At 40.0% G+C, this 144,179-nt stretch overlaps 1 protein-coding gene across 4 annotated transcripts; it reads left to right on the top strand.

The window, feature by feature from the left end:
- Positions 1-61,465: 61,465 nt before the first annotated feature.
- SGMS2 (sphingomyelin synthase 2) lies at positions 61,466-143,861 on the top strand. Of its 4 annotated transcripts, none has more exons than XM_043571020.1 (6): positions 61,466-62,027; positions 126,711-127,410; positions 131,087-131,204; positions 136,762-136,915; positions 141,546-141,712; positions 143,259-143,861. In XM_043571020.1, the coding sequence occupies exons 2-6, from the start codon at positions 126,956-126,958 to the stop codon at positions 143,460-143,462; spliced, it is 1,098 nt and encodes a 365-aa protein (XP_043426955.1). In that variant the 5' UTR covers positions 61,466-62,027; positions 126,711-126,955; the 3' UTR covers positions 143,463-143,861. The 4 variants fall into 4 exon arrangements, with proteins under 4 accessions (XP_043426955.1, XP_043426945.1, XP_043426957.1 ...); XM_043571010.1 differs by lacking the exon at positions 61,466-62,027 and adding an exon at positions 62,148-62,463; XM_043571022.1 differs by lacking the exon at positions 61,466-62,027 and adding an exon at positions 125,681-126,276.
- The last annotated feature ends 318 nt before the right edge of the window (positions 143,862-144,179 follow it).

The following is a 144,179-nucleotide window of genomic DNA, read 5'->3' as shown; positions in this document are numbered from 1 at the left end:
AAGCAGCACATGCTCAAGAATGGGGTTTTGCAGAAGGGGAATGTGAGGTAAGAGAATCATTTGAAAGTTTGCCTAAGAGGGGCGCCTGGGTGGCGCAGTCGGTTAAGCGTCCGACTTCAGCCAGGTCACGATCTCGCGGTCCGTGAGTTCGAGCCCCACGTCAGGCTCTGGGCTGATGGCTCGGAGCCTGGAGCCTGTTTCCGATTCTGTGTCTCCCTCTCTCTCTGCCCCTCCCCCATTCATGCTCTGTCTCTCTCTGTCCCAAAAATAAATAAATGTTGAAAAAAAATTAAAAAAAAAAAAGTTTGCCTAAGAGACACCTAGCTCTCAAAGAGCCTGGTGACTTTCCCTCCCAAATTCTCAGACTTAAGGTTGATTCCTTATAGAACATGAGTCAAAAAGGTTTTGCACTTAAGGACAGCAGGTACAGAAAAACTCAAGGAGTTGAGGGGCTAAAAATAGGTCAGTTAAATGTAAGTCTGTGTATTTATCAGAGAAACACACCCTCACCCACCACCAGTTCCCTTTCCCTATCCAGGTTCCCACCTGCAGCCAGACACAAGACTTGAGTCTCTTTCTGGGCAGAAACTGAATGCCCCTCAAAATATTCTGCAGACTCGAAGCCATTCTTAGGCATGCAAAGTGTCAAACAAATAGGGAGGAAACCTATAAAGAAGAAAACATGATTCTCAAAACAAAGGATCCAAAAGAGAAGAGGATGAGAAGAAGTCCCAGGATAACAGCAAAAAGAAAGTGAGGAATGACAAATCACAAAATGGGGCTAGAAAGCAATCAGTCAAGATTGCAGTAGGGGAGCAAAAGTTTCTGGAAATAAATTATAAATGGAATTCAAATATTGGGTTATATGAAAAGTTATCTAGATGACTACCAAATGAATAATTGGCACAATGACTCCAGGGGAAAATCAAGGAAGTATAATCATGGTACACTACTAGATCCGGCAGTGAAAAAATATGTAGACAATCAAAGTAGTGTAAATACAGAATAAAATATAGACAAATCTATGTTTGATTATACTGGGAAGTTGGAGGGAAGGGAGGCTAAATCCTCATTTATCAATGTAAAAAGATCAGTAGATCACATATAAAATGGCTGAATCAAGGGATGCCTGGGTGACTCAGTCGGGTGACCATTTGACTCTTGATTTCAGTTCAGGTCATGATCCCAGGGATCCAGCCTCACTTTGGGCTCTGCACTGAGCACAGAGTCTGCTTAAGATTCTCTCTCTCTCTCTCTCTCTCTCTCTCTCTCTCTCTCTCTTTCTCTGACCCTCCTCTCTGGTCACTCTTTCTCTAAAAAAAAAAAAAATTATTAAAAATGGCTGTATCAAGATATAACAGCATAAACATATAATTCTTAATGTAGAAAGATAAATACTGGAAGACATATGGGAAAAGGATCAGAAATTGATGGGTGAGACTGGGCACAGGGACAAGTGGGTCATTTTTTAAAAATTACAACTGTCAAAAAAATTATAATGGTCTATTATATCTCATTACTTTAATTATATTAGTGAAAAGCAGTAATACATGGACTTCATTCTGTGTTTCTCAACAATTTTTAACCCATGCTTATATTTGATAAACAAACAAACAAAAACCAACCACCAAACCCATGTATTCTTTCAATGTCATTTGCAGATTAGAATAAAACACTCTTTGTGACTAAAAACAATTTAGAGGCATCTGAGGGGCTCAGTCAGTTAAGCAAGCATCTGATGCTTGGTCCTGGCTCAGGTCATAATCTTGCAGTTTGTGAGTTTGAGCCCTGCATTGGGCTTCACACTGACAGGGCAGAGCATGCTTGGGATTTTCTCTCTCCTTCTCTCTCTGCCCCTCCCCTGCTCATGCTCTCTCTCTCTCTCTCTCTCTCTCTCTCTCTCTCTCTCTCTCTCAAAATAAATAAACATTTTTAAAAATTAAAAAAAATATATAAAAATAATTTAAACAATCTTTAAACACTTTTTAAATTTTATTCTAGAGAGAGAGAGAGAGAGTGAGCTCATGAGTGGGGGAGAGGGGCTGTGGGAGAGAGAGATTCCCAAGCAGTCTCCATGCTCAGCATGGGAGCCCAGCCCAGGGCTTGATCCCATGAACCGTGAGATCATGACCTGAGCCAAGTCAAAAGTCAGATGCTCAACTGACAGAGCCACCCAGGCACCCTTGTGACCAAAAGCAATTTAAATTGATGAGACAAAATGCTGTTTTTCTTTCATACTGAATATGCCCCTTTGCCCCTACTCCAGAATTAAATACCTGCCTCTCCATCCTTGTAAAAATAGCAACTGTTCACTTTTTCTTATTTCCTGGCTGAGGATCTTAGAATGTCTCCTTGTTTCAATCAATCCAATTTAATGCATTCAATATACTTTTTTTTTTTCTGTGTGGCTTTCAATGCCTGTTCTTCTCTTTCCTTGCCCTCTACCTATCTAAACTTATTTTCCATTACATCACAATAGGCAACTCCTGTTCAAGTTGGATGGCTCTCTCAGAACCAAGCATACCTTGGGCCATGCCTGCATTTATCTTTTAGGTCAAGCTATTGCCTGAATACCTGGGCCCATCTCCTCTGGACCTGGCTAAGGCCTTCCTTTCCTTCAAAACCTGCTTCAGGAGGAGCAAAGATATTTCTTCTCATAATTCTACTATTTTATCATCTTCAAAGCTGGTTTTTTTTTCATTAAAACTTATAGAAAAAGTTGAATGAAAGACACCTTTGATGACCTAATTAGGAAGGCAAACTTCAACGAATGAACATTTGTCCAAATCCAAGAGACTATGCTAAATCTATTGGGTTGACACCTACCAGTAACTTTCACAATGTGATGTGCAGTGATTTTTCCAGTATTATGGCATTCTCTATGAAGGAAAGATCATCTTTTTTTTTTTTTTAAGTTCACTTATTTATCCTGAGACAGAGGGAGAGACACCAAAACTGGAGACATCACAATCCCTGACTTTAACCTGTATTACAAAGCTGTAATGATCATGACAGTATCCTATTGGCATAAAAACAGACACACAGATCAATGAAATAGAATAGAGAATCCAGAAATGGACCCACAAATATATGGCCAACTAATCTTCAACAAAGCAGGAAAGAGTATCCAATGGCAAAATTAATTAATTAATTAATTAATAAAAAGCAGAGAGAGTGTGAAAGGGGAGGGGCAGGGATAGAGGGAGAGAAAGAATTCCAAGCAGGCTTTGTGCCATCAGCATGGAGCCCAATACAGGACTCGATCCCATGAACCATGACATCATGACCTGAGCTGAAATCAAGAGTTGGACACTTAGCCAACTGAGTCATCCAAGCACCCTGGAAACATCATCTTTTTAAAGTATCCAGTCCCAATAACATGAACACACATGTAATTTGTCATTGTATATTAGAAGGGGTAAATAGCAAATTAAGGCTAGATGGAGATAAGTCAATAAATCTGATAAAAATTTATTTTTATACTGATCTTTTCTGTTAATTATTTAAAGGTTCCCATTTTTATTGTATTTATTATACAAGCAACATAATATCAAAGAACTAGAAAGGAAAAAGTTTATCTCTACTTCCACCAAACTGTTTTCACTTGTTCACCTACTCTTCCATTTCTCAAGCCTATACATATGTAATTATACATACAAAGTATTCTACTTTTTACCCTTGCTTTGTAAACATTTTCATGTTGTAAATGTTGTAAAACCTCCATAACATTTTAATATTTATACAATAATCCATCTATTAGTATCTATAAAATTCATCTATTGCAGTACCATAATTATCTCTATCATTAGTCATTTATAATTCTTTCCAATTTTTTTCAGTAATCTGTGAGCAAATAGGCAATTGTATGCATTGATAAAACTTCTCAAATTTAAAATGCACATATCCTCTAACCTAGTAAATCTACCTCTTAGAATCAATTCCTGAGAAATAATTTTAGAAGTGTGTGAACATAAATATCATATTTGCTACATTATCTTATGGTAAGAACTAGAGATGATCTAAATGATCCACAATAGGGTAATAGTTAAATAAATTTTGGTATACCTGTATTAACATATAATATGGTGATGACTAATGAGTTAGATCTGTTTGGATTGACTTGTAAGGTATCCAGGTTAAACTGATAAATGGTGGGGTGGGAAAAGAGGTTTAGATAAATAGTTGGAGCCCATCGTTATGAGAAAAATACTATATGTGTGCATTTATAGTAAATATATAAATAGATATTTGCAAATATATATGAAATAGATATAGACTATGGAACAAACAATACTGATTATCCTTAGAAATAGGATTAGGTCGAGCAGTTAGAGAAATGTTTACTTTTTTCTTTATATCCTTCGATATTATTTGAATTACTATAAGCATGTATTACTTATGTTATTTTTGAAAAAAAAATCACTGTTGTTATAGATAAATAATACCCATTAGGGAATCATTTATCTTCAAAGATGATTCACTCCAGCAGCTCTCCCCCGCACTGCCCCCCACCCCCCACCCCCCCGGAAGCTCTTTCTAAACGCTCAAGAAGGAATAGGAGACTTGGCAAAGCTGGTCAGTCCTCTCCACCTAACAATGAGGAGAGCCCAATCTTCTCCAGAGTTGAACTCATTTTGGATCACAATAGATTCGTTAGGTAATGAAAATCAACATTATTTTGATGTGTTATCACTCGAAGTATCAGAGGGGCTTAATTAGATCAATCAGAAAATGGTTTCAACTTTGGGCCCTCTCAGTTTTGCCCTTCCCAGGGGCACCTGGTGGCTCAGTTGGTTAAGCATCTGACTCTGTTTTTGCTTAGGTCATGATCTCATGGCTTCATGAATTCAAGCCCTGCATCAAGCTGATGGTGCAGAACCTGCTTGGGATTCTCTGTCTCACTCTCTCTCTGCTCCTCCCCAACTCATGCTGTCTCTGTCTCTCTAAAAATAAGCTTTAAATTAAATTAATAATTAAAAATTAAAAAAAAAATTTTTAAAGATCAATTTTGCTGTTCTTAGAAACCTTAAAGCTTTTACAGATAGGCAAAAGTTTCTATGAGTCCTCAAAATCATCCAGAGTTGTCCATTTTAGATTTTGTTTCTCTACTCTTTCATCTTATGGAAACTGGAGTGCAAATGTATACAATCAGATTTCTGATTGTGAATATTTTTAGTCTAGAAAGATATGTTAACAGGTTAAATATAGGTATATTGCAGGGTTTCCCAACATTGGTACTGTTGACATTTTGAGTCAAATAATTCTTTGTTGGTGAGGATGTCCTTAAACTCTACCTACTTGATGCCAGTAGCCAGCTTTCCCTCCAGTTGTGACAACCAAAAGAATACCTTTAGACATTGTCAAATGTTCCAAGTTGGGAACCTATATAATGCAAGAGTATTAAGCCACCAGAAAGCATGGATTAATTCTAAACTATTTCCAAGATAAAATATTAAGTGAAAAATGAAAGGTCCAAAACAGTGTGGTGAGTATGCAGACAATATAGTGATGCAGATAATATCATATGGAATCAACTACCTGCAGTGGAATCTTAGCTCTTCCAAACTTGCTGTGTGACCTTGGACAGTTCCTTAATCTCCTGTTCCTCCATTTCTTTGTCTTTAAAAGGTACTATCATAGGGTTTAGTACATATCGTAGACCTAGTATGAGGATTAAAGAAATTGATTTATGTAAAATATTTACAGCAGTGTCTGGCATACATGTTGTCATTTATGATCATTACCATCACCATCATTTGTGAAAATATAATATTCATAGACTATCTCTGGAAAATTCTATAAGAAAGCTGGTGAGAGTGGTTTCCTCTGGGCAAAGCGGTCAGGAAAAAACTTTATTTACAATAGCTGCTCTTTTGGGACTTAAAATTTTTTCTATTATTACTTATTCAAACATTTTAAGAAGGTAATTTAGTTTAAAAAGGTTTAATGAACGTATGTTGAGCTCCTACTTTATATTTTTTAAAAAGACAGATTGAAACTTCTGAGTAGCTAGCAATTTTATCTCTGCTGCTAAAATAATCAAAATCTGCTTGTTAGTGATAACAAGGTAACATCAAAATTGTCCCTATTTTTTTTTCCTGGGGGTAGAACACAGAGAAATGTCATTCATTTCCAATAATGATTTCACCTGAATAATTATATTCAGACCTTATTAAACATCTTATTTTATAGTGAACTCCACATTCACAGAAATAGGAAGCCAAAGTGGCAGTTGGTTCAAAATAACATGTAATGAAAAAAAACAGGGGGGTGCCTGAGTGGTTCACTTGGTTAAGCCTCCAACTTTTGATCTCAACTCAGGTCATGATCTCATGGTTCATGAGATCAAGCCCTGTATCTGACTCTATACTGACAGCACAGAGCCTGCTTGGGATTCTCTCTCCCCCTCTCTCTCTCTCTCTCTGCCCCTCCCCACCTCTCTTTTTCAAAATAAATAAATAAACTTAAAAAAAAATAATGTGTAAGGGAGGAGTTAAGATGGCAGAGCAACATGGAGACCCTGAGCTTGTCTTGTCCCTGAAATGCAGGTAGATTAGCACCAAACCACGTTGAAAACCTAGGAAATTGATCTGAGAATTAACACAGAATTCTGCATAACCTGAGCCACAGAACTTGGCAGGTACACAGTGCAGAGAGGTGAACTGGGGGAAAGAAAATCTGGGGGGATAGGGAGCTGTTTTTGCAGAGAGAGGACAGAAAAAGAGAAGGGGGGAGAGTGTGGCACATCAGGATCATGCAAGAAAGGCACTCTCCTGTAAGTAGCTGGAGAGAGAGAGAGAAAGAGTAAAAACATCTCAGGGGACTGAACAAGAAATCTGTTCCCCAAAACCATTGACAGGAAGAAAGAGGGTTTCAATACCACCAGGATTCTATAAACAGTGGAGCACAGAGTTTGAAGTTTTGGGGCTCAGTGCCTGGCAGTGTTCTGGTGAGGAAGTAGACCCAGGAGCAGGCAGTGGGGTCTGAGGGGTCCTTGTGCCACATGGGAGAAGCAGTCTCCCTGCTTTCAAAGCATTTGGTAGAGGCCATACGGCATCCCCACAGGCAAAGGTCCCGGTGGACCCCAGAGAGCAGCCATGTTTGCTGGTATTGGGACAAAGATGCCAGAGTGTGGTGAAACCTGAGGCTGACTGTATGTTGTGATTTGCCATAATCGCTGAACTTCTGCCACTGCACATTCACACAAATGTTTTCTAGGGCAAGCCGGCACCCAGCCATTGCTCAGAGAGACCCTCCTCCAGAGAGTTGGCAGGAATCCAAGCTGCAGGGGTTTCTGAAGTGTGGGGTTTTGAACCCCACCTGAGATAAAACTCTGGAGGGAGGTGCCACCTGGCAGCTGTCCAAGGACAGCTTGGACATAGGGTAAAGGCAGGGAGTGGACGGAGGCCTGAGACAAAGGAGGGGTGCATGATTGCAGGTTGGTGAGAGAGCAGAGTTCCTGTGCCCGTGACTAGGGAGCTGCGGAAACCATTTCCACCTTTCCTGCGCATGCACAGACTCACCACGCTGATCCACCCCAGTAAGCTAAGCAGTGACACCTAGTGGAGAACAGAGCCATTACACCAAGCCCCACCCAACTGTGCCCTCCAAGCACATTCCCTAGAAGACCAGCACAAGTCACTCCACTTACTGTATGGACTATAAAGGGCTTCATAGTATCAGTTCTAGGGGAAACTGGATGTAACTTCATTTGGGTTTCATTCTGTATGCTCGTTCATTTATTGGTTCATTTTCTTTGCTTCTGTTTTTGCTTAAATTGTTTTATGTTTTCTTTCTTTCTTGGATACAGAAAGAAATTTTAATTTTTTTACTTTATTCTTTTATTTAAAAATTTTTTTAATCTATTCAATTTTCTTTATTTTATTTTATTCTATTTTTTTAATTTTTAATTTTTTTCTTAATTTTCTTTTCTTTCCCTTTTTCTCTATTCTGTCAAGCTTCTTTCAACAAGCAGACCAAAATGCACCTAGGATACAGCTGCCTTTAATTGATTTTTTGTTTTGTTTTTAATTTTTAAATTTCATTTTATTAATTTTTTTCTTCATCTAAAATGACAAAATGAAGGACTTAACTCAAAAAGAATAAACAGGAAGAAATGACAGCCAGAGGCTTAATCAAGACAGATGTAAGCAAGATGTGTGAACTAGAATTTAGAACCACAATAATAAGAATACTAGCTGGGGTTGAAAAAAAGCATAGAGTCCCTTTCTGCAGAGATAAAAGAAATCAAGTCCCTTTCTGCAGAGATAAAAGAAATAAAATTTAGTCAGGATGAAATTTAAAATGCTATAACCAAGATGCAATCTCAAATGGATGCCACAATGGCAGAGATGGATGAAACAGAGAAGCAAGTTGGTGATATAGAAGATAAAATTGTGGAGAATAATAAAGGGGAAAAAAGGAGGGAAACAAAGGAAAAGATCATGATACAAGACTTAGACAATTCAGTGACTTACTATAAAGGAATAACATCCTAATCATAGGAGTCCCAGAAGATGAAAAGAGAGAAAAGGGAGCAGAAGATTTATGTGAGCAAATTATAGTAGAAAATTTTCCTAATCTGGGGAAGGACACAGACATCAAAATCCAAGAAGCCCAGGGAACTCCCTGGCTTTTTTTTTTTTTTCAACAAAAACCGACCATCAACAAGGCATATCATAGTCAAATTCACAAAAAACAGACAAGGAAAGAATCGTGACAGCAGCAAGGGAAAAAAAGTCCTTAACGTATAAGGGAAAATAGATCAGGTTTGCAGCAGACCTATCCATAGAAACTTAGCAGGTCAGAAAGGAGTGGCAGGATCTATTCAACGTGCTGAATTGGAAAAACATGCAGCCAAGAATTCTTTATCCAGCAAGACTATCATTCAAAATAGGAGAGATAAAGAGTTTCCCAACAAAAACTAAAGGAGTTCATGACCACTTAACCAGCCCTGCAAGAAATTTTAAGGGGGACTTTTTGAATGGAGAAAAGACAAAACAAAACAAGAAAGACCAAAAGCAACAAAGACTAGAAAGGACCAGAGAACATCACCAGAAACACCAACTCTACTGGCAACAAAATGGCACTAAATTCATATCTTTCTTTACTTACTTTAAATGTCAATGGACTAAACGCTCCAATCAAAAGACATGGGTTATCAGAATGGATAAGAAAACAAGACCCATCTATATGCTGCTTACCAGAGGCTCGTTTTAGACCTAAAGACACCTGCAAATTGAAAGTAAGAGGATGGAGAACCATCTATCATGCCAACGGTCATCAAAAAAAAAGCTGGAGTAGCCATACTTATATCAGACAAATTAGATTTTAAAATAAAGACTGTATCAAGAGATGAAGAAGGGCATTATATCATAATTAAGGGGTCTATCCACCAAGAAAAATCTAACAATTGTAAATATTTATGTCCCCAAAGTGGAACAACCAAATATATAAATCAATCACAAACATAAAGAAACTAATTGATAATAACACTATAATAGTAGGGGACTTCAACACCCCACTTACAACATTGGACAAATCATGTAAGCAGAAAATCAACAAGGAAACAATGGCTTTGAATGCCACACTGGACCAGATGGACTTCACAGATATATTCAGAACATTTGATCCTAAAGCAGCAGAATACACATTCTTCTCGAGTGCATATGAAACATTCTACAGAATGGATCGCATTCTGGGTCACAAATCAACCCTCAACAAGTACAAAAAGATTGAGATCATACCTTGCATATTTTCAGACCACAATGCTATGAAACTCAAAATCAGCCACAAGAAAAAATTTGGAAAGACCATGAATACTTGGAGATTAAAGAACATCCTACTAAAGAATTAATGGGTTAACCAAGAAATTATAGCGGAAGTTTAAAAGTACATGGAAGCCAATGAAAATGAAAACATGACAGACCAAAACCTTGAGATGCAGCAAAGGCAGTCATAAGAGGGAAGTATATAGCAATCCAAACCTTCTTAAAGAAGGGAGAAAGGTCTCAGGTACACAACCTAACCTTACACCTAAAAGAACTGGGAAAAGAACAGCAAATAAATCCCCCAAACAGCAGAAGAATGGAAATAATAAAGGTTACAGCATAAATCAATTATATAGAAATAAAAATAACAGTAAAAAAGATCAATGAAACCAGGAGCTGGTTCTTTGAAAGAATTAACAAAATTGATAAACCCCTACCCAGATGGATCAAAAAGAGAAAAGAAAGGACCCAAATAAAATAAAAAATGTAAAAGGAGAGATCACAACAAACACTGCAGAAATATAAACAATAATAAGAGAATATTATGACCAATTATATGCCAACATATTGGGCAATCTGGAAGAAATGAACAAATTCCTAGAAACATATAAACTACCAAAACTGAAACAGGAAGAAATAGAAAATTTGAATAGACACATAACCAGTAAAGAAATTGAATCAGTAATCAAAAATCTCCCCAAAAATCAAGACTCCAGGGCCAGATGGCTTTCCAGGGGAATTCTACCAAACATTTAAAGAAGACTTAACACCTATTCTTTGGAAACTTTTCCAAAAAAAAGAAATAGAAGGAAAACTTCCAAACTCATTCTACAAGGCCAGCATTACCTTCATTCCAAAACCAAAGACACCACTAAAAAGGAGAACTACAGACCAATTTCCCTGATGAACATGGATGCAAAAATTCTCAAAAGATAACAGCAAACTGGATCCAACAATACATTAAAAGAATTATTAATCAAGTGGGATTTATTCCTGGGATGAAGGGCTGGTTCAATATCCACAAATCATTCAATGTGATATATCACATTAATAAAAGAAAGGATAAGAACTACATGATCCTCTCAATAGATGCAGAAAAAGCATTTGACAAAATACAGCATCCTTTCTTGATAAAAAACCCTTAAAAAAATAGGAACAGAAGGGTTCTACCTCAAGATCATAAAGACCATATACAAAAGGCCTACAGCTAATATCATCCTCAATGGGAGAAAACCTGAGAGCTTTCCCCCTGAGGTCAGGAAGACGACAGGGATGTCCACTCTCACCACTGTTTTTCAACATAGTACTGGAAGTCCTAGCCTCAGCAGTCAGACAACACAAAGAAATAAAAGGCATCCAAATCAGCAAGGAGGAAGTCAAACTTTCACTCTTTGCAGGTGACATAATACTCTATGTGGAAAACCCAAAAGATTTCACCCCAAAACTGCTAGAATTGATCCACAAATTCAGCAGAGTCACAGGATATAAAATCAATGTACATAAGTCGGTTGCATTTCTATACACCAATAATGAAACAGCAGAAAGAAAAATCAAGGAATCAATCCCATTTACAATTGCACCAAAACCCCTAAAATACCTAGGAATAAACCTAAGTAAAGAGGTGAAAAATTTATACACTGAAAATTACAGAAAGCTTATGAAAGAAATTGAAGAAGACACAAAGAAATGGAAAAGCATTCCATGCTCACGGATTGGAAGAACAAATATTGTTAAAATGTTGATACTACCCAAAGCAATCTACATATTCAATGCAATCCCTATCTAAATAAAATCAGCATTCTTCACAGAGCTAGAATAAATAATCCTAAAATTTGTATGGAACCAGAAAAAACCCTGAATAGCCAAAATAATCCTGAAAAAGAAAACCAAAGCTGGAGGCATCACAATTCTGGACTTCACTGTATTGCAAAGCTGTAATCATCAAGACAGTATGGTACTAGCAAAAAAAAAAACAAAAACAAAAAAAAAACACCAGACACATAGATCAATGGAACAGAATAGAGAACCCAGAAACGGACCTACAAACGTATGGCCAACTAATCTTTGACAAAGCAGGAAAGAATATCCAATGGAAACGAGACAGTTTCTTCAGCAAATGGTGTTGGGAAAACTGGACAATGACATGCAGAAGAGTGAACTTGGACCACTTTCTTATACCATACGCAAAAACAAACTCAAAATGGATGAAGGACCTAGGGGCGCTTGGGTGGCTCAGTTGGTTAAGTGTCTGCCTTAAGTGTCTCAGTTGGTTAAGCTCAGGTCATGATCTCACAGCTTGTGAGTTTGAGCGCCACATCAGGCTCTGTGATGAGAGCACAGAGCCTGCTTGGTAGTCTCTCCTCACTCTCTGCTCTCCTCTCTCTGCCCCTATCCTGCTTTTGCTCTCACAAATTAAACAAAATTAAAAAAATTTTTAATGGATGAAAGACCTAAATATAAGACAGAAAGCCATAAAAATCCTAGAGGAGAAAACAGGCAACTATCTCTTTGACTTCAGCTGCAGCAACTTCTTACTTGACATGTCTCTAGAAGCAAGGGAAACAAAAGCAAAAATGAACTATTGGGACCTCATCAAGATAAAAAGCTTCTGCACAGTGAAGGAAACAATCAGCAAAACTAAAAGTCATTCGACGTAATGGGAGAAGATATTTGCAAATGACGTATCAGATAAAGGGTTAGTATCTAAAGTCTATAAAGAACTTATCAAACTCAACACCCAAAAAACAAATAATCCAGTAAAGAAATGGGCAAAAGACTTGAATAGACACTTTTTGAAAGAAGACATCCAGATGGCCAACCGACACATGAAACAATGCTCAACATCACTCACCATCAGGGAAACACAAATCAAAACCCCAATGATACACCACCTCACACCAGTCAGAATGGCTAAAATTAACAACTCAGGCAACGACAGATGTTGGTGAGGATGCAAAGAAAGAGGGACTCTTTTGCACTGCTGGTGGGAATGCAAACTGATGCAGCCACTTTGGAAAACAGTATGGAGGTTCCTTAAAAATTTAAAAATAGAACTGCCCTACAACCCAGCAATTGCACTACTAAGTATTTATCCAAAGGATTAGAAGGGGCACAAACACCCCAATGTTCATAGCAGCACTATCAACAATAGCCAAAGTATGGAAAGAGCCCAAATGTCCATCAACTGATGAGTGGATACAGAAGATGTAGTGTATGTATACACATATACACATGTATATCTACACACACACACACACACACACACACACACACACACACGATGGAATGTTACTCGGTGATCAAAAAGGAAGAAGTCTTGCCATTTGCAGCAATGTGGATGGAACTAGAGTGGAATTTTTCAACTGATGTTTGAAAAATTAAGTCAGTCAGAGAAAGACAAATATCATATGATTTCACTCATATGTGGAATTTAAGAAACAAAACAGATGAACATAAGGGAATGGAAGCAAAAATAATATAAAAACAGAGAGGGAGACAAACTGTGAGAGACTCTTAAATACAGGGAACAAACCGCGGGTTGCTGGTGGGGTGTTGGGTGGGGGGGATGGGCCAAATGGGTTATGGACATTAAGGAATACCCTTGTTGGGATGAGCACTTGGTGTTATATATAAATGATGAATCACTAAATTCTATTCCTGAAATCATTATTACACTATATGTTAACTAATTTGGACTTAAATTTAAAAAAAAATTAAGAAAATAAATAAATCTACAGTGACTTACAAACAAAAATAATGTGTAATGTGTAGCTTTATAATGTGATTTTGTACTTACATTTGAATATAAGTATGTCTCACAAGCACATATGTCTATACTAAAAATCATTCTAACAGTGGAAAGGTACTAGAATTTAATTTAATAAATAAAGGCAGCAATTTATTGGAATGTGTAGTTCTAATAGTGACAGGAATGAGTTTATTTGAAGATGTTTACAACTGAACACCCAATGCAGTGAAATTGAAAAGAAATCAACTATTAAAAGATCATGAAGAGAAAACCTGGGTTTCCAGTTTGGCACACAAAGAGCTTTGAAGTTGCCACTCAGTCCTAACAACAAGTACAAAGCTGAACAAGTGTAAAAATCAAGAACTCCTCTTAAATTCTTCAGAGAAGTGAAGTCACAGAGCAAGCCACTCCCCCCAAATTGGAGAGACATACATGCAGATACAGATACAGTCACAACTTACCAGACAAGAAATCTCCTGGGATTATATGACTGTCCATGTAATATATGAAATAATCAACAACAACAAAAAACACTCCTGGAGCTAACAAGTGATTACAGCAAGATTGCAGGATACAAGGTTAATATACAAAAGTCAACTAGCAATGAACAAATGGGATTTTAAATTTAAAACACATAACCATTTACATTAGCACTCCCAAAAATGAAATGAATGAAATAAATCCAACTATATATACATATATATACATATATATACACATATATACATATATATACATATATATACATATATATACATATATATATACATATATATATGAGGAAAACTATAAAACTTTGGTGAAAGATATCAAAAAACTAAATAAATGGAGAGATGTTCCACATTCATGCACAAGACTCAATATTCTCAAGATGTCAATTCTTCCCAACTTGAATCATAGATGCAATGCAATTGCAATCAAAAGCCCAGCAAGTTATTTTGTAGGTATTGACAAATTGATTCTAAAGTTTACATGGAGGGGCAAAAGACCCAGAATAGCCAACTCAATTTTGAAAGAGAACGGAGTCAGAACACTGACACTACTTGACTTGAACACTTACTAGAGAGCTACATTAACCAACACAGTGTGGTACCGGTGAAAGAATAGACAAATAGATCATTGGAAAAGAACAGAGAACCCAGAAGTAGACCTACATGCATAAAGTCAACTGATGTTTGAAAATGGAGCAAATCTTTTCAACAAATGATACTGGAACAACTAACTGGTCATCCACACACACACAAACACACAAAAAAAATCTAGACACAAACGTTACACCCTTCACAATAATTAGTTAAAAATAGATCACAGACCTAAATGTAAAATGCAAAACTATACCACTGCTGGAAGATAATATAGGATAAAACCTAATTGACTTTGAGTATGGAGATGACTTTTTAGACACAACAAAGGCACAATCCATGAGAGAAATCATTAATAAGCTGGACTTCACTACAATTAAAATCTTATGCTCTGTGAAAGGCAGTGTCAAGACAATGAGAAGACAAGCCACACACTGGGGGAAAATATTTGCAAAACATACATCTGATAAAGGACTGTTATCCAAAATATACAAAGAGCCCTTTTTGCCCCTTCTAGAATTATTTGGCACATTTGTATACGAAAAGAATTAGAAATTATTTGCTACATCTAAAATACACACACAAACACACATTATAACTGAAGCATCTATCTTTAGCATCTGAAATATGAGCTATTGGATAAGGCTGTAATCGTACATAGCACATCAATTCCCAAACTGAAAGATTCCCTTATTTATCTCAAAATTGCCATGGGAAATGCTAGTTGTGCAATATTAGCCATCTCTCCTAAGGGAACACTCTACCAATGCTTAGACATGACATTTATCTTCACTAAACACACATCCTTTGCCAAACCTGTTTGAGAAACAATTCATTTGGAAGGTTTAGTTGATCCGTCTAGTATGCAGCCAAGACACCTGTCAGTCCTGCAGTCAAAATTTGGAGCATGTTTTCAAGCCAGACTGGATCCCATATATAAAAAAGTAACTGTGAGATGCGCCTGGGTGGCTCAGTCGGTTAAGTGTCCAACTTCAGCTCAGGACATGGTCTCACAGTCCTTGAGTTCAAGCCCCAAGTTGGGCTCTGTGCTGACAGCTCAGAGCATGAAGCTAGCTTTGGATTCCGTGTCCCCCTCTCTCCCTGCCCTTCCCCCACTCACGCTTTGTCTCCGTCTCTCAAAAAATAAACATTAAAAATTTTTAAAAGGATAACTGTGAACTAAATCTTAGTAAAACAATCTATAAGAACCACATAATCAAGATGAAAATTTCACTGCTGAGCTAGGTTAAAATTACATCCATATAAAAGGGACAGAAAAAAAATTTTTTTGTTGTTTTTATGGTCAAAATAAACCAACCAAACTCTTTAATCTGCTCCCTTCTCTTCAACTAAAGAATTCCTCTACTGTGTAGTACAGTTTAGTGGTTAAGACTACAGGTTCTGGAGTCAGATTCTCTGCATTTAAATGGCACTTCCCACCACCTACTAGCTCCACACCCTGAACCAAGTGATTTAACTTCTTCAGGGCCTCAGTTACACCTTCTGTAGAAAAGGGCAAGCAATACAACTAGTTTCATAGAGCTGTTGAGGATAAACAAGACAATACAAGTAAAATGATTAAAAGGGTATTGACACAGAAAATACTTACTAATTATTATTGCTTGATATTATTATAATTCTTCATTTAGTTTCCCAATGGTTCATCTGTGTCTTCCAACTCAGAATATAAAATTGCCGGGCACCTGGGTGGCTCAGTTGACTGAGCATCCGACTTAATATTAGCTCAGGTAGTGATCTCATAGTCATGAAATCAAGCCCCGCATTGGGCTCCATGCTGAGTGTGGAGTCTGCTTGAGTTTCTCTCTCTCTCTCCCTCTGCCCCACTCCCCCACTCTCTCTCTCTCAAAATAAATGAACATTTAAAAAAAAGAATATAAAATTGCCATTAAGTGGGAATTAGGTCTCTCTTGCTTATGTCCCCACAACTAGCACAATACTCAGTGCATAGCATGGGCTCACTATGTGTTTCTTAGAAGAAAGGAGGGTGGGAAGGATAGAGATAGGAAAGAGGAGAGTGGAAAGAAGAGAAAGAAGTAGGAAAGAGGAAGGGAGAGGCAAGGGCAGGCAAGAAGGAAAGAAAAAAAGGGAGTAAAACTGAAAATGTATAGTGAGGAGTAGAAAACCAATAATAATACACCATGATTTCCTGTTTGTGAGTAGAACTCTCTATTAATTTCACAGGTAACTTGATTGTTCTTCTAAATCTACTTATTTAATACTTTTGATATATATGTTCAGTCACAACAGTCTGAATACATTACAGATATGCCTTCTGGTTTGCTTTTAAAATATTTAATTCACTTAGTTCACACACAAATATTGAAAACTACGAGGGAGCATTTAGAATGAAGCATAAATTCATGTACACGGGCAAATTCAGAGTTTAGTTCTTTTTTTTTTTAAGTTTATTTATTTATTTTGAGAGAGCGGGAGAAGGGCAGAGAGAAACGGAGAGAGAGAATCCCAAGCAATCTCCACACTGTCAGCACAGAGTCTGATGTGGGGCTCTATCCCACCAACCCTGAGATCATGACCTAAGCCAAGATCAAGAGTTGGACATTTAACCAACTAAGCCACCCAGGCACTCCCAGAGTTTAGTTTTTAGATTTGTTTACCTCAAAGCATTTCCATGGGTAGGTATTGACCAAACAATTAGGTAGTTTAATTTGTTAATTCAAAAGCTTTATAATAATCTTAACAAGAAATAAGATTGTTGTACTGCTTAAGATATTTAAAAATCTTTTTGGAATCGATTATTTACTGCATAGTGAAATTATAATCATACACAGTAATAAAAATGAATAACAATAATATAATAAAATGTAAAAATACATTAAAAATGGTCATTATACTGCTAATTTAGCTAAATCTAATTAGAATGAATTTGAATAGTCTAAATGATCTAGTTTGGCTGACTAGTTAATAGTCAATTTTTCTCTTTGCTTTGTATCTGATAAACTTAGTACAAAGGTACTTGTTTATCATTTGAAGTGACCTATTTTTCATGATTTTCCAGAAATGCTAATTCCTATAGAACAAATATCTTCTAAAAATATTTTCAAGTATTTTCTCAAAATTTTATGCTCTACTGATAGAATCTTTTTATTCACTAAATAAACATTTTCTTGTTTGTATTCGTGTGTGGGATAGTTCCTTTTAAAACCACTCTAATTATCCAAATATTTATCTTACAACTGAGATCATAATTTTTGTGGCTGTTTCATTTACCATGGAAAGAATACAGTGTTTTACTACAAAGGACACCAAAAAGCCCTTTAATTCTAGAACTTCTTGCCCTTGTGCCATAAAAACAGGCTAGGAGTACGGAGGAAAAAAGATTAGAAGGCAGTGTTTATAATCGTAGACAAAACTATGCCCTACACTAGCTACAAAAAATAACTCTTTTTAAAAACATCACACTCAGAACTATGATTTTCAACCCCTTAATTTAACTTTGTTTTGCCTTTGAAGGCAAAAATGCCTTGAACTCTAAGTGGCTTTTAGATTTTAACTGTACTCTCTCATTGCATCTTTCAAGTCCCAAAGTCACTATTTGTTGGATTATAGGTAACATTTGTAAGGGAGGCCCCTCACATGTATGCATGTGTTGTTACCAAGTACCATTTCTAGAGCTAATTTCCATCCTAGGGACCAAAGGGTGAGGTCATAATACACCCAGTGGGCAGAACAAAGGCTCTGAGAGCAACACTGTGTTGCTTTCAAGATCTCTTATCTTTCTCACAAATTTTTAAATGTACTAAATAAAAGTGGAAAGGAGGAGAAGGTGGAAAATGATTTTTTTTTCTTGGCATATAAAAGATTGGGCAAACATCTACGTTAAATCTCATAGGAAGTCTAGGTTATTGGATATTAATGCAATGACTACAAAGGGAAAAAATGTAATCAGGTAAACATTAAAATAAATTACCAAAAAATGTGACCTGCATAAGTGGTTCTCAGCCCCAGTACATATTAGTATCACCTGGAAAGCTTTTAAATTATATGAAATGCCTGGGCCCCACCTTCCTAAGATTCTGACAAAATTGTCTGCAGTGGGGCCTAAGCACTGGCGTTTTTCAAATCACAGAGATGGTTTTAATGTGCAAGAGGGCTGATAACACAGATCTACATCTAACCAATTAAATACTTGGGCAGGTTTTTAACCAAAGGAAGTGGTTGCTTTAACACCAATAAACCCTCACAAAGGGCCTGCACTTGCCAGGCACTGTGTTAGGCTTTGAGAATGCAAAAATATTGAAAATGAAAGACTTTGAAAAATAAGAACACAAATGGCACTAACAATGAAAATACCTACTCATAAGAAATGAGGATCAATGATTCTAGGATTCAGGTCAACACTAGAGTTAGGAGTTCAAACAAAAAGAGGAATTATAAGTTCAGAGTAGATGGCCAAAAGCCTCCTCTCAGATTTATGCACAATTTTTAATAAAAATCCTGAGATTAAAAATGTCTATCACGGGGTGGGGGGTCGCCTGCATGGCTTAGTTCGTTAAGTGTCCGACTTCGGCTTAGGTCATGATCTCTCGGGTTCATGAGTTTGGCCCCACTTAGGGCTGACAGCTCAGAGCCTGGAGCCTGCTTCAGATCCTGTGTCTTCCTCTCTCTCTGTCCCTCCCATGCTCGCTGTCTGTCTCTCTCTGTCCTTCAAAAATGAATAAATGTTAAAAAATTGGAAACGAAAAAAGTCTATCACTTAACTATGAATAAGCCAAGAGACCCCTCATAAAACAAAGGACACAGAAATCACAAATGTTGAAAAGCAAGAAAATGCAAAGAAGCCAGTTCATGGTAGTGCTTTTTGGTAGAGAGAGAGGCTGCTTACCAGCAATAGAAAAGTTGAAGTGGTGAGATGACTTTGAACAATTAAAATTGAGGAAATCCCCATCTTCCTCAGCCAGAAATTTAATATGGCTTTATTTCTCTTGGTATATAAATTCTAAGGAAGCATAACAATCCATATTGAACTGTAAAGACAAAAAGACAATCCATAGTTAAGTGAAATTACTTGTAGGCTATTAATAAATGAATTAAAAACCTTAATTTGATCCATAAAGGGGCACTTCCACAAAAGCTGAGAGCTTGACTTAAAAAAGCATAAACAATAACTTGGGCTTTATTTATTTATTTATTTATTTATTTATTTATTTATTTATTTATTTATTTTAGAAAGAGAGCAAAAGAGAAGGAACTAGAGAGAACACACAGGTGTATGTGAGTTGGGGGGCAGCAGAGTGTGAGGGAGAGAGAGAATCCCAAGCAGGCTCCACACTCAGTGTGGAACCTGACATGGGGCTCAATCCCACAACTCTAGGATAATGACCTGAACTGAAGTCAAGAATCAGTTGTTCAACAGACTGAGCCACCCAGGTGCCCCTCTTGGACTTTATTTGAATACCCAAACAATAAATATCAGTGCTGGTGTTACGACCCGCAGTAATGGATATTGGTCTGATTCCAAAGTGAGAGCTAATAATTGTGTTTCATGAGGAAAGTCTGGAGAGTACATATCACCTTCTATAAGATATTGATTAAAAATACATAAAGTTTGGGGTGCCTGGATGCCTTAGTTGGTTAAGCGTCTGACTTTGGCTCAGGTCATGATCTCGGGGTTCATGAGTTAGAGCCCTACGTCAGGCTCTGTGCTGACAGCTCAGAGCCTGGAGCCTGGTTCAGATTCTGTGTCTCCCTGTCTCTCTATGCCCCTCCCCTACTTGCTTGCTCTCTCTCTCTCTCTCTCTCTCTCAAAAATAAATAAACATTAAAAATTTTTTTAATACATAAAGTTTTCCTCAGATTTAAAATTAATCTCTATGCACCAGCCACCTGTAAAAAAGCATTCTTATTGAGAAAACTGTTGCACTTTACTCTCCTTGTCCTTCATTTCTTGAGAATTGCAATGCTTTTTCAATTATGAGTTGTATGAAGAAGTTCTTACCAACTGATATCTTTACACAGTCCACCATTTCTGTATGTAAGTTGTTTACTATCATCCCCACCACTAGTAATAATAATGATTTTGATGAGGAAACAATTCACTGGGCTCTATTGTATACCAGGTCCTTGTCCTTCGTGCATATTAAGCATTTTTATATATTATCTCACTTAATCTTCATGATTAACTTATTTATGCATATTTTAAGAATGGGAGGATTATGGCTAAGCAAGATTTAAAAATTTGCCCAAGGTTGGGGTGCCTGGGTGGCTCAGCTGGTTAAGCATCTGACTTCAGCTCAGGTCATGATCTCGCAGTCTGTGAGTTCAAGCCTCGCATCAGGCTCTGTGCTGACAGTTTGGAGCCTGGAGTCTGCTTCGGATTCTGTGTCTCCCTTTCTCTCTCTGGCCCTCCCCTGCTCACGCTCTGTCTCTCTGTGTCTCTCAAAAATAAATAAAACGTTAAAGGTAAATTTTTAAATTTAAATTGCCCAAGGTTACAGAATTAGGAAGTAGCAGAACTAAAATCCAAGTTCTTTAGTTTTCTTTTTCTTTGTTTCTTTTTTTTTTTTCCAATTTGGAAACCTAAGACATTCCAATAATACATGCACACTGTAAGAAAATCCTAAAATATAAAAAAGTCAGCAAGAATAAAAAGGCATAGCCATGAAAGATAACTGTTGAAGTATGTTCTGTGTGTTACCTTCCCATCTTTTTGTTGTACTTGTACACCAGTGCCTATGATCTCAAGCACCAAGCTCGGCAACCGCTCTACGATTCCTTCTATGTGTATTCAAAACCCATCCTTTTAGGGATTCCCGACCATTCTCTATTCTCCATACCTAGTGCTGTAGGCAGAAGTACACCCAGATGCACAAGGAGTTACATCTCCTTTCCTACCTCCCCTGGGATTGTCATTCTCTGTACCCTGTCTCCTCCTTGCCAAAAGAAAAACTGGCAAAAGAAGCAAAACTCAAGTGACCAAATCATGAATTTCTTTGAAACACCCCAAAATAACACAACAAATCTCTGGGATACAATGTCTCAGGTCTGAGTGTAGAGAGAGAAGTTGTTATCAACCCAGGTCTCTGAGAATGGGTAGTGTAAAAGCCTTAGAGTTCAACAGGAATCTAATGAAGTATGATTTAATCTCTAATAAAAACATGTGTGTGTGTGCGCGCGCGCACACACACACACACACACACACACACACACACACAACTTATAAATGCCTCCCTAGTGTCTTTCTTCTTGGGTCAATATTTCTGGAACACAAATTTCAGAAAGTATAGATTGCTGTGACTTCTTTGAAGGGCATTTTGGAAATAGCTATAAGAATGTAAAATATAATTACTCTTTAATCAACAGTTTCATTTCTAGAGATCTTTTCTTCAGACCTAACTGAAATACGTACACAAAAGTATACACAAGGATATTAGTAGAGCATTGTTTGTAATTGAGAAAAATTAGAAAGCACTTACGTATCCATCAGTGAGGGACTATTGTGGGAGCATAGAAGTGGTGCCCGCCCTCATAGAAGTTCATTCCAGTGGATGTCTGACTTACCCTGCAGAAGCTGTCTTAGCCTAAAGCACTCACTCTGTGAGTTTACATTCTGGAACCACTCCACTGCTACCTCCGATAGTATCACTGAGAGATCATAAGATTAACTATTTTGTAATGCTGGCACAGCAGGAACAACTAAAGCTAAGTTGTGTCATTATTTGTTTCCTTTAAATGTTCCAGGAGTGCCATAAAATTAACCCACCTTTAAAATTTTTTTCTTTTTTTTTTTTTTTTAAATTTTTTTTTTTTATTTTTGGGACAGAGAGAGACAGAGCATGAACGGGGGAGGGGCAGAGAGAGAGGGAGACACAGAATCGGAAACAGGCTCCAGGCTCTGAGCCATCAGCCCAGAGCCCGACGCGGGGCTCGAACTCACGGACCGCGAGATCGTGACCTGGCTGAAGTCGGACGCTTAACCGACTGCACCACCCAGGCGCCCCTAAAATTTTTTTTCTACTGCAACTCTTAAAATATGCTTTTCTCTCCCCAAAGTGGCAAGGAATTCACATTCTCTATTTGCCTTCCAGATTCCCTTGCAGTGTGACAGTGGCAGCTGGGTACCCATATCACATTTTTTTTAAAAAGTTTATTTATTTATTTTGAGAGAGAGAGGGAGAGAATGAAAGCATATATGTTAGTGGAGGGAGGGGCAGAGAGAGAGAGAGAGAGAGAGAGAGAGAGAGAGAGAGAGAGAATCCCAAGCAGGGCTCGACCGCATGACCAGCGCCGAAACCAAGAGCCAGATGCTCAACCAACTGAGCTACCGAGGCACTCCCCAAATCACATTTTAAAACACCAGAGCCACCACTGAGGTCCCTCCCGAATGTCTATGGTCTTCAGAAATTGGGGAAGCATGTGGAAAAGAGTGAAATTCCTCTCAAGTCATTCTCCGCAAGCAGAGAGTTTCAAGAACAAGGATTACAATGTGAGTTGTACCCTGAACAGCAAACATTTCAGAATGTGAGCAAAACATATCTCTTGGAAAGTAATTGAGCAACATCTATTGTAAATCTTTGAATGGGGATTATAGCCAGCCATTGAGTGTATGTTCTAAAAATTGTCTGTCCTTTTTCACTAATGCAACTAATTAGGGAATGATAGGAAAGGTCAGATAAAAATCAACGTCTAGACTATATACTTACTTTAAATAAATACAATTTTATTACCTTCATATAGTGATATATATGAAACTGTCACAAGAATAATGCCAAAAATTTTAATAAGGGTACCCTGTTTGTTTATTTATTTAGAGCATGCTAGCACGTGCCCATGCGGGAGGAGCAGAGAGAGGAGAGAGAATCCCAAGTAAGCTCCATGCTCAGAGCAGAGCCCGGTGTGGGGCTTGGCATGGGACTCGATCCCACTCTGTGAGATCATGACCTGAGCTGAAATCAAAAGTTAGACACTTAACCCACTCAGCCACCCAAGTGCCCCTAGAGTATCTTGTTTTAGATTAACGCATTAACTATATGTAAATTGGACTCCTAGCATTTGAAAACAATTTGTTCAAAACAGTCCCTAAAATCTTACACCCACTATAAATTTCTATGTCAAGCCATTTTGATAGGTCTTGAAGAAAAACTTCAGCATAACCAAATGCACTGTTTTCACAAATTCAGAATTAGTGACAATTTAGAAACTTAAGGTTGGAAGAGACCTAAAGTTTATCTGGTTTAACAATCCGATACTCTGTAACATCCCTACCAGTTAGTAAGCATGTGTTTGTTGAGCGTATACTATGTGATAAGCCAAGGGTTTCTGAAGAAAATCTCTAAAAGGAGGAACTCTCACCTCACAAAGCAGCCCATTCCTCCTTGGGAAGCTCTAACAATTAACCATGAGCTGGCAGCTGCAACGTATCCTCTGAAACTGTTCTTACCACATTTGCCACTGACCTCCCTACTGCAAAAATCAGTGTCCTGTTTTTAATTTCATATTGCTTGAACTACCTGGAGCACTTAACACTAATAACACACCCTTTTTTTGAACTTCTCATCTAATCGCTTCTTCCCAGATTAGATCAGATCCCCTAGTTATAACCTATTATAGCACCCTATACTTTGCTTACAGAACACTTATGAGAGTTTGTAAATAAATGCTTAAGAGCATGGACCTTGATGCCAGACTGCCTGGATTCAAATCCTGCTGTAACACACACCGCCTGTGTGACCTTGGGCAAGTTTTTTTATACTTCAGTTTCCTTATCTATAAAACAAGAACAATAATGGTAACTACCTCATGGGTTGTCGAGTATTAAATGTTACTATTTATAAAGTGGTTAGAACACTGTAAGTGGCAAGTACAGAACACTATGTGTTTGTAAGATAAATGGATGATTTGATTAAATTCTGTGGGTCTCTACTAGATTGTAAAGTCCGTAAGGATAAGAAATCATGTCTACTCCACTTACCATTTTATGTTTACTACCTAGTTCTGTGTCTTTTGCATCAAAGTGTTTGTTGAATGAGTGAAGGAATAAGTGTACAAGGGGAGGAAGAATCAAACAATGTAACTGATATAGATTTTATTATCTCATACAGAAAGAGTGCACCCATCCAAAGCTTACCCCATATCTGGTCCATAATGGTCACTCATAAACACCTATTCTAGACAATTTCCCTGGAATGTTCCCTTGTTCTTGAAAGCCCTCTGCTGACTGCCCTTGGTCTCTTCCTCTGACTTTCACATTTCTGATTACACGAGCTGAGCTTTGAGAAATGCTTCTGGCCCCTTCAATCTTGGCAACATGCATAGATACCAGTTTCTAGCATTTTGAATGGGCTCCCTCCTTGCCTTCAGTTTTGCTCTTGCCCTTGATTTTGGTGTTTCCCCAAATCCCAAGATCCACAGCTGCTGTGTATTTAAGCTGACACAGGAACCCAGCTCTCTGACTCATGGTGTATGATGCCATTTAGACTCTAGCAATATGCAATTCTTGGATAGAAGGTTAAGAAATTTGGCAATCTACTACTCAGAGTACTTTTATTTTCCTCTTAATTTCTCTAAGCTAGGATCTTTCCATTTTGGCCAGTGAAAGGTGTGGCTCCTATTCAAGTTTTGCCTTGTGTGCATTTGATAAAGTCAGCTGTGCATTTGATAAAATCAGCTTTGCATTTGCAACTTTACTCTGTTTTGTTCTTGTTGTTGTTGAGTTTTCTGTCATCTTTTAAAAGGAGCACTTTATAGCATTTCTATCCTGCCAAACACTGGGACCATACTACAAATTATTTGGCAAAAGGGAAGATTATGGGGGTACAAAATTAGCACTGCTATGAAATGGTGGCAAAGATCCTCATCGTTTCTAGGTTAAGAGATGATAATAGGATGTGGGAGGAAAGGAATATCAGCAAGTAGATTTTCTCTAAAAACCTTGGAGTCCTCATGTAAACATTTAGTCATAGGGCTGTGAAAATGTGCCCACTGTAAAATAGCTAGGTCAGAAGCAAAATTTGAAAGCTTACTACACAAATTCATGAGTATCAAAATAACTTTATCCTTCTGTGTTTATTTCCTTTAGGCAGAATGATTAGTAGAAGTTGGTTGAGGAGGTTCACTTCTTGGTCCTTGAAAGTCAAGAGAATTAATACAACAGAACCATCGGAAAACTAAGGTCAAAGATCACAAAAAGGACTCTCGAAAAGGGCTCTTCAAATAAATCATTTCTGTCTCAATTTACCCTCTGGATAGTTATCAAGAAAACAAAACTAGACATGCTTACTATGTACATATAAGTAGATTCTATTTTCCCAGAAATAAATCCTTCTCTAAGACCATAAATGTGGTAGTAGAGTTGACTCCAAATTATGCGGGGTTTTAAAAAACATTATTGAAATGTTCAAACCCTTCCAAATACACCCAGACATGCACACACTCATACATCACACTTCAAGTTAGTATCTGACTTTGTTGTTGTTGAAGATCTATCTAGTGATACTATTTGCCGTTGACCTGCTTTTAGGGTAAATAGTTTAAAATTTTGTATCAAAGAGATGCAACTCAGTGGGCTAAAAATAATGAAGTCTATTTTTCTCATTTAACATTCCCACAGGGTGAGTAAGGCGGCTGCTGTGCTTTACATAGTCACTTAAGGATCCAAGTTCTCCCCAGCTTTCTAACTTACTTCACTTGCCTTTTCGAACATCACACTTAGCTGGTATACCTCCTATCTTTTTTTTTTTTTTTTGGTCTCTCTTCTGTTTTGAGTGGGCTTGGTCTCCCTCATCAACCCTACATCCAAAGGTTAAGGGCACAGGGTTCAGTCCTTGGATCATCTCTTTTTTCCTTATCATTCACTCCCTAGGTGATCTCATCCTGTTTTGTAATGTTAAATAACATCCATATGGACGACTTCCAGATAAATACCCTTAGTTGGGATCCTTCTTTTGACCATATTTTTAGTAGTCATTTAACACCTCACTTGGAATCTAATGGGCATCACAACTTTGACATGTCCAAAACTGAGTTCCAGATATTTCCCTCTAAACCCTCCTACAGTCTTCTCAACCTAAATTAATGGTAGTACCATTTTTTAAGTTCCTCAAGCCAAAATCTTGATGTCATCCTTGACTCTTCTTTTTTCTATCTCATACCTCATATCCAGTCCTTCCACAAATCTTGGCTGTACCTTCAACATACATCCAGAATACAACAGCTTCTCCTCCCGTTGCCTTGTCTATACCTGTATTTGGTCTCATTTCACTTCCTATAATGGCCTAATACCTAGTCGATGTTTCAAATCTCCCTTCCCTGCCTTATTTTTGTCCTTAGCACTTATTTGTAACAAACTGTACATTATACTTATTCACCTGTTTTTATTGTCTATATGAGCTCAAGGAGGGGGCAAGAACTCTGGTCTCTTGTTCACTGAAATATCTCCAGCATTTAAAATGCTACCTGCAAAGAGTAGATTCTCAGTAAATATTAGCTGTAAGAATGAATGATTCATGTTTCTCCCCCATTGTCTAGGGAGGCATGTACATGTAGTGTTTTAGGCTCTAAACCTCATCACTACCATTTATATTCTGTTAGGAAGACCTTAGATAATGGTCATATCTAGCTATATGGGAGTTTGGAAATGGCACTTCTAGCTTGTAAGCTATGGCCCACCTACAACTCTGTAATTTAGAAAAGGGTGGAACAGAATTTGGTGGACAACCAGCAGTCTCCACCAACCTGTTATTTACACAACTCATTTTATTCAGAATGACAACAAAACCCACTTTGGAGTCCCAGAAGTAAATTACAGGCTGAAGGCAGACCATGCTGTTCAATAGCATGCAAACCTAAGAGTATTTTATAAGCCTTTTATCACTAGTTTGCTCCTTAAAGCATGGCTGAGGCAAATCCCATTTGGAAGACTCTGCCAAGTCCTAGATAGTCTTACTAACTGCTTTAGACCGAAACTTCCCAGAACACATGGACCATATCTTTAGACTTTTATTATTTTATTGCTCAGTGCCACCTGCAAAAGTTTTGCAGAAATAGTATTGAGAACAAGGGAAAAAAAGAAGTGTAGGTGAAAATCCGTAAATAGTATGGTGAAAGAAACTTGTTACTGAGTTTCCTATTATTATCTCCTCAATTACTAGAACTCCTGAAATAAAACAATGGACTAAGATTCCTCCTTCTAATAGATTCTAGCAATCTATGTGAATGACCTCCAGAAAACTGGATGATGTAGAAGCGTGGGGTGTGGAAAATCTACAATCCAAAGTCCAAGCATAGATCTTTGCAGGAAACAGTCTCAGGTATTGAAATTAATCAGTAGTCTGGAAGTGACATTATTGTGCTTTATCTAAAGTTTAAAAAGTCTCAAGTCCCTTTCAGTCTTATAAAGTTAATTAATTGAAGCTAATTTCCATAGTCACCAGATAGCATTTATGATCTTTTATTTTTTTATTTTAGAGACACAGAGTGAGAGAGAGCAAGCAAGCAGGAAAGAGGGGCAGAGGGAGAGAGGGAGAATCTAAGCAGTCTCCACACTAGGTGCAGAGCCCAATGTGGGGCTTGATTCCATGACCTTAGGATCATGACCTGAGCCAAAATCAAGAGTCGGACGCTCAACTGACCAGCCACCCAGGCACCCCTAGAATTTATGTTCTCATGTGTCAGAATATAAACGTAATATAAACACACAAAAAATTTGTTAATGAGGACTACTCTTTTGACAAATTAAATGTATTACATATCTGAAAATAACCATGGTTCATATAAAAAACATTTATTATTGCCTCACTGCAAGAATTCATGATATTTTAGGCAGTGAGTTTATTCGTCTGTCAAAAAAATACAAAGAAACCATTTCAAATGAATACCCTTTCCTCTGGTTTTCACTGTGTCCCATGAAGGGTGTTCAAATAAAGGGAGCTGGTGGGAGTAAGACAGGAAGATGGGGCCTCTCAATTGTACACATAAAACTATTATCTCAATTACTACAGCTAAAAAATCAGCTTCTAGATTTTCTCTTCAAGACCTTCCCTTTTAAATAACTAACAGAAGTTTTGGGGCGCATGGGTGTCTCAATGGGTTAAATGTCTGACTCTTGATTTCAAGTCCAGTCATGATCTCATAGTACATGAGTTTGAGCCTCACATCCAGCTCTGTGCTGACAGCATGGAGCCCGCTTAAGATTCTCTGTCTCCCTCTCTCTGCCCCTCTCCTGCTCATAAGTAAATGAGTAAGTAAATTAAATAAACAAGCATTTGAAAAATCATTGGAATAACCTTTTAAAAAATTTTTTTAAGTTTATTTTTGAGAGAAAGAGAGAGAGACAGCGTGAGTGAGGAAGAGGCAGAGACAGAGGGAGGAAGCAGGCTCCAGGCTCTGAGCTGTAAGCACAGAGCCCTAGGTGGTGCTCAAACTCAGGAACTGCAAGATCATGACCTGAGCTGAAGTTGGGATGCTCAACTGACCAAGCCCCCCCCCCCCCCCCCCCCCGGCGTCCCTGGAACAACTCTTTTAAGTATCGTTCATTAAAATACTAGAACGTTACCTGAATGGGTCCTTAAGTTTCTTGAAAACTAAGTAACTGCAAAGAAAAATTAATTTTCAAACAGCTGAAATATGGTACAAAGCTTTGGAAATCATCTGGACTGAATGATACTCAGAATTTTACACTCACCTTCATACCATTTTCGCAGCTGAGAAGTGCTCATTTCCCTTATACTCAAGTATGGAATCTCTGGACTTTTTTTTTAATGTTTATTTATTTATTTATTTTGAGAGAACACAAGTGGGGGAGGGGCAGAGAGAGGGGGGCAGAGGATCCCAAGCGGGTTTGATGCTGATAGCAGAGAGCCTGATGTGGGGCCCCGAACTCCAAACTGCAAGAGCATGACCCAGGCCAAAGTAGGATGCTCAACTGACTGAGCCACCCAGGTGTCCCAAGAATCTCTGGACCTAAAAAAAAAATTTTTTTTAACGTTTATTCATTTTTGAGAGACAGAGAGACACAGGGTGCGAGCGGGGGAGGAGCAGAGAGAGAGGGAGACACAGAATCCGAAGCAGGCTCCAGGATCCCAGCTGTCAGCACAAAGCCTGACGCAGGGCTCGGACTCACAAACCAGGAGATCGTGACCTGAGCCAGGACGCCTGACCGACTGAGCCACCCAGGCGCCCTTTGAATTTCTGGACTTTTAAAATGGGACTCAATGGACAATCAAGAATCATAAATAATAATAGTAAGACCAGGGTAAGACTGACCTGCTGTCCTTTCTAGAAGGCCAGCTTCACAGTCCCGTGCCAAATAGGACTTGAAAAATATTTGTTCAAACCTCATAGTGTTCAGTTCGGTGGATCCAGCCCCTATCTGCCAATGGCTTTGGAATCATTTTTCTTCATGGCCATACTTCTAGCTGTCAAGTAGGTTTTTATTAGTTTCTCATTTCTCTTAAGGTGAAAGTGAAACTATTTTTCTATGGAATAAGGCACGTAGTAAGTTTAGTATTAGCTCCAATTTACTGCCTTAGGACTGATGGCTGTCGGCCACGTCTTGAGCAGTGTGAGGAGTTCACACACCCTGTACGATCCTAGCACATTTTTGTTCTCATTCTCAATCTTCTGAAACAATTAGTCCATCGCCTCTCCAACCTACTTTTATTCTGTAGAGGTCATGGTTGCCATCTCTAACACTTACTTAAAACCAAGAATTTATTGTTCTTCTGAACTAATACATCCATAAACAGTAGATCATATAGTTTATGTGATATTCTATAAATAATGCTTTTAGACAGCTACTTCCTTTTTAAATATTTGATGGTTGAACTCATAAAAACATAACTTGAAATGATAGCCCTTTCCTCTTCTGATCCATAGGTTTTCCCTGTTTCATTGGGGTGGTAGGTTTCTACACATAATTATACATATGCTTCCCATACACCAAATTTAAAAGAAATAAAATCAGTTCCCAGGCCAAATGCAAAACATGTTAAGTTACATACTTATAAAAAACATCTCAAAAGGTACATGCTCCTTGGGATTATTGTTAGAATCTCAATCAAAAACAAAATCCCAGCTCAGGCTTTGCAAATGTGGGCAGCACCACGGGCATTCTTTGGAGTGTTAAAGATTTTGCAGCTTGGTATTTTTTGGTTATTCTTTCCTAAGAAACATACAGGAAAAAAAATGTCAAGCTTAAGAGAAGGGTCAGTGAGGGGGCTATTTAAACCCACTTTTTATTTCTTGAATTGATGGTAGGAGGCAGCAGCTTACAAGGGGGTGAACAACTGCCTTCAGATTCACCTTTTAGCAAGGACCCTCTCTGTTTACTGGCCCCTCCTTCCTGGAAGTTTGCACATGTGCTTGTAGCATTGGAAGTTTGTGGGATATCCAGTTAACATGAAATATTTTCCTGCAGGATTGCGTGCCTTTTTCACAACCTTGACAAAGCACTATCACCATCATCATTGATAACCTACAAAATGTGTTATGAAATGTGACTCTGTTTCTTTGGCATTGTACCCAAAGTCACACTCCAATCCCTTAAAAACAAAACAAAAAAACCACTGCTGAGAAGCAGTATCATAGTATGATTCAGGTCAGCAGCTGCCCACTACAGGTCATGGGCCACCACATTCCATCTTTAGGACAAAATCACAATTCTTAGGGTTCCTGGGTGGCTCCATAGATTAAGCATCCAATTCTTGTTTTTGGCTCAGGTGATGATTTCATGGTTCATGGGTTCAAGCCCCACGTGGGGTTCTGCACTGACAGTGAGGAACCGCTTGGGATTCTCTCTCTCCCTCCCTCTCTCTCTGCCCCTCCCCTGCTCACATGTGTTTTCTCCCTCTCTCCCTCTCTAAATAAATAAATAAACATTTTAAAAAATCACAATGCCCAACATGGCCCATAAAACCTTGAATGGTATGTTCCCTGCCTACCTCCCACATCAAGTCATACCCATCTCTGTGTCAGATGCTACATGACAACCACCCTGGCTTTCTTCCATTCCTCAGAAGGGCTAGATTTCCCCCACAAGACATCTGCTGTTCCTTTAGCCTTCCCATATCCCCAGGGCTCATCTCCCACCCCTCACACATGCAGGCTAACTTCAACTCAACTCTCAGCTTAATGTCACTTACTCAAAATATGGCCTTCCCCAACCTCCAAATTTAAATTAGGCTTTTCTATAACAATGCCTCAAAGTATCCTGTACTTCTCTCTTTTACAACACATTTCACTATTTGAAAATATATATTTATTTTTATGACTGGGTTTTAAAACTTTTTTTCTTTTTCTTTCATCTATCTATCTATCTATCTATCTATCTATCTATCTATTTATCTATCTCACTAGGCTAATAGCAAACTCCATCAAGGCAGTCTGGGTCTCTCACCTCTATAGTCCTGGAAACTAGCATGTACCAAACAATAAATATTAGCTGAAAGAATGAACTTCACTTCCACATTACATGCCAGGAGGAGGGGTCTCAGAACATTGGCCAACCATTTTCCAGATTCTAGGTCCCTGCCCTATGATGAAGCTATTGAAAAGGGCCGGGATGTGCCTTTTAATTGTCATAGAGCCAGCTCATGCCCAGAGATTGATTTCCAGCCCTGGTCATTCAACCATCCTTGAGAACAACTAGCTCATTCCCTGACTGGTGCTAGCAGGAAAAGTCTAGGTACAGGTGGCCACAAAGTCACTGTGCATGCTGTTCAGAAACTGTTTGTATGCTTTCTTCTGTTCTCCACACAGATTGTATACTTTCCTACTTTCTTCTGGATGTCTTCCTCCACTTACACAGTTAGAAGGCATTAAAAAGCACTCCTAGGAGCTATTTGTATGTCTTCAAACATTAGGTGAAGCTAAGGAATGTTCTCTCTGCAGTCCTTCAAGCCAAATTGTCACATGCTATTGGGCCTGAACTTCAAAAAGAACATTCATATAAGTATAATCCCTTATCCACAGAGTTCTTTGACTAGAAGAGCTTAGAACATGCCACTATTTTGTTCCAGGACAGCTGATGCCTCAAGACCTCCTTATGCAGCTCTGCGAAAAGCCATGGCTGAAGCATGTTCAAACTAGCAGTGTCACTGGCCCTGATATTGGACATGTGCAGCCCTATCTCATGCTCTTCTGTCTCTATCATGCTATGGAAAGAGTGTTGCTCAGTTATAAAGGACACAGTCTCATGAGGGGGAACTTCGTGGCCCTCTGTTGGCAGTCATCTGTGGAAATCAGCAAAATCCTAGAGCCCCTGGTAATATAACCCCTAGTCCTTGGCAGGCACTGGATCATATGTGCACTCCCCATAGCTGGTAACTGACCCCTGGTTGTGGCCACACCAGAGACACCCCTTAGCATCCAGTAAGGCCACGAGCATGACTAGTACCGGTTACAAATAAATGATTGTTAGAAATTCTTGCTCTAAGCCAGCTGACTTTACATTTCTTGGGCCATTTGTTTTAAGTGTAGTTCCCTTGCAGTTCTTAATAGGTCTTGGCCATACATAATTTATGGCTTCTATTTTAAAAGTGCTATCAGAAATCAATAAGAATATAAACACACCACTGTTATAAATGTCCTCATAGCAACTGTCATCCCATGCCATGCTATTCTTTTCACAGATATAACTAGAACAATTGATGCCCTTCTTATATCAGCTGTTTTCCTCAGGTTGAGCCACAGCTGAATGAAATATTAGCCAGTTTTAAGGAAGAACACTCTACCCTGAGACGTTTAACTCAGGATGAATCATTTAAAGCGTAGTCGGAACTTAGCTGTGCTGTAGCACAGTTGAGGTTTCACTATATTAAAGAATGTCTACTGTATAGATTATGTTGGGATATTTTCTCAATCAGCAAATTTAATTAAATTCCTACCACACAAATCTCTTTTTGGTATTTACTGAAGTCTTTGACTATATTACGTGTATTTTGTAGTTTAACACTAAAATGTCATAATTGCTTTATTAATGTCAAACCAATACCTTCATTAAGACATTCAATAAACATTTATTAAATGCCTACTATGTACCAGTCACCATGCCAGGTATTGGTGTTACCTGATGAATATTCTGCCTCCAAGGTGTTTCCAGTCTACTCTGTTTCCATGTTTAAATTCTTCCACAAACTCTGGAAGATGGGCAATAGGTCTCATTCATCTCTATATTTTAAGTGTCCCATGGAGTGCCTGGCACACAGTAGGTACACCATAAATGCTTGTTATTCAAGTCAATCAAGGAATAAACTAATAAATGAATGACTGAATTAAGAAATAGAAGCTACTGAAAAAATATTTGAAGATCTAGGCTGCCAGAAACCACCAGACCAAGAAGCAGTAGCCATTTTTTTTCTCTCTTAAGTTTAGAAAACAGAAGAGACATACTCTTTGCCTACCTTTGGCCCCCATTTAGCCTCCAATACCTATTTTTTCCTGAATACATTATTTCCTCTTGCTCTTTCATTTCTCCTATATGAACAAATTGTCTAGAATAGCATAAGGCAAGGGTATTGAGTTTAACCACAGCTTCCTTCCTTTCCATTTCCTTCCATTTCCCAAAGCAAGTCATAGGGTCAGTTACCATCAGATTTTGATTTGAGATTCTTCTAATATATGCATTTCCTTCCATGAATTTATTAGACCCACCCTGTGCTTCAGGGTCTCCAGAAATCAGGTGCTTCATAGGAAGTAGAATGTAACACCAAGGCCAGTCAAATCCTTGCATTCTAAAATCCACTATGTAAATGAACTTGAGATTTGAACGGGACACCAGATTACCATGTGTTTCTCTACTGACAATGGCTGAAAGTCACCTTATCCCAGTGAGTCTAGAAAGAGCCTCTACAAGTGACCACTCAGCAGGTTCCCAGAGGATACTAAGGCACTAGCATTGAGCACCAGTTTCCGGACACTTCCATGAAGAGACCTAGGAAGAAACTGGGTTTTCTCAGTTTAAAACTGAGGGGGAAAGTTCTAGGTCATGAAAAACAATGGTCAACATAATGTCTCTTCTCTGAATATAGATCATCAGCTTGGACATCAATCACTATGCATCATTCTACTTTCAAGACTGTAACATCTGCGTGGATCAGAAAAATCCTCAAAAGATTCTTTGGTAAAAAAATTATTCATTCATTTAACTAAGAATTTGCCTACAAGGTGACAGGCAACAAATTAGGTGAGTGTAGACCACTTCCTGTTCTGAAGGAATAATTCCAAATGTATCAAGCGCTGTGGAAGAACTTCTACAAACTTCTCTCAGGGCAAAGAGATAAGAGCAACATCCTCTGTAACATGCAGAGGAGGGTGTGTAGCTCTGTTCCAAAAAGTGCAAGCTCTGGAGACAGAGTGCCCCAACCTATAGCCCACCCTCAGGCCTCACAGGGCGTGAGATTTCAGTGAGACAATACATATCAAGCATTTCGTAAACATTTGACACTTCCTAGCTCCTCTTCCCAGACTAAAATGCCTGGCTTGTTCTATACATTGTTATTTGGAACACTATCTTTGCTCCACGTGTAACTCCATCTTTTTCCCTCATTATTGAATAACCATTCCCCTCCCCCAAAACTTTATTAAAAATCCAAATACATATTGTTGTTGTGCATTAGCCACTAAAAGTTGTTTCTAAGACTAATGAGGATATTGCCAAAAAAAAAAAAAAAATCAGGCCTGAAAGAACATAGGTCCCAAGGGCATAGCCAATTGAGGTGGCCCCAAGTGCAACACCAAGGAGTACTCAAGTCTTCCAGTGTCTAGGTAACCAGTTTCTTTTTTTCAGTAAACACGGATATACCCTTGAGAGATGGAAGGACCTAAGCAGGACAACAAGAAGTTCCAAAAGACCTATTTAATCCCAGAGCTATCCCTGGGCTACATTTTGAGGACTGGGGGCGGGTGGGGGGGGTGACATCTCCCTACTTCCTCATTTTCCATAGAGAGAGGGGTACATTTCTAAATTTCAGCCCTAGGAAGAGAGAAAGGACTGAGGGACTTCTGGATTCTCTTCTGGATTCCCAAATAAAGAGGAATTATGTCTCTGATTGGTTATGTGGGGAAGAAGCCTCAGAACTTATCTTCAACCTCTTTTCCTCTATTTTAGACACCTGGTCTCAAGATGTTGTAGGTGGAATTGTGTCCCCATAAAAAAAGATATCTCAAAGTCCTAATCCCCATACCTCAGCATGAGACCTTATTTGGAAATAGGGTCTAGATTACAGAGGTAATCTTGTTGAAATGAGGGCCTTAATGTGGTTTGTAACCTTGGATGACTGATGTTTTTATAGACACAGAGACGAATGTGCACAGAGGAAAGTCCACATGAAGAGACTGGGAGAATGGTGGGAATCACTCTGCTACAAGCCAGGGAACATCTGGGGCTGCCAGAAACTGGAAGAAGCAAGGAAGGGTTCTTCCCCTACAGGCTTCCGAGGGAGTATGGCCCTGCTCATACCTTCACTTCAGACTTCTAGCCTCCAGAAAGGGGAGATGTAAATTTATGTTGCTCTAAGCCACTTAATGTGTGGTACTTTGTTACAGTAGCCCTAGCAAACTAGTTCACCGAGACAAACACTTTCCCTGCTCACTCTGCCCCTACAAAGAAAGACATGTCCATCCTGGCCTCTGACCGAGACACTGCAATCAAAGTGGTGAAGTGGAGTGGGTAAGGCAGGGTCGTGGTGGATCATATTAGCAAACCCATCAGCATGCCTCCTTCTTTAAATGCTTTTTATTGGTAGCAAAGCTAACAGATCAGTATCTTATTTCTCAGTTGTTGAATATGAAACACATGGGCTTGATTTTCTTTTTCTCGTATTTTTTTATGTTTATTGACTTATTTTTGAGAGAAAGCGAACCAGTGGGGGAGTGGCAGAGATTGGGGGCAGAGGATTCGAAGCAGGCTCTGTGTTGACAACAGAGAGCCTGACACGGGGCTCCAACCCATGAACCCTGAGATCACGACCTGAACTGAAGTCGGATGCTTACTCGACTGAGCCACCCAGGCGCCCCAGAGGCCTGATTTTCTAGCCTAAACTCCAAATCTAGGCTGAAGCACATAGTGTACATGTATTAACTCATTTAACCTTCATAGCAGCCCTATAAACGTATGTCCTTCTATTACGCCTATTTTACAGATGAGAAAGCTTAGGCATCAAGCAGTCAAGTAATCTACCCAAGGACAATGAATGGTAAGGACTTGGTTGTAGGCAGCCTGGGGCCAGTCTGTCCTCCTGCCTTGGCAAAGGCTACATTCCAAGAGCAAGCCATTAAATAGTCCTATTGAAAAGGGATCTTTGGTCAAATAAATGAAGAGAACCCTGGGTGAAAAAAGTAAACATTTCTTTGGTGTCTCCTGATCTTCTCAGAGCTTTTACAATGTCAATGTGCTTTGTGACTCTTTGTCAGGATATGGAGTCCACCATTTGTTCACAGAGCATTTTTAAGGAAGCTTGGGACTAATGTTCTGAGGAATACCAGTTTGAGAAACGGGAAGAGAATTAGTTTGGGGAGGGGGAGATACTCTTTGGTTTGGATACAGATACAGGATTTTTTATAATTTCTATATGCCATTTAAAATACTAAGAAATTCCTTCATTTAAACTTTACAAAGAATTATATGTAAGGCTGGGCCATTGGGGGGCTAAAACTGACACATACCCAAGCCATTGCAATAAGGGACAGTGGAATTGTTGTAACAGAAATACGAAGCAAGGTCAGCAGGGGGCACCTGGGGGGCTCCGGTGGTTAAGCAACCAACTGGATTTCAGCTCAGGTTATGATCTCATGGTTCGTGAGTTCAAGCCCTGCATTAGGCTCTGTGTTAACAGCACAGAGTCTACTTGGGATTCTCTCTCTCCCTCTCTCTGCCCCTACCCTGCTTGTGTTCTCTCTCTCTCTCTCTCTCTCTCTCTCTCTCTCTCTCTCTCTCAAAATAAATAAATAAACTTAAAAAAAAAAAGCAAGGTCAGCAGAGGGCAAGTCTAAATCTCAGGGGGTGAAAGGGATAATTTCATGGACAAATTGGAGTTTGAGCAGGACTTGAAGGATAGGTGAACTTTAGACAGTTATTTTGGATTAAACTATGTTAGGCCTAAATCATTTCTGCTCCAGGATGGGGTCAGAAATACTGGAGACTCTAGAGGTCATTTCTGAACCTAGAGTTTGTACAGGGGCAGTGTTCCTACAGCTAATCAAAGATCACAAGTTGGCAGCCCCTAAGAAGGATGTGACCAGCAGACTCTTGTTTGGCCAGCTCAGTGTGGCTGCTACGTGTATGTGTAGATGTATGTACAGCATCCTCCCTCTCATCCATGGTTTCACTTTTCACAGTTTCAGTTACCCATAGTCAACAGCAATCTGCAAATAGACACTCTTCCTTCTGACGATATGTAGTAGCCTAACGCTACGTCACCACACCTACATCATTCGCCTCATTCCATCTCATCTCACAGCAGCACAAGAAGGGCAAGTACAGTACAATAATATATTTTGAGAAAGAGAGAGACCACGTTCACATAACTTGTATTACAGTGTGTTATTGTAATTGTTCTACTTTATTAGTATTGTTTTCAATCTCTTACTGTGCCTTATTTATAAGTTACACTTTATCGTAGGTGTGTACCTATAGGAGAAAACATAGTATACACAGGGCTCACTGCTATCTGTGCTTGTGGGCATCCACTGGGGGTCTTGGAATGTATCCCCTGGGGATAAGGGCAGATTGCCAATTACCATATAAGTGAAGGCTTCATTTAACACAAGTACTCTTGTGTCCCACCATCAATACTATTTTACTTACCTGTCTGGTCCCTGAAGTCTGGTCCCTCTTCCAGGCTGGTGTCACTATGTGCCACAGCTCAAAGATGCAACTATCTACTCCTCTGTCAACATGTCAATATGACAATATCATGGAAAACTTCAGAGTTGGGTCTCTGTTGGGGAATACATATGAAATATCCCTCTGGAAATGGTTGGCTGATTCTTCCCAAGTTGGTTATCACAACCTCCCTCCGAAAAGGAATTCTCAGTCCAGGGCAGTGGCTCATACCTGTGCTCAGCCCTGCCTATAGCATTTTAGTTCAGTAATTTTTATAATGGATTGTATTACATTAAACTCGGCACATCTGTCATTCTCTTAAATATGCTGGGAACAGGAGAAGCATAGGATGCCAAATAATTTAAAATGTAATCTTTAAAAATCATCAGATAATGATCTGCAGGCCAGCTAAGTCATTTTCCTTAGGGTTTTTTTATGTTTCTTTTGAAATCTTTTATAGTTTTGGTTGTTCTTCTGAACTAGTATAGTCGTTTCATTAATGTTCAGAAAGTAAGCAGTGTATGTTTACAACATATTGTTATGGTTATAGGCACTGGAGTGCAATAAAATGCATCCCTACATACCATTCACTTGTAGAACTGTGACCACAAGAACCATTCTATGCCTCTTTATAATTATGGCCACACAGGATCTGGACAAAGATACCAACAGAAAGCTTTTGTGAGTTTCTTCTCACCCTTTTTCTCAAGAGGGACAGAGATGGGAAATCACTCTTTTTACTTCCCTCGTGGAATGCGGTCCTCACAACTTTAAGCTATGCCACACACAGAATTGGTTTTTCTTTCTTCTTCCAGTAGGCGTCTTCCTAGTGAGGATGCTGATTCTGAGAGATCACAGGATTGCGCAGAGCAGTGACCCAGAAATGCCCTGTCTGCTTCCTAGCTTCCTCCCCGGGCATCCCTCCCTCTAAAGGGGCATCCAGCCCCAGATAGTAAGAGGATCGTGGGACATTCCTCTCCCTTTGTAGCTATCTGTGCCTTCTCTCCCGGGGCAGGAAACCATATGCAGGTTCTGTGCTGACAGACACCATGTTTAAACGTTTATAAGTGAATGGAGAGCAATGAGCTGGAAAGGGTGGGGCAGGAAACTTTGCTTTTCATTATTAACCTGCACTATTTGGTTTGTTAACTAAGCGTTATTACTTTAATTTTTAAAAAATGTTTAAGTCTGGGGCCCTTGGGTGGCTCAGTCGGTTAAGCATCCAACTCTTCATTTCAGCTCAGGTTGTGATCTCATGGGTTTATGAGTTCAAGCCCTGTGTCGGGCTCCACACCAAGTGTATAGCCTGCTTGGGATTCTCTCTCTCTCCTTCTTTCTATGCTCCTCCCCTGCTCATTCTCTATCTCTCTCTCCAAATAAATAAATTAATTAATTATTTTGAAAAAAAAAAGTTTCAGCCCACTCTTGAATATTGGAGCTGCTATATACCTTTGTTCCTCTTTGGGGGCAAAGCTACCTGAAAGAGCTTTTGATGCTCCCATTTCCCCTTCCTCACTTTTCATTCAATATATTTTAAAAAGTTAAAATGTGTAACTGATTTGTATGCAATTTATACATATAGTTTTGAAATATCCAGCTAGTACTAAAAGGTTTTAGCGAAAACTAACACTCCCCTGCCCAGTCCACAATCCTGTTCCTCACCCCACTGGCAGTGAAAACCACTTTCAACTTTTATGTTTTTTCTACTAGGAATTATGTGTTTTTTAAAATTATACGATTATACTGCTACTAATTGATCTATTTTAAACAATTTCCATACACTTCTTGTTACAGAAGTTAAAGTATGTCATAACAGACGTATACACATGTCCCTTTCCTTCTTCATCTTCTCAGTATAACTTTACTGTAATATTTGGCTGTCAGCAGTCATTTACATTACTATAACCAGTAAATATTCACTGTTCAGCTCAAGTTGTACATAATGAATATTTCCTTTTCATACAGCATTTTCGTTTTCCTGGACTCAGACTGCCATTTCTTAGCTTCCCTTATGTTTATTATTTATTTTTTCTGAATGTTCTTTCCAAGAGATCTGATGAACCTCTGTGAATAATTTTTCCCAAACATTTTAACACATCCATTCCATTTTTTCACCTAGAGACCTTTCTCCTAAAGCCCTTTGTCTTCTGTTTTAGTTGGGAGAGGTTGGCTGCCCTCTAGAAAGTTTTGGTGCCTGACAGACAACCCCTTCACTCTTATTTTCTGTTGGATCCTTTTGTATTAATCATGGTGGGATGACCACCATTATAAACAGACCCCAAATATATTAAAAGACAAACTATTGACATTTATTTCTTCCTTACTGCTGTGCACTGAATTGTATCCCCTTCTTTTTTTTTTTTTCCTTTTAGGGAAACTTTTATTTATTTTTATTTTTTTAATATGAAATTTATTGTCAAATTGGTTTCCATACAACACCCAGTGCTCATCCCAAAAGGTGTCCTCCTCAATACCCATCACCCACCCTCCCCTCCCTCCTACCCCCCATCAACCCTCAGTTTGTTCTCAGTTTTTAAGAGTCTCTTATGCTTTGGTTCTCTCCCTCTCTAACCTCTTTTTTTTTCCTTCCCCTCCCCCATGGACTTCTATTAAGTTTCTTAGGATCCACATAAGAGTGAAAACATACGGCATCTGTCTTTCTCCGTATGACTTATTTCACTTAGCATAACACTCTCCAGTTCCATCCACGTTGCTACAAAAGGCCATATTTCATTCTTTCTCATTGCCACGTACTATTCCATTGTGTATGTAAACCACAATTTCTTTATCCATTCATCAGGTGATGGACATTTAGGCTCTTTCCATAATTTTGCTATTGTTGACAGTGCTGCTATAAACATTGGGGTACAAGTGCCCCTATTCATCAGCACTCCAGTATTTCTTGGGTAAATTCCCAGCAGTGCTATTGCTGGGTCATAGGGTAGATCTATTTTTAATTTTTTGAGGAAACTCCACACTGTTTTCCAGAGCGGCTGCAGAATTGTATCCCCTCCTAAATCCATACATTGAAGTTCTAATCCCAAGTGATTATATTTGGAAATAGGGCTCTTAGGATGGATTAAGGTTAAATGAAGTGCTAAGAGTGGGGTCCTAATTGGATAAGATTGGTGGCCTTATAAGAAGAGGAAAAGAAAGAAATCCTCACGAGAAGACAACTGGCTATCTTCAAGCCAGGAAGAGGGCTCTCACCAGATTTCCCAGCCTCCAAAACTGAGAAATAAATAAATGTTTAAGCCACCCAGTCTTTGGCATTTTGTTATAGTGGTCTGAGAAATCTAAGGCAGTGACTTTTCGCTGGGTGAATCTGAAAATATCAGTGTTTGTCAGTCTTTTTTTAGGGGTAATTTAGGTTCTCCAGAGAAGAATCCTCCCATCTGCTTACCAGTCTGTTGACAGAATTCCGGGAGCATAGCAGGGGAAAGGCATCCAAGAACTATAATTCGGTATGAAAATGTTCATTTAATCTGTGTATTTACAACTCCATGCCTCGTCCTGTCCTTTCACTGGACTACGTGTCCCAAAGTCAAAAGTTTCTCTCTAATCCAATTTCTCCAGAGAATAAAATTCTTGGGCAGGCAGGAGACACATGGGAATGTAGTCCTCTGGCTGGGTCACATAAGGAAGGGAATCAGTGAGCTTGGTCACTGTATAACAACTTTCAATGAACATCTCTATTTTCATCCAGGTACTCACACCCACCTTCTGAAGTACCTGCTGAATCCAACTGCAGAACATCTAAAGAGTTCCACAGGGCGAACTGACTTGTTCCTCATCAAAACTCCTCAACCCTGCCGCTGCCCCCAGGTACCTAAGCATATATCCCCCCCTACGCTCTGCTAGGTAAAGTCAGCCTCTACTTCCTGTGCTTTCCATCTTCCAAAAATGTGTTGATACTGCTTATCTGCTGTTGCCTCCTTTCCTATTAATTTTGACCTTGTGGTTTATTATCTCTTATTGTTCCTCATTTCTTACTTGGTGGAAATATATTAAGATGCAGTCCCCTTGTATATCCTCAAGCCATTTTGGCAAACTACACCTTAGTTTCCATCTCCACAGAAACTGTCCTTACCAAGGTCAGTAAATGTCTCTATTATTGCCAATGTGGTGGAGGCTTTTCTAAACTTAGCGTACTTAATTCCACAGTAGAAGATGACACTGTTGATCCATCTCTCCGTCATACAACACTCCTCTCCAGACATCTCCTGGTTTTCTCCTACATTACTGCTTCTAATCATTTGCCTCCTTTATCGGTTTCTCCATCTCTAGTTGATGTCAAAATGTTGGAGTTTCGCAGGTATTAATATTGGAACTTCTCTTTCCTAGTCAAGCCTTTTCCCTAGGTAATTTTATCAAATTCTCATAGGTTTAACTATTTTCCATTCCCAGATTAATATTTCTGGACTTCACCTCTCTGATCTATAGACTCATCTATCCAACTGTCAATAAATCCTACCCCTAACCTGTGCACTCTTCCATATCTCTGAGGCAATGTCCCTAGTCAACAACGATTGTCTTTCATCTCTTTAAAATATATATATATACATTTATATTATTTATATACACATATATGTTTATATATATATTTATATTATTTATATAGATTTATTTATATTTCTATATATTTTAAAGAGACAAAAGGCAATCGTTGTTGACTAGGGACATTGCCTCAGAGATATGGAAGAGTGCACAGGTTAGGGGTAGGATTTATTGACGTGTAAGAGATGTAAAATAGACAGTTGGATAGATGAGTCTATATGTATATGTGTGTGTATATGTGTATATATGTGTGTGTGTGTATGTGTATACACACACACACACATATATATATATATATATATGTATATATATATATATATATACACACACACATATGTATATTAACCAAGTCAAATAGGGCTCCGGCATCAAATTTGGGACAGTTACTGGGGGTCTCCTGCATAGGAGCTACAACAACTGCAGGGTCATATCTTCTTCTAATAATTGGGGGAGAGTCCCTCACTCACTTAGAAATCCTCTTGCTTTCATGTACTCCAAGTTATTATCCTCCTAAAAGAAACTTTTTTCTCATTAATTCAAATTTCTTCTATTTTATAAAGAGAGAAAAATGCTGAAGTGATTTTTTTAAAACAATTCATTGTGGTAGGAACCACCAAAACAATATGGAAATCAGAAGAAACAGCAATAAAATTTTCCATTTGGGGAAAGGAGAAAAACACAACTAGGAAAGCATTCCTTTGCTTTTTTCTCTCTGCCACCCAAGTTCTATTTGTACTTGACAAGGCCAAACTAAACTTTTTGCCTTGTTAGGAACTGCAAGGATTTTTCCATTCTTCTTTGCTTTTCCCAGACCACAGCAGTGCCTTTCTAGTATAGCTGGGTGACTTCAGCTTTTCACTATAATTCCATTGGATTTCTTCCCCCCATTTTCTCTACAGAATGCCATTTGAGTACATATTTCAGCGCAAAAAAATAATAATAATAATGAAGGAAATTTCAGTTGATTTTTTAAAATGTTTACTTATTTTTGAGAGACAGAGCACCAACAGGGGAGGAGCAGAGAGAGAGGGAGACACAGAATCTGAAGTAGGCTCCAGGCTCTGAGCTGTATCACAGAGCCTGGTGCGGGGCTCAAACCCACTAACTGTGAGATCATGACCTAAGCCAAAGTGGGATGCTTAACTGAGCAGCTCAGACGCCCCTGGTTTTTTTTTGTTTTTTTTTAAATCACTGATTACTACTCAGCGAAGCTAGGACGCTGCCAGATAAAAAAAAGATTCTTTTTTTTAGACACGGTTTTGTTTTGTCGGAACTGTGCATTCATCCTTCTGTTGTTGGTGCTGTGAAAGACTTCATGGGAGCAGTCCTAAGACTTAACAAATTGCCTTATGAAACGGTGGCCTTAATTTGCTTTGGTTTATTGACTGTTTCATTCATTTCCTTAATATTTCTACTCATGCAAAGGAACAACAGTGCAGTGGTTAAGAGTGTAGTGGTTCTGAAGCTAGCTGCTTAGGTTTAAATCCCAGCCTGGCTATTTAGTTGTGTCACTAAGGGCTCCTCACTTAACCTTTATCCCTCAGTTTCCTCATCCTATTGATACGTAAGATTGCAACATGCCCAGTGCACTCTAAGTGCAATGTAAATGCTAGGTAACCCGTAGGCTAAGTTTACATTTGTTGCTAGGGATCAAATGATAGACAAAACCAACATCTTGCTCTATGGAGCTTTCTACCTACGACTTAAGCAAATGACTTCACATAAGCCTCAGTTTAGTTATTTGTAATCGAGTGTCTCCCTCGCAGGATTGCTGTGGGAATCATAAGAGATAAGCTAAGGGAAATGCTTAACAGGGTATGGCGGATATTAAACACTCAGTGTGAGCTAATATCGTCCAGCAAGAAAGGCAGATAATTAAACAGCCTACGGGATGTCATAACTTACGGTAGAGAAGTGTAGGGTGCTATAGAAGCACCCACTAGGATGTCTTCATTGAGTCCTGATAAATAAGGATGAGTTAGCCAGAAAAAGAAGGGCAAGAGAGTTTCCAGCCACTGGTTTAAACACAGTGGAAGTTTAATATGAAGAAAAGGAACTGGGAGTGAGTGGCAAGATTTAAAACTGGAGTGGTAGGTAGAAATCAAGTCATAATAGACCTTTTCAGCTATCCTCAGAGTTGTACTTTATCCTGAGAAATGGGTGGAATGAGAAGCCATGTAATGGGCTCAGGTAGGGGAGTGATAAAACCAAAATGGCCTTTTAGAAAGAGCCAGATGGCTGCAGAATATAGAATGGAATGGAGGGTCCACAACCGGAGGCAGGAAATCATTTGGAGTCTGCTGCCTGTCCTAGGTTCTAAGTGAGGGATAGAAGGTGGTGGCCTGGGACAGGGTAGAGATGGGGAGACTCGTATGCTTCTCTAGTCCTGCCATTTTGGTGAACACTTCATGTCTTCAGTTTGAAATCGTCTTTTTTTCTTACATACATTTTTCCTGTGACCGTTTCTTTGGCTCACCCCCTCTCATCTACTACAGTGAGGGGTATTTTTTGTCCTCCTGAAACTTCCCAAAACATCCTGCCAGGGCAGCAGGCTCTGGAGAGTTCACCAGAGTTTGCTGGTTTGAGTGCTGATTGTTTCCCACAAAGAGAACAATTCTTTTTTTTTTTTTTTTTTAATGTTTTTAAAAAATATTTATTTGAAAGAGGGAAAGACAGAGTGTGAGCAGGGGAGGGGCAGAGAGAGAGGGAGACAGAGAATCTGAAGCAGGCTCCAGGCTCTGAGCCGTCAGCACAGACCCTGATGCAGGCCTAATCCACAGACTGCGAGATCATGACCCAGCTGAAGTCAGATGCTTAACCGACTGAGCCACCCAGGCGCCCCAAAAAGAACAATTCTTAATCAAATACTGCTTGAGGCTCACACCATTTGTTTTGCACACTGCCATCTGGAGCTGCCCCCAGATAGGTCACATGACAGAAGTGCTGTAGAGATGATTAGAACTGCAGTTTTCCATCTAGAAAGTTAATGTTCACCTCACTGGGAGGAGTAGTGCAAGTACTTCATAAAATAAAATAATGAGTTACCAACTTCTTCACCACCTGACCATACTTTGTCCAACCACTTAAAAATAGTTCCTTGAAAATGACTTGGGTATTGGGCAAGGGGGAGGGTGTATCTAGCTCTTTCCTGGGAACCCACCCCACCCCAATCATTTAGTTCACCATGAGAGTTCAATGTGACTGGGCATAATCCGATATTGAAGTCATGGGTTGCGATAAGATAAGTAAGCAATAAATACCCTATTCAAATAAGAAGACATGACATTTTAAAGGTTATTGGCCTCAATATTTTTCTCCTAAGCCATTATGGGATTTGAGGAGGGGAGAGTTTTATGGTTTGCTTTTGTTTCTGTTGTCATCTTTGTTCAACAGAAGCCCTGATGAGAATAGCCTCAAGCAAAATTGTAGGTAAAGGATGTGAATTTAGACAGCATTTCCCACTTTTTGCTGCCCTGCATCGCCAGCCTTTAATGCCTTCTTGTGATACTCACTTAGAAGCAGGAAAACAAATGAACTAATTCCCAATAAGTCTTTAGTATGTTGTCTTAGTGTAAGGTATAGACGCAGTCCCAGGGAAGCAAAGGTGATCTCAGATTCAGAAGGCCTGACGAATTTGCTGAAAACATGAATTTTGGGATCATGAAACCAACAGGAGGAAGTCCATCTCCGAACCAGTTCAGTTGAGATCGATGTCCAACCTGACTGCTGTGAACAGCAAGTCTTCCTCCCCTCCTCTCTGGCAATCCCCTGTGCAGTTTTGACATTTCACTCCACAAATCTTCCAATACCCTAATTTTAGGTCTTTAACTTCTGCTGAATAGCAAGCATCACTCCGTAGTATGCACAAAGTCCCCTTGGCCTGAACTGTGTTCAATCATATCTCTTGCAGCTGTGTCCACTCCAAAATAATAAACTTATAATCCCTCTCTCTGAGAGCCGTGGCCTTAAACCAGCATTTCAAGTTCATGGAGACTTCAGTCTTTATCCCTTTTCCTAGTCTCAGCCCTTCCTAGCTTTAGGGCCTCTCTAATCTGAATTCCATTGCTTCGTTCACTGAACTAAATTTATCAAGTTTTTACTTTATGTTTGACATTGTTTTAGACCAATTGTTTTCATCCTTGGCTGTACACTGAAATCATTAGGAGACCTTTAAACAATACTGTGCCTGGAGCCCACCCAGAGATTCCAATTTAAGTGGTTCAGGAATCTCTTTTCTTTCTTTTTTTTTTAATTTAATGTTTATTTATTTAGAGAGAGAGCGCATGGGCAGGGAGAGGCAGAAAGAAAATCCCAAGCAGGCTCTGTGCTTTCAGAGCAGAACTGGACCTGGGGCTCGATCCCACGAACTGCGAGAACAAGACGCGAGCTGAGGTCTGACGCCTAACCCACTGAGCCCCCAGGCATCAGGAGTTTCTAGAGCTCTCCTGGTGATTCTAATCCACAGATAAGATTAGGGACCACCGCTCCAGAGACCAGAGACCAGAGATACAGCAATGACCAAGAAAGTAAGGCAGAGCTCATCTTTTTTTTTTTTTTTAATTTTTTTTTCAACGTTTATTTATTTTTGGGACAGAGAGAGACAGAGCATGAACGGGGGAGGGGCAGAGAGAGAGGGAGTCACAGAATCGGAAACAGGCTCCAGGCTCTAAGCCATCAGCCCAGAGCCCGACGCGGGGCTCGAACTCACAGACCGCGAGATCGTGACCTGGCTGAAGCCGGACGCTTAACCGACTGCGCCACCCAGGCGCCCCCAGAGCTCATCTTCTAATGATTTCAGATTCTATCCCTCCTCTTCTTACTGCTTTAGTACTCTCACCAGTTTACCCTTCTACTAAACTAGTCTCCCAGGTCCTGATCCCAGATGAAACCATCCAACTGTCTCTACTCAAGCACCCGGGCATCCTGGCACAGCTGTGTTAAAGATATAATTCTGCTGATTAGCTTCATTATATATTTATGAGCTCCATCCTCAGCTTGGCTCTCAACATTGGCAAATTTTTACTTATCTTTTGCCAGCTTCCTTTCTCATTTCTGAAAGCAGATATCTCAAATCTTTCTCTCTCTCTCTTAAAACCCTATATCAAGATCCTGCCTCTCTCACTTTCAGCCATTAACTCAACCTCTTATTTAACAAAGAAAATAGTATAAGTAGTAAAGTCCTTCAGCACTCCTCCTTTCCACCTTAACATTATAGCTTTCCTCTCCTTTGTATCTTTGATTTTTCTCCATGGCCAGATCCTTCTCTGTTCTCCACAAATGTGCTCAAGTATTTACCTACTGAACCTGCTTAGAATCAGTCTATTCCCTCCCTGTTCTTTCACTGACCTATATCTTGAAAGAATTCTCTGTACTTGCAGCCTCCACCTCCATTTCTCTGCTTACTCCCCCTCAATTGCAATTTGACTTCCATTGCTATGACCTTACAGCTGTGCTTTCCACACCTTCCCATGCCGTGGCAACCAGAGGAAATTACTGTATTTACTTGACATCCTAAGGACCCCCATCAAGGTCGCTTCAGCCCCTTTCCTGGCCATGTTAGAAACTTAAGTGGCTTAGCTCACCTGCAATCGTTCATGGCTCAGCAGCCTCCCTTGTCTTACCACATGGGAAACTCTGCCTCAGTGAAACTGCTCTGGCAAAGGACATCAGTGACCTCACTGACAAATGCAATGTTTGTTCCCCTGTCCTCATCCGTTCTGTAACAGAGATTATTGATCATGAAGATTCTTTATTTAAAATGACCACAGTTTGGTCAAGATAATGTGGAATGGAGGCCAGGAAGTAGGTGGAGATGAGAAGAGCAGGCTACTTTCCTTTCACTGTCTCCTTGATTAAAGCCCAGTTGTTTCAGAGAACTCTGCTATCAACAGACAATGCCTGGGAATCCATGGTCAGATTATGTGGCCCACAGAAGGTCATTTGCTACAGGAAAAGAGCCCGAGTCTTCATTGACTAAACAATTGGTAAATTGTGACACTTAAGAATCATTTTGTGTATCACCCTACCCCTAGAATGCTTCCACAAATTAATTCTAATTATTTAAGATCCTAAGAATGGATTATTTGCATATTTCTGAGGAGAGGCCATTTAGGGAGTCTTTGAATCACAAACCTTAGGATGATTTTTGTTGTATGTGTGGTTTAATTTGGAATTATCCAGGGGCATACCTGCATAACTGCTTACCTTACCTTCATGGTGGCTTCTTTTTCTCCTAGTTACTATAAAGATAAGGTTTAGCATGACCCAAGAGCATTTTCCCACAAAAGCAACAAGGAATGTAATGTGAACAACTTGGCCACGTTTAAAACATACAGTAGTTGATGTAGGGGAGGAGTTTGGGAGGGTGATTGGTTAGGCTAAACTCTGAGGTCATTGGTCTTTATAATATGCCCTATTATGCCTATTCCCAACTGGGCTGAGGATGCTGGAGTTCACTGCCTTTAAAAATATCTTGTCATAGGGTGCCTGGGTGGCTCAGTCAGTTGGGTGTCTGACTTCGACTCAGGTCATGATCTCATTCCCATGGTTCATGAGTTCGAGCCCTGCATCGGGCTCACTATTGTCAGTACAGAGCCCACTTGGGATCCTCTGTTCCCCTCCCCCTCTCTCTGCCCCTCGCCCACTTGTGCTCTCTGTCTCAAAAACAGAACATTAAAAAATATATATACCTCATCGTAAACCCATCTGTCATAGGTCCCAAAACTCTGTAGGGAGCTATGCTGTGGTTATTCTCCATTTGCCCTTCCAGATCCATTTCTCACCCTTCTCAGCCCTGTTCTGTAGCCCTGGACCCTGAACTTTACTGACTGTATCATCTGGGCTTCCTCACCCTTCAGCTCCAGGTCAGTCACCAGCAGGAAATGTGGAGGCAGGAGGAGAGAGGTCAGGGTCACTGTTCATCTCACTCTCTCCACTCTGAATGGCTACATTCCTCCACCTGCAGCCACAGCTTCTGTCTGGCAGCCCGTTTTCACAGTGTTAGCTCTTATTGGCAATGGAAACATCTTTCCCTCCGTTCCTTTTCAGGCCCAGAGGTGGTAATGACTTCCCAGTGTGCCTGAGTGCTTCATCATTTCTTGTTTTATCTTTGTACCAGCCTCTCTGACTACATCCTTTATAAATAGTCCCTTCATTAAACTCTTTTTAGTTAATCTCTTTGGGTGTGCCAACTTTTTCCTGCCAAGACCCTGGCTATATGGGTGCATGTATAGCCATTTGCCTATGGTGCGGCATTTTAGTGAATATGATTACAATTGTTATTCTGTGTTTTCCTCTTAACTTTTTCTGTTAATGCAATTACATCCAACTTAAATCACCTAGCATGTTTCAAAGGCTGTTATCCTACAGATGAAGGGGCAGTGGGAAGCCAGAAGCCAGAAGTGGTTGGTTGACACTGGTAGACACAATTAAAGTGGGTTCTGAGCAGGTTGTCATGGGGCCCATGAGTTGGAGTGAGAACTTTTGAAAACAAATGTGAAATAAATGCATTAAATTTTAAGTTACTTCTAGGTGAAATATGATCACATTCTGACAAATGTAATTCTAATGTGTTCATCTTGTTTTCCCAACTGTATTGAGAACACTTTGAAACCAGGGATATATGCTATACCTTTGTCTCCCTATAAAACCCAGCATATAGTAGGTACTTGATAAATGTTTATGGGATAGATGGACTCAAAACAGGTGAAAAGTACAACTAAACAAATGAGTAGTGACAGGTTGCTAAGTGGAGAAACCTAGGATATATATAATAAATAAGATAATCTTTTTCTTCAGATTTAATCAAAGGAAAAGTAAATAGAATGAATGAAACCAGACCAAGGAATAGATGGTTAAAACAAGGACAAGATTAATTTATGGGAACTAGCTAAGAAAGGGCAAGGGCAGGAGAGAATGAAGAATGCCAGGTTGGGGGTAGCAGTGGATGATATAATGTTAAGAAATTAAGTGTAGGGGTGTCTGGGTGACTCAGTCAGTTAAGCATCCACCTCTTTTTTTTTTTTTTTTTTAATATTTATTCATTTTTGAGAGAGAGAAAGAGAGAGAGCAAGCTGGGGAGGAGGCAGAAAGAGAAGAAGACCAGAATCCGAAGCAGGCCCCAGGCTCTGAGCTGTCAGCACAGAGCCCAATGTGGGGCTCAAACCCACAAACCAAAATGGGCGATCATGACCTGAGCTGAAGTTGGACACTTAACCTACTGAGCCATCGAGGTGCCCCAGCATCTAACTCTTGATCTTGGCTCAGGTCTTGATCTCAGGATCGTGAGTTCAAGCTGCAGATCACACTGGGTGTGGGGCTTACTTAAAAAAAATAAATAGGGGCGCCTGGGTGGCGCAGTCGGTTAACCGTCCGACTTCAGCCAGGTCACGATCTCGCGGTCTGTGAGTTCGAGCCCCACGTCAGGCTCTGGGCTGATGGCCCAGAGCCTGGAGCCTGTTTCTGATTCTGTGTCTCCCTCTCTCTCTGACCCTCCCCCGTTCATGCTCTGTCTCTTTCTGTCCCAAAAATAAATAAACGTTAAAAAAAAAAATGTTTTAAAATAAATAAATAAATAAAAATAAATAAATAAACAGAAAACAATGGATTTTAAAAGCACAAAGGAAAATGAGAAATTTAAAAATTATTAGAGTCAGTTACTTTCTTCTGAATCTTGGAGCATGCATATTCAATACTGAATTCAGACTAAGGAGCCATCAAAATTTAAGAGGATGTTGTAAAGATATAATACATGAGTTAATGTTATATGAAAGTATTCTGGATTCTTTTCAATGACATTAGTATAAAAGCAGGTGTTATTTCATGTCAAAATTATAAATTGTATATATGATATAGTTTTTACTGGCCACTGCCTAAAAATACACTTATGACTGGAAGAATTGAAAAAGCTGAGAAGTCAAAGATTTTCATCTATCTTCCGTGTCTCTTTATCCCTGACTATATTTAGTCACTAGGAAGTAACATGTAACTTGTAACTGAAAACATGATTGATATAGTATTTATTACGTACTAAAGGTCATTGACTGGATACTTTCATATAGAAAGCACAGGATGCAATTATTACCTCCCTTCATTCTAGAAAGGGCTTGGATAACCAGGTGGACTTTGTACCTTTTGCATTAGACATCTCAGTTTGAACTAACAGCTGAAAAGTCAGATCTGCATAAAGTTAGCATGTCCTACAGCAATATCGTCCTCCTTCACATTTTAAATTAGGGGGGAAAAGTCTGTTAAAACTTGCGATTCAAGTCCCATTCCTTTTAAGAAGGGCAGAGTGGGGTAAGGTGATATAATCACATGTAGTGCCCTAGTAAACGGTATGGAGGGAGGATGTGTGCACACATTCTAATTGGAAGGGAAGCAGGGGGAACAATTGAAGAGGCAGTGAATGGAGAAAGTGAGTGTGGCCTGAGAGGCTATCAGGCTGTCCAATAAGGACATGTGTCCTATAAGGAGTGACTTCCCTGCTGTGGGTACCTGTCTGTGAAGTCTGGTCTTTAGTTTGATTGGCTTAAAATTCAACTTTGCTAGAACATCAAGGTGACTGGCCCACTAGAGACTGACTCACAAGAATCATAGTCACAGAACACTCTAAACATTAGAATATAACTATTAAGCTTGTTAGTAAATTCTCTTCCCCTAGACTAGTCTGGATGAGTGACTCACACAGGGAAGGAGTTTGGGAGTAGAATGGTGGGGGATGACCCTCCCTCTTGAAAAGGAGCCTCCAGTCTCCCTGAGGAAGCTGGTTAAAGTTGAAGTGCCCTCCATCCTCCCTTCCCTTCCCCCTCTCACCCAACCCCAGACAGTCTTGTGATTCTGATAGGCCCTTCTGAGATGGCATGATCCCAGGTTGAAAATTATGGCTAGTGCTTCTTTTTTTTTTTTAATTTTTTTTCAACATTTTTTATTTATTTTTGGGACAGAGAGAGACAGAGCATGAACGGGGGAGGGGCAGAGAGAGAGGGAGACACAGAATCAGAAACAGGCTCCAGGCTCTGAGCCATCAGCCCAGAGCCTGACGCGGGGCTCGAACTCACAGACCGCGAGATCGTGACCTGGCTGAAGTCGGACGCTTAACCGACTGCGCCACCCAGGCGCCCCTGGCTAGTGCTTCTTTAATAAGAGTGCAGTTTGCTCAACAATAAAGGGAAAAAAGGTAGAGAATCATTACCTTGAGGTGGAATTTTCCAATTTTTTCTCAATATTCAAATCATCTCAGACACTGACTTAAAATGGTGTCTGGAATCCCTCCCCTGAAGATTCATTAAGTCATGGGTGGGCTTCACACAATGACGATTGTTACAAAACTGGCAAGTTTGGGCAATGCTGCTCCAGGCTCATCTATCTGGGAATCAACTCATTGTCATCTTTTTGTTGTTGTTGTTGCTCCTGCTGAATTTTCTAAGGAACTTTTTCCCACTACCTTCCAGGAGACTCTCAGAACTATTTCTGCCATTTCTTTTCTCATGTTGTCCCAACACTTATCCCTTTATGGTGGAAGTGAAGTGAGTGTCATACAGTAAAAAAAAAAAAAAAGCAATCTCAACATTAGCCAGTCAACCAGACCCCAGAGGTTAGATCAGCTCTTACTTTTAGTTCAAGTACTATATTTCAAACGACCAGATTCTTCCAAGTGATGGATATTTAGTACTGTTCTCTTTAGCCCAATCTACTCCTGCTCCATCCACAGCCGTGCCCTATCCTAGTTGACTCCATGGCTTCCTATGTTGATCAGTAAAGTGTGCCCCCCCCCCCCAACTCCACCCCTACCGGATCTCTCTCTCTCTCTCTTCCCAAGAAGAGCTGCTCAGTATTTTCAAATCCAGTTTCTCCTGCCTATTTCCAAAACATTGTCATGATTTGTCACTCATTGTGAAGTCTATCTAAGTGCAGGTGATTAGGGGCCAATTCGTGGATTTTGGATCCTGAAGGAGGAAAAGGAGAGGAGCAGGGGTCCCTATAGTAGTTTGGCCTCGGAATGGAATAGCCAATATAAAATGAGACCATTTGCACTAAGATTAATCTCCTCTTGACATATCTCCAGAACTCTATTACGCTAAATAAGTATGTCTCCATTTCAGCCTTGAGTTATATTACACAAGAATACCTTTTACTACCTTGGCTTTGGGAAAGGGTCAAGCCGTCAGCTTCAGAAAATGTAGGCAGTGGGTTTAGGGAGAAAATCTCCCCCAACACCTGCCTATTCCATCTCCATACATATTTCCATATACTTATTTCTATAATACTCTGTGACTTATTTCCCCGATGTCTCTGACTCTAACCCAAGGCTCCCTAAACCCTTCTCCTATATCCTCTGAAATACCTACTTTATGATCACAAATTCTCTTATCTGCTCAATCATGTCTCTGAATCTCCCCCATATCTTTTGGCCTTACGTGAAATCTAGGGACATGCTTTCCTTGAAGCCTATCAAGGATATCTGATTATCTTCTCACACTGTACATCCCTTGGAGTTGAAAGGTGAAGGCTGTGTCTCTTTAATTTCTGGATATATGTCTGGACTGAGATTATGCCAGGCTTTCGTAAAGTGCCCTGCTTGTTTGAAGCGTTCACATCTTTTCTGCTATCCTCTTCCTCTCTTCATTCCCACTTATTAATTGTTTGGCAGCTGATTTACAGTCTTCTACTCCTAGTCTGGCCATCGTTCCGGGTAAGTTCGGCAGCCATGAGAATTGCTCTTCTAGTGCCCTGTGCTCTTTCTCTTCTCCCTCCCTCCACCTCAGCCACCCACTCACAGCCACATTTCAGGCCCTGCCATTGCCCAAACTACTCATATAAGTAGTTCATAAGTCTCACCACCCAATCTCTTGTGCTTCCGACTTTTTCTGTCTCTTACCCCTGGTTCACATTTTCTGCCATGTCTCCAGGATCTCTAGGCCACTCGTCCTTTTTCTTGGCCCTTCTGCATCAGCCCCCTCATAGTGGCTATAAAGGCAGAAATGGTTCTGAGTGTTTTTGCTTCTCCCCCTGACCTTCTTTTATTCCCTAGTCCACTGCTCCACTGACACTATCCTAGACTCCCCCGCTCCTTGCTTGTCTATCCCATCCACCACCCCCATTCTTGGTGCCCATGCCCTGGTGTCTGAACACTGCTGGAGAAGGACATTCTTGGTACCACTGAGGCCTGACTTGAGTCTTCAGTAGCATCTGCCAAATTTATATTTTTCTAGTCAGTTCACATTCCTACTCTGCAGTGTGGTGACTTCAGACTGTTTTCATTCTTTCTAAAACCACCCACCTCTTCCACTTCCTTATTCTTAGTTGACTATGTCACCTTAGGGTCAGCAGAATGGGCCCCCAAATTGTCCCCACCCTAATTTCTGGAACCTGTGAATATGTTACATTACATGGCAAAAGGGACTTTGCAGATGTCATTAAGATTACGGGCTTTACCATAGAAAGAGTATCTTGAATTATCCAGTGGGCCCAATTTAGTCATGAGTCCTTTAAAAACGGAGACCTTTCGGGGCGCCTGGGTGGCTCAGTTGGTTAAGCGTCCGACTTCGGCTCAGGTCATGATCTCATGGCTCGTGAGTTCAAGCCCCGCGTCGGGCCCTGTGCTGACAGCTCAGAGCCTGGAGCCTGTTTCAGATTCTGTGTCTCCCTCTCTCTCTCTGACCCTCCCCCGTTCATGCTCTGTCTCAAAAAGTAAATAAACGTTAAAAAAAAATTAAAACAAACAAACAACAACAAAAAAAACGGAGACCTTTCTCCAGCTGAGGCAAAGACACGTGGCAGAAGTCAGAACAATTGGAAGTGTGGGAAGGGTTCGGCACTCCATTGTTAACTCTGGGGCCGATGCCTCTGGCTGCCAAGGGTAGCCCCCCAGCTGACAGCCTGCAGGGCAACAGAGGGCTTGGTTCTGCAACCAAAGGGACCTACATTCTGCCAAGGGCCTGAATGAGTTTGGAAGCTTCCCAGAGCCTACTGATAAGAGCCTACCCTGCCAACACCTTGATTTCAGCCCCAGAAAACCGGGAGCTGGGAAACTCAGCAGAGAGTTTGGAGGGCTTCTGACCTGCAGAACTGTGAGCTAATATTTTGTGTTGTTTCAAATTCATAAGTGTGTGATTTGTTACAGCAGCAACTGAAAACTAATACCCACCTCTGAACTCCTAAAGAAATGGAAGAATAGAAAGCAATGATTTCAACTTCCTATAAGCAATCTACAAACATGATTCCCATGCTTCTTTTTTCCCTTTCCCCTCTTATATTAGAGGAGCTGTTCCTTCTTGCCTGTTAGGCCATTCCTTCCTTCTGTGTGGTGGGTACTATCTTCTCCTGACTTCTCCTGAACCTTGACTAGTGATTATCTTCCCCATTGTCTCTCTCCTCATCTCCTTTACTGATGGCTTCCCATCGGCATTCAATCAGTTGTAGATAAATTTTAGAACGTTTTCATCACCCCAGAAATAAAACTTACATCCATTAGCAGTCACTTCTCATTTCCTACCAAACCCAAGTTGTATTTTATAAAGTTATTTTGTAATGCTTTGGAACCCCTATAGACTAGCACTCCAGGAAGCCAAGTAAGCTTCTACCCCAGTCAGCCCCCTGCCAACCCCAGCTCTTCCTCACTCCCACTCATTCAGATTCCACTCCATCTTGGCATAATCATCCCCCCATTGCCCACCCCGGTTAAGGCAACAACCCTGTGTCACCAAATCCGTGGACTTTTTTGGTCTTTATTTTATGTGCTTTCTCAGGAGCATTTAATGTAGAGTTTCCTTAACATTAGTTTCCTTAACATTGCACTGTCCTACTTTTCTTCCTAGTTATGTATTTTCACCCATTTGCAGGGTTCTCCTTTACCAACCCTCTAATTTTGGGCCCTCTCTTGGACTCTTCTCTTCTTACTCTGGATACTATTTCCAGGCCATCTCATTTTTTTCCCCCTTAGGATCTACATGCTGACTATTCTAAAATTTGTCTCCAGATCATACCTCTTTTCTGAGTTCCAGACTAACATCATCAGGTGCCCGCTTGACATCTCCATTTATACCACCCACATCTCAAACTCCTTTTTTAAAAAAATTTTTTTTTAATATTTATTTTTGAGAGACACAGCATGAACAGGGGAAGGGAAGAGAGAGAGGAAGACACAGAATCCAAAGCAGGCTCCAGTCTCCAAGCTGTCAGCACAGAGCTCGATGTGGGGCTCAGACTCACAAACTGTAAGATCATGACCTAAGCCAAAGTCGGATGCTTAACCGGCAAGTCACCCAGGCACCCCTTCAAACTCCTTTTTTAAAAATCATTCTCTGCCTTCACAAACCTGTTCCTATCTTGGCATCCCTTGTCTTAGTAAAGGGCACCACCATCTACCCAAGTGCTTAAGCAAACAAAAATGAGTTGGAGTCATTTTTGGTTCCATCTCCATAGCGCATCAATCTGCAAATTCTGTTCATTCTACTTCAAATCCACTGTACTTCCTGCAATCCCATCTACCATCGCAGACCATGGCCATTCTGCACCTGGGCTGCTGCAAAGCTGGGAGCTGCCCTCCTACACCCTCCCCGTCTTCCTCTAGGCCAGAGGCAGATGGACAATGATATTAAGTGTGGCACATAGTACCTTTCATTTTTCTGAAGACTCAAAACACTTCTATTTAATGTAGAACATTTGCACACATAGTATAGTAGTACTAATATAAACAAGGTAGTCTAAGAGTTTTCATTGATAGAAAAATGAAAAAATATTATACTAACCCCCCAAATTAACAGACTACCAGATTGAGACTAAGTTCAACAACACATACATGCGGAAGCAGATACGATTTTTTGGCATACCATAGAGCCACTAATATGATAATTGTGAGAAAAGGATACAGATATAGTGCTACATTTTTAAAAATCAGAATAAGAATTCTCTGTATGATGTTGTTGAAATTATCTTAACAATAGAAATTTAAGGAAAGGAAATTAGACACCAAAATGTTTACAGTGCTTATGTTTTTCACTTTTCAATTGCTTTAGAATATGATAATGTTACAATTTTTTTTTAAGTTTAAAACAAACGTGTTTAAAACTAAAAAAATGTAAGTATTGGGGCACTTAGGTGGCTCAGTCAGTTAAGTGTCTGACTTTTTATTTCAGCTCAGGTCATTATCTCATGGTTCTGAGTTCCAGCCCCATGTGAGGCTCTGCACTGATGGCTTGGAGCCTGATAGGGATTCTTTCTCTCCCTCCCTCTGTCCCCTCCCCCTGCTTGTGTGCACATGCGCATGCTCTCTCTCTCTCAAAATAAATAGACATTAAAAAAAAAAAAGTGGGACACCTGAGCGGCTCAGTCAGTTGAGCTATGGACCCTTGGTTTCAGCTGACGTCACGATCTCGCTGTTTGGTGGGGCTCTGTGCTGACAGTGCGGAGCCTGCTTGGGATTCTCTCTTTCTCTCTCTCTCTCTCTCTCTCTCTCTGCCCCTCCCCCACTCATGCTTACTCTCTAAATAAATAAATAAACTTTTAAAAAATTCTTTAAAAAAAGGTAAGTATTGTTAAATGAGAAGAGTTATATCTGTGTAGGTGAAATTTATGGAATAGGTGTCAAAAAGTGTGTACTTTGAAGCCAAAAATTAATGCTTTATGCCCTAGTGATGCCACTTACTTGGGTGTGATCTCAGGAAAATGATAATCTCTCTTATCTTTGGTTCCCTCAAATGCAGAGGAAGGCATTATGAGTACCTAACCTCAGATTGTTGAAGTATTTACATTTTATTCATTGTTAACATATGACAAAGCAAATTATTCATCTTAATTTCCATGTTTTGAAAAATAGTGACTTGTCCTCACAGAAAGAGGATTAAATGAGATAATACAGCTAAAGCGATTTGCATAGTCCCTGGCATATAGTAAGTACTCAATAAATGGTAAATATTTGGCCTTTGGATGGGCCTGGCACAAAGTGAATATTTGAAATTCCAAATCCGAAAGGTGAAGAGCCTTAATCTCTAGTTGTTCTGGGTGTCATTGTCTCTCCAACTAGACTGTAAACTTCCTATGCCGTGGACTTACATTACTGTCTTCTAAGTTCTAATACTGCTTGTGTTGAACAATAGTCCAAAAATACAAGTTTCTCCTTCACACTCTGCCTTTCTATATCTCACTATTGAGAGGTAATATAGTTTGGTTCTGAAATTTTTCATGGGAGTGGTGTTTGTTTCACAAAAATGGGGTATGTGTGTGTATGTGTGTGTGTGGTGTATTTTCCCTCTGCTTATATTTTTCACTGCTTATACCTGTCACTAACAAGGACAGTTTTCTGAAGTCAGAGCCTATGGGACTATTTTATTCTTTTGTCGCCTACATAATATCCCATAACATGGAGTCACTTCACTATTGGTTTGTTCCTTAAGGCTTATTCATTTGTTTATTTCACTCATTGACTATTACATGCCAAGCACTACACGGGATCCTGGGAAAATAATAAATAATACTGTAATAAACATTCTAACGCAAAATTTTTTAAAGAAACTTTCCCATTACTGACACCTATGTTTAGAAGATGCACATGGTGATTCTGAGATAAACAATGTGGGCACAAAGTATGAACTTAATAAACATTGTTGGTTGAGTCAATGTTAGATATGTCCAGAGTAAGAGTTAGTATAAGAGGAGATAAGTACTGCAAATGTTTCCCTAACTTAATCAGTATGTTTTATCATAACAAAGAGAGATCTATAAAATGTTATTTGAAGTATGCACTAGTTTAGAAAAAATTGACAAGAACATACTGGTCAACCGTTCCTTTCCCTTAGAGCATTCAGCACTATAATTTTTGTAATGTGACTAACCAAGGACTTAGTCAACTTTGATACATTGTAAGAACAAAAAGTTAAAAAAAAAAAAAAAAGCACCTCTTTCTGTGAGGACAAGTCACTATTTTTCAAAACACAGAAATTAAGATGAATAATTTGTTTTCCCATATGTTAACAATGAATAAAATGTAAAAACTTCATGCAACTCAATCACAATTATACTATTATGTTCACTGGAGGATATTTAAGTGAATAATAATATGGCCTAATTATTTATTTTACAATATTTAAACTGAGGCACAGTAATAACCACAAATCCAGAACTATCCATTAAACAGCTTTCTGGTAGCACCTGGGTGTCTTGGTGGGTTAAGTGTCTGACTTCAGCTCAGGTTTATGATCTGGCGGTCGGTGAGTTGAACCCTACTATGGGCTCTGTGCTGACAGCTCAGAGCCTGGAACCTACTTGGGATTCTGTGTCTCCCTCTCTCGCTGCCCCTCCCCCACTTGCAGAGGTGTGCGCTCTCTATCCCTCTCTCTCTCAAAAATAAATAAACATAAAAAAACAAAACAAAACAGCCTTCTGTAAAGAAAGTGATCCTCCCCTGATGGAGCTGCGGGATTTACATCATGTAGTAAGACAGACGGGATGGCAGGCTTTGTTATGAATTTTTTGAGTTTATCTTTGTGCATAGGCCCAAAAGTCCACAACATCATTTTTTGAGATCTGTAGAAAACCTTATTTGTACATATCTCCATAATGTCCAGATATTTGAACTTTATAAAGTAGGGAATCAGTGGGATATTCACCCAAACTTGCCTGTGGCTACACATTTGAATCTAGTCCCAGGACACCCAAACTTCTGATGAGGTCTGTCTGTGATTCTCCACAAAAACTGTTGGTTTGAATTTCCATTTACTTTGACTTCATCCTAGCAAACCAATCTATTTGCTATTGTCTTCTGGGCAAAATGCCTAGGCTTTGTAAAATTGAAAATGAATTCCTCCTGAAAAGGAAAAATAAACCCAAGGAAAATTAACTTCAATTGTTGGTGTGCTCTTCTGGGTTCTTGCCTTTCTGCAGCTTTAAGTGAGTGCATTTTTTCACAACGATGCTGAAACTTTGGTTAATTTCAGGAGCAAGTTCATTTGGGGGAAGCTTCTATAGTGGAATCTTACAGTTGTGTGTTTTGGAACAGCCCTGTGTGTTTGTTGTTGTTGTTGCTGTTATTGTTATAGTAGTTTTTAATTATCATAGATAAATGATTGTTTCCCTACATGATTTCTGCAATAGGCACCTAGAGATGCCTCTGGATTATTTTTGCTGATTATATGTAATCACCCATAAGGCAATGCAAATTCTAAACATAATTACCCTGTCCAGAAGTAGAAATGAACATAAAATATTTGTCATTTAAATTCAATGAAGATTTGGCCAATTCTAATTCATCCTATTTAGACTCTGAGACTGCCATTGTTTACTTTGAAAACTGCCCAGCAGGTGTATGAATAGCAACTCCAAGAAACGTAGAGCCTTGACCATTTTTAAGAAGGCAACACCCCTTCTAAAAACATACTGCTGAGCTCATCAAGGAAACCACTGGGCCGCCTTGTGCTCCAAAAGCTGCGGAAGAGCGCAGCGCTCACTTGAGCAAAGAACTACTCTCTCAATGTTTATTTTGGTTACGGTCTCTTGTCCTTAAAGAGAAGCAAATCAATTAACAGGACAGATGACACGGCGGTTAGTCACCGAGGGGAAAGTATTATTAGCCTCATTAACTTGGAGCACCCTTCCAGCTCACACCTAGAGTTGGCCACCGAGCGGACCTATTACTGACACAGCCAGGCAACCTTGCGAGGTTTGGAAACCCACTTCTTCGACCTAGGCCCGGGCACCAACCCTTCGAATAACCGCTGACGTCCCCAAGCCCACTCACACCCACGTCAGGAAGCAGTTCCTGAAGAAGGCGAGGCACGGGGTGGGGGAATCCCTTCCCCGCCCCATCCTTAAAAGTTGCTGGGAGCGGCACCCAAAGAACTTTCCCAGATTGATCTCTGTCACCGCTCAGGGAGGTCTGCTCCGGGCCCTCAGGCTTTCCGCCCGGAGCCAATCGGCCGTGCCTGCCAAGCCCCTCCTTCCCAGCACCTTTAATGGTTGAGAGAGGGGAGGGTCGGCTGGGGTTTTCTTCTTAAGAAGTCGCACCGGTTTTTCGAGCTCCGCTCTGCGCCTGGAGAGCCACAGCAGCGGGAACGGCCGCTGCCACCACCGGGCCGCGGGTGAGTCACTGTTTGGAAATGGAGTGGGCGGGCGAGGGTGTGAGAGAATGAATGATGTCAGGAGCGCGCAGGGCGGCGGGCGGGGAGAGCGGGCCGCCGGGCCGCGGTAAACACGGAGCGCCGCGCCGCGCCGCGCCGCGGGCCGAGCGGGCGGGGAGACCCCGCCCTCGGCGCGCACGGAGCCGTCCTCGGCCGCCGAGCCCGGCCCCGTGCTGCAGCGCCGCCGGGAGCGGCCTCGGGGGCGGCGGCCGCGGGAGGGAACCGGAGAGCGGCTTCCTCGGCGGGGCCGCGGCGCGCACGGCGAGAGACCCCGAGCAAACTTTCTAGCGGCTTCGGTCCGGGGGTGGCTGCGGCAGCGGGCTCCGTACCCTGGCCGATCCCGCCCGGGAGCCGCCGCCTTCGGCCGGGAGCGTCGGGAGCCCCAGGCTGAGAGCGGGTGAGGAGCGCCCGGAGGGGCCGGGGGAGGAGACCGGGCTGAGAAGCCGCGCGACGGACGCGGCGCGGGGAGGGGGAAGGTGGATGGCGAACGCGGACGTGGCTCTAATTCGGCCCCCGCGCGCCCCGCCCCAGGGCATCCTTCTCCAGGTTTTGCCTGCTAGGGGGTGCGTGTGTGGCCGAGTCTCCCAGCTCTGAGCATTCGTCTCATTCATTTGCAACCATTTCGGGTAACTCGGTCCTGGCGTTGAAAGGACACAGATTAAACCGTGCATTGTCCAGAGCCACTCCGGAGGGCAGGACTGAAGTTCAGGAGGTGGAGGAGGGACTGTCTTGTTCTTTTCTGAGAGCCACTTACTGACGACGTGTGGACAGTAACAGTCCAGCCCTGGGCTGCCCTCCCTGAAGCCTTTCAACGGTTGGCATTCCCGAGTTACTTGGCTTAAGGAAAGGGAGGGTAGGTTTCTCAGCGCAGATGGGTGGGAGTGGACGCGTCTACCTCTCCGCGATACGGATCGTCGTCAGTAACCCGCGGCGACCCCTTGAAACAACTCAAATGTTCTGCAGTCTTTTCTTTCTGTTCATCAGTCTTGGCCATTCTTCTGTTTCATCTTGCTTGCTCTAATATGACCTCAAAACGTTTTGACGTTTATGCTAAATTTTGAAGACATTCAACTGTTTAGTGACCCCAGGTTGGGTGTGGATTTTGAATTTGAACTTTTCAGATCGTTGGTGTCGCTCGTAGTCTCCTCTACTAACGGTGGGTTCCCAGTCACATTAAACACTCTGAAGCAGTAAAATGGGACTATAACTACAGATGAGAATAATGAGGGTTAAAGCAAGAAAGACCTGTCATAATGTATGGCACAACTCAGACCCCAACAAATTGTGACTTTATGTATAAATAATAGTGTGTTTGAGTGCTGGATTGGGTGATAACCAGTGAATTGCCACAGAATTTCCTGCTCAGTAAACTTGGTGGGCTGTGGTCTAGCGTGGGAAACCCTTTGGCAAGTTCCTCAGATCTTCAGGAAGCTAAACCTTTCATTGTGGATACCTGACAGGTTTTGGTTGCCACCCCATTTCAGGGGAATTGCTTGTTCACTGTTTAAACAGAGCCAGAGCAACGGCTGAAACTGACAAACCTAGAATTTGGAGGAAGACTGGACGTGTGGAAAACTCTAACTTTACCCTTAACTCCCCCCCACCCCCAAATAAGCAGTGCAAAATTCTCATGGTCCTTTCCTTAGTTTGCTGCTAGCCTTACTTCAGGGTAGTCTTCTGGTTGAAGTGTTGTTTTGCGAGTTAATATTTAATTTGGTTTCTTTAGTTTTCATTTTTAAGTAAAGCTGGTTGACTTATAAACCTGGAGGGAAACACTGGACACCTTTGGGCTGCTGCCTCCTGGTCTCCGTTTCTCTTCTGGGATTTTATAAAGCCCTAGGAAGTATTTGGAGGGATAGGAAGTATTTGCTTGGGTGATATTGAAAACGTTTGTTCTTAACCATATCTAAAACGGCTTTTAGGGTCAAAGGTCAGAGGGAATTTTTCACACCACATGATGTAGAATGGTCTTGGGCTTTGGAATCCAGGAGACCTGAGGCTATCTGGGTGGTAACCTGACTCTCCCTATTTGAGCAAGTTACTTAAACTGGGATTTTCCAGATACTTTAAACAATATATAGGGGAAAATAAAAATAATCTTACATCTATTAAAATAGACAATAGAATACAAATGAGAACTTTTTCTTATTTTTTTGTTTATTTATTTTGAGAGAGAGAGAGAGAGAGAGAGAGCATGAGATGGGGAGGGGCAGGGAGAGAGAGAATCCTCAGCAGGCTCCACACTGTCAGCGCACAGTCCAATGTGGGGCTGGAACTCGCGAACCGAACCGTGAGATCATGACCCAAGTGGAAATCAAGAGTCCATGGCTTAACCAACTGAGCCACCCAGGTGCCCCTGGACTTTTTCTTTTTTAAAGAAGTGACACTTTGAAGGGAGTTTTGTTTTGGGGGGAGAGGGGTTGACAATTACTAGACAGTTTCAGACTAGAGTAGCCTACCTGCCTTTATCTGGCTATCTTATGGGGGAATTGAAGCCTCTAACCTGAACTGTCAGACATTTATTCACTTCATTCAGTTGGTGAACATTTAGTGAACAGATACTCTATTCCAGTCACTGTGCTAGGTACTGGTGATGCTAACACGAAGGAGGTTTTGTAACTGTCCTTGAAGCTTACAGTCAGTACAGAGCGTCCCTTGGCTTTGAAAATAGAGGGGGAAAGAAGGAGCCAAAAAAGAGGAGACAGTGGGGACTGGGGAGAAAACAGAAAGTGACTAGGCTCCCATAGGCTGCCTCCCACTGGTAATAGCAAGATCCAGTGGCTTTCTAATGAGTCCTGAAATGGGGCTCATAAATTCGTAAGAGGCTGAACAATGCAAGTATGCCTTCCTTTGTCCAACAAAAATATTATAGGCAAGTTTGGCTGTTAAATTAAGTAATTTTAAATGAACCCCAGAGCAAACTGGTTTAAATGAAATCTGAAGGGTAAATTCAACTCAACCAAGGCTTATTTACTGTGAGCAAAGCTCTATGGTAGGTTTTTAAGAAGATGATTTCTGTGTGAGAATATTCCAATTTATTTAAATTTCCCCCATATGATAAGTATATTACTTATGTAAGTTTAAAAGTACAGATAAACAAACCAGCCATCACTCAGAAAATCACTTAATACTATATCTTCAAATTTTTTCACCCTGTGAACATATAACACAAAGAGCTAATGTGTATTGAGAACACTGATTTAAAGAGAGAAAATAACTTTCCTGAAGTTGCACCGCTAGAAAGTCATTCTCTACAAAACTGAGTTTGTTCCCTATACCTTATTTTCTAACTTGCTTTTTTCATTCAAATGTGGACGTCTTTATCACTAAAATACTCTTTTACAGCAGCTTTTATAATTTTCTATTATATGGCTGCATCCCAGCTGAACCAATCGCCTATTTTTGGACAGTTAGTTTGCTTCCAGTTTTTACTATTTTAAGCAACTCTGCATTAAGTATCCTTCTAGCTATGTCTATGAGTATATAATCCATGATCACTTTAGTCATTTTGCATTTTAAAAAGTGAATTATAATGTTCAATTTAGTTGCCTTTTTTTAAATGATATTCAGAATTAGAAAACTTTCTCCTCTCTCTTTAAAATTTAAGAGTTTTAGTTTCTGTGTTCCTTTAGTGTTTCTCATAAGATTTCAGCAATAGGATCAACATTCTCTGTGGAGCTGCACAATAGGTCAGTAGCTCATTACGCAAGGGATTTATCTGATGAAAACAGAACACACAGGCTTTCTTAAAGAGCTATTTGGGCTTGTATTTTGTTGTTCGCTGTAAAGCTAAAGTTTTGTGGGGAAATATAGCAGAATGGAGCAGTGCTAATTTTGCCTGGTAGCTCTCTGGAAGAAATTCTGCTTCTACAATTTGCCTCCTTCATTCCCAGTAGGATGACCAAGTTAAAACTTTCAGTCATTGCATTTAGCAGATTTATCACTACACTAGCTTTAGACTAAGCACCATCACTTTTAAATAGGTCACCTTTTAAAAAACCTTATGTGTTTGTTGTTTGATCTCTTGAGAAGCATATCATTGGTAACACATTTTTGGGTTGATTTAACGAAAGGGCAATAAATTTCCACTAGCTAATTTTCATTATAGTTATAAAGCATTTCTTCATTTATGCATTCTCATGTTTTATTATTCTATCATACCCTCTTTGCTACCTGGAGTCAGCATTTAAATTTTGCTATGGGTTTACATTTGCATTTCCAATGCCAGTTACTCTGTTCTTATGGTTTTAATAAAGGATGTTAGATTATGCATAGTGTTCAATTTAGCCTTTTCTTTTTTTTTTTTTAATGTTTTATTTTTTATTTATTTTTGAGACAGAGAGAGACAGAGCATGAACGGGGGAGGGTCAGAGAGAGAGGGAGACACAGAATCTGAAGCAGGCTCCAGGCTCTGAGCTGTCAGCACAGAGCCCAACGCGGGGCTCGAACCCACGGACCGTGAGATCATGACCTGAGCCGAAGTTGGATACTTAACCGACTGAGCCACCCAGGCACCCCCAATTTAGCCTTTCCATACAGAAACTCAGATCAGTTCTAATTTCTATCCATGACTTTTCTAGGATGAAAATATAAATAGGGTAATCTGTTATTTGCTGGTTAGTTTTCCCTGCTACCAAACCCTAACTTGATGATTTGCTGACAATTTAAGATTCAGCTTTACAATTTTGTTTTGTAGTTTAATCATGGCACTTAAAACTTTCAAACCAAATTTGGCACATTCTTAGATTTTTTTAAAAAGAAGCATTAAGTGGATTGAGTGTTGTACTGTTAAAAAAGAATAAAACAACATATTAAAATTGTTAAAGAGGAGGTAACAAATTCAAAGCAAAGTGTCCGAAAAGAAAGCCAGGTACTAAAAGTCAAATCAGGTGAAAGACTCTGGAAGGACCCCTTCAGGTGAATATCACTTCTTTGCCTGGTACTGTCTGTGCTGAGGTTCATTTATAGTGATGCATTTCATCTGTGGAAAGAAAGATGCCCACATGTCAGGGTTAGCCTTGGGCAGAATTGGGAAGGAGCTGAAGTACCCACCTTAGGGCATCCTTGACTCTTAAGTTTATTTGGCTGTACTTGTTTCACCAAGAAAGTGTTCAGTGAGTATCTGAACAAAGGTAAATTGCTCTCCAACTGAAACTGTGGAACTGGAGGCATCATATTTATGGAAAATTGGGGGAGAAGTGTCTACCCCTGGAATTTAATTACCTCCTTAAAATTTTTTTAAAGTTTATTTATTTTGAGATAGAGAATGCACAAGCAGGTGAGGGGCAGAGAGGAGAGACAGGATGCTTTCTGTGCCATCAGCGCAGAGCCTGATGCAGGGCTCGAACGCACGAACTGTGAGATCATGACCTGAGCTGAGATCAAGAGTCCAGTGCATAATCGACTGAGCCACCCAGGTGCCCTTGCCTCTTTTTAAGATGATTAGAAATGCAAAATATGTGATACAAATTAAACTCTTGAAAAGCTGTTCCTCAACTGGGAAGGAGCTGAAGAGAGGGGTAGCCCTGGAGATGGAGAGACAACTGCAGAGACCAAGATGGAAATGTGCTAGAGGCCTGCTCAGGGTTGGCTCCTCCTCTTGGAACTGGGGTTGTGCGTGACCCTGGAGCGTCTGGCCTGGCAGGTGTGACAACATGTGTCAGAGGCCTCCTTGGCCTGTTTTGCCAAGGAGAATCACCCTGGGAAGGCACTCTTAACATACACTTCACTGGATGGGTTAAGGATCCTTTTCCTTAACCTGGGAATTACTTTAAGTAGGTAATCTGATCTAATACCTAGAGAAAATGAGAAGGAATGAGTTTTTATTTAGGGGTAGGGGTGCCAGTCAAAGAAAGACTATATGGTTTTGGATCATGGACCACTTAGTGAATTGAGGGGCCGTGGAGGCATACCTTTAGATGGCAGCCCATGTCCAAAGACAAGTGGAGACCTCTTCGGAAGACACTTGCAGCAGTAGTTGAACTTGAAGTCAGGCCTTTGACACAGAGCTTGTCCTCCAAGCTTCCTCACACCCAGAAGCTGGAGCTAATCGGGGAAAATAGTGATGGTTGAGTAATGGCAGATACTCTGAGATAGCATTTTTTCATCTACCCTGGAACCACTCTCTTCATCTCCAGACTGCCCTGCAAAACAGAAACTGTGCTGTCTCCACTGTGGAGGTAGGGAAGCCATTTTTAGAAATGTTAACACACTCAAGACCACAGAGCAAGGGTTTGAAGGGAGGGCCGGCTGATTCTAATGTCCCACACTGCCCGACATCCCTCCAGGCTTTCTGTAATCTTTTCACTGGCTTTGGAAATATGGCAGTTTTTAGGGAGTGGATATTTTGATACAGGATTGTATGTTTACCACCCCATCTGCTGGGATGCTTCTTTGGTCTCAGCTGACCTCAGGTCATGAAGTAACACCAGAGAGATGAACACACACAGGCTTAGGCCCACCTGGACAAGTGCAGCTGTGTGAAATATATGGTCTTGTGGCCTCCTAAAGAAAGACACACTCATCAGGGAGGATAGTGGGGTGTCATGAATCCCAACACCACCCCTCGCCACTAGGTGACCTTGAGCAGCTTTCTCAGATGAACCTCCATTTTCCGGCTATAAAAAGGGAATAAAATATTTACTTCAATAAGGTGACTGTATGATGTATAAAACTTTGTGAGCAAAACTTCAAGGGTAATGCTTGGTTCATAGTAAATACTCAGTGGCTTAGCTTTCATTATTTTATTTATTTATTTTTTTTGCATATAACCTGCATCTCTAACTTTTAAAACAAAGGGTTCAATTCTGTTACCTCAAAAATCGAATTATTTCTCATTATTTTTTAAAAACTTCTTTAAACGTTTATTTTTGAGAGAGAGAGAGAGCGCGCGCATGAGCACAAGCAGGGAGGGGCAGAGAGAGAGGGAGACACAAAATCTGAAGCAGCCTCCAGGTTCTGAGCTGTCAGCTTAGAGCCTGACACTGGGCTTGAACTCACGAACCGTGAGATCATGACTTGAGGTGAAGTCAGACATTTAACCGACTGAGCACCCAGGTGCTCCATCATTATTTCTTTTGCAATAGAATAGCCATTCGTCACATCATGCCTGTATTGGTAGGGTCTGGGTCCTATCCTTCACCCTTCCCTCCTCCTCCTCCTCATCACGGTTAAAATGAAATAATTGAAGTTGTTTGTGCATTGCCATTGAATTCAAGAACTTTCATAAGAACTATATAACATCATCTGTGAATGCTGAAAAGCTTTCAAAGTAGCAATCACAATATGCCAGCCCTCTCAGCAGATGCTGGTAGCATTAACGGAGCACAATTGCTGTGCCTTATGGAGCACAGCCTTCTGAAGAGTATTGTACCATGAACACCACTGTCCCAGAAAATGCCCAGGGCCATTAAGAATCACAGACCCCACTGTCCTCCCCGATGCTGTGAGTCTTTCTTTAGGAGGCCCTGAGACGGTTTATTTCACACAGCTGCTACTGTTTTCTGAGATTTGCATTTGTCCAGCAAGTTGTTTAATGTCCAGTTATGACCACCCCAGTAGCTACCCAACTTTAATAGCAAAAAAAGGCATTGTTTTTGTTAAAAAATTATATATATATTATATATATAATAATATATATAATAAATATATAATAATATATGTAATTATTATATATAATAATATATATAATAAAATCATATATATTATATATACACACATATATATATATATATATATATATATATAATCTGTGTGCGTTTATGATATATCCTCTATAATGGATTAGTGCTGAGAAGCACATTCCCTTGGAATATAGTTTGGCAAGTTATAAGCAGCAAGCAGGAACATTTAAAATTTTATTCACCAAATACTTAAAGCACTCACTATTTGCCAGGGTTTTTTCTGAGCACTTAGAACTTCTCTACTTCTCCCCAAACACTCTGAGGCCCATATTATTATCCCCGTTTTAAGAATCCCCATCTGAGACAGAGAGGTTAAACTTGCCTAAGGTCACAGAGCTGGTATGAGGCAGAATTAGATTTTGAAAGCAGACAGTTTGGCAGTGGAGTTGAACCATTGCACTTAAATAATCTAGCATGGAGGGGCACCTGGGTGGCTCAGTTGGTTGAACATGTGACTGGCTCAGGTCATGATCTCACAGTTCACGAGTTTGAGGCCCTCGTCGGCCTTTGCACTGACACTGCAGAGCCTGCTTGGGATTCTCTCTCTCTCTCTCTCTCTCTCTCTCTCTCAAGTATAAATAAATGTAAAAATTAAAAAATATATATCATTAGAGTAGCAGGCATAAAATTGCAAATCATGCTGAGCCGTGTGCACTAATCTCGGGAATGGAAGAATGTACTTCTTCTCCAGACTCAATACCAACCCTGACTGAACACTCAGAAACTTTTAGAGAACTATGTCTGACAATACTGTATTGAAAGTTAAGCATCACCATCTTTCAATACTGATACTGAAATACAGGACCTAGTTTAATCCTCTGGGTGGTAAGTCACAAGGAATTGATGGCACAAACTCACGAACTGTGAGATCATGACCTGAGCTGAAGTTGGACGCTCAACCGAATGAGCCACCCAGGTGCCCCATGATATTTATTTTTTAAGTTTTAAGGCTTTCACCATTATAACATAGTTGAAAGTTCTATTGGGGGCCAGTATTTGTACATGTGAGGTTTCATTGGCTGTCTCCTAATTGGTATTGGAGATGGTGGTCGACAGAATCATAGCCCCCCTCAAAGGTTTCACATCCTAATCCCCAGGATCTGTGTATCTACTATGTTACATGGCAAGGGGGAATTAAAGTTGCTAATCAGCTGATGTTACCACATGGAGATTAGCCTGGATTATTTGGTTGGACCCAGTGGAAAAGAGAAGCACAGGAGTCAGAATCAGAGAGTCCGAACTAGCAGTTTTGAGTTTAAAAAACTTAAAGGACCATTGCTGGCCTTGAAGATGGAAGGGGACCACTAGCCAAGGAATGTATGCAGTCTCTCAAAGCTGGAAAAGGTAGGGAAATAGATTCTCCCCTAGTGCCTCCCAAAAGGAATACAGCCCTGCTCACACTTGGATTCTAGCCTAGTGCAACCCATTTTGTGCTTCTGACCTCCAGAACTGTAAGAAAATAAATGTGTGTTGTGTAAGCTGCCAAATTTGTAGTAACTTGTTACAGCAGCAAAGAGAAACTAATAGAGTTACCACAACAATCTGCATTTGGATCTGTTCCTTAGGCCAGCACTGGGAAAGCTGTGTAATCTCATGATTTATTGTTACCGCACATCAGGTATAGCAAGTGTTTATATTTTGGGGGCTATCATATTTTACATGCAAAACTAACCGCTTTGGGGGCTTTTGATCATTCTGTACATTCTTATACCTAGCAAACATTTAAAGTGACAGTACCAAGGTTTCAGCAAAAAAAAAGTCTGTTGGTTCTGGAGCAAGTAGCGCCACTTTGCTGGGCCTTTTTCATCAGAGTTGCAGGACAGAAATATGGCTCTGCACTCCACGTGGTGGTCATCACCACTCTGTGTTTGTTTGGGGGTAAGATGATAGTCCAAATGTGGGGGGGATTATCACTTGAGTTCTGACTCCAGAGTCCTTTAATTTTTTTCTAAATCTGCTCTTTGCTTATCCGGCAACTTTATTATGAATTCTCTGAGAGCAAGGGCATATCTGTACAAGGACTTCCCAAACTACAGCAAATTAAATAAAAGATGGTATCATTCATTGGATCGTCTATAGTAAGTATCCAGAGCGTTAGAGGACCCCAGAGTAGGTGATATCTTGGAATTGAAGAATCAATTACTAGAATTAAAAATAACAAGAATTGGGTGGGGGGGGGGAGCGGCGCCTGAGTGGCTCAGTCGGTTAGGCATCCAGCTTCGGCTCAGGTCATAATCTCATGGTTTGTGAGTTCAAGCCCCATGTCGGGATGTGTGCTGACAGCTCAGAGCCTGGAGCCTGCTTTGGATTCTGTGTCTCCCTCTTTCTGTGCCCCTCCCCTGCTTGCATGCACGCACACTCTCTGTCTCTGAAAAATAAACATTAAAAAAAATAACAAGGATTATAATGGATGGGATTAGTTTTGTTTTGTTTTTTAAAGGAATCATCCAATAGCTAATCTTATGTTGTGATTTGGAGACAACTTCCATGAATTAAGGTCTCTTCTGGGGCGCCTGGGTAGCTCAGTCCGTTAAGTTTCAGCCTCTTGATTTTGGATCAGGTCATGATCTCACAGTTTGTGAGACTGAGCCCTGTGTTGGGCTCTGTGCTGACAGCGTGGAGCCTGCTTGGGATTCTCTCTCTCCCCCTCTCTCTGTGCCTCCCCTGTTCACTCTCCCTCTCCATCTAAATAAATAAATTAAATAAATAAATAAATAAATAAATAAATAAATAAATAAAAATTTAAAAGTCAGGGTCTCTCCTTTGTACAATGTAGACATAGCAGTGTAAGGAATAAAATCTTGGGATTTTCCTATATTAAAAAATGAAAGGGGCTCCTGGGTGGCTCAGTTAAGCGTCCATCTCTTGGTTTCAGCTCAGGTAATGATCTCATGGTTCTTGATTTGGGCCCTGCGATAACAGCATGGAGCCTGCTTGGGATTCTCTCTCTCTTCCCCTCCCCCAAGCACTCTCATCTCTCTGTCTCTCAAATAAATACATAAATAAAATTTTAACAAATGAAATAAGGGCTAATGTAAGATTTTTAAAAATAATTTTAAAGAAATATTGGTAGAAAATTAGCTGGATGGCATAAATATTTATATATATATATATATGTATATATATATATATGACTTTCTAGGAGAAGAGACTGCCTTGTGTAGAAATATTTAAAAAAATGGAAACTTTTAAAACCACAGAGATAGGACATTTTCATATTTGCATTTCCTTTGAATGTACCCCTTTGAGATTTGGAGTCACTTTGTTAATTTAAGGGGGAAATTATATATGCATAAAAAAAGTAGGATTGATTTCATCTTAAATGTGAAGGTTTGGAAGAAACTCAAATGATGTGTAGGAAAGAAGCTTTTGGTCTGTGTTCTAAAATGCTTTGGGAGGAGATTTTTCTGGGCTCTCATCTCCTTAGTCTAGGAACTTCTCGAGCCTCGGCTCTAGGGGTGCCGGGCTCCTGTAGGACTCTGGACTCCTTTGCTTGCATTTTCTCCTCATCAGGCAATTCTTGGTTAATAGTTTGCCTTCCCTGCCAATATCTCCATCATGGAATGAAGATGTCTTAGTTATGTAAGAGGCCTAGTAACCTTCACCAGTACCAGAAGGTACCTATCCTATCTCATAGCCATCCCTGATAAGTTAATAGATAAATGTTTCCTGTTGCACCTTTTGTTAGTATGAATCAGAGCTTCTCTCTCCTGGGTGAGCTGATGAAATAGTTTCTGGGCAAAGATCAGACCTGGGACCAAGGTGCTGCCCTGCCCCCCAGGAGGTAACCATCCCCTAAGAACTCAGTGTTTGCCAATAGAAATATATATGAGCCACACATGATAGCTACATGTATAATTTGAATTTTCCAACAGCCACATTACAAAAGTTTTTTTTAAAGTGAAATTAATTTTAAGAACATATTTTAAAAAAATTTTTTTTTAACGTTTATTTATTTTTGAGACAGAGAGAGACAGAGCATGAACGGGGGGAGGGGCAGAGAGAGGGAGACACAGAATCTGAAACAGGCTCCAGGCTCTGAGCTGTCAGCACAGAGCCCGACGCGGGGCTCGAACTCACGGACTGTGAGATCATGACCTGAGCCGAAGTCAGATAGATGCTCAACTGATTGAGCCACCCAGGTGCCCCTTTAAGAGCATATTTTAACTCAATAGATCAAAATATTCTATTTACTATTGCCAATTATAGTCAATATAAAAATTCTGGGAATATTTATTTGTTTCTAAATTTTTGAAATCTGGTATACATTCTGCACTTAACAGCACATCTCTGTGTGCATTGGCCACGTCTCGCATGCTTAGCTATCTGTGGTTAGCAACTACTGTACTGGGAGGTGCAGCTGTGACCAATTTTATCTTTAAGCAAAAATACCCTGCATGAATCTGAGGATAATTCCTTAATAGTTGCCATCTAGTGATTCTGGTGTGTTGTATAAAAACTGAATTAATTATATCATGGTGTCGCCTTAGCACCAGAAAAAACTGGTTCTGGTGCCTTTTGCTGGAAAGAGTGAACAGGCTGAATGGTACCGGGGAACATCTCTCTGAGGTTATCTGTAACATAAATTTGTGAATTTCAATGCCAGGAGGTATGCCTAGGCCTATAAATGAAACATGTAGATTATTAGGATAATGCTTAGAGAAAAGATGACTGTTCCTATGCATTTATGAGCTGATACCATAGGATGTGTGAAGCATCTGGCCTGGTCTCAGCCCCAGTGCCTCCCCACATTTAACTCCTCTCATCTGTCACCTCACTCTCTACCTGTTTATGTACCATTGTCTTCATCCTGCCCTTGCCCTGTGTATATACATAATGCTGCTTACTCATGTATGCCCTTGTTCAGTTCCCTATTGTAACAATTTGAGGAGCAAGTCCACTCTAAAACCTAGATCACAGAAATTATTACTTGATACCAAATATTGGTCTGCCAGAAACAGATTAGAATATAAGAAGACACAGGCACGATGTGAGAGGGAGAGAGGAGAGAGGGAGACATGGGAGGGGAGGGGGGAAGGAAGGGAAGAGTGCATTTCTGTGTGGGAACATAACTAAAAGCAGAGGATTTCATAGCAAAACATTCCCCAGCTATTGGGCAAGCCACTGTTCTCACCAAATTCTCAAGATAGGTTTCTTTGGGTTTCATAAATGTACTGACACTCTACAGATGGCTGAGACATAGTTCCAAGCCCTCCTTGATTCCTTCTGAAGTTGATGAGCACATTCAACACAATGTTGTGAGCACTTGCTAGGTGCTAGACTTTATTCTTGATTCTAGAGATTCAGTGAATAGCAGTCAGGGCTCCTACCCTAATGGAGATTGTTTGAGTTTATGCGTTGAGAGAGGAAAGGACGCTGAAAAGAAAGATTGCACAATGATAAGCAAGTAAAACCAATAAGTAAAGAAGGTTAAGTTCAGAGGTAGAGCCGGTCTTTAAGTGCAACTTAAGGGTGATATGGTGGAGAGTGACTGGGGAAGCCTGTTCTAGCACAGTTGGGAAAAGGTTGTTGGAAGCAGTGAGACTTGTACTGGGTTGTGAAGGATGAGAGGGAAGGGCATATGCATGAGCCTGGGGAGGAGAGTGCTTGGTCACACAAGTGGTGGGAAGGAGCCAGCAGTGAGGGAGAAGTGGCTCAGCCGGCAGAACCAGGTTGGATGGGGCTTGCAGACTTTGTGAGGAGTATGGGCCTAACTGCAAATGCAGTCAGAAGGCCTTATGACTTGATCTAAGAAGGAGCAGGCATGATCTGATTTACATTTATAAGACTGTGGCTGCTGGGCAGAGAATGAGGTGGAAAGGAGCAAGAGTAGAAGCAGGATCAGTTGTTAAGCTACTGCACGAGAAGGGATGCAGCCTGTATGGGAGGCCGTATGAGAGAGGGAGAGCCCCAGATGCATTTGAGAGGTATGGAGATTGAATTGACAAGACTTATGGTTAGGTTTGGATGAGGGGCATGAGAGAGTAGGAGAAGTCAAGGAGGACTCCCAGATTTTTGGTGGGTGAGACAGTTGTAGAGAATAGAGTTCTGTTTTGGACATTGGTTAGTTTGAGTTGCCTGTTAGTCATCCCAATGGAGACAGATGTCAGATAGCCAGCCATGACCAAGAGACCTGCATTCAGGGATGCGGTCGGTGTGGGAGCTGTTTCAGCATGGGACTGGTGCTATGTAAAGTTATGGGGAATCTACTGTCATCTAAGGAGATTTTGTAGGCAGAGAAGAGAGACTGAGATCAAACCCCAGGGAATAACCGAGTTGAAAGATCAAGTAGGAGACTATGGAGTAACCAGCAAGGCAGGAGAAGGACCAGAAGAGCAGTGTTCCAGATGCCAGCAGAATCAAATGTCTAGAGGAGGATGGAGTAATTAGTTCTGTTGTGAGTTCTTGAAAAGTTGATTACGAGGAGAACACAGTATTCATTGGGTTTAGCAATGTGGAAGATTCTTTTACGTGATGACCTTGTTTTTTAGAGAAGTGATTTAAAGCACAAATGAATTGACCCACAGCAGGTCCTGCAGGAAGCTTTCCTCACAGTCTCCCTTCTCCACATCACCCCTGGGGGCTAGGGGTTCCCTCATTGTTCTGGAGTACTTAGGCCTTTCTCTGTCAACTGGACTACCATATTGGAAGGTGATTTTCTGTTGAAATTAGGTTCTTTCAGACTGAGCTCTTTGATAGCAAAACTTATACTGTGTGTGTGTGTGTGTGTGTGTGTGTGTGTGTGTTAATTTCTTAGCATGATGCAGACACTCAGTACATGTTTTCTGAATTAATGCGTTGAGTATTTTTGAAACTGCGTTTTTCCTTGTGTTATTTACTCCTGTGTTGTATCAGCAGAGGCCAATGAAGAGCCCAGATTTCCTGATTCTTAGTTTGCTGCCCTCTGCCTTCTACAGCCATGGTCTTGCCTGGACTGATGTTCCCCTTTTGCCCAGGATTACCCCCCCCCTCCTCCCCCTCTACTCCTCCCCCAACACCTGTTGGCCAGTGATTGCTTTGGAAGGCTTGCTTAGCTCTAGTCTTTGCTCTGGTCCTCTCTTAGACCTTTCATTTGTACTTTATACCTTCTTGAGATCCACATGTGAACACCTGTGGAAATCACTTCTCTTCCAGAAACCACCCCTCTTCCCCACCTTCAAGTTCTTGGCGAGAAGACATCTGCAGTTACTCCATACAATTTACCATTTTTACCCCCTTGCATACTTATGCATCTTAAAGGCCTAGAAGCAACTGACTAACAACTTCAAAAGGCTTCTTTTTAGCAAGTTTCCTTGTGTGTGTGTGTGTGTGTGTGCGCTTATTTCCTCACCAAGGCTGTGTGGAAATTTTACTTCTTCTACACTATTTCTATTATTTTGTTTTCCACTTCATTCTCCGCCTGTTGCAACACCACAATTACACTAGTTGCTGTGGAGATAGTAAGTGCATTGCTAATAATGGAGGATTACTCCTTTAGGTGGAAGAATAGAAGCAAGAGGAGAATATAAATCTTGTTTTTGTGCAAATGTTTCCTAGTAACAAAAATAACTAAGTGGTATTAGAGTCTGTGGTGCAGAAATGTCTATATGGGATCGGCTTATGGTTTTAGAAAGGATTGGCTTTCTTAATTAAAGAAAATATTAATTTAAGCTGCTGGTCCTCTTAGAGGCTAATTCCCTAGTTTAATCCTTTACTATTCATTTTTTAATTTATATTCTTTGGCAGGTTGTTGTCCCAAATAGAGCAAGTTTTTTGTGGACTTCATCTTTTAAGATTTATTTCTTAGAGCCTTTTTTAAAAAACTTTTCTAAAGGGGACACATTTTAATATTGTTCATCTTATATTTATTTCGTGAAATCTTGCAGTTTTCCATGGACTTTATTATTATTAAGATGACCATGTCCTCGTATGCCCAGGACAGCCGCAGTGTATAACTGCTCTGCTGGTGTCATTACTGGTAAGGTTATCTGGCACTCTCAGAACTGGCCTGGTTAGGATGTTAAATTATATGGCCACCCTAAGTAAAGACCACATTTAATAGAAAATGGAAGGAATGAAATATTTTATGCTTTTTTTTGTTTTAATCCATATAATGTACATATTTTTAGGTAGATATATGTGGATTATATACTCCCATGTATGTATGTGTAATATATATATATGTAACACATACATATGTGTATATGTATTTTTTCTTTTACTTCCTCCAACTAAACTTATAGTTTAAAACTTGCCAAATGTCTTGATGCTGTAGAGAGACACACATATACTTATATATACACACACATATATACATACATCTATATACACACAGATACACATATGTATATGTGTATATATATATGTATATATACACACGTGATTCTCTTGTTACATTTAGGATTCTCTCTCTATTCCCGTCCCCTGCTTGAGCTCTCTCTCAAAATAAATAAACATTAAAAAAATTTTACATTTAGGATTTTACATGATTCCCTCATGTTACATTTTTACCAAGATTCACTTTACTGTAATAATGGCTGACCTGGCTCCTCCTAAATGGACAGGAGCTATTTTGAGGGAGCAGTGTTCTCCAAATGTTAGCTGTTCTGATTTGAAATGACTTCTCATATCTCATTGGGTTTCTCCCTACCTAATACAAACACTCACTTCTTGTTCACATCAGATTTTTCTCCCTGCATGTAGTGGAATTGGATATATATCCTAGACTATTCCATTGTATCATCTATTAGCAGCTCAGTTATTGATACACCCAAAGGTAGAACAACAGCCACTAGACTAAGAAAAGGAAGGGCTTTTAAAATCTTGGACACCTTGAAGAGTAAAAAGTACCATTTTGATATTCAAAATTGAATTTAAAAAATATGCACATTCCTTCCCTAACTCACCCCTCTTAATATCAAGTTTATTAATGTAAAAACTCTGAAAGTCATACTAAGATTTAAAAAAAAAAAAGATTTTCTAACATTTATTCATTTTTGAAAGACAAAGAGAGACAGAGTGTGAATGGAGGAGGGGCAGAGACAGAGGGAGACACAGAATCTGAAGCAGGTTCCAGGCTCTGAGCTGTCAGCACAGAGCGCGACGCGGGTCTTGAACCCACGAGCCATGAAATCACGACCTGAGCTGAAGATGGACACTTAACTGAACCACCCAGGGGCCCCCATACTAAAATTTTTTAAATGTTTGTTTATTTATTTTGAGAGACAGCTCAAGCAGGGGAGGGGAAGAGAGAGAGAATCCTAAGCAGACTCCGAGCTATCAGCGCAGAACCCAATGTGGGGCTCAATCTCATGAACCGTGAGATCATGACCTGAGTGGAAATCAAGAGTCAAACGCTTAACTGATTGAGCCACCCAGGTGCCCCCATACTAAAATTTTTATAATTGATCAAAGATCCTTGGGAAAATTTCTGGCAGGTTATGCTCTGGGGCCAAGGAGACCTGGAAGTTGTTTTTGTTTTTTTTTAATGTTTTATTTTATATTTGAGAGAGAGAGAGAGAGAGCATGAGCAGCGGAGGGGCAGAGACAGAGACAGAATGTGAAGCAGGCTCCAGGCTCTGAGCTGTCAGCACAGAGCCCAACCTGGGGCTTAAACTCATGGGCCGTGAGGTATGCATGACCTGAGCTGAAGTCGGATGCCCAACCGACTGAGCCACCCAGGCACCCCTTGAAGTGAATTAGTGAGTTAGTGAATTGCCAGTATTGAAGACTATCTCTTGGGGTTAATCTCTAGAGAAGAGCGCTGGTGCACCCTTCAGTATGTCAGGGGAATACAAGTCGGTTGAAGGGGAAGAGCTTGGCAAGAACCAGGGAGCACCCTTTTGTGCCTGGCTGGGTGTGCGCTGTTGTGAACAGACAGACGTGGTCGCTCCCTGCATGGAGCCTACCACCTACTGTGGGAGCCATCCAATTAAAACAAGGAAACAAGGGGTGCCTGGGTGGCTCAGTCGGTTAAGCGTCTGACTTCGGCTCAGGTCGTGATCTTGTGGCTGAGTTCGAGCCCCGCATCCGGGCTCTGTGCTGACAGCTCGGAGCCTGGAGCCTGTTTCAGACTCTGTGTCTCCCTCTCTCTCTCTGACCCTCCCCCACTCATGCTCTGTCTCTGTCTCAAAAATAAACGTTAAAAATTAAAAAAAAAAAAAACAAGGAAACAAGTATATAATCACAAATTGTGAAAGTGGGTCAGTAGTGCTCAGAGGGAAAAAGAGGGGAGACCTTCTTTAGACAGTGGTCAAGAAAGGACCCCTTGAGGAAAGAACATTAAAAGTGAGAAGTGAAGGATGAGAAGATGCTGGCCAGTGTGAGCAAAAACCCATGATGTCAGCTGTATATGAATGTGGAACTCAGGTTAAGTAATTTGTTCATGATCATTTAGCCAATTCGCATATAAGGTGCCCTCTGGGTTCCTCTATCTGTGTTTCTCAGCCTTTTTTTTTTTTCATTATTGCCTTTTTTAGACAGTTTTTTCCTAACTACTCCCTTCCCCCTGTGAAATTTTAATGCCTTTTGGAGGATTACAAACCATTTCTTCCACCCTTAGAGCACCAGTTTTCACCATTGAGAATGCATACTTTATTACTTATTGTCTGTGGGGGGTCATTTTAGCGTTTCTTGAGGCAGACACCATCTCTAATAGGACAATAGTAATGATGCCACCTACCTAGACACTTTTTTTTAAATCTTCCACGAGGTTGGGAAGGGAGAAATAAAAGCATTTGAAATACAGTATGAAAAATCCTTAAATGGTCTAGGAAGGCTGGGATTAATCAGTCCCTCTAATCCAATTTGGTGCCATTTTCAGGGCATTCCTGGTGAGGACCAGATTCGGGAAGATGGTGATTGTCGGGAGTTCAGGTTTTGTTTTGCAGCCTGAAGATTTGGATGTGCACAAAGTTGCAATCCTACTTAGGAAGATTAATTTGGCAGTTTCTTCCAGTACTTTCATAAAACATGATGAAGATCATGAAACGGGTGCTGCATAGAGGGATAAAAAGGAAAATCTGATTCGTGATTGCTTCTGTGTTTCAGAGACAGCACATTTGTCTAAAAGAAACTCTATAGGAATTTAGGAGAAAAGCGAAGTAAAGGTAGAGAGTACTAGTAACCTTTTTTAGAGAAGGAAATTAAGGGGATGATATAACTCTTCTTTATCACTAAGATTCTTTGGTCATTCAGGTTGAGATTATACATGTCTAAAGGATGTGGGTTTATCAAGGATAATTCATGTAATATAAGGTTGAGAGAAATGCAAGGAATATATCTGAAATTAGGTGATAGAACCTCTGGTCTGGCTCTTTCTCTGTATCTGTATCTATGTGTTCACGTACGTGAGAGAGAAATTTAGATTAAGCTAGTTATCTGGCCAACAGTCATGGAAACCGGAGAAAGGTGTACCTGTCTTTATGACCGGTCTTGTAATTTCCTATTGTACCTCTGTGAATTTTGGACGTAGGCTTAGTGTGTGTCACAGACTTATAAATTTTGCAGTGGTTACTTCCTCTTACTGTATCTTCATCCAACATCAACCATCAGTGACATACAGATTTTAATGGTTTTTCTCAAGATTCTCTGTTCAGTGGTGTAGTCTACTTCTCCCCCCTTCCAATCCTTCTTTTTGGTTGTTTTGTTTACCTTCTCGACAAGTCCATTGCCTCTAGTAGGTGAACAAGAAGGAGGAAAAGTATGAAACTACAGCCAGAAGGATGTCATTTATAAAAGTTCCTTCCAAATGGTTAAGTGGGAAACACAAAAAGTAAAGGTAATGTATGGTATCAGTCCCTAAACTTCATTTCTGTTCTTTTTGCCCCATTTATACAAGCCATGGAGCCCTGCCCTACTCAGCCATCATTAAGAAAATGAAGCTGAATTTGTTTGTTTGTTTTAAATGATGTCCTTGCACTGTGCTTCTAAAATGCTGTTTGTGAAACAATCAGGGTTGGATACATACTCCCTTTTTTATATAAGTAGTTAATTACCTACTTTTGAATTCTAAGAATCCTTTGATTCCTTCCAACATGAAACTGAAAAAAAAAAAAAAAGAAATATTGACAGAATTCTTTTTTGAATCATTTGTCCTCAAAAACATTTTTGTTCCTCTAAATGAGATTTGATTATATTTTACAAAGATTTTGGATTGACTCTTTAAACCTAGCCAGAATTTAACAAATACAGCTGTCTGATGAGCCAGCTTTATTATTAAGTATTTGTTTATAAACCACAAGTGTTACTAATAGTTTCTAAATATTGTGTCTGGAAACGGAAGTAGTGGAAGTAATGTGGTGTCAGCTGTGAATTGCCCTGGATGCGGTTGTCAGTGAGAAGTGTAATAAGCTGAGGGTGTGCCAGCAACAGGACATTGGAAATGGAACTCTGAGGCCCAGACTCCTTAGCGTCAGCCTCCATCCCAAGGGTGCTTTCATAGGAAGAGGTTCCCAGATCCCACACCCTTTGGATTAGGACTAAAGAGTAAAATCATCGTGCAGTAAAGTGCTTCTTTACAAAAGGCATTCATGTGCACTTGTGAACTGAAGATGTAATTCGTAGAAGTCTTAAGAAGGCTGATTAAAATTGAGATTTTTAAAAATGTTTTTCTTATTTTAATTTTTGATAGAGTCAGAGTGCAAGGAGGAGAGGGGCAGAGAGAGAGGGAGACACAAACACAGAATCTGAAGCAGGGTCCAGGCTCTGAGCTGTCAGCACAGAGTCCGACGTGGGGCTTGAACTTATGAACCATGAGATCATGACCTGAGCTGAAGTTGGACGCTCAACTGACTGAGCCACCCAGGCACCCCAAAATTGAGATATTTTCATTTAAAATCACAGTGTACAACTTACATGGGATTTTGCAAATGGCAGAAAAATATCTTTTGGACCTGGCCATTATTTCTGTTGCAAATTTCAGCTGCGTTTTAACTGATCGCAAGGTTCTTGGTAGCAAGGTTCCTTGAGGCAAACAGCTTGAGAAAACTCTTCACTTAGAGGGCTCCGTTAAAGTGAGTGTTCGGCTATAAGCATGTTCTTAAGGGATGTCTTAGGTGTCATTTTTGAAGCAAAACAAGTCTTAGATGTGGTTTCATCTGGGTACAGTTTTGCAAATGGCATGTTATGGATTTGTTCTGAGCCCCTCCCTATATGGGTTTAGGCTGCACACTGAATGGGGCCTTTAATTTCCACAGGGATGAGATGTGCCCTACCATTTGGTATACAAAGCATAGCCTTCGTGTTTGTTGGAATGAATACGTATGTAGAATATGAAAACCTGTGGGGGCTGTGATGGAGTTATACATCTAAACATGTTATACCACAAAATGGAATGCTGCCCTGACCACAGATGTTTCGTCAACATTAAGTAGTGTTTAGAATGCCTTCTACATTTAGAAGGCTTAAGTGCTTTTGAATTATAAGGCAAATTTAGATCAGTGGTTGTATTTGAGCAAATTGTCATTGTTCTTGAAGGACATAATTGGGGCTGTTCTCCCATTAATGTTCGAATGTTGCTTTACAGCTTAAATCACAGTATTTGGAGTAATTTTTTTTTGAAAAAATTACCGCTGTCTTAAATATGAATGAGTTTATAGGTAAATCTGAGAAGAACTTTTAAAAAATGAATAGCCTTTCTTTTTTGGTTTACAAAAAGACTGAACAGAAAGTACAGAATTTCCATGTATCGTGTCCCCACTTCCCCAGTTTTCCCTATCATTAACATCTTGCCTCAGTGTCATACATTTGTTATAATTGTTGAGCCAGTATTGATACATTATTATGAACTGAAGTCCATAGTTTACATTAGGGTTCACTCTTTGCATAGAATAAACCCATTCTATGGGTTTTGAAAAATGTGTAATGACATGTACCCACCATTACAGTATCATATAAAGTAGTTATACTGCCCTAAAAATTCCTAGTGCTTCTCCTTTTCATTCCCCCGCCCTAACTCCTGGCACTCACTGATCTTTCTACTGCCCCTAGAGTTTTGCTTTTTCCAGAATCTCACATAGTTGGAATTATACAGTAGATAGCCTTTTCAGATTGGCTTCTTCGCAATTTACATTGAGTGTTCCTCCATGTCTTTTCATGGCTTGAAATAACTCATTTCTTTTCATCACTGAGTAACATTCCATTCTATGGTATATCACAGTTTTTCATTCATCTATTGAAAGACATCTTTGTTGCTTTCAAATTTTGGCAATTACTTGCCATAAATATTTGATGTGTGCAGGTTTTTGTGTGGACATAAGTTTTTAAACTCCTTGGGTAAATACCAAGTGGTGTGATTGCTGGATCATATGATTGAAGTATGTATAGTTTTGTGTAAAACCACCAGACTGTCTTACAGAGTGGCTGTACCATCTTGCATTTCTGCTACCAGTGAATGAGAGTTTCTGTTACTCTGTTATCTTCACCGGCATTTAATTTTGTCGGTGTTACAGATTTTGGCCATTCTAATAGGTGCATAGTGGTATCTCACTGTTTTAATTTGCATTTCTCTGTGATATACAATATGAAGCATCTTTTTAGATGTTTATTTGCCATCTGTATATCTTCCTTGGTGAGATCTGTTCAGGTCTTTTACACATTTATGAATTGGGTTGTTTTCTTATTGTTGAGTTTTAAGATTCTTCGTGTATTTTATTTATTTAAAAAAATGTTTAAGTTATTTATTTATTTTAAGAGGGAAAGAGTGTAGGGGAGGGGCAGAAGAGAAACGGGGGGGGGGGGGAGGAGAGAGATTGAGAGCGAGAGCGAGAGAATCCCAAGCAGACTCCATATTGCTAGTACAGAGCCCGGTGTGGGGCTTGATCTCCTGAACTGTGAGATCATGACCTAAGCCAAACTCAAGAGTCGGATGCTCAACTGACTGAGCCACCCAGGTGCCCCTCTTTGTGTATTTTAGATAACATTTTATTATCACAGTCCCTTTTGTGAATATTTTCTCCCATTGAGAGGCTTGCCTTCTCTTGACGTTGCCTTTCACAGAGCACAAGTTTTTAATTTTAGTGAAGTCAGTTTATCAATTATTTCTTTTATGAATTGTGCTTTTGTGGTTGTATCTAAAAATCTCTATACCCAAAGTCAATTATTTTTATCCTGTGTTATCTATTTAGGATTATTATTTTATAGTTTTGTATCTTACATTTAAGCCTATGATTCATCTTTAGTTAATTTTTATGAATGGCTACGATCTATATATAGACTTTTGTTTTGTTTGCACGTGGATGACCAGCAGTTATTCTAGTACCATTTGTTGAAAAGACTGTCTTTGCTCCAAGGTATTATCTTTGCTCCTCTGTCAAGGATCAGTTGACTTTATTTAGACTATTTAGACTATTTCTGGACTCTCTATTCTGTTCGATTAACTTGTTTTTCTGTTCTTTTACTAAAACTACAGTGTCTGGATTACTATAGCTTTATAGTAAGTCTCGAAGTCAGATAGTGTCAGTCTTTTGACTTTAGTCTTCTTCAACATTGAGCTGGCTATTCTGGGTGTTATGCCTTTCTGTATCAACTTTGTTGATATCCACAAAATAGCTTGTTGGGATTTTAACTGGGGTTGCATTGAATCTGTAGTTCAGGTTGGGAAGAACTAATATCTTGACAATAATTGAGTCTTGTTATGCTTGAACATGGAATATCTCCACTTACTTCTTTGATATCTTCAGAGTTTTGTAGTTGTTCTCATGTAGCTCTTGTACATATTTTCTTAAATTGATTCCTAAGTATTTCTTTTTTGGAGAGTGCTAATGTAAATAGTACTGTGTTATAAAATTGAAATTCTACTTGGTCATTGTGGATGCCCGGGAAAGTGATTGACTTTCATATGTTAACCTTGTAAACTACAACCTTGCTATATAATCTTTTATTAGTTCAGGGGTTTTGTAAGTTCTTTTGGATCTTCTGCATAGAAGATCATGTGGCCTGTGAACAAAGATAGTTTAATTTTTTTCCTTCCCAGTCTACTTTTTATGTCATTTTCCTCCTGCATTAGCTAGGATTTTAGTATGTTGGTAAAGAGCTCCTCAGTGTTGAGTATGATGTTAGGTTTTTGGTAGATATTCTTTATCAAGCTGATGAAGTTTCCCTCTGCTCTTAGCTAACTGAGCGTTTTTATCATGAATGGGGTGCTGGATTTTGTCACATGCTTTTTCTGCGTCTATTGACATGATGTGATTTTTCTTTGTTAGCCTCTTGATGTGATAGATTGCATTATTGATTTTTGAATATTTAATTTGCTTTGCATGCCTGGTATAAATCCGTAGTCATGATATATAATTGTTTTTATACATTGTTGGATTAAATTTGCTAATATTTTGTTGAGCATTTTTTCATCTGTGTTCATGAGAGACATTGGTGGTATGTAGTTTTCTTTTTTAATGTTTTTGTCTGGTTTTGGTATTATGGTAATGTTGGCCTCATACAGTGAGTTAGGAAGTACTCCCTCCGCTTCTATCTTCCAAAAGACATTGCAGAGAATTGGTAGAATTTCTTCCTTAAATATTTGGAAGAGTTTACCCATGATGCTGTCTGGGCCAGGTGTTTTGTATTTTGGAATGTTATTAATTGATTCAGTTCCCTTAATAGGCTTCTTATTCCCCCCCCCCCCCATAGGCTTCTTATTCAGGTGGTCTGTTTCTTGTGTGAGTTTTCTCAGATTGTATCTCACAAGGAATTGGTCCAGTTCACCTAGGTTATCAAATTTGAGGGTGTAGAATTGTTCATAGTATTGCTTTATCATCCCTTTAAAATCTGTGGTGATGTCCTTTCTTTTATTTCCGATATTAGTAATTTATGTTGCCCCTTTTGTTCTTAGCCTACCTAGAGGCCTTATTACATTCAGTGATCTTTTCAAAGAACTAGCTTTTGGTTCCATTGATTTTTCTTATTAATTTCTTTTCAAGTGCACTGATTTATGCTCTAATTTTTATTATTTCTTTTCTTTTACTTAGGATTGAATTTGCTCCCTTTTTTGCTAGTTCTTAAGGTATAAGCCTAGCTTATTGATTTATATCTTCTAATCTATGCATTCACTTCTATAGATTTCCCTCTAAGTACTGGTTTTAATTCATCCCACAAATTTTGATAAGTTGTGATTTTATTTTGATTTAGTTCAAAATATTTTAAAATTTCTCTTGATTTCTTCACTGACCCATGTGTTAATTAGAAGCGTGTTGTTTAATCTCCCAACTATTTGGGGATTTTCCAGCTCTCTGTTATTGATTTCTAGTTGAATTCCATTGTGGTCTGAGAAAAGAGACACTGTTTATGTCTTTTAAATTTATGAAGGTATATTTTATAGCCTAGAATGTGGTCTATTTCGGTGAATGTTCATGTGAGCTTGAGAAGAATGTGTATTCTGTTATTGGATGACGTCCTCTATATATGTCAATCGATCCTGTTGATTAGTTTTTATTGTTGGGTTCAACTATGTCCTTACTGATTTTCTGCCCGTTGGACCTATTCAAGTGACGTTTTAAAGATCACAATTAGCAATATCAGAATCCAGATGAAAGCCAGGTCTCTCCATTGTAATGAAATATTCTTTGTCTATTCTGCTTCCCCCAGGAAACCCCTTTGCTTCTTGTTTTCGTCCATCGTATTTCTTACTGCTGACAGTTAGGAGTAGCTCACCACTGATACACTATTACAGTTTAGCCAAAGTACCATGAAAAGTGACTGTGTATACCCTGACTGGAGAGAGGACACAGGTGTGCATTTCTTTCATACATTTTGTTTGTTTAGAAATGTGATGGAAAAACTAGGATTATGTACTATCTGTAAACCTTTCTTCAAGGATGAAGTAAGAATTATTCTTTGCTTTTCCCTGCAGCAAGCATTAGACACTCTAGGGAGACAGGGGCAGGGTGAATCCGGAGTTCTTTTTCCATGTGCTAAACCTCATCCTTCTCTTGAAGGTGGCATATTCTAAGATCAAAGTGACATCCAAGGTGTCCAAGCCCGTAGATAGTACTCTGAAAGCAAGAGAGAGAAGCATGGTCGTGAATAATGACATTCCTAATGTTTACTCCTTCAGCTCTTGCTTTTTGTACCTGAGGTGTAACCTCTGACCATGCGTGATTTAGAAGCTGAAGGTAAAAGCACGTGGCAGATTTATTTATTTGGTCAGCATCACCATCCCATTTTGTGGCAGCCCATTAGAGTCTGGGTGGTGCCTCAGATTCTACCCTCAGTACTTCTAGTTTACATCTAGATGCTCAGCTCTAGCCCTTACCCCCAAAATGTGTTCATCATGCCAGGCTTCTGGGTGCTTTGCTTCATCTTCCTTTGTCTTGCTCAAGATTCAGTTACATAAAGTTCTATTAGTGTGCCTCCCTCATTTCACTTCCTTCTTTCTTCTTCCTCTTTTCCATTTATTCCTGATACTTTCTTTTTGTTTTAAGTTTTTTTGTTGTTTGTTTGTTGTTTTGAGAGACAGAGACAGCATGAGTAGGGGGAGGGGCAGAGAGAGAGAGAACCCCAAGCAGGTCCAAGCTGCCAACACAGAGCCCAATGCAAGGCTCAAACTCCCAAAGCTCTGAGATGATGACCTGAACCAATACCGAGAGTCAGACACTTAACCGACTGAGCCACCCAGGCGCCCCTATTCCTGGTACTTTAATTGGTCTTCTATTTGGACACCAAATAACTCTTTGGAGCCCTGAGAGTTGACTTTTTTGACCCTCATTTTGTTCTCTGAACATCATCCTTCATCTAATACTTAAAAGACCTTGAAAGATGTTGCTCTGTGAAATAAGGATTATGTAAATATACCAAAATGTAATTTGCCCTGGGATTGCTTTGAAGGAATGTTGGAAGCCTGTTGGGTGAGACTATAAGATGGGTGATGAAGCACAAGGGTAAACTAGATTATTTTTTAAAGCAAGTTTTTAATTTTTTTTTAATGTTTATTTTTGAGAGAGAGAGACAGAGACCGAGCATGAGTGGGGGAAGGGCAGAGAGAGAGGGAGACATAGAATCCGAAGCAGGCTCCAGGCTCTGAGCCATCAGCACAGAGCCGGACACGGGGCTCAAACCCCCACAAACCACGAGATCATGAGCTGAGCCGAAGTCGGACGTTCAACCGACTGAGCCACCCAGGTGCCCCCAAACAAATTTCTCAAAAGAGAAGCAAACTGCTAATAACTAGTGAAGAAGCTAGAGGAAACAATCCTTAGAAGTCTTAAGACCAAGGACAACAAAAGTGAGAGAGAAAAATAAAAACAGGAGGGAAATGGTCGCAGATCTAAAAGACTGGAATGGACTGGAACCTGGGGACTTCCTGAGCAGGAGACAAAGGGTCCGCATGGTTTAGCGCTGGAGAGTGACTCAGGGGTAGCTCGTCCGCTCCATCTGCTACCCTCCTCAGGTATGTACAGTATACTGTAGGATCCCAGTGGTTTCAGCTGTAATGCTTACGTGTATCCTGAGGAGTTACTCTGCCTTCAAAGTCCTCTCTCCGTGACCAGAGGTGAACTCTCTAATAACAGCCTCCTCCCACATTCGCTTCCATCTTAGTTCATGCTTATCCATGTCTCATTTCATTTTTACTTCTAGCTTCATTTTTATTTCAGAAGACAAGATTTTATTTGAGCAGGAGTAATCATAGCACATATGTACATGTTGCTTTAATTTTATGAACTATATAATTATGCCATATTTAACCAGAGAGGCTGGCCTCTTTGCTACCCAGTGGTACATTACCACAAATGGCATCTTGCTATAAAGAAAACTTTTAAGTTTCCAGGACAGAGTATTTTTATTTGCTTACCCCACGCACAGTGACCAAAATGAAAACTTGGGTTTATTATTTTTATCCTTAGTACATAATGATATTAAACAGACTTTGTGCTTATGATAAATGGTTGTGTTTTTTTTTTTAAAGAGACTGTTAATATGGTAACTGATATTTGGAAGTTTGTGTTGGGAGATTTAGCCTCATCTTTTCTTTTTAACTTTGTAATTATAATAATAACTCATGTTTATTTTAGAAAAACTTAAACCTGGATAAGAAGGAAATTTTAAATCACACATAAATCTATCACCTGTTGCATTTATGTTTACACATGCCACTTTATAGGATAGATAGGGTCATATACATATTATTGTTGTGTCCTCATGAATGCTCCTGAACCTCTTGTCCCTCCCCATTAAACACAGTAAGGAAGTATATTTCAGAATTCCACTGTGTCCATCCACCACAGTTTAAGCAATCCCCTATTGTTGGACACTTAGTTATTATCAGCTTTTTACTGTTGTTAATGTTCTTAGAAGCTCAGAGCTAAATCTTGGCTCACATTCTTAGGGTGTTTGTAAAATATAAGAAATGTATTTTACAGTGGTCCTGGAGAGGAGTTTGATGATTTGGGTTTTGTTTTTTAGCCAATTCAATATGTAAAAATGTGGTATCTCACTTTTTGATTTGGGTTGCTTTGCTCACCAATAAGGTTAGACACTTTCTTACTTTCTTTAAAATGTTTTTTAAATATTTATTTCTGAGAGAGAGAGAGAGAGAGAGAGAGAGACAGAGCATGAGCATAAGCAGGGGAGGGGAGGGGCAGAGAGAGAGGGAGACACAATCTGAAGCAGGCTGTAGGCTCCCAGCTGTCAGCGCAGAGCCCAGTGTGGGGCTCGAACTCACAAACCAGGAGATCATGACCTGAGCCAAAGTTGGCTGCTTAACCAACTGAGCCACCCAGGCGCCCCAGCACTTTCTCCCTTTCAATATTAAAGTATAAAGGGGTTATTTTTTGTTGTTGTTGCAGAAGATATGAAAGCATTTCTTAAAGTTTCACTGTTGTGACCGTCTTGTCATTTCTTAGGACTTTTACTCGAAGGAGTTTAGGAGTTCAGCTGTAACAATAACACCTTTGTGTCATGAAGGAAAGAACTAGATTGGCAATCATTTCTTCACGGAAGACCTAACAGAAAAACTGTAGAAAGCAGAGATTGCAAGACACAGGGCTTTTTAATCTGTTGTTCAACCTCTCTAGCCTTAAAAAAATTTGACTCCTATTTCTGGGATGTTTTGAATGCAGCCTGTATTAGGCAGAGGGAAGTACAGAGTGACCTTTCAAGATATTTTAAATTTAAGGGTCTATAATTAGAAAACCCTATTTGAGTTCTCATAACACAATTTTACTCTTAAAGCACCCATCTGAATTGGTGGGTCGTTCCTGCCCCTCCTTTTCTCCTTCCCTCTCTCACTCATATCTGCCATATGTACATCCACGGATTCTGCTTCTGAAAATATTCAAGGCATCAAATTTGTCGGTTTTATAATATTAAAATGCTTTCCTGTCGTCACCCCGCCCCACCCTTTATAGGATTACTTCAGGGGCGCCTGGGTGGCGCAGTCGGTTAAGCATCCGACTTCAGCCAGGTCACGATCTCGCGGTCCGTGAGTTCGAGCCCCGCGTCGGGCTCTGGGCTGATGGCTCGGAGCCTGGAGCCTGTTTCCGATTCTGTGTCTCCCGCTCTCTCTGCCCCTCCCCCGTTCATGCTCTGTCTCTCTCTGTCCCAAAAAAAAAAAAAAAAAAAAAAATTACTTCAGTGACTTCCATAATTATCTGATTTGCAAGTAGCTTGCATGGGACTCTTCAGGATCATAGCTGGACTGTCTTACAAAGAGCGAGTTAGGCTGTGAACAAATAGTCATTGACTGTGTGCCAGGGACAGCAGAAAACCTGGCAGATGTGGTCCCTTCCCTCATAGAGTTTACAGAAAAGAGACAAGTAAATCTTTACTAACAATTTACTGCATAATTAAAATTACCACTGTTACGATGGAGAAAAAGAATAGAGTAATGTGGAGTTGGTGAACGGGGCCACAATCCAGTCTGGAAGAATCAAGAAAGCCTTCTTGGAGGAAATGATGCTTGTCCAAGGGTGCGTAGGGATAAGTTATACACATCCTCTCTTGCTCTGCTTCCTTGCCTGCGAATTGCACGTGAATTTATCTATTTCTGCTTTCTTTGGTGGCTTTGACAATACCTCACAAGTATTAAAAGGAAAATACATTGCCATAGTTAACAATTTGAAGATTAACACTATGTCAACTGAAGAAAGATGCTTAAACAACTAGCCTTAAAAACAGCATACTTTGCCTGATGGGTTGAAAAAGGTTGACAAACCACTGGGATACAGTCTTATCCATAGGACTTGGGGGGATAGTTCAGTGGCACCATAGACTGCACGTGAGGTGTGGGAATATCTGAAGGGACAAAGGTCCTTTTCTAGCTAAGGTTTTCTAATAACTAATTTTTTAAATAAAAACTTCTCTCTTTTTCAGCTGATACTTTACATTCCAACTTACATCACAATGAAATGTGCCTTAACCACAGTGGCTTTTGTCGTTTGGAAAATCTCCATGTTTTACTGCCAGGTAGAGCCTGAGATGACTATGACAAAAGGAATATTCTCTTAAATTGTTTAATCCCCTGAGACGATTATGGCTGTTCTTTGCCAGACAACAGCTCTCAAGTCCATTAGACTTAAAACCAGATGCTTCTAGGGAAAGTCGCTTTCAATGCATCAGATTACTTAAGGTTTCTTTTTTTTCTTTTTTCTTTTTTTTTTTTTAAATATGGCTGCATTTTGTCCATCTCCTGATGTTGGAGAATTTGTTTTACAAATCTGGAGCGGTCTCCTCCTCAGCTCTTATCAGAAGCATGGCTCAAGGAAATGAAAGTAAAGGATGCATTTCTGATGCAGGTGTATCCCTGAAACGAACCAGACCGTCAGAGCAGCTTATCTGTATCATGTTGCCTTGGCTTCCTACCAAAGAAACTCTAGAGAGTTCTGCTTTGGAATGTATGGAGGGATACCCTGGAAAACCATCATATGACGTCAGATGATGGTCTCCCTGGTCTGCGTTATTGCTTATGGCTGGCCTCCTGTGTAGAGACCCGCAGTGAGTGTATTTCTTGAGCTAAATGTCAAGAAAAGCTTTGGTCCCCTGGGGAATGAAACACGGCTCCCCACTTTGTCCCAACACATGCAGGTATGGTGATCCATACGCTGTCTCTCTGAGTTTAGAAAATTTTGTTTCGTCTCTCTTCCTTATACAAAGGAAGTGAGAACCTAACACACAGCCCAGCTCGGCATGAGCTTTTGTCATATTGTAGGACTTGGTACATTCTGTTACCTCATCTCTATTTTAGCTATTTGACAGTAGTACACAATATGCCAGGTGCTATTTCTGAGCTCCATAAATATGAATTCCTTCAATCCTCTTAAAGACCCCATGGAGTTAGTACTGTTGCTATCCCACTTGTAGACCAGGAAACTGAGGCACAGAGAGGTTAAGTATCATTCCTGGAGTCACACAGGTGCTGATTGTGAAGTTAGGTGTCAGAGCCCTTGTTCATAAGCCACCCCCACCTCCCAGCTTTGCTACCTTAACAGTGATTGCTTACCAGGAGCAGGTGCGACAATATTCAGTCACAGGCAATACTTCTCCCTCTTCCACTCTATCTTGTGACCAAGAACCCCTGGTCTGGATCTACCTCACTCTGATTCTACGTTACTCTTCTTATAGTAGCATTTTCTTTTGTAAGTTATATCATTTACTTTATTCCTTTAGGAAGTCATGCATAGTACGTATATTTCAAATTACAGTAAATCATAAACTTTGGTGGCATTTTTTAAAACTGCGTCTTAACATGCTACTACGTTAGCATGTGTACATAAGAGTTTTTGGAATAGTAACCATGAATTTGCATTCTGCCATCCACCCCCTCTTTACCCATTCTTCTTTTTGACAAGGGGGCACTTTTTTTTTTTTAATTTATTTTTGAGTGAGAGAGAGCGTGCATGTGCAGGCGGGGGAGGGGCAGAGAGAAAGAGGAGGAGAGAGAAATCCCAAGCAGGCTCCACACCACCAGCATGGAGCCTGGTGTGGAGCTCGAACTCAGGACCCGTTAGATCGTGACCTGAACTGAAGTCGGAGGCTTAACTGACTGAGCCACCCAGGCGCCCCAATAAGGGGACGTATTTTAAGTTTGACTAGATGAAAGGCACCATGTTAGCTATGTAATTGAAAAAAAAATCTGCAAGCCAAATATATTATTATGTCATGAATACCAAGTTATAAACAGTTACAGTCTATTTAAAAAATCCATGAAAAGGTTGCAGCAGCTGTATGTATTTCAAAGAGAGTCTTCCACCATTTTGTGTGGAAGTGACCAAGTGTGCACCCCCGAGCAGCCTGGGGTTCCTGGATGCTTACTTTGCCCTGTGTGTAGGCAGTCCCTCCACCTGGCCCGTAAAACCCTCGGTGACCTGGCCTCTGCCCTCCACTGTGCTTTGGTCCTCCTCTGATCACAGTGCTTCAGCATTGCATGCATGACTTTCCAGTCTTTAAACCGCCTGGCTCATTCCTGCCTCAGGGCTTTTGAACCAGCTGCTCCTTTGGCCTGGAGTGCTCTTCTTCCTTGGCTGCCCAACCCCCTCCTCCCCCACAATTACTGTCTTAAATAGCATCCTCTGCATCCCTGACCACTTGCTCTAAATGAGCCACACCAACCTTGCTGTGATTCTGATTGACTTCTCTCAGTGGCATTTATCACAGTCTTCTTGTTTATCTATGTGTTTGTTGGCACATTTCCACGTGAGCATCACAAGGGACAGGAATCTGCCCACCTTCATTGCTCCACCTCTGAACAGGGTCTGGCAGGTATTAAATGTCAGGGGAATGACTGGCCAAGAGTTGCATTTCTCCTCCTGAAATGCTGGTACCTGTTAGAGTCCGTGTTCTCCTGGTGACTCTTCCAGGAGGACAGTATTAGCTCTTTATTTCGCCTCCATCCCCAGAAAACCAACAAAACATAACAACAAAGAAGCTTTCTTATTGAACCTCTCACTCTTCCCGTCCTTTTAGAGCTGTCAGCCTCTGCCCTATACCACTCTTCGCAGAAAGGATCTGCTATGAGACCTCGGGTGTTGCCTGCTGCATGAACCAGGGTGGGGCTCAGCGTGCTACCATTTGCAAACAGTAGGTTCAGTGCTTCCTGGTGCGAGATCATAAGTACGATTTGCATCAGCTGACGGTTGGTTACCTACCAGTTGTCCTGAAACTTTTCTGTCTTCCCTTTCCAGTTAAAACATTCCATTAATGCCTTAACTGAGAATGTCCTCAGGAAAGTCTTAGAGTTCATGCTGATCCAGGTGCTGGCATGTTTCCTCACTCATTGGATTGTTGCCTTAAATGACAGTAAGAGATAGAGGGAGCACCAAAACCTCCTAATCTCTCTGCATTACTAATGGCCAAAAGACAGCACTCAGGAACCACCTCAAGCATGCATTAAGAAAATGCTTCAAAGGAACATCAGTCAGGTGTGCACCTATTTAGCCACATTACTGAAATTACTACTAGCAGAGTTATTTGGTTTTTATAGTCATTTAAACCAAGGTTAGAAAGGCATGGTAGTCATACCCCTTCTGGACTCACTGAGGAGGAAACTTTCTCTTTTAGGATTGACATTGTGCAATTCAGTTCACTGTCTAGACTGATTTGAATTTAATTTGAAGGAGAATTTTATTTCTAACTAAAAAGAGCAGTAACATTTTTAATGCAAAATATTTTCTCTATGCTGCTTGTGGGCAGGCACCTTACGATTGGGGGTTCATTGGTTCTTTTAGCCATTCTTTTTTTTATCATTACTAATTAGTGTGGTGTTTGCCTAAAAAGACTTCAACCCTGAGATGGACTCCAAGGCCTTATAATCCCAAGTTAATTAAAAATAAATTTTTATGAATATTTAAGAGTCCTCGTTCAGCACAGCATTCTATAGGCTTGTTTGTCTTCTGTAAAATTCAAAATAATCCTAGGAATGTTGCTAGGATTAGAATGCCTATATAGAGCCAATACTGGGCATGACAACTATTTCTAAATATTTGACCCCGATGATATCTCCCTCTTTGTCTGGTAGTGTCTGTTCCATTGAAGCTAGATGAAGAAAAGAATTCATTTATTCAACAAATACTTACTGAGCAATTTCTGTGTGCCAGGCGCTCTGTTCAGTGTTGCAAATAAGGCAGTGTACAAAACAAAATCCCTGCTTTCAGAAATTGAGCTTTTAAGAAGCTCCCAAATTTCCTCAGCAGGCATATGTTCAAAGGGAGGCATAGAGAACTTAATTCACTGTCAGCTGTCCTGGGGAGACCCCCTTCAAGATGGCAGGCAGACTCAAGATGCAAAGGAGAGAGCGGGAACCGGATTTGGAAAAGAAGATAAAGCAATCTTATGTTCTAGTTTAACCACTGCAGAAATACAGAAGCCTATTAAAACACACGCATGCAAAAAGGTGCCAAGGGATATGACCTGGACTTAGAAAAGACAGAAGGGTTACATGTCAAGGGTGTCATTTTAATATTTTTTTTTAGGTTCACAGATTCTGCCCCAATTCTGCCTCCACTACCCTCTCCCAGCCTGTTATTAGGGGCCCATGCATCCTTCCCGAGTTTCTGCATACACAGACGATATGAATGTGGTTTCATATTTGCCCTTTTCATAAAGTAAAAGATAGTAAACTGTACTTCTGTACAATGTATGTTTTTCTCCTAACATATGTAGGAGGGTTTAACAAATCAGTACTAAAAGAGCTTCCTCGTTCTTTTTTTTTTTTTTTTCCCCTCAACAGTTACAGAGTAGTCCATTGTATGGATGTACCACAATTTAAATAGTGACCTATTGATGGACACTTGGGTTGTGGCCAGTCCTTTGCTCTTAAACAATGCCACAATAAATAACTTTGTACATAGGTTATTCTGCGTGTACACAATTATATTCCAGAGCATATAATTTGCAGAGCAGAACTGCAGGTCATAAGGTGTATGTATAATTTTCATAAGATATCTTGTCAGATTGCCTGCCAGAGGGAGTTTTTCTTACTCACATCCCTACTAGAAACTTGTGAAGGGTACCTGTTATCTGGGTCTGGATTTTATTGCCAATCTGGTAGGCTAAATGGTTTCTGAGAGTAGTTTCAATGTAGGAACACTATTTGTTCAGATTTTTCAGTGGTATTTTGGAAAAGAAGATGCTCAGAAAAGTAAATAGGACTAGAATTCAGCTTTTTTTTTTTAATTGTACAAAAGGCTGTCTTAAATCTTCCGTTACGTAATTTAAGATCATGGTTGTCTACATTAAAAATGCTACATTTTAAATACTGAAAGTATATAGGATAAAAGTGCTTCTCAGGCTCACGATGTACCTAGGTGACCTGCTAAGAGTAAGACCTTTCTCCTATAATTTGGTCTTATATTGCTAATTGAAATCAGATGGAGAGACTGCTCTCCCTTGAGGCCTGCTTGCACCCTTGGCCCCTTGACTGGCGTCTGGGAACAGATTTGGGGAGGGTTCCCATCATTCCCTCGTTAGCGTGGCTCACTGTGCCTAAACTGTGCAACAGTGCAGTTTCTGTTGAATACCCACTTGCATTCCAGGAGTGTGGAATTTGGGTACATGCCCAACAGCAGGTTTCTCTATGACCAGCCCCAGTAAAAATCCCAGACACTGAGTCACTAATGAGCTTCCCTGGTAGATGATATTTCACAGGTGTTGTCACAACTCAGTCAGTGCCAGGCAATTAAGCACAACCTGTGTGATACCAGTGGGAGAGGACCCTTGGAAGCTTGCTACTGATCACCTCTGGACTTCATCCCATGTGCCTTCTCCCTTTGCTGACTCTCTAGCCTCATGCTGTAACAAATCATAGCCATGAGTAGAACTACAGGCAGGGTCCTGGGAGTCCTCCTAGTGAATCACTGAACTGGAAGTGGTCTTGCACTATAGCTCAATCAGCTCTAAAAGACTTTAATACTCTGTCTGAGGTGTTCGTGGTGAGTGACACAAATATTGTTAGCATCCAGTTAATCGACCTTCGGCATTGTATCTTCACTCGTAGTCTGTGTTCTCTTGTAAAATGTATAATTCCTCAGATTTCTGAACACTGATTTAGCATTTACATCTAACTAATGGAGGCAGCAAGAAGGCGGCTGATATCAGAGGGTTAGACATTTAATGGTGAATCCACAACTGGTTCTTTGGTCTTCCCAATGTCTACATTTAGGCTTCAACACCTTTTGCTTTAATTTTCTATAATTTGATTATTAAATAAATGGATTTACTCAAATTCCTTTGGACTCATGGCCATAGAAGTATAGTTAGGCAGTGTGATTTCTAACTATGCTCTGATTCTGAAGTTCTGAAGCTTATCTGCAAATCGTCCTGGAAACTTTGCTTAGGACAGCAGATCTTTGTCCAAATAGACATAAGGCCCAAAGATGGAAATAAAGCTTATTTTTGAATAATCATACAACTTTAGCATCCCACTTTAAATTTTAAATATTCAAATGGGAAACTGATAAGTGTTAAACAGAAAGATGTACAGTATTTGTGTAAGCTACTTTTCTTCAATAGATGGCTTCTAAAGAAAAGTGTTTATAGTGTTTAGAAATATTAAATGTAGTCTACAGCAATGGTTCTTAATGCTTGCAGTTGGTTGACTGGCATGTGTTTGATGACAGTGACCAAGATTGAATGACATCGTGGCAGCTGCTGCTCTTGGCCACATATAGTACCTCATGCCATTTACACAGCAATGGTATGAGGTAGCTACTTTTAAGTCCACTCGGAGACAGAGGGTTTAAGGACTTGCCCAAAGTTAAGTATTGGGTAGAACGTGATAGAATTAGAATTTGAATCTGAGTCCTCTCCACAGGCTGAGCGCTTAGCCACTCTCTTTCCAGGTCACATGGTAACATCTCACTGGCTCTACAGGAAACAGGTTACATGAAGAATCTCATACATTCACCCTTGGGTAGAGGAGTGACCTATTCATTTTCTGCTGAGTGTAAGAAATGCTCATCTCCTTGGTTTCTAAGTGTCAGGAATCCTAAGTGGGATCCTCATAAATTACAAAACTGAGCGTGTCCCTGATCCCATCATCCTGGGGCAAAATCCAAATATCATAAAAAGGTCTTATCAGGTTCTTCAGGAGCCTGCCTTTCTCCATTTCAGCCAAGCTGACTTTCCTTCTGTTCCCATCCATACTAACCACATTCTCCTTTGTTCCTGAAGGCCTTTGCATATACTATTTCTCTGCCTTAAATAACCCCACCCCACCTTGCCTGATTTTTCTTCACTTTTCAGATCTGAGTTGAGAGGCCCTTTCTTCCAGGAAGCCTTACCTGATCATTCCAAACTAAGGGATATACCTTTGCAAGGTGTTCCTAGAGTCTTCTCCCTATGTTATAGTTACTTGTTTTTCTGACAGCAAGCTCTGTAAAGGCAGGGACAATGTCTGTCTGGTTCACCTGATGCTAATGAAAATTCTTTTGTGACTGAAACTTGCATGAAGCAGATGGTCAGCAACAAATTCATGAGCTTAAATCCTAAGCTTTCTGCTGGCACTTTCATTTCCCAAGCATAGCTCCATTTTGGGACTCTGAAGAACAGAGCTTACTCTCTATCCCCGGTTATATGCACGAGCCCAAACATGTGGGCTGCAGCAGGTTCACTTATCAACTACGAACCTCAAATTGGGCCAACCTGCTTTAGGCATGGTTAAGGACTTCAAAATACTTTGGAGAGCAATTTATCCCCATATTGCTTGCCAGTAGTAATTGTAACCAATTAGCCAGTTCTGGATAATGAAGGCATCTTTTTCTTAAGCCTGCCATGGAGTTTGGCAGACTTCAAGAAGTTTTTAGACATGGAAAGATTTTTTTCCCTAAAATATGCCTTTCAAAAAAGTTTTGGAGAAAATTTTTGGAGAAAAGTTTTAACATATGTTTAAGATGAAAATCTTTGCCAAGTACATTTATGTATTCCTTTTATACCTATCGAGAACAAAATAAAATTTATATCCTGTATTAGATTTTAATAGTACTTATAGATACCAGGCATACTGGAACCCCTTTGTTAGGATGAATATTACTTAGTGCAGGGAAGAAAAAAGAAAACTTCCTAAACTACATTTGTACCCTTCAGTCTATAAGAAATATGTCCATAAGTCCAATAAATTTAGGATTCAGGACTTTCCCATCAAGATTAGAGGTGCCATTTAGGTACACTCCTAGGTCTTACTCTCCATGTCTATAGCAGGCATGGCTGAAAAGAAGGACCAAAAAAAAAAACCCCACAGTCTGGTATATGTGTATGTGTGTGTCTTTTTTGAAGCCACTTTTCCTCCTTTGAATATTTAATAAATAGAAATCACTAGGAGAAATGGTGGGTCTGTAAAATATTAGGGGAATAGTAATAACTGCTGGAGAATTTACATGAAGTGCAAGTCCAGAGTGTTTTATTCTGGAGCGTTTTGGCTAAAGCATGCATGCTAACTTAAATTTGAAGGCAAAGATCAGTGAGATGACCGTAGGCCCGCTATGACCTCTCCATATATTCATATTCTGTTTGAAAGTAAATCCCTTCAAGTCTGATGCTACTTATATTTGGTCATCAATTCTTTCAGGTAATAAAGACAGGTATGTGTGTAAGTGTAAAAGTTTTTCTGGCCTAGAATGTGGCCCACCAAATGAGTCAACTCTATTTTCCTGAAAAAATTCTTAAGTATGAGGTCAAAATTAGTGATTCATCGCTGTTTAGGAATATGTTATATTAACTGAATTCATGAAAGGACTAAGTTCTCAGAGGGATGGCGTGTAACTTCCACGACTGCATATAATTTCAATTCACTTTTACATGTAAGAATTTTGTAATTACTTTTGTCTTGAACTTTTTCCTTTAGAACTCAGTAGGGAAAATAATGTAGCCTGTATTTCAGCTACAAAGGATCTGTTGATTCTATGCACAGCATACTATATTTTGAATTCCCTGACTTGGAGAGAATTGAAGGGGCCTATACTAACAGTGGCATGTGAGAAGGAACAGTGTTAAGGTTAAACATGAAATCAACCGTCTAGGGCCGGGAGGAGGTCATGCTGAATAAATATCTGCCCTGGGTCTGAGTGTACCTGTGTGTGAGTCACCTTCCTCCTGCCAAACACAAACAGGTTACTAGGCAACAGGAGTGATTCAGACACTCTGGACACCTCACCATAGTGAAATGTCCATCTACAATATTTCCAGGAAATGTCCCTCTTATAAGTCACTGGGGAGTGGGATAAACATTCACACAGGCACTGAAGGCATCAGATGACCTAGAGCTCAAAGCTGTCGGTTAGAAGGTGGGGCTGGCTAATATTTGAAAGGAAATCACCTCAACGGGCAAACAGACTGTTACCTGCATGGTAACTGGGGAGGAAGGGTGGAGGAGGAAAAGATGAGATCTCTCTCCCCAGAAGGATTCATGAGGAAGGAAATCCGTTTCTCTTAAGGAAAAAAATAGCACATTCCTAATTGTGGAAATAGACCAAAATCTCAGAGAATCACAACATAGCATAGTGGCTAAGAAGAACATGGACTCTGGAGCCAGATTACTTGGATTCAAATCTTCTGGGCCACGTGCTAGATTTCTGGGTTTCACTTCCTCATGCCATAGATGGAGGTGATAATGGTACCTACCCCACGAAGTGGGTGTGCATGTTAACAGGCACATGTGGTAATAACACTAAATATTATTAACATTAATATTTGGGAAGCACCAGTGTCTATTATCATAAGCTCCGGTGAGTGTTACCGTGCATCCCATCCTCTAGACAACTCCCTAAGGGGCAGGGGCAGAATTGTGAAGGAATGAAGGAAAACCCAAAAAGGAGAACTTTTATTTTACTTTATTTTTCTTTAAAAAAATGTTTTTTTAATGTTTATTTTGAGAGAGAGGGAGAGACAGCGCATGAGCAGGGAAGGGGCAGAGAAAGAGGGAGACACAGAATCCACAGCAGGCTCCAGGCTCTGAGCTGTCAGCACAGAGCCTGACATGGGGCTCGAACTCACGAATGAACGGTGAGATCATGACCTGAGGCGAAGTCGAATGCTTAACCTACTAAGTCATGCAGGTGCCCCAAGGAGAACTTTTAAGGAATCATTTATGCTTTTATCATTTTGAGAGCTGCAATTAATAAAAATTATAATTATAGCATCCTTTAAGAAAGTTCTCCAACGGTTTTCAGCATTATGTACTTTGAAAGTTATTTATATATTGAAAACCTACATCAGGATTATGCAGGGAGAGGGGGATATAATCACAGAGGTTCCTTGTGGGGTTCTGAGGCATCTATAATGTTCTGAAGCAACATACATGAGTTTTTGTGTTCTATTTCTTATACCTTATGCTATGTCCCCCTTATATAAGATACATTATAATAAGGATTGAAGTCGCACTAAGTAAAGCATCATAAGTTGGGTGAAATTTTTGGGCTTTGTAGCATGTATGGAAATCCTAATTATGCGGACACGTTATTGACTCCTTTAGGAGGTTCTTTGGAGAACAGGGAGATAGATCTGGTGTCTTTGAGTGTGTGAGCTGATACATTCATTCACGGCCACTCTAATGCTCTAGAAGCCAGGCCCTTGGTTGGTGGCCAGCCATACTGCCACAGGGCAGACGTGGACTGCCCTTGAGCCTCCCACCCCAGCAGAGATAACCTGCAGTAGGTGCAAACTGCAAACCCTCCAGAACTAGACAAAAGAAATGGGAGGAGCTTCTGTAAGGGGAGGAAGCCATGGCATTAATCCCAATTACATCTCTGAAGAGTTCTAACTTCCCTTGAATTTATTCCTTGAAGGAAAACAGAGTGTTACCAGACTCTGTTGAGAATATGTTGCTGCCCTTTGGCCTAGTGGGACAGCAGTGCCTGGATGATGTTCGATCACCTGTAGCGATTCAGCAGTGCTGTGAGGGAGTTGTGAGATAGGAACCTTTCTTCTTCCTGAACTTGTAGAGAGGCTCTCTCTGGTTCTGTCAGGTGGGAGTGTTTCCCAAGGAAGGATCTGCCATAAAATCAACAGGATGAAAGGGATTGGGGTGGGGGGGAGGGGTGGTGGCTCTCAGGATTATCTCAAAGGCTAGCCATATTCATTCATTAAAATTATTTCAATGCCCTGGCCAACGGTACACCTAAGTAATTAACACCATTTTATTCAGCAACTATGAAGATGTGTTACCAAAACAACAGCCTAGTGACTTAAGGTTAACTTTTGGATCTCTATAAATAGTAGGAGACATGCCTATTTAACTCTAAAATTTTCTGACTTTTCTTGAAGCCACAGTAGTGCTCATGAAATTTAGCACTGAACGGTAGAATCCATTTTATATGCAGTCTCATACCTTGAATAACTTCCTGAGTGTAGAATGTTGATTTGGGGAAATGTTTTTAAGCTTGGCTTTATAACGAACCTAGAGTTTTTTCTATTAATTTAGATTTTCAGTCTTCATCAGGAATCTTTGTTACTTGGTGGAAAACTGTATTAACCATTCATAAAAGATTACTGAGCGTATATAACTTATTTTCAAAAATAAATCATGTTTCAGATGGTTCAAAAACTTTGATGGAGCTCACTTTATTTTAAAATTTGAGGGAAGACTTTGATATTTTAATTAAGAAAGCTCTAATATGTGGGGCGCCTGGGTGGCTCAATTGGTTAAATGTCCCACTTTGGCTCAGGTCATGATCTCATGGTTCATGAGTTCAAACCCCACATTGGGCTCTGTGCTGTCAGCATGGAGCCTGCTTCAGATCCTCTGCCCTCCTTTCAGTCTTTGCCCCTGTCCCACTGGCTCACAACACACGCCCTCTTCTTTCTCTCTCTTTCTCCCTCAAAAAGAAATTAACATAAGAAAAAGAAAAAGAGAGAAAGAAAGAAAGAAAGAAAGAAAGAAAGAAAGAAAGAAAGAAAGAAAAGCTCTAATACGTGACCCTCTGCATGTCCAATATTTGGTTCAGCGTGTGTGTGTTTTCTGTCTGTATGTGTCTGTGTGTATGGTTGTGGGTGTGTATGTGTGTGATGTCTGAGGTTAACACTGATATAATAGTCTGCTAACCAGAAAAAAAAAAAAATCAAATCAATGATTGCTAACGCATTACCAGAGAAGTCTAGTCTTAACTTGATATTGTAAGTTGTCTGCCTTTAAACAGACATTCTATTAATGCTAATAGAATAGCTTAGCTCTTTAAATCAAGATATACTTTTTCAAGTTACTTGGGATATTTTTACTTCTCAATGTTAAATATTTTAGAACTGTTCCTGGTTTAACACTATATAGTTTACACTAACTTGTATTATATTATTTCTTAATTTTGGATCTGCATCCATATAATGGTCAATTGGTATAATAAAGCATGATACTTGGTTCTTTTGCATCTTTTGGTATTGGCCTCTGAGCTCACCCAATAACTTTGTGCTCTTTACCTTGCATCTAATTTAACCATCATTTGTTCTATGTGATGTGACCTTTCACTACAATCTTATAAAGTTATTTTCTTCAGTTTTGATGTCTTATTTCTTCTTTAATTAACCTGAAATCGGGAGCTCTTTGTTGAGATCTTATTTAATTGGCTTCAGCCCTGGTACAAAAAGGGTTCTCCATCAGCCCCCACCCCCACCCCACTGTAGACTTCTTACTCCATTTAGACAGCTAAGTAGTGAATGGAACCTAATGGATGTTTCTTCCATGAATTTATTTCCCTTTTCATATGGCATATATTGTCAAATATTATTTCTTATCATAAGGAACAAAGATAAACCATATTTTTATTGTAATATGCCAATGGCCAATCATTTGGCCTAGTTCCTTATTTGAGAATGTCAGAGAGGTAAGGCAGAAGGAACTGAGGACCAAAGAGATTGTTTCACTTCTTATCAAGTGGTAGAGTCAGGGTTAGAACCTGGACTTTAGGATTCTAAGATATTAATTACCATGTAAGTTCAACTTGTATTTAATTTGCTTCTGATATTATCAAGGACATGTTGTAGGGGTTGTGGTTGTTGAGTAAACTTTTATTGTTCATTATCTTAATAAACCCCTATGGACTGTTACCCATAAATTATCTATATCAAGCAAATTAAAATATCAAACATTTTTATATCTTTGAGAGAATCAATTTCTCGCTCATAGGACCAATCTCATGGTGGTGTTTTGACCTCTAAGAGGAATTACCTAGAGCATCCGATGGCTAGTTCATTCTTTATCCATAAGTTACCTTACCCTACTTCTTTATGTGAGAAATGGGACTTTTGTTTGCCTTCTTTTAGCTGTCTTTGTTGAGATCACTAATGCATCTTTGCTTTCTTTTTATGGGATATATTTTTTAAGTGCGTTTATGTATTTTGAGAGAGAGCGTGCATGCACGCACACATGATGGGGAGGGACAGAGAGAGAGAAAGAGAGAGAGAGAGAATCCCAAGCAGGATCTGTGCTATCAGTCCCCCTGATGTGGGACTCAGTCTCTCCAAACATGAGATCATGACCTGAACTGAACCAGGAATCGGACCCTCAACTGACTGAGCCACCCAGGTGCCCTGGGATGATGTATTTTTTTAAGGTGGCAAAAGGTCTTAGAAATAAAATAATGGGACTCTATTAAATGAAACTGAAACCCAACATTGCTAAATTATGTACCCAGGATTAGTCATGGCTTATTTGTGACCAAATACATAGAGATAAGGATTCTGGTCTATTCTGATCTAGGACCTTGCCATGGTACCATTACTTTTTAAAATTTTAGCCACAGAACCCAGGTTTCAGATGAGATTTTGGGTTACCCCTCCAAAATAGAAAAGCAGAGTTCCTCTAGTTGAAGATGGGTCTGCATGTTCTCCCTGAGACTGTGCACTGTAATGTACTTCTTTCTTTCCAGTATAGTACACAGCACAGATAAAATGCATGGCCCTTCTTCACCCTTAGCACAACAAACTAAACCTGACCTGGTTCTGCTTTCCTGGAGCATTTCTGTCCCCTGTATCTCAAAGAGAATATAAATGAAAAAGTTGGGGGGGTGGGCACAGATGGTTGAGCATCTGACTCTTGATCTCAGCTCAAGTCTTGATCTCAAGGTCATGAGTTCAAACCCCTGCACTGGGCTCCATGCTGGATGTGAAGCCTACTTGGGGAGGAAAAAAAAAAAAGAGAAGGTGAGTTGACCGAGCGTGGGAGTCACAGCTATAAAGGAAATGTCAGGTCTTCCCCTTTGACTGTGGAACATTTTTACTCTGTGTCAAGAGGAAGCGGCAGAGGAGATCTGGCTATGAGAACCTACTATCTCTATGGTTGGCTCTTCAGATTTGGTAGGGGTTCACATTTCCTTTTCTTTGCTGAAGCCGTGTGCTTATTTGTAGATGTTTTTTCTCAAAAAGTGGCAAAATGACATACTAAATTAGAACCATGTAAGTACCAAATGCTGGCTCCACTACTTAGTAGCTGGTGACCTTGGCTAATTCACTTAACTTCTATGTGCTCATTTGTAAAATATGGGTAATAATAATACCGATCTTGGAGTTGTGGTGAAGATTAAATAAGATAAGTAAAGCAATTAGAATAGTCTTGGGGAAATAATAAATACTACATAAGTATTAGCTACCGCTCTTAGTCTTAAGTCTACACTATATAAATTTAAATCATTAATAGGATACAAATTCAAAAAATTTTCAACACTTAAATATTCCAACCTAGCATTAACTAAACTATTAATTAAATAGTTATTTATTTTCTTGGCAGAGAGAATCTAGCATAATAGGGGTAAATCCCAGCTAGCTTTGCATGATCATAATGTTGATAAAATTGTTTAAAATACGTATTTGTAAAATACTTTTCCCAATAAAAGCTTTCTTTATGACACCCAGATATTGACTAAGTATGTAATTCACATTTGAAAGGCTTTATGATTATTAAATAGAATGTGTAATTAAATGCTCTGGATTTTCTTACAATTGGCAAATTTTGAAGCAAAATCTGATTTGCATCTATAGAACACCATTTATAAGAGGTTTGTGTAGTAATTATGCATGAATACATAGGTCAACAGGCAGATGTAAAGAATAGTAACCGTACTGTGAAAATGTCGGACACAAAGGACCCCAGAAGGGAAGGTTAGTTTCTAACAAGCCCGAAGTTATAAATAGGCACTTGTTTTTAACTGGAGACTTGGGGAGATCCTGTGTCTCCCTCTCTCTCTGCCCGTCCCCTGCTTGTGCTCTCTCTTTCTCTCTCAAAACTAAATAAATAATAAACATTAAAAAAAAAAAGATATAAAGTCACAAACAATCTTCCCCAAGAAGAAACTGAAGCAGCACAGTCACTGTGGAGAAGCACTGACCACTGACCATTTGAGCAGCTGTCCCTCTCTCTCTCTGGTTTTGTTCCCAGCCCATTTCCTGCTTTACTGGCTTTTTGAAAGCCCTTAAATGGCTCTCTGTGGCCAAAATCCATTGCTTATTTTGACTTTAAAAAAAACTTACAATAGACCATTTCAAGCAGTTATACTGAAAGTAGAGACAACCGTGTGGTGAACCTTATCAGCTACAACAACTGTCACAGGAAATCTTTTTCATCATCCCCCCCACCCCTGGATTTTTTTGAAGCAATCCCAATATCTCATCATCCATCTGTACCTATTTCGGTATGCCTCTTTAAGATAAAGGGTCTCTTTAGAACAAACAAAACACCTTACTGCCATTGTTCCTTCTAAACAAAATTAACATAATTTCCATAATAATAAATACCCAGTCAGGTCACCTTTCCTCAGTTATCTCAGTTTTTTGTCCAAGACTGCTTCTTAGAGGGTGTTGTGTCCTGACATTTGACATTGCTTACAAGGACCTTTGTAATCTGGCCTCTGCCTTCCTTTTACAGGCTTTGTTCTTGGGATGAGTTTTTCCCTTTCCCTAAATCCTGTGCTCCCAGCAATATTTACTTAACTTCTGTTCCCTTTACTTGTAATATCCCCTCTCGTCAGGCCTTTACATAGAGTGGGGTTTTTTAGCAGCCTCTTCACCCTTACCCTCTTGCTTACATACCTGCCTCTCATGTGTCAGGTCTCAGAGTGTCAATGTCATTTCCTCCAAAAACCTTTCCTGCTACAATTTTTGGACCCAGAAATGAATTGTCAAGTACAGTACTCCTGGCCCAGTGAGGTTACAGAGCCCAGTGTCCCCTTTCCCCAAGTCTCCATTTAGTTTTTTTTAATGTTTATTTATTTTTGAGAGAAAAAGAGTGCAAGCAGGGGAGGGGCAGAGAGAGAGGGAGACACAGAATCAGAAGCAGGCTCCAGGCTCTGAGCTGTCAGCACAGAGCTGGAAGCAGGCCTCGAACTCACAAACCCACAGGACCATGACCTGAGCTGAAGTCAGACACTTAACCGACTGAGCCACCCAGGTGCCCCTTGAGTTTATATCTTCTTAGGGAACCCTTCTGTCAATGTTTTCACTTTTCACTCTAATAGTACAAAATACAAGTGGTGCCTGATACTCCCAGCACTGTATCAGCTTTCTTTTTTTTAGGTATCTTTTTGGTGGATGGATTTAATCCATTTAAAATTTGTTGTGGCTATTGATATCCTGCCCTGTGTAAGTCAGGATGTTCCTGACCTGAACTAAGCTGGAGAAAGCAGAGTTAAGGTGATGGGAGGAGGATTAAAATGGATAGGACCTAGAGTGATTGTCAGTGAGCAGAGGAGGGAGTTAGAAGCTGAGAGGATAGCTAAGATTTTGTTTATCCCACACTTAAACCCCCCCCAAATGAACTTTTCTTCTCAGTGCTCCCCATCAACCCATAATCCTTTTTGACATTCTTAATTTTTTTTTAATGTTTACTTATTTTTGAGAGAGAGACAGAGCGTGAGCAGGGCGGGGGCAGTGAGGGAAGGAGCCAGAATCAGAAGCAGGCTCCAGGGTCTGAGCTGTCAGCATAGAGCTGGATGCGGGGCTGGAATTCACGAACTGTGAGATCATGACCTGAGCTGAAGTCGGATGCCTAACCAACTGAGCCACCCAGGCACCCCCCTTTTTTACATTCTTAAGATGTGCCTCTAAAGTATAGATCCATATGAACCAGAATGTAATTATTGCTCTTGTTCGGTCTAAGCTCTGGAAATGGGCTCCCAATCTCCTATTATTGCTACAGATTATGCTACAGGAGATGTTAGAAGCAGAAACAAAACAAAACCCAAATTGGAAAACAAACAAAAAAAACCTTCTTTTCTAGCCTGTTACTTTATTTCAGTTTTTTAAATGTATTTTGTTGATAGCAAAAGTATATTTTAAAAAACAATTTCAGGTGATTATTTATAGCCAAATACTTCTATTTATGTAGGGTTATCAATGAAAATTAGATTTAATAGAAATAAGATTATGTATGGAATTACATCTTTCAGCTTCCTGATGCTAATTGAACATTGAGTTTATAGTGTTTCCTGGCTACCTCATGGCATCATGTTCATGTTCAGTGCTTTTAATCATCCTGTGTTTTTCTAAATCTGCTTCACTCTGTAGAAAAGAATTCTGACCATAGTTTACTCCCAAGGATAGACCGCTGCTAAACTGAATAACTACTTCACTGATCTTCCATTCACTCCTGATTTGTGGAGCTTGGCATTTTTGTTTTTCTTTATTTTTTTTTAAATATTTAAATTCCAGTTAGTTAACATACCGTGTAATATTAGTTCCAGGTGTACAATATTCCTACAACACCTGGTGGGGCTTGGCATTTTTAAAAGCCTGTTTATTAAAAAAAAACCCAAAACTATTTTACTTTTTAAAACCTTTGTTTTCAGTTTTCATAGACTTAAAATTCCTGTGACATTTATTACACACACACACAGACACACACACACACACACGCGCGCACGCACGCACATGCATCTCCAGTCTTCTTCCCCCATTTTAAGTTCATTATTTGAATTTTCTTTTCACTTGTACTTCTATCTGGTATATATGGTTTTACTAAACTTCAAATGTTATTTCAGGCTGTAATCTAATTTATAAAAGTTGTTTTTATTGCTCTTTGGTCTTTTTAAGTCACTTCTGTCTGGGAAGATTGGGGGGAGATACTTAACCAAAAAAATCCCTTGAGAATAGTAGCCGGGGCTTCTCTGCTGCTACCTTCCTTAGCACTCAGAGCCAAATTCTGCACAGAACGGAAGGCCAGAAATAATTCTGCCTTCTGTGTTGACTGCCCATGTATTTGCCTTACCTTCCAGGCTTTCATCAGTGAGTGTAGTAACAGTTACTACATATTTAACCCTTGAGTATTGCTTGAGTTTGGTCACTAGACTTGGGGTACAGGTTTTGAGGTTTTCTATATCCGTAGTTTCTATCCTATCTGTTAGGATTCAATGATAAAGTTTCTGCATTGTAAGTCTAATTGGATTCTAAATCCTCTTTAGGTATTTGCTACCTTCAACCTTTCTGTTCCTGCATAATTGTTTTTACTCTTCCTGTGATTATAATATTGCGTCCTTAATCTTTTCTTAAAAGCCTCATGTGGATTAAACATTTCTTAGAAGACAACACTGGGGTGATCAATTAAGTAAAAGTCCATTGTGATGTATATAATTAGAATATTAAACACATATGTTTTATTTTGGTCTATTAGAAATGGAAAAAACTCAAAGGCAAAAATCCATAATTGAGTAATTATTGGAGCATTTCCAGTGGAATCCCTTTTTAGTTTTAAAAAGTTTGATTTGCACAGGTTTCTAAGAGCTATTTATATTAATTGGATCTCAGCAGGATGGATGATAGATGTTCTTGATATACCTTTGACTTGGTGATACACTGATTTTTTTTTTTTTTCTGATTAAGAGTATTCATGTAAAATGTTTAAATTGTTACCTCGTAAGCCCAGAGATTCTAGTTTGGATAACCCTCCTGTTACTCTCTTGCCTCATCTTGGTTTTTCATCATAACAATTTTAGTATATGTGCTACTGAAGTGAACACTTTTTCATAACAATTTTAATCTTTTTTTTAATGTTTATTCATTTTTGAGAGAGAGAAAGAGTGCGAGAGTGAGCAAGCGCACACAGTGGGGGAGGGGTAGAGAGAGAGGGAGGCACAGAATCTGAAGCAGGCTCCAGGTTCAAAGCCACGGATGGTGAGATCATGACCTGAGGCAAAGTCGGACCCTTAACTGACTGAGCCACCCAGACGTCCCCGATTTTAATCTTTATATTGTTGTTGTACACAGCAGAGTATAAGCTTGTGGGGGAAGTGACTTTTTTTTAAAACTGTGGCATCCCTACAGCATTTCCTATAATAAACACTAAAGACCCTGAAATGAATAATTATCGTTGTCTTTTTTAGGCAATAAAATCAAAACATGCTGCTTATTTATTTTTTCAACACAAAATGGTAAAACGTAAATGTTCCATGTAATATCACCTGTCTCGTAGCCATGTTGATTTATTTACACACACAGAACAGTTTTTCCCCACAATAAAGAAACATGCTATATATGGAAAACATTTTACAACTTACTTTCTTCACCTAACGTTGTATGATGGTATGATAGTATTTTATTGTACAAATAAAGCCTATTTATCATGTAACCAGTCCTATCTTGATGGACAGTGTGATTGCAGTCTTACAGGTCCAGAATCACTTATCTGTATTTTCAGAAACTAAACTTCTAAAAACTAAAGGCCCTTCTGACCTATCTGTTCCTCCTCCCCTCCTCCCCTCTTCCTTCTTCCTCCCCTTCCCTTCTCCTATTCTCTTTGCCTTCCCTCCTCCCTTCAGTAACTCTTGGTGTCACAACTCTTGAACTACCCAGAAGCTCCTTATAGTCTTTATTTACCCAACTTAATGAGAATATTTTCATATATCTGGTTCAGATATATTAATATTTGAGTATCTAGTGTTTCCCCGATCCAGCCAAGGGGGTAGGGGTGAGCTGTGTGACCTAATATAGCCTATACTTAAGTTTTTCTGAAATTCAAAGTTCTGAGTTTTAAAGTGCATCTGTTGCCCAAAAATTCTATTGAGTAGATTTGGAAAACAATCTTCTCATGCTTATGCTGGTATCTTTAGATAAATTCCCAGAAGTAATTCTAAAAAGTGTAATATCTAGCTTTTGGAATTAGGGAAAAAAGCACTAATGTAATTTTTTTAAAAAAAGAAGATACAGAATTAGAATTTTGTAGTATTTGGGATTATTACTCAGTATGATTTATGGATTTTTGTAAACTTTTAAATTAAGGTTTCCAATCATTCTTTGAATTTTTAAAAGTAACTTTCATATATGGTATACTTACTGTTTTGAAAAACATTATTTAATGATCATTTGGCAATTTCAGGTTATTTCTGAAGTTTTGTCACAGAACAGAGGACAAAAACTATTAACTGATAATGAGTACAATGAAGCAAAAGTCCACCAAATATCAGGGGAAAGGTTTTTAAAATACATAAGCTGAAAGCATCCACAGTGCACAAAAATTACCAATATTTGAAAAGAGGGCTTGGGGATTTGCATTTTTGACTGAACCAACTTCCCCATCAAATCCAGTTTGGCCTCATTCTCTGCTACTTGGCAGCTAGTTTTATTCCGGGGAAACTAAACCGAATTAGTGACTGGTTTTGTTTTGTGAAATATTGAGTGACATCCATTATATGGAAATTTATAAAGCAGTCCTCCCTCCTTTGTTGCAAATAAACCCTGCAGAAGGTATCACGCTTCAGTACAATTAAGTCTCTTTTTGAAAGTTGACACTAACTGAACACCAATTTAATTGTGTGTGTATGTCAAGTTAGGGCTGTACCATTCAACTAGCTGTTAGTTTACCAGGCTTTGCCAAGGAGCCGCAGTGATGCAGGCGTGTCTAAAAACAACATCTGTGGGGGCGCCTGGATGGCTCAGTAGGTTGAGACTCCGACTCTGACTCTTGATTTCAGCTCAGGTCATGATCCTGGGGTTGTGGGATCCAGACCCATGTTGGGCTCAGCACTGAGAACTGAGCCAGGAGCCTGCTTGGGATTCTCTCTCTCCGTTCTCCCCTCTCCCCAGCCTGAGTTCCCTCTGTCTGTCTGTCTGTCTGTCTCTCTCTCTCTCTTTCTCAAATTAAAACACACACACACACACACACACACACACACACACACACACACACACACACGACTTTGTAGACATGTATTTTTTATTGCACTTTATTGTGGGAGTGAAGACATGAAATAAAAAGATTTCAGTTGGTAAGTACTTCCCTGAAAGCAACAGCAACAACTATACATGGTTTCAGGTACTTTTAGATATAAAATGTTACATTTGTAATGAAACATTTTTAAATGTGGACTGCACACAAATGTAGGAAGCAGAAAAATCTCCTACTCCTACCACTTGGATAACCATTCTTAATATTTTAGTGTACTTGTGCTCTGATTTTTCTGTACATGCATTTTTTACATACTTGGAATTGTACAAAACAAAATACCTTTTTAAAAACAAACACATTCTCCCTATTAACTCTGTCAATACTGTTATAGTTAAAATAGCCATCAGCTTTCTCCTGATTACAAGAATGGTTAATGTGGAAAGTAGAAAATATAACTTGGAACAAGGAAAAAATTAAAATCATCTTAAATTCATCAAAGCAGGGTTAATATTTGGTATATTTTCTTCAGGTTTTTTCTATGTAAATATAACATACATCTTTACATTACTGAAATCATACCGTATTTCCTGATCATTAGAATCGTAAACATAATCTTCATAAACTATTTGAAAATATTTTTGTGTTTGGATACATGGGTGAATACTTTTATTGTAGAAAACTTGGAGAAAATAAAGTACAAAGGAAAATAAAAATAATTGGTAAATCTCACCATCAGCATTAACATCTGATATTCTTTTGGTGTATTTATTGACTTGGTTTTTAAAAATTCATACATTTACACGTTTATGAAAATAATACAGTGCTGTTTTTTAAACAGTAAGTTTAATGTATCTCATGGATGCTTCAAAATGTCTACTGTGGACATTTAGATGCATATTTAATGTATTACATATGTTTTACTGTACTTCACAGATGCTTCTAAATGTCTCCTGTAGACATTTCGATTTTTGTTTCACTGAATATATTTTTGGATAATGTTTTTTCTGTATTAAGACTTGTTCTAAAATACATTCTCAGTAGTAGAGTTACTATGTCAAGAGGTGTAAGCATTATTAAAGCTCTTGACATGTTTAAGTGACACCTGGGTGGTTCAGTTGGTTCAATTGGTTCATCTGACCTCAGCTCAGATCATGATCTCGCAGTTCATGAATTCGAGCCCCACATCAGGCTCTCTGTTGTCAGCACAGAGCCCGCTTCGGGTCCTCTGTCCCTCTCTCTCTGCCTGTCCCCTGCTCACTCTCTGAAAAATAAATAAGCATTAAAAATATTTTTTAAACAAAGCTCTTGACATGTTTAAAAAGAGACAGAATTTCAAAAGAATTATGCCAATTTATGATCCTACCAGACATTCATTGCAATTTTTATGCTCCTTTCCAATTACAGTTTAAATTATAATTTAATTGACTTTGTTTGAAGGTAACTTTCCACTGTTCTTATCCACAGATGACAATAGGGTAGAAGTTTGTATGTTAATCTGTCAATGAGATACACTGTAGGAAGTTTTTGTTACTAGTAATTGGGAGATACTTAGATGCAGGAACTCTTTTGCCCAGGATATGTCAGAGGAGGTGTGGGGGAAATCAGCTCCAAATAGAAATTAAGGAAATGAGTTCTGGCTATAAGACAGGACCTAGCAGTTTTATCCCCTACTTGTGTTTCCTTTCCTGCCCATTCTCCACTCTCCCGGAGAATAGCCCAGCAAAAAAATACTCTCTGTCCCCCTTCCTTCTATGCTCTCCCCACTACATTTGACAGTGGACTGTCACAATCAGGGTCCTGTAATCACCTGGCTTTAACATACAGAATATAAGAATGAACAGCTGACTTAATGTACAAAGAAAGTATAGGGCCAAACCCCCAGGTGGAAGCCTGGATTAAAGAATAATTAATATTTTATATATTATTTATATAGAAGTTATTTATATTTATGTTATAATTACTGGTTTCTGTCTAATAACAATTTCTGCTAAGTGAATCTCTGACCTTTTTTACATGATAAATTTTAATTGTGGTTATGTTGACAATTACTGTGGTAGTAATATTCCAGTATAGGTAGTCCCCAGACTTTCCAACACTGTATTGCTGGGTTGCAGCACCTACCCCCCAGTCCCTGCCAGTTTGGTTTTCCATCCAAATACTCAGGGCTTTCCTGCTTTTGATAACAAGGATTGACGCTCCCTTCCAGTGCCTCTTCTCACTCCCCAAGCTATAAACCACCCTTACACAGAATAAATCTTACTCTGGTCCCCTAAGAGCCATTTAAGTGCAGCCCTGATGTCTATACTTTTCCATATTCTCTTTCTCTTTCCAGGTTTCATTGTAAAAACTCTTACTCTTTTTCTGCTATCCCTTTTCTTTTCCAATCTCTTCCCTCTTTTTCTAATTACCTCCTGGAGGCATAGCTTAGGTGTGTTGGAACTAAATGTCTCATGTTATGGTATGCATAGAAGAAATACAAAAGAAGATCTGTGTATCCTGTTCTAGATTTTTGCTGAAAAGAAATGGGCAACTGGCTAAGGACCTTACATAATCAGTGGTGTATATCATCTACTTTGTGGTCCTCATTCTATCACAGTCCCTGCGCTTTGTGGGGAGGGGCTCACACTCCGTCCTGGGTACCTTCAGTAGACAACAAAAGATACATTTGTTTATTAGAAACTTTGCTTTGCAACTTGTGAACCAGTGCACGTGGTCACAAATGGAAAGAATAAAAGTCTTGACTAAGCTGTCTCCCTGTTTTGAGGGAGGGAAAACATTTTGATGAAGCTGAAGGTTCCTGGATCACTTGCTCTCGCTGAAGACATCGGGCATCCGGACCTAGTTCTGAAGAACCTCATTTTCCCTCTCACACCATGCCGGTTGGCAGTCATTTTGAGTATTCAGATACTTAGCCACTAATATTTACTAAAATAATATTCAAATATTATGGTGTTTAGACCAGATTTATTTCCTTCAAATGAAAAAATTTTTAATATGCAAACTTTCTGGTAACAATTACAGAAATGAACACTTTGTGATAGTTTCTTCTTTAATTTACTAGGACAAGTGAAAATTCAGTGGGTAAACATTTTATAGATATAGTTCAGATACCAATATAACAGTCCCTTGCATTCCTTGAAATTGTTAAAATGGCATTGTTAGATTCAAGATTTTAATCTTTTAAGTTACTTTTTTTTTTTTTTTTTTTTTGCTGCCTTTCCCCCATGTGTACTAATCCTTGTGTCAGGTTGGGTTTGAAATCTGGCTCCCTCTTCAGAGACCTAAAATTAGGAAACATAAATTATCATTATTAGGTTTTTTGCAGTAACAAAATCCTAGATTACAAGCAAATTGGTCAAATAAGTGCTTTTGAGAAACAAATAATGTATTTAAATACAACATAGCAGTTTAAATTCTGAGAGAAAACTAGAGCCAAATATAGTGACCTTAATGGCTTTGGAGAAAGTATTGCTTTTTATAGTCTCATACCATTTGAAAGCAGTAGCTTGTTCGGCCAGTCATGCAAAAGAACAGCTTTGTGGTTGGCATAAGAAAATGAGAAACTGAGGCTTTATACAGACCTTTCTGGGTCTTCTGTGGTCTGTTTCCTTTGCCTTATAGTGAAAACCATGCTCTGCCTTGAGGAACCCAGGTGGGTTGCAGCAAGGACTTAAAAACATAAAGAAATACCTAGCCTTCGTGTTCCCCACACACCTTTGCCCTCTCCCGAAGCCTATGTAACACCACACCCAAATCGCAACAAGCAGATGGGGCAAACCTGCTGAAGGTCCAGCTCCTTAATTTTTCGGTGTTTAATTCTTGCTACCAGGAAGTGCTCCCCCCAAAATCTCTCCAGTTGTATTAAGCTATTTCTTGAACTCTTGAACCTGTTTATTGGCACAGCACTAAGCAGAAATACAATAACTGTTATATTTTAGATTCCTATCAAAACGTCTGATTCTAGACTTTAGACCTGTACAAGGACGTTGTATCGGAGCGTATCTGGGTGTCGTTTCTCCAGCAGTGCTGGGGATTGAGTAAGCTTCCTGTTCTTCAGCATCAGCTCTCCTCTGTTACCACACTGTGTACGGACTGCAAGTGCCTGGTTAAATGTCACTCCTAAAGCCTCACCTTTGCCTCTGTACTAGAGCAAGATCACTTACCTCCTTCCTGTCGTTCTTGCTTACAGGCGATTTCACTCAAATCCCAAAGTGGTGAGATTCTAGTAAACAGCAGGGAAAGCTTCAAGATATTGTTTTTAAATACCCATTTAAATAGGCTATGAAATTGAATAAAGTATCCCCACAGTGAGGTCACAGTGGGGTAGAGGGAGAAATCAATATGTGTATTTCTTTTTTTTTTTTTTAATGTTTATTTGTTTCTTAGAGCAGAGCGCGATGGGGGCAAAGAGGGGGATAGAGAGATTCAAAGCGGACTCTGTGCTGACAGCAGAGAGCTGGATGTGGGGCTTGAACTCAGAGAAACCGTGAGATCATGACCTGAGTCAAAATCAAGAGCTGGATGCTTAACTGACTGAGCCACCCAGGCACCCCTCAATAGGTGTATTTCTTTTTTTTTTTTTTTTTTTCAACGTTTATTTATTTTTGGGACAGAGAGAGACAGAGCATGAACGGGGGAGGGGCAGAGAGAGAGGGAGACACAGAATCGGAAACAGGCTCCAGGCTCCGAGCCATCAGCCCAGAGCCCGACGCGGGGCTCGAACTCACGAACCGCGAGATCGTGACCTGGCTGAAGTCGGACGCTTAACCGACTGCGCCACCCAGGCGCCCAATAGGTGTATTTCTAAGCAACCTGAAGGGCATGGAATAAAGAAGCTCCATTAAAGTAGAGAATTATTAAATTACTATTCTTTGTTTCCTTCTCATTTTTTATCATGGTTTTCCAAAAATAAGATACGCTTTCAAATCTAAGAACATTTTTTATTTTGTTGATGAGGAAATACACTGTTGACTTGACTGTGATCTCTTTACTTACTTAGAATGAGGTCTTCTGATATTTAGAACATGTTGTGTGGTCTGGAGACTATGTGAAATTGTTGGCCCTAACTTCTGCTTTTCGTTTAGACCAGCCACTGTTCTTAGGAAATAGAAGCTCTCATTGCAGACTTAATATATTTTAAAACTATTAAATGGAGTTTTTGTCGTTTCCAGAAACATCCTCATTTCAATAGGTAATCTGTGCTCCCGTTGCAGAGTAGTAAGTATTAAAACCCAAGAGAATCGGTTTCTAGGTGTATAAATCTTTGGGGTATATAAGGAAGAATAGGAATGTAGAAACAGGTGATTATCACTGTTGTTTAGTTAGGCTGTAGATTTAACCTTTCTGGTAAAGCCTCCAGGGTATTTATACTAAATAAGTGCTGGCTGCTTTTGTTTGATGGTTAAACATGCAGCAGGTAGTGCTGGTGTGGGGGTGGGGGACAGGGGGAATGATTCTAGTGACCAAATGTCTATCCTGTATCTTGTGAATTGACATAATTACAGTTCAGATTATTAAGAGTGCAAACGTCTGTTTAAACGAGAGAGGCTTTCTTTTGCTCATACGCTAAAGTAGATAAGCATTTTGACACAAAGGCAAGACTTCAACTCACCTTACTCTCTGAGGCCATGGACATATCATACTTTGCTGGCAGTGAGTTCAGAAAAGAGGAGTGGGAAGTAGAAAATTCTAGCCTCATTCTACCAACACTGAAAACACCAGATAAAGAAAGAATAAACTACCAGGGGAGTCCCTCTATCCCTACCCCCCTGAAATTCTCTAAGCTTTCCTAGATGTATCCAGAATAGAGGTGGGGAGAAGGGTTTGGGGCAAGCATAAGCCAGCCTTTGGGCAAAGCGCGTGATGTGTCCCTGACTCTACCCCTTAACTCTGAGAACGTCTGCTTTAGAATATACCTAAAGGAAACTGAAGAATTATTTTAAATACTCCCTAGTCCTTGACCTCGATTTACAGCCTTCTTCTGTCTTCAGGTTCCCAATCTGTCTGTCTTGTCCATCTACACACTCATTTATTCACCTCACCCCACGTTCCACATTGTACCGCAGACTGTCACCTTGTCTTTCCCTGTGACTCCAGCTCTCTGAGTGGAGAACTCCTATTGGAGACCTTCAGTCTCTCAACCCCAGGGTGACAGTTTTGTCTTTTCAATATACACTGGAATCAGATCTGATCATCAGAATTTTGCAGCCATTGGCAATAAAAAGAATAGCAGCTAGGAAATAGAAGCCAGATTTTGAAACATCCAATGGAACATTTTGCTAGTTATATCTTAGTGAAGGCACTTTATTATGTCACAGGTAAGTCAGAAACAGTTAATACAGGCCACGCACTGCTCCCCCTCTCCTGCTGCACTATGGCCTGGAGATGATCCCTTCTTGTGAAATGCTCCCAGTGCCACGGTTTACGGTTTTCCAATTGACACAGCTAATATTTGCTCTGGGTAAATAAGTATTCCTTTCAACAAGTATTAAATTATCTACCCCACCAGTTAAAGTGACCAATTTTTTTAATGTTTTATTTATTTTTGAGAGTATGCAAGTGGGGCAAGGGCAGAGAGAGAGGGGGACAGAGGATCTGAAGCAGGAAGGCTCCACGCCGTCAGCACAGAGCCCCATGTGGGGCTTGAAATCCTGAACCGCAAGATCATGACCTGAGACGAAGTTGCATGCTCAACCAGTTGAGCCACCCAGGCACCCCCCAATTTTTTTTTAATGAGAAAAACAATGGACCATTTTTTAAATTCTTTTAATAAACTCAGTAAATTTTGATTAATTCTGTTAGAGAAAAATCCATCTTTTTTTTGTCACTTTATATTATTTAGCTACAAGGGTTTTTTTTGGAGCACAGTTTACACAGATTTTATTAAGCTGTTTGATTTTCATTGGTTGGTTCTTGAACTTGTCTGCAGAGAACTTAGAAATGTGTATTGTGGAATCACTGCTAAAGAAGTCCTCAGTTGGTAAGTACTACCCTTGACAGGGATACGTCAGTCAGGAATATAATGAGTGTGGGATAGTCCTTGGTTTTCTGGTTCCTTAGAAAGAACTTAGCATGACAGTCTGTGGTTGTTTTGTTTTGTTTTGTTTTGTTTTGTTTTGTTTTGTTTTGTTTTAAAAAGCTTCATGAGGTCATTATTACCCACATAGTAAAAAACTCATTTGTGGGGTGCCTGGGTGGGTCATTCAGTTAAGTATCTGGCTTCAGCTCAGGTCATGATCTCACAGTTCATGAGCTCGAGCCCCACTTCTCACCATCTCTTCCTTTCTTTCTGCACCTCATGGGATTCTCTCCCTCTCTCTGCCTCTCTCTCTCTCAAAAGTAAATAAATAAATACATACATACCTACCTCATTTGTTTTAAGGGTGCAATTAAATGATTTTTTTTAATTTACAGAACTATGAAACCATCATCCCTTCTACTTTAAGACCTTCACACCCCCCCAAAAGAAACTTGCAGCCCATTTCTAGTCACTCTCCATTCCCACCAGCAGCCCCAGGCAACCATCGCAATATCCTGGATCTTTCTTCTGTAACAACTGAACTGATGTCTACTCTGCCTTCATGAAGGATAGTAAATCAGTACCAGAAGCCAAAACATCTGTCCTCTACCCAAGCTATCTCTCCCAAAATTTAGAGGTTCGGTTTTATCTTTTAAATTTAAAAAATTCTTGGGGCGCCTGGGTGGCTCAGTCGGTTAAGTGTCCGACTTTGGCTCAGGTCATGATCTTGCGGTCCGTGAGTTCAACCCCCGCGCCGGGCTGTGTGCTGACAGCTCAGAGCCTAGAGCCTGTTTCAGATTCTATGTCTCCCTCTCTCTGACCCTGCCCCATTCATGCTCTGTCTCTCTCTGTCTCAAAAATAAATAAACGTTAAAAAAAAATTTTTTTTAACCAATAGATTAAAAAAAAAATTTTCCCAGATCCATTCCCAGCATGCTGTCACCCTACAAAACCTTCCCATTTCCCTAATTTTAAGTGTATCATCATATCTATATAGACCCAGTGGCAGTATAAAAACTTATTATAAAGCTCTGATAAGGACTCTTTTCATGTTAACTTTTGTTGAGAAAGTATTTCACAAAAATACATGATAATTTATTGGTAAATTATAGATCTTCTTTTCAGTTCTCAGTATTCAGAAAATTTTGTGAGTGCTTCTGAAATAGAATCCCATGATTGATAAGATGCCTTCATTATCTGCAAGCATAGTAGGACTTTTGCCCATTTTAGGTGGGAAGAGTTTTATACAAGCTGAGCTCTAAAATTAGAGGAAAAGGTAAGGTGTTTTGATCTCTGAAAAAACTTTATATCCACGACGTATCTTAGCTAAAATGGATCTTATTAACATAAAGTGATATATGATAAATTTAAATGGTAGTTTATTAGGAACAACTATAGTTAAATGGTAGATAGGGGTAATGGGAAATACTTAATTGGCTCCTTTTTTCTTCCTGTCACAAGAGGGGTGAATTATATATTGAAATTTTCTCTAAGTGTATACAAATTTTTGCAAAATATCGGAGATTTAAAAATGCCTCTGATGTTATCTAGACGACTTTCCTAAGTATTTATGTATCTCTATTTTTAAAAAAATAATAATAAGGGGCGCCTGGGTGGCTTGATCGGTTAAGCATCCGACTTCGGCTCAGGTCATGATCTCACGGTCCGTGAGTTCACAGGTCTGTGAGCCCGCGTCGGGCTCTGTGCTGACAGCTCAGAGCCTGGAGCCTGTTTCAGATTCTGTGTCTCCCTCTCTCTCTGCCCCTCCCCTGTTCATGCTCTGTCTCTCTCTGTCTCAAAAATAAATAAACGTTTAAAAAAATTTTTTTTAATAAAAATAAAATAAAAATAATAAGCTTGAGCCTGGGTGGCTCAGTTGGTTAAGTGTCTGACGTTGGCTCAAGTCATGATCTTGAGGTTCAAGCCCTACATCAGGCTCTCCGCTATTAACACAGAGCCCACTTTGGATCCTCTCTCTCTCTCTCTCTGCCCCTCCCTCTCTTCCCCAAAATAAGTAGACATTAAAAAAAATGTTAAAAACTCATAGTTGTCACTTTTCTTTTCCTGACTGTATTGTTGACCTCTTAACATAATGGCACCAGAGGTGGTGATGTGCCATTAAGAACACGGGCTCCTGAGGTCAGGGATTCCTGGTTCTAATCTGGGCTCTGTTCTTTCTCCCTGTCTGGCCTTGAGCATCTCACTTTACCTCAATTTCTTTAAAATATTTCCTAGGGTTTTATGAGGATTAATTAGGTAAGTAGCATTTTCTGAGAACTATTTGTGGCTGTTTAATTCTACAACTTGACTTTTTAATGGCTTTATGGTGACAACTGAGTTGTTTTATTTTTAAGTCTGAAAAGCTTTTATGTCTGTTAAGAAACTTATCAGGTGTTTCTTTTCACTGATTTTCCATTCGTTAAAATTGTTTCAAGACCTAGTTTTTCCTAAGACTTTAAGCTGAATGTATAAATTTTCTTTTATTCATAATTCCAACTTGCAGATGTTAAAAACACATTTCCTTCCATCAGTGTTTAACTTCTTTCTTTAATAGATGACCTCTTTTTAAACATTAAAACCCATTTTTAAACTCAGATAAGTTTCCTTAATTTTTAAACTACATTTACACATTTAATATGTCTTGTCTTCTTAACTACTACAAATGCACAACCAGGCTGCCATAGGGATCTAGTAAGCAGTGCATTTCTAAGCCCTGTGACAAGAGCTCATGTCTATACTCAGTCTCCACTACAGGCTGCCATCAGTGAGCCTCAGGTCAGGACTGTTAAGAAGATATGTGCATCATGAGTTTGACAACCATACCTTTTCTGATAGCCTTGAGTATCTGTCACATGGCCCCTTCCCCAGTTTTTAAAAACCATAACCTCTGATATGAATTACTGAGATTCTCCATCTCCTATTCAGATCTAAGTTTGTCTTTAATTGGGTAACTGCATCCTTCTTATGTAATATTTCTATGCTTGTCTCACACTTTATAGTTACCACATCAAAACATAGTATTTTATGATAGTGAGATAACCATAATTCATTTAACCCCCTGTTTTTGGATACTAGATTATTTTCAATTTTCTCATATCAACGACTGTTGAAAACATACATTTAGGGGTTCCAGGGTGGCTTAGTTGGTTAAGCGTCTGACTCTTGATTTCAGCTCAGGTCCTGATCTCATCATTTGTGGGATCAACCCCATGTTGGGCTCTGCACTGACAGTGTGGAACCTGCTTGGGATGCTCTCCCTCTCTCTCTGCCCCTCCCCTGCTGGAGCATGCACACATACACTCTCTCTAAATAAACAAATAAACTTTTAAAAAATGTAGAAATATTTTGTGCACATTCTTACTTCCTTTGGATAAACTCAAAATAGAATAACTCAGTGTCATTACCCTAGTATTATGTAATATATAACCTAATACCTACCAGTGTGAATCTTGGAATTGTTTTGTCAAATTACACAGACAAATCCTATTGAGATTATTAAGGGGAATAACTAATGTATGAATATGGTCATATCAAACCCTTTATGGAATAGAGGTGACAGAAATAAAACAGAAGCTAATAATGTGTTTTCTTGGGGCACCTGGGTGACTCAGTCGGTTAAGCGTCCAACTCTTGATTTCAGCTCAGGTCATGATTTCACGATTGTGAGATCAAGACCTGCATCGGGCTCTGCACTGGTTGTGGAGCCTGCTTAGGATTTTTTCTCCCCTTCTCCCCTGCTTGTGCTCTCCCCCCACCCCCTAAATAGTAGTAGTAGTAGTAGTAGTAGTAGTAGTAGTAGTAATGTGTTCTTGTAATTTGACAAAGATTCTAAAGTTTATTTAGGGATGAAAAGAGGAGTAACACCAGATACTGAAACACATATTACAGGATACCGGCATTGAAAGAATGTGTTTCTAAATAGATAATTCTATTCCCTTTATTGAATACTTTTTCCCCCTGAAACCAAGAGGATGTTGATTTGTATCAAATGCCTTTTGTACTTCCCTCAAGATAATCTGTCTTTTCTGTTTACATATGTTTGTGTTTTCTTACAATCATTTCCTAATTTGAAACCTTACTTGCATCTCTGGAACAAGTCATTCTTTGTCCTAAAAACAACCTAACAGAATATCAGTGTAAAAAGTTTCAGAGTTTTGCGCTTTCCTTCAAAAGGAAGATTAGTCTATACAGGTCTTTAACTTTCCTGGGGCACCTGGGTGGCTCAGTCGGTTGAGCATCTGACTTCCGCTCAGGTCATGATCTCACAGTTTGTGGGTTCGAGCCCCGCTCCCAGGCTCTGTGCTGACAGCTCAGAGCCTGGAGCCTGCTTCAGATTCTGTGTCTCCCTCTCTCTCTGCCCCTCTTCCATTCATGCTCTCTCTCTGTCTCAAAAATAAATAAAAACATTTAAAAAAATTTTTTTAATATTCTCTAGGTTAACTTCTGGTATTTTGCAATGTAAGGACTTGGAAAGGTTTCATCTGCCTTGTGCTCTGGCATAGTACCGTAAACAAATGAACCAATGGGATTGCTGTCCATCGAAACTATTGTGGTTTTTGTCACTTTCCCAGATACTTACTTGGTAGCAAAGGATCACCATAGAAATGAATATGTTTGTAGTCATCATCTCGGTGACATTGTGTCACAAAATTGGTTGACACAGGATGAATGTGCTTTGTATATTCAGTCTTCTTAATGAAATCCCAAGGAAAATATCAATCCTGCTACTAATGACGATAAATGGGCTTTGCACACACCAAGTGCTCTTACTCCCAGTAGTGCAAAGCTCTTTATGATTAATTATTTCAGTCATCCTCACAGTTGTCCCATGAGGTGAGTGGCTGAGTGCTTCCTCTTAGAAAAAAAATAAATAAATAAAACAGGTAACTAATTGGATTTTCTTCTGTTCTACATTTTGTGTTCTAGAACTGGATAGCTACCTTATAAAGACCGCCAGTGGACGTGGGTTTCAAAATCACAAGCTTCTTTCACATATGAACACCAGGCTAGGAGCAGATGTGGAGTAGTAAAGTTGGAGAGAATTTTGATGAGTTTGGCAAGAGACTATGAGTGGATTAGCCTAGATGTGGTGAAAAGAGACAGGCAACGACTGAGTTGGTGTTTTGGCACCTCCATTAGAAGTGGTAATCCAGGGTGTCAAAGGTTTGGTTTTGCAAATATTTTAACAAGACATCTCTTTGCTATTTGTACTTACTCTTCCCACAACATTGTGCTAGGGTTCTACAAAGGATCTCTGTCAATCCCAGTTTCCACACAGGGTTGCTGGTCCTTTCTCATCCTGCTCTAATGTTTTAGTGCCTGGGGCTTTTCACAGGGACCATAGAAAGGTGAGATGTCTGCTTCTCAGTGAGACCTCTTAGCCTGTGTCCGTCGTCCAGTGACCATCCGTTTCTCTCCAGGTCACCTTATGCCGTCACTTCCCTGGAAGTGGACAGTGCCTCTCTGTAGACACAGCTTGTCAGGGGAGCAGAGATACAACTAAAACGACGTTTTTATCTAGTGATCACCTTGTCCTTCCTTTTACAGTACACCTTTCTGTCTTCCCCAGTAGTTTTGTTGTCACTTGAGCTCTGTCTCCTCAGACTGCAAGCTCTTTGGATGAATGCTCAGGCCAGGCATGTTTTTTAATAAACTCCTTTTAATTGCCTCTGCGTCGCGCCCTCGGCGCTGAGGTGTTCAGGTGCACAGTAAAGGCGTGTGGTTGATCTATTTGCTATCCATACTGTCAACAAATATTGCCTGTACTTATTGACTGTGCCATTTTACCTTTTTTCCCTCTTTCTTTCATTGAGTGAAGGTTTAGCTGTCCTGCTTTGAGTTTTTCCTCCTCCCTGTTTTTTCCTAAAGTTCCCCTGAAAGGGAGCCCTTTAAAATGTGAAGAATTACGCTGCAGTTGTGCAGTGTACTCAGGGTGGGGACTAATTACGAGGTTTGAAAACCTCTTCAGGTGGCTGGGTTCTGCAGCACGACTAAAATACTGCTTTCCTAAATTGAGAACAGCTGGGGCTGTGTTGCTAGCAAGTATAAAAGAGTTGGTGCTGGGGCTCTGCACTGTGAAGAAGTCTTTGCTCTTTGAAGCCTGCGGAGCCTCCGCCGAAGGCACCCTTTCCTCCTCCGTGTCGCGGTGGTAAGTGCCTGGAGCTGGTCCCCAGGGTGTCAGTTTCTGTTGCGCGGTAGAAATTGTGCCGGCCGCCTCAAAATGTGGTTCCTTACTAATTTAGCATGTCAGCTGGAGGATTTTTATCTTTCTCGAGTAACAAGTGGAATGTGTTCCCTGAATGAAAACATAGCTAAGGCTTTGTGTGTCTTTTCACTGTATTATTTTGAAGGCTGTCCACGTTCCTGATGTGTGGTATGCATCTCTAAATATAAAAGGATAAACTGAGGCACTGCCACCTTAAGTACCTTGCATATGTGGTTCTTGAATCTGTTCTGAGAAGTGGTCGTTTAAGAAGACTCCAGGAAATAAAAAATTGATCTTTGACAAGTGAAGAGAGTAACGATTATTCAATGCATGTAAGCACCTCATCAGTTTTTTATTCTTCCAGGTTCACAGAAAAGCTACAGTCTTAGGAAAGAATGATGTGGTCTCTGGAGAGGTTCTAACTTATTGTGACTTCATGGATAGCAACAAGTAATAGTGTCTGATGAAGTATTTGCCAAGTTGGGTCCTGATTTTTATTTAAAGAGATTTTAAAGGGATTTATTAAAATGTTCCCATTAATACTGACATCAGCTCAGAAAGAGACAAGATTCCCAAGATAAGACAACTCAGTATTTTAAAAATAAACTCCATCTCAACACCTTTCACCATGTTCTTATGATATATTTATAAAGCAAATGGCTTTGGTATTTGCTTCCTTATTTTGATAATGCTTTTGTTTTGTTTTGGATGGTTAACAATTGGACATGCACCGTTTCTGAACGTAGTTTTGTTTTATTTTTTACAGGTGGGTGAGTAACACCTTTGGGAGAAAGAAAATTGGCTTCCTTTCTTGAAGGTGGTGAGTGTACAGCAGGTAGCTGCATGGAAGGAACAGTAATCAGATGGCCACCTTCTTCACTTTGTGCTAGGAAACAAAATCAGTTATAAGAGTCCATGTTGATCTCGGAAATAGAGGGATTTGAAAAAGTTAAGTTTGCACAAAGAACAAGAACTTTACCATCTCCTTCTTGATCTGAAGACTGGGGGACCATGGATATTATAGAGACAGCAAAACTCGAGGAACATATGGAAAATCAAACCAATGATCCCGCAAATACTTACACAAGACCTGCCGAGCCTGTTGAAGAAGAAAACAAAAATGGCAACAGTAAACCTAAGAGCTTATCCAATGGGTTGCGAAAGGGCACCAAAAAGTACCCGGACTATATCCAAATTGCTATGCCCACTGAATCAAGGAACAAATTTCCCCTGGAGTGGTGGAAAACAGGGATCGCCTTTGTGTACGCTCTTTTCAACCTTGTCTTAACAACCGTCATGATCACAGTTGTGCACGAAAGGGTGCCTCCCAAGGAGCTCAGCCCTCCGCTACCAGACAAGTTTTTTGATTACATTGATCGGGTAAAATGGGCATTTTCTGTATCAGAAATAAATGGGATTATATTAGTTGGATTATGGATCACCCAGTGGCTGTTTCTGAGATACAAGTAAGTAGGTCTAATAATTTTGGGGGGACTTGCCGTAAGCTTGTATTTAAGGGAGTAAATATATAATTGAAATTGTCTTCCTCAGTTTTGTCTGATAAATTCATTCCTAGCCAGGCATTTGATGACAAGAAGCCATCCAAAGATCTACCTTATTGAATAAGTAAGCATTTATTGAGCAACTGTGTATGAAAGGGGCAAATATGAGGACAAAACAGATATGCTGTGGTTGGTGATTCAGAGTTGATGAATGTAAGGTGCAGTTCCTGATTTTAAGCAACTTGGTACTGTGGTATCTGAATGATAAATCAAGAGGCTTGGAAAGGAATAACATTCACATCATCATGCTTTTGTTATTTTAGGCTTTTAACAGGTGGGGAATGGAGTAGACTGGGAAGTGTTTTTCTCTTATTACTCATAATGTGATGACTATATTGGTCTATAGTCAATGGCGTTCTTTGAGGTTTGCTTCTATTCAGGAGTTCTCAAATTTTACATTTCCTTTTCTTTTGCCTATTGGGAATCCAATCACAAGAGCTTTAGAAATTGAATTTAGATGTGGGTCTATGAAGTTTGGGCTTTAGACTTCTAAAGTAAACACACTGTCCAGTTTCCCCCGTGGCACCACAAAGGAGCTCTTAGTTCACTGGTTTCAGTCTCCTTGTTTTGAAACAGGAGCAATCAGGAAGTAGGAAGCCAGGTACTTTTGCTTTAAAGACACTTAAAAATAGGACATAGCTCTGAAGTGGTTATTTTTGCTTCCCTGTGAAATCTCGCTGCTAGCCCATAAAAACAAGGCCCCTCAATTCCCTTTTTCATTTCATTTATCCTTTGGAGATTTGTTCTCTACTAAGATTCTAGCAATTAAATCACTAAAATATAAGTTTGATCAAAGCATTGTTCAGAAACTGAGGCTTTTGAAAATGTAATATATATTTAGTCAATACATACTGTTCAAAAATTCAAAAATAGGATTTTCACATTAATACCACAAGATCATTTTTAGAAGAAAGAATTTATGTCATATTGTTCTTTCCATTGGTTGTTGCTTTGAGAATAGAAGAATTCAGTCTCTATTTGCTGAAGAGTTCCCCAAATTCAGGTTTGTAGTTTTGAAAACTTATTCTACAAACCAAAGTCATTCCTAAACATTTTCTTTAATATGTGTAAGTAAAAGATAGCCATCAACTGCCTTTTACTAGAACTTTTTGCTGCCAAAGTTGTTAGTTATGGTATGTTTTATGCCAAAAGCAAACAATACATTTGTTGAACTTTAGTGTTTCTCTTTCTGGTTTCTACAATTGACACTGAAAATAAGAGAGCCTGCATAGGCCAAAGGTGTTTGCTTTCTCCTTTAATTTAGGCCAACATTTTATTTGTATATATGTGAAAAGAGATATTTTCCAGGGTCTGGTAAGCAGCTGGCTTCTATCCAGAGGTACAGTCTCAATTTATTTGAATCTTCATCTAAAGAGTTGTTATGCACTGCCTCTCCATGACCACCTGAGATTTTACCATGTCATAGATGACCACACATTTTAATGATACCTACCATTTTGGTCACAACCCATCATCAGAAATTTGTTGGGGAAATCATACTAATTTTTTTTCACTTTTGAGGTAAAATTGTATCATGTATTTTAGTAACTAGTAAAATAATTTTTGTAACATGTTTTGAACATCCTGGCTGAATGAGAAATCCTACTTGCTCTTCTTTGTTAAAGCATCTTCAAAGCTGTGGGGGGGAAAAAACATTAGCTCTAGTTATTTTTCTAAATAAGGTTTCAGAGTGCACATTTTACCTTCTAAGTTAATTTTCAGTTCTGAGTACAGCTGAACTCAGAATGCTGGAATGAATATAATTGACTCATAATAATTCCTGCTTATTACTTCACCTTGTCTAACAGCATGAAGCACACAGTTCAACACTTTTTGGGTCTGAGCTAGAAGCAAAGAATGAATTGTTTTTCACTTAACCAAATGGAGAGACTCAGCACTGTTTATCGCCCATTCCTTTTCAGTACTTGAAAAGGCATAGTTAGCATAGCAAACCTTTGAAATAAATGGCCTTGCACTAAATAAATACTTTCATCTAATAGTCTAGGTATTTTTCTTCTCTATATTTTGACCCCAGAAACCCTGGAATATTCTTAAAATAGTTACTGGAAACATGCAACTAAAATTACATTTGTACATAATTCTGTAAGTTAGAAATCCTAACAGTTACCTGAATTAGACCTTGATCCACATCAGATGAAAGTCTTGGAGAAAACTAAAAATATGCCACATACCTGAAACTGCCTATTTTTCCAGAAGTCTTTGATCAGTATTAGTTTTGAAAGTTTGAGAGCTCTGAAAATGAGGGACCTGGAGTAATACAGTTTATGTGCTAGGGAAGTCACAATTAGCAATTCTAGGGGCTTTATGGACCCCGCCCATCTCTGAATCCCCAGAACCCAGAGTTTATAGACCCACCCCTAACTGCATAGCAGAAAATGAGTTGTCATCTTCAACTGGACATAAGGACACTCGGAACCCTCAAAGCCCATTCAGATACCCGTGAAGCAGTGGTGCGAGCAGGCAGGGCCTACCCCTGTGGAGGATTCCTGAGGTGTGCTCAGAGTCACCCTCTAGGAACCACTGCCTTGGAGTGAGGACTTAGTGGTCCAGGACAGGGACTAATATCAGTTTCCACCAAAAAATCGAAAGTATAAAAGGACTTGTGGGATATTTATTTATTTATTGCTTTTTTGGATCAAGGTTGAATAAAACAAGGGTAAACTCATCAGTTAAGAGCTTCACTGGTAAATGCCCGTAAATGCACAAGGATACTTCGGACAGTTTCAAAATATAATTCTCTGAAAATTGGGGTGCCTGGGTGGCTCAGTTGGTTGAGCGTCCGACTTCGGCTCGGGTCATGATCTCACAGCTCATGAGTTCAAGCCCCGTGTCAGGCTCTGTGCTGACAGCTCGGAGCCCGGAGCCTGCATCGGATTCTGTGTCTCCCTCTCTCTCTGCCCCTACCCTGCTCATGCTCTGTCTCTCTCTGTCTCTCAAAAGTAAATATTAAAAAAAAATTTTTTTTTAATTATTTAAAAATCTATATAGTCATAGACAAAATAGTTCATGCTCAAGTTGTGAAAATCCTTTTGGATGGTCTCCAAATAAACCTTGCTTATATAACTTAGGTTAAATTAGTTGTCCCATTTCCCTATGTGTCCAATTATATAGTATCACCTTGGCTCATTAGTTAATTCCTCTGTGACTGGCTCGTTTATACCTTGATATGTTCTCAAGAGAAGGTTTTATTAATGCAGTGAGTTGACTGAAAACATAGTTCATTGAATTCTTTGGCACAAAGAGTAACTTTTTTAGGAGAGGTGGTTGTCTAGAACCCTGAGTCAACTTTAACTCCCCCACTCCCCACAGACACTCCTTTTGGGTCCCAACCCACCTAGAATTATCACAATATGTGAACCTCTGTTTCTGAAAGCTACAGTATGGCCTCTCCATGGGATTGCAGGGGTGGGCAGTTCACAAATAAGCCTTTGAGCTGTGAAACTGTGGTCTGTTAATGCCACTCTGTATTATTCTTTATTCTGTTAAACGTTGTTTGATAATGCATTAGGAGCAGAAACAACAAGTAAACTTGTTTTCCCCACCCCTGTTTTTCCTTTAGGTCCATTGTGGGGCGCAGATTCTTTTTTATCATTGGAACTTTATACCTGTATCGCTGTATCACCATGTATGTTACTACTCTCCCTGTGCCTGGAATGCATTTCCAGTGTGCCCCAAAGGTAAGTACCTCTGAATTACCATATAGAGGAGATGAAGAAAACGATTATTGAACACCTGATCCCTATCGACATGCTCTTTAGACACTTTCATATGTGTTAACTGCAATCTAATATAGTTTTTGTTTCTCTTTAGACTTGGGGGAAGAAATTTAAATATGTTCATAAAATGTGTATCTTTGCGCATTAGACATTCATTTTCTACTAACTAAAAGTTACAGTGGGGTGTTCAACTCTGCTTTTTTGCCCTCTTATTTACCTGTTCATTCATTCATTCGTTCATTCGTTCATTCATTCAAGTATTAAGCTCCTGTTCTGCACCAGGCCAGCACTGTAGCAACAGCAATGACCAAAACAAAGTTTTTCTTCTTCTAAAGCTTATATTCTGTTGGGGGATGACAACTGAGAAATAAATGCACACCTTGTCACATAATGATATGTCAGGTTGCTATCAGATGAAAAACAGAAAAGCTGAGTAAGGGTAAGAGCGATGCTGAGGACAGGTACTACTTTATACAGAGATCAGAAAGGCTTCTGTAGTAAGAAAGCATTTGGGCAGGAAACAAGATAAGGGAGTGAGCCATGTGGTTGGGGGGAGCCCTAAGCCAAGGAAATAGCTTAGTCACAGTAGATTTAAATGTGACTTCCCTAGCACAAAACTAATACTGAGGCTCATGTGGCTGAGTAGAGGTGGAAAGGATGGAGGTGGGACAGGCCTTGGGTCCCCTAGGCCCTTTGTGGCCCACTGAAAATGAACTTCAGTGGTGGCGGTAAGAGGTGAGGAGAAGTCATTCAATTCAAGATGAATTTTGACGGTAAGGCCAACAGGATGTGCTAATAAGTTGGATATGGATGTGGAAGAAAGAAGCTGAGGATGACCCCAAAGTTTTTAGCAGTTGGAAAGCTAGAGGGGCCTTTTGCTGGAATACATTGTGGGAATAAATACTGAAACTGTCTTAAGCAGGGTTTACAGTCTCTCCAGGTAGAGCCACCTCGCGAGAGAGCTGTTAATCATCTTAGACCCCAGTATGTCCTGGTTTATAAAAAAAGAAGCATACAAATCATGTGCTTTCTGGACAAGGGAGTAAAGTCTAACATCATATTTTACTGAACACTAAGCAGATGTCCAAGGTGGAAGGAAAAATAGAGTTGTTCTAAGTCAACAGTCTCCCTCACCAAATATAGGTGTGGTTTGGAGAAGCTATAATTTTCCAAAGCCATCAAAGCAGAAAGTATCTGTAATTAAAACAGTGTACATATTGAATTTAAACATTGGCTGATTTTTAGTGAAACTAATTTAAGGCATGGGAGAAGTTCAGAAATGTAAAAACACCTCTAAGGGGTTATTGCTATGTGTTAAATGAAGAAATGGGCACAGAAAAGAAGGCAAGCCCATCCTAGTAATGGATGAGGTTTGCAGAGATGAGTTGCTATGATTATAGAAAGAAAGTAAATTAAAGATTATCCTCCCTGGAAGAGTTGCAATTTTCAGAAGCCACATCAGTAAACATACCACTGGATCACCAAGCTACAAATACTCCCAGTGGAAGCTCTGGTGGCATCCTAACTAAATAGCCCCCATGTTCATTTGTCAAGACCTCTTCCTGAAGCATAAGCAGGCTATAGGTGCCTGAGTAATGGTTCGGTAAAACAAACACAAATCATTTTGACTAGAGGTGATAGGGTGTTATGGAACAAGAGTCAGAATTGTGTTCTAAATGTGGTTCAGCCACTGGCTTTGAGTGCTTCTTAGATTTTTGTGGTCACAAGGCTATTAGGTAATCTACCTGCCTCCTCTGTTGCTGACTGTGTAGAATGTCCTTCGTGGCTATGAGCAATGACAGAACCATGTATACTGAAACCACTCTCTGTGAGAGGGTGTCACATCTAGTCCTTGGTGCCGAATAAACTTGTTACTCACAAGATACAATCACCACGAGTGATTTCACAAGATTGGTGAAATATTTGGCTTTCGGTTTTCCAGTTGCCTTCTCCCTTGTCTGTCTTGGGCTTTACTTTAAGTCTTTTGCTTACAATTTGCTTCAACCCAGCAATCCAAGCTTTGGTTTGCAGTCACAAACTGTGTGTTCTGAGAAGTGTGTTTAAATAAATGTTGGCCCAGTTATTAGAACGTGAATGAAATGATTTAGCTTTTCAAACCCATTTTGCCACATACAAGAATGTTGGGCTGGAATGACTATAGTCTGTTCCCTGAGAAAGTTTTCCTCACACCTTGGCAAAGGATGTCTGGAGGACTTTTCTTCTGAACTGAAGGGACAGTCTGCAAGGTAAGTTTTCTGATTTGGCAGCAACGAAGTTGGGCTGTCTTGTATATTTGTGTGTGTGTGTGTGTGGGGAGTGGCGTGCAGAGGTGACAGTTCGAGGAACCCTTAGAACACTGAGCCTCTTTCTGCCTTGGCTCTTGTGATTGATGCTTCTCCTCTTAGCTGTCTGCATCTTCAGTTCCATATCCAGTCATGGCATAGAATGGTGTCTGACAAATCAGGAAATTAATAGGAACGAGAGTCATAAGTGGTGAGCATTGGGGGGTCCCAGTGAACCAGAACAAAATTAGAAAAATAAGTCCATTAATCCCAACTCTCACCATTACCTTCCCTGACCTTCCTCAGTTTTCTTTATACCCTCACCCCGCCCTCTTTTTTCCCCTTTCTTGAGCATGAACTGCTATCTAGGATAACAGTGACAGGATTGAGGAATTAAGAACTGAGAAAAGACAGAGCAAGGAGAGAGAGTGCTTCCTCTGTTCTGTATTCTGTAAAGGCATAATGAATCCAGTGCTATCAGAAATCTCCATTCACTCTGGCTGCTGAAAGGAAGAGGGGAGAAGAGAATGTGTGGCAATAGTTTAGCTCCTAGTTTGCTTATACCTTTGGGGCCCATCTAATCCCAGGTAAAGGGACTGATGGCTTTAAGTGTTTCTGCCCTTAGAAAATTAGAGTGTTGGGGGGGCGCCTGGGTGGCTCAGTTGGTTAAACGTCCGACTTCGGCTCAGGTCATGATCTCACGGTCCATGAGTTCGAGCCCCGCGTCGGGCTCTGTACTGACAGCTCAGACCCTGGAGCCCGTTTCAGATTCTGTGTCTCCCTTTCTCTCTGACCCTCCCCTGTTCATGCTCTGTCTCTCTCTCAAAAATAAATAAACGTTAAAAAAAAAAAATTAAAAAAAAAAAAGAAAATTAGAGTGTTGAATTGGGAACGATGAGCGGATAAAAACATATATATATTAGGGTTTTGAAATGAAGAGTCATGTGTCCTTTTAAACTGGAAACACAATGGTTGGGCAGTGTATGTACTTTTTTATTTGATCTCCGTGTTGACAGTTGTTTGTCCCAACCACGTGACAAGAAATTCCTGAAGGACTGTGGTTGATCTGATAAAGCACCCGGCTAGGTTCTGTCTTGCACATGAAGGGCGTATCCACAATTTTATGTAGTTTACAGCACACATTTCCTGAGGTGAACCTGAAATGAGTCCTGTAGTTCTGTCCACAGTACTTCTCCTTCCTCAGATGTGGATCCTTTGCAGCCTTCTAGAGCCTGTCTTTTCAAGGCAAGATCACCTGTTACTTTTTTTTTTTTTTTTTTTGTAATGTCTGTTTATTTTGAGAGAGAGTGAGCGAGCATGAGCGGGGAAAGAGCAGAGAGGGGCAGAGAGAGAATCCCAAGTAGGCTCTGCGCTGTCAGCCAGAGCCCGATGCGGGACTCATACTCATGAACCGTGAGATCATGACCTGAGCATCGGGAGTTGGATGCTTAACTGACTGAGCCACCCAGGAACCCCTGGACTATCAAGTCTTGATAAAATATCTGTGTTGTGTTTTTGCCAGCTGGGCTTGCCCTAAACAAACTTTTCAAGAAGGTTTTTTCTCACTTTACCCTCTAATCATGGTTTATGTCATTTTCTGTTACAGAGCTTTATTCTCAACTATTAACCAATCATGGTGTGTTTGCCTTTTTACATAGGTCATCTGGATACCAGAAAGCTTTCCAGATCCATATGAATTGTTTTTTATCAGGAAATGTTTAGGCTCCCCAGTAGTGATGTTTTGGGCAAAGAATCATGCCCTGATTCCTACTCTACTGGATAAGATGGTTTTCTACTTGCTTTAGAGGCTAATTGAATTTCTCTCCTCCCAGACTCTCCTCCCATCCATTTGTACACACCCTACCCTCCTTCACCCCATGCATCCACTTGGGCAGGGTACTACCTGTCTTCACGACCAGTTTAACCACCATCAAGGCTGGACTGGCCATGGTTCAGGGATCATTGAGTATAAAAGACAGCATGGCATACAACTGTCCCCCTAGGTGCCAAATGAATAGTCATTAGTGGTCTTTCTATATTTCTCCTCTCCTGTGTACTATTACTGAATATATTTCTGAATATCATTCTTTGATTTTCTAAGCCTCTTCAACTGATGCTAGGCTGATCTGAAACCCTGGACCCCCAAGCACTTCAGTTTTCCAATTTTTCATGCCTACTATTCTGACCAGCTCAGTCCACTGCTCCTTCCCATATGCTAAAATTTTCATGGGATGTAAGCTTTTGACTATTGGGTCAAACTCCTGTCCTGGCCCATCATTGTTTCCCGTGTCATCATGGTGGCTTCTAGGGGCTTCTGCACCATTGTTCTAGGGACTCTCTTCTGACCCTCTGCAGTAACACACAGATTATTTCTTTGGAGGATGGTTTTCCTAATCAAAGCTACTCATTTTTAAAAAATTTTTTTTTTCAACGTTTATTTATTTTTGGGACAGAGAGAGACAGAGCATGAATGGGGGAGGGGCAGAGAGAGAGGGAGACACAGAATCGGAAACAGGCTCCAGGCTCCGAGCCATCAGCCCAGAGCCCGACGCGGGGCTCGAACTCACGGGCCGCGAGATCGTGACCTGGCTGAAGTCGGACGCTTAACCGACTGCGCCACCCAGGCGCCCCAAAGCTACTCATTTTTAAAGCTCCCAATACATCTCTAATCCATCATTTTCAAACCTGTTTAAATTATTTAATGTGTTGCAGCTCCCCGTTTTAACTGTGAAATGTTTTGATCAGATATTAATACAGCTATTTGTACACTTTCGGCTGCCCACTTAACACAAGGTCTGAATACACTTTAGAATATTAGTAATGTGGTATTCAGCTGAATCAAATATTAACCATCCAAAACCCTGACTTCCCCCTAAAAAGAGGAAAGAAAGTAGCTTTGATTTTTTTTTTCAGTGCATAGCTGTGGTGAAGTCATTGGTTATTAATATTTTTAAAAGCTTTGCCCAAGGACACACTACCACCAAAACATATTATTAGTAACATATTGAATAATTTAAAGCATGTCACTAAAACTTGCCAATAAATGAATAAAACCTAGTTTGAGGAGCTACCCTCTTGGATTCTTTTTGAGTTTTTAAGTTAAAAAGAAAAACACAGCCTGGTGAATTTTTTTTTAGCTGTTTTGTTTTGACCTTTCTAAATATCTTATAAATTAGGATGAAATGTGATTTTTATCGGCTTGTAAAGTTTCTTCCTTATCTTCTTGTGTCATTCAGCTCAACGGAGACTCTCAGGCAAAAGTACAACGGATTCTACGGTTGATTTCTGGTGGTGGATTGTCCATAACTGGATCCCATATCTTGTGTGGAGACTTCCTCTTCAGTGGTCACACCGTTGTGCTGACACTTACTTATTTGTTCATCAAAGAATGTGAGTACTAACTCATTCCCACTCTATTGACCCCTGTAGTGGGAGGGATCCCTGGGCCCTGAAACTTATGGGAACTCTTACCCTTTGGGCTTGATATCTATGGAAGGTACAGGTGTGTGAGTGTGTGAGAGTGTGTGTGTCTGAGTGTATTTAATTCATTCCAACTAGGCCTATGTGATTTGAACATGGGAGACTTAAAACTTGGCCCTGGATTCTCTAACATTTAATCTGGCTCCAGAATGTCTCAGTCCTTCATTAGAACCTCTCAAGGTATGAAAAGCTATTTTAGTGTTGGCAAATAGGTATTAAGTTTATTACAAACAGAATCAGTGCACTGGAAAGCTGAATGTAAATGACTTATGAGTGTGAAATTTCCATTGTATGAAACTTCCATTCCATCATTCCAAATAATTTGATGTTTTCCCCTTTTTTTAGATGTTTTCTTGTCCCATTTCAGTTTCACCATTTTCCAGCTGACTTCTGTGCTTTAATAGGCATCTTCAAAAAATATTTTGCCAATATTGATCATTTCTTCATACAAAACATGGAGGCAAGAATGTGAAGTATCTTTCCATATTTATACACTTAATTGCCGTTATACAAAATCCTTATGGAGCCCAGCAGCTTTCATGGCTGGCATGGTGCCTCCTTCATCGTGGGAGCTGTGTTTGAGGTTAGCTGCCCAGCAGATCCCATTGTTGTAGATTTCTGAGGTTCGATTTATGTAGACCCATCACCTCAAAATCCTTTCAAAGTAAGTGATACCTTTTCCTTCATTTTTGCAAAGCTGGTCAGGTTAACCCTCACCTTTAGTTCCAGAATACTCCATATTGTTTCTTAGAACTTTATCTCCACTTTCTTCACTTCCTCAGCATTGTAAAGAGGCCTTTTGGCAAAGACCAACAGAAGGTCGCCTGCCCTTCTGTTGTCCTGCTTCTTCTACCCTCTCTTGGCTTGTCATTAATCCAAACAGGTTTAGCCTTACTTCATGGCAGTATGGACATCACAGTTTATCTGTCAGTGGCACATAAGTGAGTTCTTGTCCCCATAGGCCGCCTGGGGTCTCAGGTTTCAGTTCTGCTTTGAGGGCTTTAGGACAAAGATTTGAGATTATTTGCAGTAGAGGAAGTCTTTTTTTTTTTTTCTTTTTTTTTTGGTAAGAATTGTGTAGTTTGAGGTGTTTCCTTTGTAAGTGCTACACACACACACTTAGAGTGGGGAGAGTAGCATGTTAAGTGCACAGCCTTCATTATTCCTGACATCAGGTGGAGGCCATTCTGGACCTTTCCCCTTATTTCTGTCCTCACATTTCTACCAGAGGTGGTAATGGGGAGAACCTGAGTCTGTTTCTGCACCGATATCGGGGTTGTCTCTTCCTTCAATGTCAGTTATTTCTCATATGTAGTTATTGGTTCTGATGAGCCAGTAGAGAGATCTGTGTTGTTGATGACTCTAACTCTAACTTTTGCTGGGAAGAGTTCCACCAGTGTGTAAGATCAATTATTTTCTAGTCCAGAGGTGGACTCGTGCTATAGGAATTTCTCTCTAATCTGAGAATCATAGAAAATCTTAGAGAAGAAGATGAGGGTGAGGCGGGGAGGAGCTGCATGTTGGAACGAAGCCATGGTGAGTTGCAAGTAATGACAAGAAACACCCCAGGAAACTGAAGGTCAATTTTAGAAAATAACTGAAGACCAAGTGATGCTAACAATAATAGCAAATAGACATAATACTCTGTGCCAGGCACTATTCTATGTCCTTGATGCAAAATAACTCATTTAATCCTACAGCCACCCCATGAGAGCAGCACTGTTTTCCCCTTTTTCAGGGAGGACACTTAGAGAGAGTGACTTCCCACGGTCCATAGTTGGTAATTGGAGGATGGAGTATTCAACCTCAAGCAGGCTGACTCTAGAGGTTATGCTATTAATTTCTTGGGCCTGTTTAGAATATTTGGGAGCCCAACTTGTCTGATCTTATAAAATTGCTAAGGAACAGTCCAGGTATATTGCCCATTATTGTTCTTTCTTTTACTTCAGGACAATAGCAAGGCAACTTGTGATTATTTTTATGCTCTGATAAAGGCTATGCAGTATGTAGAGATATTTTCTTCCCAAAATGTGATTTTGGCTTGAGGTTTCAAAAACTGTGTGAGTTAACATACAGCAGTGAAAATTACATCCTGATGTTTCTAATTTTTGGTGAGGAATGAAATGGCAAATCTGTAATGCTAAGTACAAACCCAACTCTAGCATCAGTTCTGTACATGGACAGAGCATTCCACGTTTGTGCCCGTTTCCTACGCAATTAGGAAAAAGAGTCACCTTCTAAGTGATGCCCTGTGTTCTGGTTCAGAGTAAGCAGTGGTCCCAGATGGTTTCTTTGAGCCGTCTGCTTCTAGAATCAGATGCATCATTCATATATTTTTTTGTTTTCCTGCCTTTTGATCTGTTTGGTCTCTTTCCTTGTTTGCCTGGTTGTCATGAATAGATTTTAATTTAGTCAAGAGAACAGATAAGAACATGGGACCAGGACCATTTTGTGGGCTTTACACAGAGGGGAGCTTTACACAGTTGTGCAAATATTTCACTGAGGCCTAGGTTCCTTATAAAACTGGCCTGAAGAAATCAGCCTAGCTTTTAGTACCAAGTGCCTTGCTGGTAGAGAGGGAAAAACCCCCTCCCTCCCTCCCTCCCTCCCTCCCTTCCTCCCTCCCTTCCTTCCTTCCTTCCTTCCTTCCTTCCTTCCCTCCTTCCCTCCTTCCCTCCTTCCCTCCCCCTCCCTCCCTTCTGTCTTTCCTTCCTTCCTTCCTACCATGCTACCACACAAAGTCCATTGTCTGTATGATTCAGTGTCTGTAGGGCTTGGATCCCACACAGGCAGTGGGGTGAATTAATATTTGTGTCATCCTCTTTCAGCCTGATGTTATTAATCCCTATGGTAGAATGGGAAAGCAGAAAAGTTACCATTGTCCCATTTCTGTTTCAAAATTTATATTAAATCTTTTCTTTGGCTCAGCCAGCCAGTGTTCTTAGTTAGTGAGCAGTGGTCCCAATGTGGTAGCATAATTGGCAATACATTTTTATGGAAGAGCAGTGTTAGTATTTCCAGACATTCTTAAAACTTCATTTTCAATTCCACAAGTACTAAATGACCACTCGGCCCATCTCTTTACTCCTTTTATACTTCAGCTTTGCTTCTTGTGGATAAACAAATACAAAATTGTTCTGGTTTGCCCAACATTTTTAACTTCTAAGGTAATAAGTACCAGATGACCTTATAAGCAAAGGGAACTGAGCTGCTGTGAAGCTTCAGAGAAGGGTGGAGTCTGTGGTTCTGCAGAACACATATTTCGTGAAATCTCCAGATTTCTAAGAGTTGGTTCAATTTTGAGTACTCTCCACCTAATGGAACAGTTATGGGGCCTGGATGTGGCCACCAGGCTGTAAAGGGTAAGGCTTCTTCCAGCTTTAAAATTCTAGGAGTCTATCCATTGTCTGCTAGAAGTCTGTGCCAGGATGAACCAACTGAGAAGCGATAAGGCGTGCATGCAAAAATTAAACAGCAGACTTCCAAATGCAAACAGGTTTATAAACTTCCTGTTATACTTGAAACCAAAAGAGCAACAGCTATTTCACCAAAAAATATTCTTCATTTGAATGATACCTGATTTCGTATTTATTTCATCTGGATTTCTGGAAATGGATTCTCTTGGCATTCTACCATTGTGCTGTACTTAGAAATAAATGTCACTATGAATGTAAACACAGTTAAATATGAAATAAATTTGTTAGATTATTAACTTTGTGAGTTAATAAGGCTTTAAAATAGAAAAAAAAAAAGACACAGCTATTAAAGAAAAAGAAAAAAGGGAAAGTTATTAGAGATGAACCAGAGGTTGCTGCCTGTGTCCTCATCACTTGTGTGCGCGGGCTGTGGGGTGTATGATCGCATTTCACCTGATGAGTGCTCTGGTTCTCTCCTCTAGCTAATCAATATAATGACCTTTTTTACTGGACTCACTAGGAGAAGGTTAAAACCCACAAGTGAATGAGCCAGAACCCTAAGCTTTACATCGGGAGTGTTTCATAGTCACGATTAGCAATAATAGTATGAAACTGCTGAGAAGCAAAATACTGTTGGCCACAATGCCATTTTTCTCCCCCTGGAGAAATCAAAATACGTTTCTGTAAGACCTGAAATTACTCCTGCTTTCTTACTTTTGCCTACATTTTCATTGACAACTACCCTTTCTTTTGACCCCTACTGCTTTTCTTTCCAGTGGGATCTCTTCTGTGAGCCAATATGAGCCAATTCCAACCAACCTGATAAACAATTCTGTTCTCTTCCTTATTGAACAACTTAGCAGCGGACAAGGCCTGGAATACCTAGGGAGTGACTGTTCCCCGATGAATGACTATGAGACCTGCCCCCGGTGGTCCCCTCCTTGTCTCTTTGTACCTGAGCAAATCCCAGACTGTTCACAGTGACTCATTTTGGGTTAATCGGTTTTCTTCTTCCAGTGACTTCCTGACCTTAGATTATTCTACTTAAGGTCATTAACATAGACTGTAATCATTAAATTCATCTCTGGGAATCTTACTAACTCTATACTTTTCCTCCTGTCTAGATTCGCCTCGTCACTTCTGGTGGTATCATTTAATCTGCTGGCTGCTGAGTGCCGCCGGGATCATCTGCATTCTTGTAGCACATGAACACTACACTGTCGACGTGATCATTGCTTATTATATTACAACACGGCTGTTTTGGTGGTACCATTCAATGGCCAATGAAAAGGTGAGAGCAGTGAAATTATCCTGGGATGATTCTCTTTTCTTTAAATGCAGTGGCCCCCTTTTCATGCAGCGGGGGTTCAGGTGGCTTAGTGGGAATAGCCGCTGTCACCACCCACTTGTGGGGTCTGGGTCAGTTCACTGAAACGTATACCCATTACTGCTTCTTAAATGATGTCACCAATATAAATGACATTTAAGGATAAAAGTGCTGTATAATTATAGAGCATGGTGTTTTACTAATTCAACTAGTCAATACCAGAATTGAAGAACTATAAATGCTAAATTAAAATGCAGGAACCTTCTCTGTAGAAGCGTCACGGGGCAGCCAGGTAAGACATGCTCCCTGCCTTCAAAGAACTGAAATTTTGAGGCAAAGACAGAATCTATTTTAAAAAGGCAAAATAAGCAGTCCATGAATTCCTAGATTTAGTCCGTCTTTCGGTGATACTGTGCTCTCTGGCTTCTCTTCTCGTCCCTTCCTTATTTGTTGCTGGTGCCTTCCGTTCCCAGATGACCTTTTCTTCTTCTCCTGTTCATGTCGAAGAGCTAGCTCAAATGCCACGTCTTCTGGGAAGCCTTCCTAACTCCTGCTCTCTTCCTGTCATCCCAAGATGGGAAGACTCCTCCCCTTCTATGTGTTTTCCTAGTCTAGGTGTGTGTGCTTGGTGTAGGAGAGTGAGTCTGCAGGGGCGCCTGGGTGGCTCGGTTGGTTGAGCATCCGACTTCAGCTCAGGTCATGATCTCACGGTCTGTGGGTTCGAGCCCCATGTTGGGGTCTGTGCTGACAGCTCAGAGCCTGGAGCCTGCTTCGGATTCTGTGTCTCCCTTTCTCTGCCCCCACCTTGCTCTCACTCTGTCTCTCTCAAAAATAAATAAAACATTTTTAAAAATTTTAAAAAAGGAAAGAGCATGAGTCTGTGTAGTCTAACTTACCTTTCTTTGGATAGTCTTGCCGTATTGTCCAATGCATGTAATTTGTGAGCAGTTGAAATATGCCATTCCCAAAGGATCTAAATCAGTTCTCGTTTAGTGGTGTCCACTGATAGATGCCTCTTTTGGGGTTATTTTGTCTCTAGTTCTACTTCCCATTTTATGAACTTTAATTTCCCCCTTCCTTATACTTCCGTCTAAATGTCTACTGGCAGCACCCCACCAAAACCTTCACCTTTCCTCTTCAATGTGTTCCACCCTGCGAGCTTGCCCTGCACTCTTCCATCTTCCTCCAGCCTACATCCACCTGCTCACACATCTTTACAACTCTTCCTCCTGGCCCACTCTCACATCCGTTCCTGAATCTGCACTCTTACTGGGACTGCAGGCAGAAGAATTTGCATGAGCTGGAGAAAGGGGGGAAGGGGGCTGGGACCAGAAACATGTCAGAATCAGGGAAAAGGCGCAAAGACAATTACTGCCTTGTGATCCTGATTCTGCTGCTTTCTCTGTTATGATACAATGAATGACAATTTAATTAAGAAAAAAAAATGGGATGCAAATCATGAAAAATAGGTCTCATGTTCCTTTTTTTTTTTTTTTTTACCTTTTTACAGAACTTGAAGGTCTCTTCACAGACTAATTTCTTGTCTCGAGCATGGTGGTTCCCCATCTTTTATTTTTTCGAGAAAAACGTACAAGGCTCAATTCCTTGCTGCTTCTCCTGGCCACTCTCCTGGCCCCCTGGCTGCTTTAAATCCTCATGCAAAAAGTATTCACGGGTTCAGAAAATCGGTGAAGATAATGAGAAATCTACCTGAGGAGCAAAACAAAGGCATCAGCTCTTACACCAAAAGAGTTAACGCTGTAACCAAAGGTATAGTTTTGGGTTTTTATTTTAGAAGAACTGACTGGTAAAGGAAGAAGTGGACCAAATTTTGTGTAAATGATTAGAAAGATGAACGAAGTATTACCCTTTGACTGCTTTTCTGATTCATCCTGAGAAAGGTATATTCTCCTGCAGCCCTTCATTCATTGGTGACAAGCCCCCCCACTGGGATTTTACTAATGAGCTTCTTAAAGAGGTGCCAAAGAACATACTATTCCTATCCTTATTCTTTCTCCACTAAAGCCCTCTACAGAATTTTTTCAGGATTTTTTTTTTCTCCAAAGTCAGAAGAATTTGTTAATGTTTTAAATAAACTATCTGGATATATACAGCTACTGTGTAAATAGAATTACCCAATGTTGAGAGTGGTTTTAGTATTAGGCTTATTAATGAGGGGGAGATCCATGGTTAGGAGTAAACTGGAGGTGAACTTTGTTTCCACTTTGTCATGGGGAAGGTCAGGGTCAGGTCTGGGAATGTGCACTGCTGCTACCACCCCATGCACTATGTATCACTTTTACTTTTTTTAACTGATACTTATACATACACACAAACACACGCGCACGTGTGTGTGTGTGTGTGTGTGTGTATAGATATATATAGATATATATATAGATATATATATATAAGAAAGGTGATCTAAGTAAAT

This window comes from Prionailurus bengalensis, chromosome B1 (assembly GCF_016509475.1).
Source record: "Prionailurus bengalensis isolate Pbe53 chromosome B1, Fcat_Pben_1.1_paternal_pri, whole genome shotgun sequence".
Classification (NCBI taxonomy): domain Eukaryota; kingdom Metazoa; phylum Chordata; class Mammalia; order Carnivora; family Felidae; genus Prionailurus; species Prionailurus bengalensis.
This window is presented reverse-complemented; position numbering and strand designations above follow the sequence as displayed.

Bases quoted from the DNA above. Each gene is read 5' to 3' on its own strand.
- SGMS2 (XM_043571020.1), top strand. From the start codon at position 126,956: ATGGATATTATAGAGACAGCAAAACTCGAGGAACATATGGAAAATCAA. The intron at 127,411-131,086 runs GTAAGTAGGTCT...TTTTTCCTTTAG, and splicing joins TGGCTGTTTCTGAGATACAA to GTCCATTGTGGGGCGCAGAT. The intron at 136,916-141,545 runs GTGAGTACTAAC...CCTCCTGTCTAG, and splicing joins TTATTTGTTCATCAAAGAAT to ATTCGCCTCGTCACTTCTGG.